The following is a 144,179-nucleotide window of genomic DNA, read 5'->3' on the forward strand; positions in this document are numbered from 1 at the left end:
TCTTTTCCCAGAGACAAGGCTTTTTAGGCTGATTCCTCTCTCTTCAGTGCAGTATTAGAAAGCAGACAGGGCAACCTCAGTATCGTGATGTGTTCCATAGTGGACTTCAACCACGACAGCCTCCCACAACCGACTTCAGATCTCATGAGACGGTCCATTTCAGTAACCATCTCCTTTAGTAACAATAGATGATGAAAATAGTGCTCCGTGGTTACATTTAGATAATCGATCCTGAGGTAGTGCACAGATTTCCATGGGTGCTTGATGCCAGAAGCAATCAGGCTTCCTTGCAGTCTACCAATTCTTTCTCTCCTTCTGCAACTATGCACTAAATGCAAACAAATACTGGCTCTGTTTTGTCTGGTTTAAGTAGCATTGGGATGAACCCAGAACCCACCATACCCTACAGTGCAGAAGCAGGCCATTCAGCCCATAGAACCTGCATAAACAACAATCCAACCCAGGCCCTACCCCGTAACCCCACGCATTTACCCTGCTAGTCCCCCTGACACTAAGGGGCAATTTAGCACGCCCAATCAACCTAACCCACACATTTTTGGATTGTGGGAGGAAACCTGAGCACCTGAAGGAACAACACCAACAGAAAGCACTTGGAGGATGGTGCCGAGTTCTGTACCACTGCAGCTCAGAAAGGACATATTTGCCAGAATGATATCAGGGCTAAAAGGGTTGAATTAGGAGGACAGGTTGCTCGAGGCTTGTAATTCTTCGATCATTGAAGATTAAGGGATGATCTAATTGAGGTGGTTAAGATAATTAATGGCTTTGATAGGGTAGTTTGAGATAAACTATTTCCTCTAGTACCAGATATTGAACAAGAGGGCAGCCCCTTAAATTTGAGCTAACGATGATACCAGAAAGCATTTGTTCACATAACGAGAGGTGGGAATGAGCAACTCTCTCCACCTGACAAGGTTAGGTCAATTAAAATGTCAAAACCAAGATTGATAGACTCCGACAGAAGCAGAAAGAAAACGGTGGATGCTGGAAATCAGAAATAAAAACAGTAAGTGCGAGAAATGCGCAGTACATCAGGCAGCATCTGTTGGAAACAAGATTTAAGGTTTTAGGTCAATGGCCTCTTGTCAGAATTGATAGAGTTGTGTCAGGCAACGTTATTAGGGGATATGAAACCAAGCTGGATATCATACAGATTAGCCATGATCTAACTGAACAGACACAAGGGGCCGAATGGCCTACTCTTGTTCTTAAACGTTCTTTTCATTCTCACTGTTTATGAAACACACCATCCTACAGAGCCCAGTGGTTGTAAGAAACACAAACATTCGCAATACTACTCGCACCACAGTATTCAAAACACTATTTCAACTCCACTTTGAAACAAGAGGAGCTGGTAGAGATCAGCAGAGGGCAGTGCCGATGGAAGCAATTGGGCTACAAATAGGTTTAACAAGCAGCGGAAGCTGCTGCTTCTGACTCAATTTGCCTTGTCCTCTGCTGGATTTAGTTTGAAACACAAATGGCCACTGGACTGACATTTCAGCACTTAACCCCTGACCAACAAGAGAAGTTCATGCCGCCCATCTGAAGCACTCAAACTCTTAGATTGGCAGTACAATGAGTCCTTCCTATTACCCTCCAATGCAGCTATTCCTAAACGCACGACTTTATCTCCTGCACTAGCCTAAACCTAAAGGTTATTTCTGTAACAACAATCACTTTCCATCCTTTGAAAAGGCACACAGAACTAAAGACAGAGGAAAAAACAAAGGTCTGTTTTCTGCATTGTTGCCGAATGCTATTTTATTGAATTAGATGCAAACGATTGGATTTAATACAGATAAGATGGATTTCATCCATTAGAGGTGAACATTGTTGGATTGTACACAGATGAACTCAGTTGGATTGATTAGAATTAGACTTATGCTTTGGGTAAACACAGCAGAGTTGAATTGATTATGGATGAATGATTCTAGCGTATTTATTATAGGTTAACCACATACACTTGTTTATAGATAAATCTCATATTAATTAAAGATGAGCATTGCATTGATTGCCAGCACAGTTTGATATATTGATTATAGCATTGTTGGATTGATTATGGAAGACATTTGTATGGGTTACAAGGTTATTCACTGAGATATTAATTAAGGATGAACGTGTTAGCACCGGTTAGGGTTACAGATGAAATCTGATTGTACATGAACTGAGCTGTATGAATGACAGACTCACATTATTATAAATACTGGTATTGATTATAAGTTAACACTTTTTTGCTGCTATAAATAAATACTATTGTGTTGATTGTAAACGAAAACTGCCGTTTTGATTCTAGATATGAACTTTTGCACTAATTGCAGAAAAATGCAACTGTATTGATCCTAAATGAAGATTGTGGTATCATTTATAAACAGTGTTGGATTGATTATAAATGGACTGTGTGGTATTGATTTAGACTCTTCTGTAATCAATACTGTGACATGATCAGTACAATTGAGTTTCTCTGTACCTGCTGCAGTTGGAGTATAATATGTGACCACCATATTATTGATTATAGACAAAGTGTGTCATATTGATTGGAGATGGCTTCTCTTGATATGTGTTCTTTTGTATTCTTCATAGATGAGCTTTTCTCTATTGTTTAAAAGTGAACATGGTTCTAAGCAATCTCTTTATTCATCATACATCAACACTGATTATAGATGGCCACTATTGCACTGTAATTGAAAATGCTTGCAGTGGTTAAATACTAACTATTGCTTTGTTCATTATGGAATGGTGTTAAATTGATTATAGATGAACGTACTTTCCACTGCAGTGATCGGAATTGTGTAAGTTGTACAAGAACTTTTATTATGGGATAATACTGTCAATTTATTACCATTGAGGTCTGTTATCTAGATTATAAATGAACACAGTAGCATTGATTAAAAGCACACATTGTTACATCAAATATAGGTGATGTGATTAGAATGGAACACTATTACATTTGCTACAGATAAATATTTTTTCTAATGATAAACAAATGCACTTACAGTGCTGCATTTGTCCTCAATAAACCATTATGTTGAATCTACGGTTTCATTATTGAGTGATTAACACTGTTGTTGTTTTTTTTGTCTTTACTGTTTAGTGTTTTGTTGATTTATAAATGAAGGATTTTATATAGACAAATACCTCTGTTAATTATAGGTCAGCTCTGTTGTATTCATCATGCATTGATTGATTGAAGGTGAACTCTACTCTGTGAAACTGGTTTTCTGAATTTTCCCCTACCGCAGAATCAGCTGTTGGTAATTTTGTGAGGAAGTCAGGGTGGTAAAATCTATTCTTTTAGCACTCCAGAACAGAGTCCACGCAGGAGATGTTATCTGCATGATGTATACACTCCAGTAGATTCCAAAAGGCTGGGAAGTGTCTCCAGCTTTAGGTCAGATTGAATCAATTGTAGCCAACATAATCCTACTTTGCAGTCTCGCCATTTAACCACTGCTAGTCTGGTTCAGTGGTGGTGAGGGAAAAGCAAAGAGCAAAAAAAATGGAACAAGGTGACAGCTGTTTATAGAATCATACTTCAGAGTAATATCAAACACAGGGTAAGGAATAAAGGCAAAACACTACGGATGCTGGAATCTGAAACAAAAACAGAAAATGCTGGAAAATCTCAGCAGGTCTGACAGCATCAGTAGAGAAAAAATAGAGCCAACGTTTCGAGTCTGGATGACCCTTCGTCAGGGCTGACAGGGTAGAGCATGGTGGTCAATATAGGAAAATGAGAAAATGCCAGCTGTAGGTTGATTCTCAGCAGACGGCAGTAAACACGGGAAATTCGCTACCCCAAAGTGCGGTGGATGCGAGGACAGTGAGTAAATTTAAGGAGGATTAAGACAGATTTTTGGGTAATGGTTGAAAGGTTATGGGGAGAAGACAGGAAAATGGGGATGAGGGGCATATCAGCCATGATCGAATGGTGGAGCGGACTTGCTCCTAATTTTGCTCCTATATCTTATGAACTTATGAGGTTCGGGTCACTTTAGGGAAAATGATCTCAGATCAAACAGAGACATTTCCAGGCCCCGACTCTGAAAGAGATGGGCACCATCCACTCACCTACCCACTGCTGTAAGATGCGCGCCGGTCACAAGATGAAGAAAGGATGGGGCCTGATCGTGAAGCTCTCCACAGGTTAATACCCTGCTGACAATCTTTATCCAGACTTTCGCATAAAGAATGGCTACTTGGCTGAGGTGAATGATGAGTGCGAACAGAGATTTAGCACCTTAAGAAAAGGGAAAATTGGAAAAGAAATGCTGAATTTGGAAGTTCAGTTTTAAAAAGAAACAGCAGCTTTAATTTCTTTACCTTGAAGAGAGCAAATGACACTCAGAAAATTGCTTGTGTGGGTGTTGACAGAAGTGCATTCTGTGATCACGGAGCTGTGCGTGTAAGTAATTCAGCTCTTGGGCAGAGTGAAGGGGGAGACTAGGCCAGAAGCCTAACCTAAATTATTCTCAACACTTGCAAATAATCTGGTCACTGGAAGCGTACAGAAGTGTTCGAGCCGAGTCTTCACACTGACAGTGGTATGCGGTTAAAGACCTGACGCCTTTCTAATTGCTCACTAAAATAGTCGCTGTCTCATTTTGGTGATAATGCGTACGTTATCACCAAAAATGACAAGAATAATGAATGAGTAATTCTGGTGTAATGCAACAATTAGACCTCGAAGCGGCTGTGTATTATGTTAATTCAGAGCACTCACTCCTGTTATTAAGTGCTTGATAATTATTTAATTACCTTTCTGCCAGGATAATTTACTCCGTTTATTTTACATTAGACGGAGGGCATGAAGGCTCAGGTTTGGGGTCCACTTGAGCAGCCCCCCCTGCTGAGGATTGTGACCAGCTGCCTTGGGGCTGTGTTGAATTGGCATCCTGTCACTACAGCGTGCTCCTACTGACAAGGGATCTGACTAATGGCAGGTTTGTTGTTCTACATTGTATTTTGCTGCCGCTGTTATGTACAGACGGTTCTGTTTTCTAACAGTACAGCAACACGATTAAGGGCAGGGCTGAATACGCTATTTGGAAAAGGACAGTCACACAAAAAAAAAAGGCATGGTGCTGCTCTGCCTCTCCAGTTGCTGTGACTTCAAGCCCAAGGCATACTCACAAAACTGAAACAGCAACTAACTGGTCCATTGATCTGAGGAATGTCGTTCATAAAAGCCCATTTACTTTGTTTTGGGCCAGGAAATAGACAAGAAGTGACATCACTTGGCACTGCTTGCTGAACCATCACTGAATCCCATTAGCTAGGGTGATTCCGTTTTTTTTAATGCATGTATATCAATGTATGATTAAAAATGCGTGCAGTTCTTCACTACCAGTGAGGGCCCATCGACAGCATTGTAATGGCCTACCTAATATGTAAAACAGGATTTAAAACAGGAATTTAGGGAGCTAGGGTGGAAGCTGAGAGCCAGGACAAACCATGTTGTCATCTCTGGTTTGTTACCGGTGCCACATGCTAGCGAGTTGAGGAACAGGGAGAGAGTGCAGATAAACACGTGGCTGCAGGGATGGTGTAGGAGGGAGGGTTTCAGATACATGGATAATTGGAGCACATTCTGGGGAAGGTGGGACCTGTACAAACAGGACAGGTTGCACCTGAACCAGAGGGGCACCAATATCCTGGGAGGGAAATTTGCTACGGCTCTTTGGGGGGGTTTAAAATAATTTGTCAGGGGAATGGGAAAACAAGCTGTAGTCCAGAAGCCAGTGTTGAGTGTAGTGAGGCACTGAGGAGGGTATCAAGGTCGGCAGAAAGGAAGGTGGGTTGAAGTGTATCGACTTCAATGCAAGGAGCATCCGGAATAAGGTAGGTGAACTTGGAGCGTGGGTTGGTACTTGGGACTACGATGTTGTGGCCATTACGGAGACATGGTTAGAACAGGGACAGGAATGGTTGTTGGAAGTCCCGGGGTATAGATGTTTCAGTAGGAGTAGGGAGGGTGGTAAAAGAGGTGGAGGAGTCGCATTGTTAATCAAGGATAGTTTAACGGCTGCAGAAAGGCAGTTCGAGGGGGATTTGCCTACTGAGGTAATATGGGCTGAAGTTAGAAATAGGAAAGGAGCGGTCACATTGTTGGGGATTTTCTATAGGCCCCCAAATAGTAATAGAGATGTGGAGGAAGAAATTGCAAAGCAGATTATGGATAGGTGTGGAGGTCACAGGGTAGTTGCCATGGGTGACTTTAACTTTCCAAATATTGATTGGAACCTTTATAGGTCGAATAGTTCAGATGGGGCACTTTTTGTACAGTGTGTGCAGGAGGGTTTCCTGACACAATATGTGGATAGGCCGACAAGAGGTGGGGCCACATTGGATTTGGTACTGGGTAATGAACCGGGCCAAGTGTTAGATTTGTTTGTGGGAGAGCACTTTGGAGATAGTGACCACAATTCGGTGTCTTTCATTATTGCAATGGAGAGGGATAGGGCCATATGGCCCTATAATTGGGGGAGGGGTAATTATGATGCGATTAGGCAAGAATTCGGGAGCATAAGATGGGAACAGATACTGTCAGGGAAAGGCACAAATGAAAAGTGGAGCTTGTTCAAGGAACAAATACTACGTGTCCTTGATAGGTATGTCCCTGTCAGGCAGGGAGGAAATGGCCGAGTGAGGGAACCATGGTTCACAAAAGAGGTTGAATGTCTTGTCAAGAGGAAAAAGGAAGCGTATGTAAGGATGAGAAAACAAGGGTCAGTTGGGTCCATTGAGAGTTACAAGGTAGCAAGGAATGAGCAAAAAAAAGGGCTTAGGAGAGCTAGGAGGGGACATGAGAAGTCCTTGGCATGTCAGATCAAGGAAAACCCCAAGGCTTTTTACTCTTATGTGAGAAATAAAAGAATGACCAGGGTGAGGTTGGGGCCGGTCAAGGACAGTAGTGGGAACTTGTGCATGGAGTCAGAAGAGATAGGAGAAGCGATGAATGAATAGTTTTCTTCAGTGTTCACCAAGGAGAGGGACCATGTTTTTGAGGATGAGAGTGTGATACAGGCTGATAGGCTGGAAGAGATAGATGTTCTGAGGGAAGATGTATTAGCAGTTTTGAAAAACCGGAGGGTCGATAAGTCCCCTGGGCCAGATGGGATATATCCTAGGATTCTTTGGGAGGCAAGGGATGAGATTGCAGAGCTTTGATCTTGGGTCCTCACTGTCCACGGGGATAGTGCCAGAGGACTGGAGAGTGGCGAATGTTGTTCCTCTGTTCAAGAAAGGAAATAGGAATGACCCTGGTAATTATAGGCCGGTTAGTCTTACTTCGGTGGTCAGTAAGTTAATGGAAAAGGTCCTGAGGGACAGGATTTATGACCATTTAGAAAGATGCAGCTTAATCCGGAATAGTCAACACGAATTTGTGAAGGGTAAGTCTTGCCTCACAAATTTGATTGAATTTTTTGAGGAGGTAACTAAGTGTGTAGATGAAGGTAGAGCAGTTGATGTCGTGTACTTGGATTTTAGTAAGGCGTTTGATAAGGTCCCCCATGGCCGGCTCATGAAGAAAGTAAGGAGGTGTGGGATAGAGGGAAATTTGGCTGATTGGATAAGTAACTGGCTATCTCATAGAAGACAGAGGGTGGTGGTGGATGGAAAGTTTTCAGACTGGAGACCAGTTACCAGTGGTGTACCACAGGGATCAGTGCTGTGTCCTCTGCTATTTGTGATTTTTATCAATGACTTGGAGGAGGGAGCTGAAGGGTGGATCAGTAAATTTGCTGATGACACCAAGATTGGTGGAGTAGTGGATGAGGTGGAGGGCTGTTGTAGGCTGCAAAGAGACATTGATAGGGTGCAGAGCTGGGCCGAAAAATGGCAGATGGAATTTAACCCTGATAAGTGCGAGGTGATTCATTTTGGTAGGACAAATTTGAATGCGGATTACAGGGTCAATGGCAGGGTTCTGAGGAATGTGGAGGAACAGAGAGATCTTGGGGTTCATATCCACAGATCTCTGAAGGTTGCCACTCAAGTGGAGAGAGTCGTGAAGAAGGCCGATAGTGTGTTAGCGTTTATTAACAGGGGTTTGAGTTTAAGAGCCGTGGGGTTATGCTGCAACTGTACAGGACCTTGGTGAGACCACATTTGGAATATTGTGTGCAGTTCTGGTCACCTCACTATAAGAAGGATGTGGAAGCATTGGAGAGAGTGCAGAGGAGATTTACCAGGATGCTGCCTGGTTTGGAGGGTAGGTCTTATGAGGAAAGGTTGAGGGAGCTAGGGCTTTTCTCTTTAGAGCGGAGGAGGATGAGAGGCGGCTTAATAGAGGTTTATAAGATGATGAGGGGGATAGATAGAGTGGACGTTCAGAGACTATTTCCTCGGGTGGATGTAGTTGTTACTAGGGGCCATAACTATAGGGTTCATGGTGGGAGATATAGGAGGGATGTCCGAGGTCGGTTCTTTACTCAGAGAGTGGTTGGGGTGTGGAATGGACTGCCTGCTGTGATAGTGGAGTCGGACACTTTAGGAACTTTCAAGCGGTTATTGGATAGGCACATGGAGCACACCAGAATGATAGGGAGTGGGATAGCTTGATCTTGGTTTCGGACAAACCTCGGCACAACATCGAGGGCCGAAGGGCCTGTTCTGTGCTGTCCTGTTCTATGAATCTAATAGATAGACTTACAGTGTAAAAGAATGACCAAATTGTGAGGTCCTTGTCCATAATTTCTGCAACATTTGTTTCGCGCCCTTGTTACTTTTGATGTGGAGATGCCGGCGTTGCACTGGGGTGGGCACAGGAAGAAGTCTCACAACACCAAGTTAAAGTCCAACTGGTTTATTTGGAATCATGAGCTTATGGAGCGCTGCTCCTTCATCATTGCGTGATCTGCTGTGGAGCTGGTGTACAAGGTGGTTGAGAGTGTGAGAGAGGTGCGCCAGCAGAGTCTTTCAGCGCAGTCTGGATTGTAGGGGGGTCGGCTTGAGTGGGTTCATGATCTATAGTTCTTTTGGGATCTTGTCTTCTTTCTTGCATCTTTGTAGAAACTTGATGTCTGTGTTGATATGCACAATCTTCTTGGAGATCCACTTTGAGCTGGCAGTTTGTGGTGTTGATGGTAGCCATGATGTGGAGATGCTGGCATTGGACTGGGGTTGGCACAGTCAGAAGTCTCACAACACCAGGAGCACTCACCTGATGAAGGAGCAGCACTCCGAAAGCTCGTAATTCCAAATAAACCTGCTGGACTTTAACCTGGTGTTAAAGACTTCTTATTGTTACTTTTGATGATGGAATATTTAAGACAATTATCATGGCTAAATAGTGATATGTCATTTTGTGTCAGGAAGCTTATTTCTTGCTGTTGTGCTTTCGACTAGGTAAAGTCTCCATAGTCCCAGATGACCATAGGCTGCTCTTGCCTTTGACGGGGTGTACTGACTGGTGGTGATTTAACCTGAGGATCACCAAACCTCAGGCGAGGGTCAAGGTTAAGAAGCCCTTCATAATAACCTCAGCCGGTGCGGGAATTGAACCCACGCTGTTAGTGTCACTCTGCCTCATGAAGCAGCCATCTGGCCAATTAAGATAAAGTGGCCCTCTTGGCGCTTGGAGTAAGTAAGATTGGTTTACCTGAAACAGTTTTGGCCAGTTGACCACTTGATCAATACTTCTATTGTTCACCCAGAATGACTTAAAATAAAAAGTCACTGCTGTAGAATGGAGAACAGATAGTGACCATTCACATCTACTTACTATTTGACTGGTTGCTCTACCGTTCCCATTGTTAGGTTTCACGTTCTGTGACAGTAAGTTTAAGAATCCATATGTTTTGAGTTTTGGCTAAATCTACAAACAATAGGAGGTATGAATTCCACAAATGGTTTTGTCTTGGTTCATCATTAAAAGGAGGCACCCCACTCATGGTCATTCAATTAGGAACTTTCTTAATTGATGTACTCTTATGCACATAATCTATGTATTACTGTATCTACCATCTCACAGCCTGTGTAGAAGTTGAAAAAAGTCACCTGACCTTTGACAGCAATCGTGGTGGACTTTCAAAGTCCATTTTTAAAAAGAAACAGCAGTTCCATAAAATTCTGTACTAAATAGAGTCCATGTTTAAAGTTACAAATTTGACATGCCCTGACTGGACATGACAGAAGCAAAATAGAACATTTGCTGAGCCACTTCCCACTTTTCAAAGAATAATAGAATCCCTGCAATGCAGAAGGAGGCCATTCAGCCCATCAAGCCTGCACCGACAACAATCCCACCCAGTCCCTGTCCCCGTAACCCCACTTATTTATCCCATTAATCCCCTTGACACTAAGGGGCAATTTAGAATGGCCAATCAACTTAACCCATGGTGGCACAGTGGTTAGGACTGCTGCCTCACAGCGCCAGGTGCCTGAGTTCAATTCCAGCCTCGGGTCACTGTCTGTGTGGAGTTTGCACGTTCTCCCTATGTCTGCATGGGTTTCCTCCGGGAGCTCTGGTTTCCTCCCATGGTCCAAAGATGTCGGGCTAGGTTGATTGGCCATGCAAAATTGCCCAATAGTGTCAATGGAGACTTGCAGGGTGAATACATGGGATTAAAGGGATAGGGCCTGGGTGCAATTGTTGTCAGTGCAGGCTCGATGGGCCAAATGGCCTCCTATTGCACTGTAGGGGTTCTGTGATTGTGTGTGTGGTCTGTGGGAGGAAACCAGAGCACCTGGAGGAAACCCACATCGACGCGGGGAGAACATGTAAACTCCAGACAGACAGCAGAAAGAAGCAAAGCCGAAATCATGTGGTTCAATCTAAAATGGTACCTATTACATTTTACAAAATGCCTCAGCCAAAATAATTGTTGGGTCTATCGTCATTGTTGACATTGATGTTCTTGGAATGGTTGTTATTGATGATGAAAAGTGTCAAAACATGGGTTACAAGATGTGCCCAGATGGTGCTGTACACTGTGCCAACATTGCTGAGGTGAAGTTACACTCAAGTTTCTACACAAACTTGCTGGTGTAAACCTTAATGTAAAGTCTCCCCTGTTTGCCCTCATTCACTGCATCCTTGATATCAATTGGCTTTAAAATTGAGATTGTGTAGTCAACTAATTAAAACTTCACAATCATTATTTGCTTGAAGTTATTGGAGTCATGTCTAATGTGAGTATATTAAAAATGTTACGGTAACCCGGGGAGGTGTTATTTATTTATTCCAACTTTTTTTTAGATATACTAATTTGTTCACACAACAATTTCCTTTTTTAAAAAATAAGTTTGAGCACTGGATAGAGCATATCTCGCAATGTTTGCACAGTGGCACAGTGGTTAGCACTTGTACTTCACAGCATCAGGGGCCAGGGTTTGATTCCCAGCTTGGGTCACTGCCTATGTGGAGTTTGCACGTTCTCCCCTGAGCCTGTGTAGGTTTCCTCCGGGTGCTCCAGTTTCTTCCCACATTCCAAAGATGTGTGGGTTAGGTGGATTGGCCAGGCTAAAATGCCCCTTAGTGTCAGTGGCACTAACTCGGGTAAATGCATGGGGTTGTGGGGATAGGGCTTGGGTGGGATTGTGGTCAGTGCAGACTTGATGGGCCGAATGGCCTCCTTCTGCACCTTCTGTGATTTTATAATAAAGTTGGAGGCATGAACAGATTCCATGGTGTTACACTGAAACGCTGTAATGCAGACGGGGGACATTTCCCGTCCCGCCCACCACGGGAATCATAGCGGGCGGCGGGGGAGGGGGGGGGGGGGTGTCCACGCAAAGGCTCGTTGAACTTGGATGTGATTTTCCGGTTTTGGAGGGGAGCGTGGTTGACAAAATGAATGGTTAAGTGAGCCATTTCTGTGTAAGTGGTACCAGCCACAAGCTGGGGGGAAAATGCACACTTTGCCCTTCTCCACCTATCTGGCTATTTCCTTATGGTGGAGCAGAGTGAGCCCTGTCTTTCCTGACCCTCGCCCACCACCCCAATTTTCCTTCTCTGCAATCCTCGCGTCCAGATGGGAACCTGACTGAGAAAGAATTCAAAGCCCGCATTCAATAGTTGAGCCTGGGCAGGCAGCTGTGAAGGTAGTCATAGCTGTTTGACATTGTCAGATCTGTTCAATAGCCCATGCGCACAGCACTGTGCAAAAGGCACAGAAAACAGGTAAGGAGCACACTTACAAAACAGCAGCTCCCTAATGCTGTCTGCATCCTCATTCTGACCCTGATTTCACTTGAGGCAAAGTAACAAAGCTGGATGAACCAACCACATATTTTTGTTCTCTCATCTTGTCAAGCTTTCATAGACTACAAAATGTCTTTCTTGCCTGTTAGCAGGTTTGGACTGTAGGTGAAACAAAATTCACAGGCTGTCAACTCCATCTATGTTGCTCTTATTGATTTTTCGATACGTTGATTTGTTTGATTCCTTGAGTCATCCAAATAAACCTTCAGTGTATAATTTCCTTAAGTATAATGATGGAATGCCCTGAACAGCGCACCGTACTTGGCTGTGTTCTAAACAATTTGAATATAAATTCAGCATTATTTTCGAATTCCCATATTTAACACCCCAGTGCCTGAAACCCAAGATGTAATTGATGGCTTTTCTCCATCTCCATCCCCAATTTTAAACATCTATGTAACTACTCAACTAAATTGCTTTGTTCTTTCGCTCTGTTAAGGATTGCACCATATAGAGTGTGCTTCCCCTCACCTTTTGACACCACTCTTCCCCAAATATACTCGTACACATCTCATACTGAGTACATCTGCCACTTATCCACCTACTCCCCTAACTTATCTCTGCCCTCTTGAAATCACCAGCATTCTTCCTCAATTTTCCACGTCTCTCGTCTTGTATCGCCAGAAAAATTTGATATTATTGCTCACAGCTTTTGTCCAAATTAGTTCCATAAATGGAAACTAAAATGATTCCCAGTATAGCTGCACCACTACCTACAGGCTGCCAATCTGAAAAATAGCCTTTAATATAATCTGCTTTTGGTTTTCAGAACAAGGGCACTTTATTAAACACATTCAGAAAATTCATATGTACCATATGCACTTTATTAATTTTTTTATTTATTAATTATTTTTAAAATTCATTTAATTTGGGCAAGTGCAGGAAGCCTTTTACAAATTCGTTCTGACTGCCTGTTTCCCAGTTCAATCCTATCGTTTGGACACTACGGTCCAGAAATTCAGTTGTGCCGTGACAATGTTTAAACAGCCTCCAGTATGGTCAACAGGAAGTGCATGCTCACTCCCAGCTGGTAAAGGATAAAGGCTCAAAAAGTATTGGTGTGTAGTGCCCATGCTGGAAAGATGTACTACATATTTTGCTTATAATAGAGTCTATCCTCTGTCTGAGGTCCTCACTTGAAGATCAATTTGCCCTGAAGCAGGAAAACCTGTGCCACACCAGACGTTTCTTAAAGGGATTCCTATTAGGCTACACAACCAAGGTAAGGTTCTAAAATGTACTTAAACATGGAACCAAGAGGAACATGAGTGTCCCGCCTGACGTCACGTTCAAATAATTCAGGTTGTGTTACTGAAGAGAAATCGACAACATTGAGTGAGAAACGGTTGGAGGGGCTGAGAACCAGAGGACACTTGAAGTGACCGACTAAAGAAGCAACTAAAAACATTTCTATGCAGTGAGTGGTTAGGATCTGGAGTGCGCCGTCTGAGAGTGTGGTAGAGGCAGTTTCTCCAAAGGTGGTGGATAATTATCTGAAGAGAGAACATTTGCAGAGCTAAGGGGTAAGTTGGGGGAAATAGGGCTGGTTGACCTGTTCTTGCACAGAACCAGCATGGATACAATGGCCTCCCTACTGTGCTATAACCAATCTATGATTCTATATTTTCCAAAATGCACTCAGTAAGACTAACACATCTTAGTTGCAGACAGCCATTATTGACCAAGTTTGTTTCCACCTCCTGATTTGATTTGATTTGTTATTGTCACATGTATTAACATAGAGTGAAAAGTATTGTTTCTTGCGCGCTATACAGACAAAACATACCATTCATAGAGAAGGAAATGAGAGGGTGCAGAATGTAATGTTCCAGTCGTAGCTAGGGTGTAGAGAAAGATCAACCTAGTGCAAGGTAAGTCCACTCAAAAGTCTGACAGCAGCGGGGAAGAAGCTGTTCTTGAGTCGGTTGGTACGTTACCTCAGACTTTTGTATCTTTTTCCCGACGGAAGAAGGTGGAAGAGAGAATGCCCAGGGTGCGTGCAGTCCTTAATTATGCTGGATGCTTTGCCGAGGCTGCGGGAAGTGTAGACCGAGTCAGTGGATGGGAGGCTGTTTTGCATGATGGATTGGGCTAGATTCATGACCTTTTGTAGTTCCTTGCGGTCTTGGGCAGAGCAGGAGCCATACCAAGCTGTGATACAACCAGAAAGAATGCTTTCTATGGTGCATCTGTAAAAGTTGGTGAGAGTTGTAGCTGAAGGTAGGCTAGCCAGTAACATTAGGAATGATAGTAAAAGTTTCTTTAAATACATTAAAAACAAACGGGAGGCAAAAGTAGACATTGGGCCGCTCCAAAATGACGCTGGTAATCTAGTGATGGGAGACAAGGAAATAGCTGAGGAACTTAATAAGTACTTTGCGTCAGTCTTCACAGTAGAAGACATGAGTAATATCCCAACAATTCAGGAAAGTCAGGGGGCAGAGTTGAATATGGTTGCCATCACAAAGGAGAAAGTGCTAGAGAAACTAAAAGGTCTGAAAATTGATAAATCTCCGGGCCCAGATGGGCTACATCCTAGAGTTCTAAAGGAGATAGCTGAAGAAATAGTGGAGGCGTTAGTTATGATCTTTCAAAAGTCACTGGAGTCAGGGAAAGTCCCAGAGGATTGGAAAATCGCTGTTGTAACCCCACTGTTCAAGAAGGGAACAAGAAAAAAGATGGAAAATTATAGGCCAATTAGCCTAACCTCAGTTGTTGGCAAAATTCTAGAATCCATCGTTAAGGATGAGATTTCTAAATTCTTGGAAGTGCAGGGTCGGATTAAGACAAGTCAGCATGGATTTAGTAAGGGGAGGTCGTGCCTGACAAACCTGTTAGAGTTCTTTGAAGAGATAACAAATAGGTTAGACCAAGGAGAGCCAATGGATGTTATCTATCTTGACTTCCAAAAGGCCTTTGACAAGGTGCCTCACGGGAGACTGCTGAGTAAAATAAGGGCCCATGGTATTCGAGGCAAGGTACTAACATGGATTGACGATTGGCTGTCAGACAGAAGGCAGAGAGTTGGGATAAAAGGTTCTTTCTCAGAATGGCAACCGGTGACAAGTGGTGTCCCGCAGGGTTCAGTGTTGGGGCCACAGCTGTTCTCTTTATATATTAACGATCTAGATGACGGGACTGGGAGCATTCTGGCCAAGTTTGCCGATGATACAAAGATAGGTGGAGGGGCAGGTAGTATTGAGGAGGTGGGGAGGCTGCAGAAAGATTTAGACAGTTTAGGAGAGTGGTCCAAGAAGTGGCTGATGAAATTCAACGTGGGCAAGTGCGAGGTCGTACACTTTGGAAAAAAGAATAGAGGCATGGACTATTTTCTAAACGGTGACAAAATTCATAATGCTAAAGTGCAAAGGGACTTGGGAGTCCTAGTCCAGGATTCTCTAAAGGTAAACTTGCAGGTTGAGTCCGTAATTAAGAAAGCAAATGTAATGTTGTCATTTATCTCAAGAGGCTTGGAATACAAAAGCAGGGATGTACTTCTGAGGCTTTATAAAGCACTGGTTAGGCCCCATTTGGAGTACTGTGAGCAATTTTGGGCCCCACACCTCAGGAAGGACATACTGGCACTGGAGCGGGTCCAGCGGAGATTCACACGGATGATCCCAGGAATGGTAGGCCTGACATACGATGAACGTCTGAGGATCGTGGGATTATATTCATTGGAGTTTAGGAGGTTGAGGGGAGATCTGATAGAAACTTACAAGATAATGAACGGCTTAGATAGGATGGACGTAGGGAAGTTGTTTCCATTAACAGGGGAGACTAGGACGCGGGGGCACAGCCTTAGAATAAAAGGGAGTCACTTTAGAACAGAGATGAGGAGAAATTTCTTCAGCCAGAGAGTGGTGGGTCTGTGGAATTCATTGCCACAGAGGGCTGTGGAGGCCGAGACGTTGAGCGTCTTCAAGACAGAAATTGATAAATTCTTGATTTCTCGAGGAATTAAGGGCTATGGGGAGAGAGCGGGTAAATGGAGTTGAAATCAACCATGATTGAATGGTGGAGTGGACTCGATGGGCCGAATGGCCTTACTTCCGCTCCTATGTCTTATGGTCTTATGGTCTTACATGTCAAATTTCCCCAGGTTGGAAGGCAGCAGAGAGGACTCCACATTCTGTGGCCTGGGCTTCTGCAGAACTGTGGAGTCTGTGACATACCCAAAATGGCAAATAGACCCAAATTTGGAAGTGCCACTCTCTATCTGGCAGAAACCATTTTTTGCTGGGGTATGTATGGGGAGGTGGGAAGTGGCTCCCACATGTGGAAAACCCAAACTTGGTTGAAATCAGTGTTGGGTTCAAACAGCCCATTTTGGCTGAAGTGAGGGCCATATACTGCAGTGTGAAGTTGATGAACTTTTAGATTAGATGTAAATGCTCTTGAAGGGAGGATGGGGGTCTGTAAAATCGTGGAGCAATTGAAGTATTTGAATTTCCTGCCCTTCAAAAATTAAAGAAAATCTACACGCCTTTGTCTGTGAGAGTAAAAGAAATCTGTTTCAAAAGCATTTTTTTGATGTAACCTTAAGTGCTTTCATTAAGGTTGACTGCTTTTAACAGCATATCACTGTCACAGTGGGGACTGTGGGCCTGATTTTATCATCAAGTTGCGCTCGTTTTCGGGCGGGAAAACTTGGTAAAGTCGGGTAAAGTGAGGCGAGTAGTGTGATCTGCAACCGTCTCCACGCCCGTTCCCCCTTTACCAAGCGCCTAAAATGGCCACAATTGGGACTGCGCCCGAAATGGGCATGATGGCTATTTAAATGCATGCCATCATTTAAATGTATGCTGGACACCCAAACTTACCGGCATTTTCCCCTTTACCACCACGTTCATCCGTCCAGATTCGGCGCGAAACAGACATGGTCTGCAAAGGTCCGGTTCGGGTGCTCCAACTTCTGAGGAGGTAAGTTCAGAGCTTTCTACAGCTCTCTGACTCAGATCGGTGGGGGGGCGGGGGGGGGGTGGGGGGGAGACGCGGAGGGAAGTAGATCAGATCGCTCTCTGGTGGGGGAGAGGAAGGAGGCCAGTCAGATGGCTCTATGGTAGGGGGAGGAGGGAGGCGGGTCAGATGGCTCTCTGGTGGGGGGCGAGGGAGGTGAGTCAGATGGTTCTCTGGTGGGGGGGAGGAGGGCGGGTCAGATTGCTCTCTGGTGGTGGCGAGGGAGTCGGGTCAGATGGTTCTCTGATGTGGGGGAGGGAGGTGGGTCAGATGGCTCTCTGGTGGGAAGGGAAGGGGGGTCCGTTGCCACTCTGCGTGCGATCGGTAGGGGGGCAGGGGCCCGCAATTGATCTGGATTGCGGGGGCATGGGGGAATAAGGGGGACAGTTATGTTGTGAGGGTGGGACAATGTTGTGAGGGTGGGGGCCAGGGAGGAGGCATTATCTGGCCTGGGAGCGATGTGGTAGGGGAGCATTTTTATATTTTTTTTACTGCGCATGCGCAGTTGGAGGCTCCAATCGGAGCTACAGTGTTTCGGGCGCGATAAGCCCCTCCCACAGGCTTCTGCAGCGCAATTCAGAATCACTGCTTTTTTTTCAGCCAGTGTGCGTATGGGGTATCCGGAGAACAGGTCTAAAAGTCGGATCTGAAACACTCCCAGATTCAGCACTTAGAATCAACATGGTAAAATCAGGCCCTGTGAGTTCACAGTTTGAATTTCACTGAACATCAATGTACAGCAGAATATCGTGGTCATGATTTTCAGCATTGCTTGTGAGTATCAGCATGCACTCACAAAGCTATCCCTATTTCATTTGGTAATGCATCACCCTGCCACTATTGGGATCCTTGACTCCACCTGTCAGTATCCTGTATTACTACGTAGGCCCTGAATTTACAACAGAGTCATTCTTGATATTTAACCAGCGTCTCTGAAACTGTGTTGTCTGCTGTTGTTTAGGTGGAATCATAACCCACATACTTTAAATGAATCAATGCTAGAATCCCACAGTGTAATTTGAACAGCTATGTTTATACGACTATTAATCCAGTTTTCCTTTCATTGTCATGATCAGTAACTCATTCCATCCAACACAGATTATTGTGGAATCCTTCTCCACTTGTGTTAATCCAGCTCCCTCATGCTGTTGGGATCAGTAGCTCTGCCCAGCCACCACCATTTGCTGTCAACCCTGGTGTGAATACAATGCCTTACCCTCTGTATCTAACCCAATTTAGTCTCATGAGGGCAGCAAAAAAATATGTCCCATTGCCAAAATGCGTACTTCACCTTAAACAGTTACAACGTCCACTCCGAAAAGGAAACATTTTGGGAGGCGATGACCCAGTGGTATTATCACTAGACTATTAGTCCAGAAACTCAGCTAATGTTCAGGAGGCCGGGGTTCAAATCCTGCCGTGGCAAATGGTGGAATTTGAATTCAATAAAAAATATCTGGAATTAAAAATCCACTGATGGCCATGAAACCATTGTCGATTGTTGGAAAAACCCATCTGGTTCACGAATGTCCTTCAGGGAAGGAAATCTGCTGTCCTTACCTGGTCTGGCCTACATGTGACTCCAGAGCCACAGCAATGTGGTTGACCCTCAACTGCCCTCCAAGGGCAACTAGGGATGGGCAATAATTGCTGGTCAGCCAGCGATGCCCATGTCTCACGAATTAATTTTTTTAAAATCCCACTCTGAGTGCCAGAAATTAAAGCCTCGATACCTGGGCGGACTTTGACTTGTATTACAATGATGGTGCAATGCTGACTATGGATATCTTTATTTAATAAATATTTAATAATCCCACCATGCATCTTGTTGCTCCAAAAAGATTAATTTCCTCAAGCATATATCCTTAGCCAAACCTCTAAAGGTCAGAAGCAACTCTGAGGAAAATCAGAATAGCAAACTCAGAGTTTGGAGAGATGACATACTTAGGCACAACATTAAAAGAAATCTCCTGCAAAATTCCATAACTCAGGGTGCCTTGCTGTTTCTTGAGTATTTGTCTGAATGATCAGTTATTAAAGAAATAATTTTAAAGAAAGCAATTAAATACAAAATACTGTGTGATAATTGCAGTCAACATAAAATTTCAGTCGATTTGTTTGGGACAAAAAGCAAATAAATAATTTAACAGGCAGAAATAAAAGACGCTGTAATTGATATTTATTTAAAAGAAGGCTGGAATCCGCCTTGTTATATTACCATTTTGACCCTTTCTTAAAACCCTGAAAAAGGACCATTTATTGTTCCCACTAATTGTTCCGATATGTCTGTGCTTGGTCGATTGTTCAGAGCGATTGAGGAAGAGGCGTTCGTGCCTTGCCAAGTGAATGAAACGAGCCTAATTAGAAAAAAAACTAAAAGGTATCATATTAAATAACTGGAACGTTGCTATTAATATTTATATAAGAGGGTCAGCACCGAGCTGGTATTAAACTCTACTTCAGTTAATATTCTGCCTAATGCTGTCTGGGAGTATTCTTTACTAACTGGGTAAAATCGGGAGAATAAAGGCTGGCAACCACTATTTCTCGAATCAAGTGGTTGAACAGTCAGTAATGAGGCAGACAAGTAGACCTTCCCCATCCTTAGCGGATACGGGAGGGCAGGGATTGCATGGATTCTTTCATTCCATTATGCATGTTGTCTAAAGGCCTGTCCTGTAGGAAGCTGTAATGTGGGCGGATTCTCATTATTTCTCCAGGTTCTGCATTGCCGAGGCTAGGGCTGAAGCTGTAATGTAAGTTTCTGTTGCCTAATTGACGAATTCTCATTTCCAATTCAGTTTGCACCCCCCCCCCCCCCCCCCCTTCCTCCCTTAACATCCTCTGATAAAATTCAAACATCTTTTTTTTCTCTTCGGTATAATTTTTTCATTTCCAACGACTCTGCTCACATCTGAGCAGCCCTGCGGAAGACTGATGGGGAACAACAGTGCATGAAAATCAAATGGGAAATAGGGGAGTGATCATCAGCAATACGGGATTCTCACTGCCTAAAACTTCTGCACCCAACACCTTCAAGGGCAAATGTCAAAAGATAAAGAAATATCAAGGTTCATTTTACCATCTGGAGACTTGCTGGCGGTGTAATTGTTGCAAAAATTCACAATTTACAACGCATGATTTTTAGGAGATTTAATGAGGCCATGTTAGTAGCAGGCACAGAAAAAAATCATTTAAATACAATATTTATTAAGATAAGGTCTCTCGTGGTTGCTGTGCTGCCCAGTCTGTATCTCTTTCCCCATCATCCACGCACACTGCCTGGCTCGCTTTAGCAACAGCAAAAGGCCTGACTGGTAGCATTCAAGTTGGGGGGGGGGGGAGAGGGGGGAAGAATCTACTGATGACCATGAAACCATTGTTGATTGAAGGGAAAACCCATCTGGTTCACTAATGTCCTTTAGGGAAAGAAATCCGCCGTCCTTCCCTGGCCTGGCTTACATGTGACTCCAGAGCCACAGCTTTGCGGTTGATTCTCAACTGCCCTTGGAAATGGCCGAACGAGCCATTCAGTTTCAAGGGCAACAAGGAATGGGCAATAAATGCTGGCCAGCCAGCGACGCCCAGGTCCATGAATGAATACAAAAAAAGAAGCACGGCTGTTAATTCTGCTGGACCTCCAAAGATGCCCTTGCAAGTCCACTCCCACCAGGAGATCAGTCTATGTGCTTGCAGGGGGTGACACACATTATTATACACATTATTACATTCCCCCCTTGGAGAATAATTAATGGAGGCAGCACGGTGGCACAATGGGCAGCACCGCTGCCTCACAGCACCAGAGACGCTGTTTCAATTCCAACCACACTCATGTCTGTGTGAGGTTTGCACATTTTCCCTGTGTCTCCGAGGGCTCCAGTTTCCTCCCACAGGCCAAAGATGTGCAGGTCAGGTTATTGGCCATGCTAAATTGCGACTTAGTGTCAGGAGGACTAGCTAGGGTAAATACGTGGGGCTATAGAGATAGGGGCTGGGAAGTCAGTGCAGATTTGATGGGCCAAATGGCCTCCTTCTGCACTGTAGGGATTCCATGGATGACAGAATTTCCTCTGCAATGGTGCCCCATGTGGGCATCATATCAATTGCATGCCCATATCAACCCCAGCTCAGTGAATGTTCACGTGATGTCCAGCCACAGGGATTTCATTATTTCCATCAAGAATGGTCATTGAGGAAGCAGCCCTCATGTATTCATGACACGTATGACGCCTAAATTCTTTGAAGGAGAAGAAACTGAGAAAGGAAACAACTGTTAATTGGGCACAGAGTTAATTTTGGCGCTAGTGCTGATCCTACAAAGAAATATTGTAACTGCTGAGAATTACTTCAGCCTGAAATTTACTGTTCCTCAACTGCCACTTTGATCTGACGGAAAAACCTGTCATTCAGTTTTGGCCCATTGAGCGGACAAAGGGATGGGGTGCCAGCCTCACTCCCCAGGGCGACAGAAATTCCCAGCTTTGGTTTCTGACCCAGAAGAAATATTCGCCAAAGTGTAGAGCATGTTTACCTTTGCCCTGATCCCAGCGAACATCTTCCAAGGGGGATGGGTTTGACAGCATTGACTCAGTCAGCAATCTCCAGACTTACAGCTCATACCTGCGCTGTCACTGAAGAGTAACCTTAACCACCCCACAGACAGAGCCAAGCTCCATTTGTTAACTGACTGGAGCAATGGGAGCGGCTGAATGGTTGCACTAGTGGTATTAACCTGCCTGCCCACATTACAGACTCTGAAGTACCTGCTGTGTTCTTCCAGAATTTTCTGCTTCTCTCTCTAGTTCCAATTTCTGACATTTTCAGCATTTCTCTTTTCAATTTCAGCAAGCAGTGTCTGCTGTCAACATCATAACTACCCTTTCAGTGCTGAATTGCAACCCTTTAAGAGCTACTTCCTCAACAGAATTGGTACTTCTTGGTCAAGCGTACTCTCCAGGGTATACATCTCACATGCCAGTAGCCTTTTGAAAACAGCAAGGAGAATGCCGGTCACGGGGTTCACCAGGACTGACCCTCTGCTCTTCATTTGTGTTTGTGTCTTTATATGCCCTGTTTGTGAACAGAATTCCCACTCACCTGAAGAAGGGGCTTGGAGCTCCGAAAGCTTGTGTGGCTTTTGCTACCAAATAAACCTGTTGGACTTTAACCTGGTGTTGTTAAACTTCTTACTTCATTTGAACCACAGTAAGAAGTCTCACAACACCAGGTTAAAGTCCAACAGGTTTATTTTGTAGCACAAGCTTTCGGAGTGCTGCTCCTTCATCAGGTGAGTCACCTGATGAAGGGGCAGTGCTCCGAAAGCTTGTGCTACCAAATAAACCTGTTGGACTTTAACCTGGTGTTGTGAGACTTCTTACTGTGCCTACCCCAGTTCAACGCCAGCATCTCCACATCATTTGAACCACAGGCCAGTTTAACTGATCTTTGCCATTCATATCAAGCTGGTCCAATTAAACCTGCTATTTGAAACAATTATCAAGAAACAACAGAATCCTTGAGGGACATAGGAATAGGAGTAGGCCATTCAGCCCATTGAGCCTCTTCCGCCGTTTAATGAGATCATACCTGATCTGTGGCCTAACACCATATATTTACCTATGGCCCATATCCCTTAACCACAATGCTTAACAAATCTTTCTCAGATTTAAAGGTAGCAACTGATCTAGCCATTCATGGAAGAGAGTTCCAAGCCTCTACCACTCTTTGTGTGTCGAAGTGCTTCCTAAACAGCTCTCCTGATTGGTCTGGTCCTAATTTTTAGACTATGGTCCCTCATCGTAGAATCTTTAACCAGTGGAAATAGTTTGGCCAGGATTCTCCCGGCAGCGCAGCGGGCCAGGAGACATCAGCGGGGGTCCTTTTGCGAGGTTCACAACCAGCGTCTGGCTGGTTGCGAGTCTCCTAGGCTTTTTTTTTTAGCACAATCAGTTCTGTGCCGATGTTTGGCGTGGAGCTGATTATCATATGGAAATTACAGTTTTCATATGATTAGTGGGCCCAGGACGGTATTCTCTGAGTCTGCCGGCTTCTCCTCCCCACCGGGAGTGGTTCCCACCAACGGGGTTCACAACTGCTTACGGGGACAGGCATCCTCACCCCACTGGTGAGGATTATCTTGTGTATCTGTTCACTGCAGTGCCTGCCCTGTAAAGATTAAGCTGCTTTTATTTTAGCACCTTAGTTCATATTCCTGGATATTCCTGGCACTAAAACTTTAAGCTCTCTTATCCCAGCGGCTCTGCGGCTGGTATGTAGGAGCAAAATGTAGCTGCGTAAATACAGAAAGTTAGCTCATGAATGACACCAAATTAAAATGGTGTCAATTCATAAAGATCCCCCAGGGGGGTCCAGGGCAAGTGGGGTGTGCCCCTTGGGCAGTGCCAGCCTGACACACTGGCACTGCCCAAGGGGCACACTGACACTGCCCACTGGGAACCTTAGCATTGCGTACTGGGCACTGGGCAATGCCAAGAAGGCAGGGACAGAGGGGAATGTGGCATACTGGGGGTATGGAGCCTATTGGGGAGATGATCGGTGGTGGTGGAGGGGGGACCCCTGTCACTCTGCAAGGGGGATCGGTGGGAAAGAGAGGGACGAGTGCAATTGTGGCTGGTCATTGGAGTGGAGAGGTCGGGTGTGGTCATCGAGGTGGAGTGTGTTCAGAGCTGTCCATCGGGGCGGGCTGTATAGATTGGGGCTGGGCCGGGGTGGGGGTGGGGGGGGCGGGGGAGAGATCTGGAAGGCCAACGATCAGGAAGGTTCTGGGGAGGCCAGCAATCAGAGGCTAGCGATCGGGAGGCCGGCGATGGGGGGGCGGGGCCAGTACACATGCGCCGATCTCCGCGCTGACAGATCGGCACATGTGCAGTGGCCTGCTCAGCGCCATGTTGCCGGGAATAGGCCCCACCCCAAGATATTCAGAGTGAAGCATGCTAAGGCGCTCTGTGATGCACAGAGTGATGGAGATTCATTCTGAAAATCACGCAAAAAAAAAGGAATTTACTCCCAGTTTCCTGCATGTTGAAGACTTAGAATTTTTTTGGGGAGAATCCCCACTGTCATTTTTCATCCTAGGGAAATTGTCAGATCAACAGAGTGGAAGTGTAATGCTAGATGAGGGATTGGAAGAGGCGGTGGAGAGGTAGAACTGGGTGTCATTGGCACCCGTGTAGAACTCGACTCCAAAGGCCAGACTTTCATGTCCTTTTGGAGTGGGGATTCACCAAAACTTTATTCTTTTTTTAACACAACTAATTTAAATTTGCACAATGGTTAGCACAGCGCCAGGGACCTAGGTTCAATTCCTGGCTGTCTGTGTGGAGTTAGCACATTCTCCCCGTATCTGCGTGGGTTTCCTCTGGGTGCTCCAGCTTCCTCCCACAATCTGAAAGATGTGCTGGTTAGGCGCATCGGCCATGCTAAATTCTCCTTCAGTGTACCCGAACAGGCGCCGGAGTGTGGCGACTAGGGGATTTTCACAGTAACTTCATTGCAGTGTTAATATAAGTCTACTTGCGACTAATAAATAAACTTTACTTTACACTTACTTTAAATTCCCTGCTCAAAAATTAATCCATGCAATCTTCCCATAGGCGGGAAGAGCTTTGGGCTAGGATCAGATTTAAATTCTGCATGTACGTCCTCTGAAGTTGTGGTCACCGTTGACAAGTTCGAGGGGAAACCTGTATTGAACGTCTCATGGTACTTTCATCAGGTCAGTTGGGTTTTAGAAGGCTTCTGGAAACCCACATTGTTTGAGAGTTTGTGAACTAGAGGAAGCCTATTGAGGCATTGGCAACATTATGACAGTTAGTGACAAATGTTTTGACAACTGCAAATGTCATTATATTATAAGGAAGACATAATTTACCAGCAGTGATTAATCAGAGGACAAGCCCTGCAAAGGTAAATTGACCATTACATTGTTTAAGTGTTGAGAAGCTTCCCCCAGTTGGAAAAAAGTGTTGTGATGCATTTAAAACTGTGAAAAAATATTCTTGGGAAATCTCCTATCATGATATAGACAGTGGTTTGAATATCCAGAGTTCTTTAACTTAGAACAAAATCGCTGAATCATTAAAAAGAACTGAATCATTAAAAAAAATCAAGCTATCTGTTGCACTCTTTTGACTGACAGGGTATTTGCATTTGAAATACAAGAAAACCTAATACTTCAATTTCACTGAGGTCCATTGTCTGGAGTTTCAAGGATTTGTTTTGGCAGCTGAGCACTTTATGAATCCTTGGCTGAGTTTCAAAAGCTAATGAACACATTTCAGCCCAGCAGGGGGTTGTGTACAAAGTGCATTGACAGTTTTAAGAGGTTATTAAAAGATTATCTGTCTTTGATGTGGTTAATGAATAAATTGTTTTTGAACTGGCTGACCACTTTATGGGATTCATCTTCTTTTCAATGGGAATGAAATTTTTTTTCTGTGCAATTTAAATGTTAGTGTGTTCAATTGACATTTCAATCAGATTGATAGAAGTTTAATATATTAAGTCAATTTCAAATAATTCCCATTGCTACTACATGGCTCCCAATGACTGTACCTAGTGGATCCTGGTGAGTGGCTATGACAGATACATGGGTGGGCTGTGGGGAGCATGGAGAAGGAATAAGGGATATGGAGGGGACATGGGACGGGGGCATGGGATATATGAGGGGGAATGGAGTGGGCATGGGAAATACGGAACTGGAAAGGTTGCTAGAAGGCTGATGTTGAGAGCTGGACAAATATCCTAGCAAATGAGGCTGGCCTTCCAACCAGCATGCTCCGGCACTCACACTGATGCTGCAACAGGAAACCTGAACTCTGCCTGTCCATGTTTCCAGGAGACAAATATATGGCAGGTAGGGGCAAACCCACCAGGTTTGGAGTGTTGGGATAAGGCCTGACTTATGTCTCTTAAACCCAATATGAAAATGCGGCCCATGTCTATGGATGATATTGTCAATGGACAAGATGTAGATGAGAGAGAGGAGGAGGCCAACAGCAGATCTCTAGAGGACTCTGGAGGTAATGATTTGGGCTGGGGTAAGAAATTCTACTTGGATGATTCAATGGGAGAAAGTCAAAGTAAGCATGGAGTTGAAAAAATGGCACTAACAAATTCCTCGGGCACTCTGTTAAAACTAAAGATTGTGCAGTCTGGGACTTGGACTGGGGAGATTACACAATGCTCTTCCACTGTTTGTTGATTGTTCCTCTTAGTGCTGAACAGTGTATTGCTCGCATTCTTTATTCTTCATGGCTGAATAAGATTGTTGACAATTGGTGTTGGAACTTGTGGGATCGGCTATTAACCAGGAGAACTGGACTGAAACAATTTATTCTGTTTCCAGAGGAAACGTAGAGGACTACAGGAGAGGAGGCTTTCATTAAGTCGGTTGGGGTTGAATCCAGGTTTAAATGGTGAAAAGGAGGTCATTGAATTCACCCCCGCACCATCCCACAAAAGAAATCCCATTTTAACTTTTTTCCCAAGAATTCAATACTCCTTCACAATCAAGATTTAATTCAATAACATTTGAAGTGAGTTATTGTCCTCAATTGTTGCTCAGGGTAAGGGGTCACAGTGTGCAGGAGGGCAGAACAAATGCCACATTTACGTGTTGAAGTCTAGAGAGATTTCAATTCCGTCTGACGTATTCCTGACTTTTATCTCACCGGCAACACTGGAAACCAGGATTGTTTGTTATTCCCTCTGGCCTCCAGCTTTGCTGTGGTGAGTGTTGTATGTTTGATATCTTAGGGTGGCACAGTGGCACTGTTGTTAGCACGGTTGCCTCACAGCACCAGGGACCTGGATTCGATTCCAGCCTTGGGTGACTGTCTGTATGGAGTTTGCACATTCTCCCACTGTCTGCCTGGTTTTCCTCCAGGTGCTCCAGTTTCCTCCCACAATCCAAAGATGTGCAGGTTAGGTGGATTGAACAAGGTAAATTGACCCTTAGTGTAGGTTAGGTGAATTAGTCAGGCAAATCTGCAGAGTCACAGTTAGGGCAGAAGGGTGGGCCTGGGCAAGTTGTCCTAGGAGAGTTGGTGCAGCCTCAATGGGCCAAATGGCTTCCTATTGCACTTTAAGGATTCTTTGATTCTATGATTGTGGAGCTATGCAGAGATGACACACCAGTTTATATGTGTGCAACTCAACATCGTTCACAGTGCTTTAAAATGTCTGCTCAATGCTACGGCTTCAGCTTCCAGGATCCTCTACAGTTTGATTATTTTCCTCTGTGTGAGTGCGAGTGTGAATGTGTGTTGGAGCCACAGACATTCTACGTCCCAATCACACTTCTATTCCGCTCACTTGAAGATTGTCTGCTCCTCCAGTGTTATTGCAGATACTGCAGCATCCCATTTACAGAGTCTGGACAATTCTGAGACAACCTTGCGGAAGTGACCGGAGGAAATTCAGTGTTTTCAAGAAGATATTTGAACCGAGGAAGGGAGCTAGCAAGGAGGGCACTACAGGAGCATTGGTAACCTAGTGATGGAGGGGCATAGGGGTGTGTGAGATGCAGAGGCCAACAGAGAGGTGGCACGCGGGAAAGGGGAAGATCTTGGAGGATGCCTCTGATCAAATAAAGGGAACCAGGGAGGAGGCATCCCCGCCTGTACCACCAGAGGCCCAACCAGGCTTACCTGCCAGGCTACCTGTCTGTCACAGAGCTCTCCTAACGGCCAACAAATTGTGACCTGGACCACAGCTAGCTAAATCATGGCAAGATCAGAGTGGGTGGCAGGGGCTGGAAAAGCCCCCCCCCCCTGCCTGTAAACGCAAGTGCAGGATACCATAAGATTCTACCCGGGATCTTGGTTCAGTGTGTCATCTGAAAGACATAAGAACATAAGAAATAGGAGCAGGAGTAGGCCATCTGGCCCTTCGAGCCTGCCCCGCCATTCAACAAGATCATGGCTGATCTGAAGCGAATCAGTTCCACTTACCTGCCTGCTCCCCATATCCCCTAATTCCCTTATCGATCAGAAAACTATCTACCCGTGATTTAAACATATTCAACGAGGAAGCCTCCACCACTTCAATGGGCAGTGAATTCCAGAGATTCACTACCCTCTGAGAGAAGAAGTTCCCCCTCAACTCTGTTCTGAACCGGCCCCCCCTTATTTTGAGGCTGTGCCCTCTAGTTCTGGTTTCCCTTCTAAGTGGAAAGAATTTCTCCACCTCTACCCTATCCAGCCCCTTCATTATCTTATATGTCTCTATAAGATCACCCCTCATCCTTCTAAACTCCAACAAGTACAGACCCAATCTGTTTAATCTCTCCTCATAAGCTACACCCCTCATCTCCGGTATCAACCTGGTGAACCTTCTCTGCACTCCCTCCAAGGCCAATATATCCTTTCGCAAATAAGGGGACCAAAACTGCACACAGTACTCCAGTTGCGGCCTCACCAGTGCCTTGTACAGTTGCAGCAAGACCTCCCTGCTTTTATATTCTATCCCCCTCGCGATAAAGGCCAACATTCCATTCGCCTTCTTGATCACCTGCTGCACCTGCAGACTGAGTTTTTGCGATTCGTGCACAAGGACCCCCAGGTCCCTCTGCACAGTCGCACAATGTAATTTTTCTCCATTTAAATAATATTCCAATTTACTATTATTTCTTCCAAAGTGGATAACCTCACATTTGCTAATGTTATATTCCATCTGCCAGATCCTCGCCCACTCGCTCAGCCTATCCAAATCTCTCTGCAGACTTTCCGCGTCCTCCACGCAATTCGCTTTCCCACTCACCTTCGTGTCATCAGCAAACTTGAATACCCTACATTCAGTCTCCTCCTCCAGATCATCTATGTAAATGGTAAACAATTGAGGCCCCAGCACCGATCCCTGCGGCACGCCACTGGTCACCAACTGCCAACCAGAAAAGCACCCATTTATCCCAACTCTCTGCTTCCTGTTAGATAGCCAATCCCCAATCCACGCCAACACCTTACCCCTAACTCTGTGTACCCCAATCTTCTGCAGCAACCTTTTGTGAGGCACCTTATCGAACGCCTTCTGGAAATCTAAAAACACCACATCCACCGGTTCCCCTCTGTCAACCACACTAGTGACATCTTCATAAAAGTCCAGTAGATTCGTCAAACACGACTTTCCCTTCATGAATCCATGCTGCGTCTGCTTGATCGAACCATTCTTATTCAGGTGCTCTGTTATTTCCTCTTTAATAATGGACTCTAGCATCTTCCCAACTACGGACGTTAAGCTAACCGGCCTGTAGTTACCCGCCTTTTGTCTACTTCCTTTTTTAAACAGCGGCGTAACAGTAGCTGTTTTCCAGTCAGCCGGCACTACCCCAGAGTCCAGCGAATTTTGATAAATTACTACTAACGCATCTGCTATTACCTCAGCCATTTCTTTCAGTACCCTGGGATGCATTCCATCCGGGCCCGGGGACTTGTCTACCTTCAGTCCTATTAGTCTACCAAGCACCACCTCCTTAGTAACAGTAATTGTATTAAGGACCTCCCCTCCCACCAACTCTCGATCTCTAATATTCGGCAAACTATTTGTGTCTTCCACCGTGAAGACCGACACAAAGAACTTATTTAAAGTCTCAGCCATTTCCTCGTTTTCCACTATTAAATCCCCCCTCTCATCTTCCAAGGGTCCAACATGCACTCTAGCCACTCTATTCCTTTTTATATACTTGTAAAAACTTTTACTATCATTTTTTATATTTTGAGCTAGTTTAGTTTCATAATCTATCTTTCCTTTCTTAATCGCTTTCTTAGTCGTTCTTTGTTTTTCTTTAAAGCTTTCCCAATCCACTAATTCTCCACTATTTTTGGCCACTCTGTACGCATCTGATTTTATTTTAATACTCTCCTTTATTTCCTTCGTTATCCACATCCGGTTATCCTTTTTCTTACAGTCCTTCTTTATCACCGGAATATATTTTTGCTGAGTACTTAAAAAAACTCCTTAAAAATCCTCCACTGTTCCTCAGCTGTCCTACCTACCAGTCTGCTTGCTCAGCCTACATTAGCCAATTCCACCCTCATCCTATCGTACTCCCCTCTGTTCAAGCAGAGGACACTGGTTTGGGACCCTACTTTCTCACCCTCCATCTGTATCAGAAATTCCACCATATTATGATCACTCATCCCAAGAGGATCCTTCACAAGAAGATCCTTAATCCTACCTGTCTCATTGCACAGAACCAGATCCAAGATAGCTCGCTCTCTCGTAGGTTCTGTAACATACTGTTCAATGAAACAATCCCGACAGCATTCCAAGAACTCTTCCTCAAGCCCTCCACGTCCAATTTGAGTCGACCAATCAATATGTAGGTTAAAATCCCCCATGATAATTGCCGTTCCACTTTTGCACGCATCCATTATTTGCTTGTTTATAGCCCTCCCCACCTCTAAGTTATTATTTGGGGGCCTATAGACCACGCCTCCCAGTGTCTTTCTCCCCCTACTATTCCTTATCTCCACCCACAACGATTCCACGTTTTGCTCCTTAGAGCCTATGTCATCTCTCACTACCGTCCTGATATTATCCTTTATTAACAAAGCTACCCCACCTCCTTTTTTTACCTGTCTATCCTTCCTAAATGCCTGATAACCCTGTATATTCAGTTCCCAGTCCCGGTCACCCTGCAACCACGTTTCTGTGATGGACACTAGATCATATTCATTTGTATGGATTTGTGCCATCAACTCATTTACTTTGTTTCGAATGCTTCGTGCATTCAGGCAAAGTGTCTTTATGCCAGCCTTTATCTGGACCCGGTTTGTTGAAGCGCTACTAACATCTCCCAAGCCCTCTCCTCCTTTAGCTAGTTGTTTATTCACTATACTCCTGGCATTAGAGTAGACACCTCTCAATTCTATGGTCTGACCTCTCCCCTTCTCTGTTCCCAGTCCACCTGCCCTCTTGCACTGCCTATAACCCTTCTCTGTTCGCGAGCTACCTTCCTCACTCTCAGTCACGTCGCTTTGATCCCCTCCCGCCAACCTATCTAGTTTAAACTCTCCCCAGTAGCCTTAGCCAACCTTCCTGCCAGGATATTGGTCCCCCTGGGATTCAAGTGCCACCCGTTTTTAGTATACAGGTCACACCTGCCCCTAAAGAGGTCCCAATGGTCCAGGAACCTGAATCCCTGCCCCCTGTACCATTCCTTCAGCCACACATTCATCCTCCACCTCACTCCATTCCTTTCCTCACCTTCCCGTGGCACAGGCAGCAATCCTGAGATTACTACCTTTGCTTTCCTCCTTCTCAGCTGTCTCCCTAATTCCCTATACTCTTTTTTCATGTTCCCTTCCCCCTTCTTACCCACATCAGCGGTACCAATATGTACCGCTACCTCCGGCTCCTCTCCCTCCCACCTCAGGATTTCTGGGACTCGCCCAGCGACATCCTGGATCCCAGCCCCAGGGAGGCAGACCACCATGCGAGACTCCCGCCTGCCTCCGCAAAATCGCCTGTCCGTCCCCCTGACTGTCGAGTCCCCGATTAATACCGCCTTCCTCCTCCTTTCCTTAGCCCTCTGAGTTACAGGGCCGGACTCCACCCCGGAGACACGGCCACTGCTGCTTCCCCCAGATGGGCTGTCCCCCCCAACAGTACTCAGACAGGAGTACTTGTTATGTAGGGGCACTTCCACCGGGGTGCTCACTCAGTTCTCAGCTCCCTCTCACTCCGCTGCCCGCTCCCAACGCTACCCGTTAGATAGTGGGGACTGGCAGAGCGAAGATCAAAGGAGTGCAGAGGGTTAAAAATCCAGATTTGGATTAATTAGAACAGCCAACTCACAATGATGTCATAGAATCCCAACAGTGCAGAAGGAGGCCATTCGGCCCATCAGATCTGCACCGACAACGATCCCACCCAGGCCCTATCCCTGAAACACCATATATTTACCCTGCTAATCCGCCAGACATTTATGGACAATTTATCATGGTCAATCCATCTAACTTGCACATCTTTGGACTGTGGGAGGAAACCGGAGCACTCGGAGGAAACCCACGCAGGCATGGGGAGAAAGTGAAAACTCCACAAGGACAGTGTGACCCAAGTCGGGAATCGAACCCAGGTCCCTGGCGCTGTGAGGCAGCAGTGTTAACCAATGTGCCACCATGCCACCCATTGCAGTATGTCCTCTAATGCTGCAATGTTTTTCTCGCCACACTCAAAATGATAAAGGATTTACAAGTTAAGTGAGTAAATTATTTGCCATCAGTTTTGTTCTTGACATTGTAAATTCTTTGAGTTCAAAGTGATCATGTGGGTCATCATTCTCAAACACTCCCGATCTTCTTCCTGTTCCCTGCTCCACCTCTGCTTTTCCACTGGAAAGGTAGAACCTCCGACAGTTCAGCACTCTCTCAGTAATGTAATGAAGTATGAAAGGGGCGGTACAGTGGCGCAGTGGTTAGCCGGGGACCTGGGTTCGATTCCCGGCTTCGGTCACTGTTTGTGTGGAGTCAGCACATTTTCCCCATGTCTGCGGGGGTTTCCTCCGGGTGCTCCGGTTTCCTCTCACAGTCCTCCCAAAGATGTGCAGGCTAGATGGATTGGCCATGATAAATTGCCCCTTAGTGTCAAGGGGACTGGCTAGGGTAAATACATGGGGTTATGGGGAATGGACCTAGATGGGATTGTGGCCGGTGCAGACCCAATGGGCTGAATGGCCTCCTTCTGCACTGTAGGATTTTATTCTAAGTATTGGCCTCGATCAAGTTCTCAGGTCTCTGCAGTGAGGTGATCTTCTAATTCACATGTCAAAGTGGTATCTTTGATTCAAGAGAGGTAAGAGAAACAATATAAAATGGGGATCTGGGATAAATAGCATATAAAATAAGGGATCCCGGTGTTGGAGGAGTTGCCGATTGTTGTGAGTGTGCGCGTGTGCATGTGTAAGTTAATCCAGGCTGAAGCTGGTGACACTTGTCTTCCTCCTGCTAAAACTGGAAAAGCTTGGCCGATCTCTCCGTTGTTTCCACAGGTGTTCTCTGTTTACAGCCACTCCATTTATTTTTTTTTCATGTTGTCCCCCTGTTTTTCAGAGAGTAACAGGTGGCCCTGATAAAGCAGGACAATGGGGCACAACAGGAAACTATTAGTAGCTACAAGGGGGTTTTGACAAGCAAATTGTTGGCCAAGCGCTGAATGACAAGAAGGATTACTGCTGGGAGACACTTTATCTCTGGGATTCAGTGCCACCCACTGGCATCAGGCCAGTCAACTAAAAAAGGACTAAAAAAAGAACTGGCACATCATTTCTGGGAATGTAGAGAGAGAGATATGTCAGTGTGTGTGTGTGAGTGTGTGAATTATTTGCCTTTCTGCTTCAGGAGTGATGTTTGTTATGGATGGATTGAGGCAAAATGCTGGGATGTTCCAGATGAATGTATTTCCTTCCCCCAAACTATCTGAGGGTCCTGGGTGCTGAAAATGGATCACCCATTTGACAGACTTGGGCGTGAACCTAGCTCAGACAAGTGGTGAAAATCTCCTCTCTGTGCTGGTAATCGCGAGTCCAGGGTGCAGAGAGCTTTGGTAATGTTACGTATTTCACTCGGTGGCACAGTGGTTAGCACTGTTGCCTCACAGCGCCAGGGATCCAGGTTCGATTCCCAGCTTGGGTCACTGTGCGGAGTTTGTACGTTCTCCCCATGTCTGTGTGGGTTTCCCCCGGGTGCTCCGGTTTTCTCCCACAGTCCGAAAGACGTGCTGGTTAGGTGCATTGGCCATGCTAAATTCTCCCTCAGCATACCCAAATGGGTGCCTGAGTGTGGCGACTAGGGGATTTTCATAGTCACTTCATTGCAGTGTTAATATAAGCCTACATGTGACACTAATAAATAAACTTTAAAAGAAAGCTGTAGCTAATGCAATATGGTAATGTTATACTGAGGTTAATGAGCAATGTGTTACACACACACACACACATGGGCCAATTTTCCAATTTCCTGCTGCCAATGAAGAGTCTCACTCATTGACCAAACACACTGCAGCACATGGGCGGCACAGTGGTTAGCACTGCTGCCTCACAGAGTCAGGAACCTGGGTTCAACTCCTGGCTTGGGTCACTGTCTGTGTGAAGTTTGCACTTTCTCCCTGTGTCTACTTGGGTCTCCTCTGGGTGCTCCGGTTTCCTCCCACACTCTGAAAGATATGCTGGTTAGGTGCATTGGCCATGCTAAATTCTCCCTCAGTGTACCTGAACAGGCACCGGAGTGTGGTGATGAGGGGATTTTCACAGTAACTTCACTGCAGTGTGAATGTAAACTTACTTGTGACACTAATAAATAAACTTGAAACTTAAAACACTGATCACGACACAGTGGTCACTCATTACAGTGACAACCCACCTTCAATTGCCAAGAATGTAAAGCTAGTGGGTAAGCCAATGCTATCACTCAAAATTGACCCAAGGGCATTATGTCCCAGTAATAATGTTTCACTATATAATTAAATCTAGCCACTATTCTATACGCTGCACATGAGAAAGCAAGGTCAATTATAATCTTCAAAAGGGAGATGGCGGTATAGCGGCAATGTCATTGAACTCATCCAGAGGCTCATGCTCGAGAGACGTGGGTTCAAATCCTACCACGCCAGCTGATGGAATTTAAATTTAATTAATAAATCTGGAAAATGTAGTGGACTGAAACTTGCGTGCACATTTTGTCCGCATGAGACTATCGTACACATTTGCACCTACAGAGGAAGTGGGCAACAAGAGAAATAAAATGGAGCCTTTGTTTGTAGTTATACATTCTGGGTGATTCGGGCTGTTTGAACGTCACATCGACAATAAGGATGATGGAAAATACGAAACATTCCTTTCAGGTACCAATCTTTTTGGACTTTTGGTTTTGTCTACTTTCTGCAAAGAACACAACACTTTGAGTTGGGGACTCAGAAAAACACTCAAGCAGTGTTAACTGCACATAAGCCCGGATCTAACAGGAACATGCGTAGAGTGCACGCACGCACACACACACACACACACACACATCCAAAATAACCATCCTGATCAAAAGAAAATTAATCTCTATCATTGCAGCAAAGTTTCAACACTATTGCTAATGGGTACGACATTATGCCCAATATACCAGCTTTTGATGTGCGTTTGGTGTCATCATCTATATTCCCATGGCAGAAGTGATGGCAATGTTTGGAAGGCGCAATGGCAGGTTTTGCAATCACAGGCACAATGTGTGTTCTTGTTCTTTCTGCCTGCAAAGAACTAGACCCTCTATATTAATATATGTAACATCAAGTACACACAACATCGAGCCCAACTGACATCACATGTTGAAGACTGTTTTGAGTTTTGCAAGCACAGGTTGGGTGGGTACAGTCTGTACCTTGCTTGTCATGAACAGTGGAAGGCACATACTGTTTGATATGATCTGTCAGTCTTTGGGACCTACGGCCTACATACCTAGCATCACACTGGCACTGAAATGTATATACCACATTACTCATTTCTGTGATAGGCAGACCACGTTTTGGCTTCACGGCAGCATCCTGTTAGTGGAGACTGTCACTTGTATTGCTACTGCATAATAACAACGTGAAACAGCCAGCTTCATGTCTCCAAGTTTTGAGATACCTTGCCCTTCTCGGACAATCTGAGGTAGACTGGGCATTTTTCAAGGCCAAAAGTGATGGCCTCAGGCCCATTCTTACGTTTCCACATAATACAGCGCAAAGTGATCTGATCAGGTAGTCATTATTCCACAGGATGTCTTTGATTCATCCTATTTTAACATCAGTTTATGGTTATTTATTAGTATCACAAGTAGGCTTACATTAACACAGCATTGGAGTTACTGTGAGAATCCCCTAGTCGCCACACTTCGGTGCCTCAGGTACACTGAGGGACAATATAGCATGGCCAATGCACCTAACCAGCATGCCTTTTGGACTGTGGGAGGAAACTGGAGCACCAGGAGAAAACCCATGCAGACACTAGGAGAATGTGCCTCATTTCACACACGCAATGTCCACCCCTTCTGCACTCGCACAATAAGTAGGGGATAAGGAAAAAGGAAGAGGGTCCAGGGAACCACCACAATAAAATACAAGTAGGAGTTTTAGATGTGTCCAGAGTCCAGACTCCGACATCAAGTGGAATGTTCCATCCAAGGAGAGGTTAACTGATTGTAGGTGATCCATAATTCCAGAGTGAGATTTCCATGATGGGGGAAGGAACGAAGGATAAAATCTTACTTAAAAATGGCAGAGCGTTGTTTCCGATGAGAAAACCAAGTGTTTCCCTCCAGAGAAACCGATTAGTTTTCTCTCCAGATCTTATGACACTTTGCCAAAAATAAATCAAGGGGGCATGTTTACAGGGCGACACACGGTGGACGAAGCCTCAACGCTCTGGCAAAACCCTGCTGCTCAGAGATTGGGGTGCCACCTTTAAAATGGTGGCTCGATCAGAACCTGCGTAAACCTCCTGCCCCCCCCACCACCCCACCACCCCCCCCCCCCAGTCAACCATGGGGGTTTCAGGGGCTCCCATCCTCACCCCCAATGGGAGTTGGCACTTTTCTAACCCCCCAATTATTGGCCCCCATCAGCCCCTTTTAGCTCCAAAAGGTGGTTTTGTGGTGCAGTGAGTAGCCTCCCTGCCTCTGAGCCAGCGGCTCTGGGTTTGAGACCCGCCCCAGGACATGATGGCCAAGGAAGGTGCATTCAAAATACAGCCAAATAGGTTGAGTGTGTCAACCTGTGAATCCTTACAAAAACACCAATGGCTGATGGTAAAAGAGGGTGAGACTCCTGGTCAGCCACGCTTAATGTGAAGTGGTGCCTCTCAAGCTATAAGCCTCTGGCGACAGACTAGTGACCTGTTCCAGGAATTACTAGCTATGGAAACAGACAAAAGTCTGCCTTAGTGCACCCGCTACTGTGGGAACAGAACTGGAATTGGAAGCTCCCACAAACAGCAATGAGACAATGACCAGTATACCTGTATATGTGATGTTGATTGGGTGAAAACTCCCTTGTGTTTCTTTGAAATCGAGCCATAGGATCTTTTGCATCCACCTCAGAGTGCAGATGGAAACTTGGTTCAGCTGAAAGACAGCACCTCCGACAGTGCAGCACTCCCTCCATACTGCACTGGATAGTCAGCCTTGATATTTGTGTTCACGTCACGTGGAACTTCACTCAAGAACCTTTTGATTCAGAGGCAAGAGAGCTAGCTACCAACAGAACCATGGTTAACACTCAGATCAATTTAGAAGTAGCTAAAGGAAATAAAAATTGTGGAGAAAAATATCCGTGGAGAAGGTGGAAAATGGGTTGTGGTAAAATGGTGAAGAAACTGTGATACTGGCTCGCACCACATCATTGCCAATGTTGGAAAACAGAGAGCCAATGTTCAGATTTTGCTGTCGTGGGATGGGACGCAATGGCCTGGTGGTATTATCGCTAGACTATTCATCCAGAAACTCAGCTAATGTTCTGGGGACCCAGATTTAAATCCCGCCACGGCAGATGGTGGAATTTGATTTCAATAAAATATCTGGAATTAAGAATCTACCAATGCCCATGAAACCATTGTCGATTGAAAAACACGTCCGGTTCACTAATGTCCTTTAGAGAAGGGAATCTTATGTCCTTACTTGTTCTGGCCAAGTGTGACTTCAGAGCCACAGCAATGTGGTTGACTCTCAACTGCCCTCGGGCAACTAGGGATGGGCAATAAATGCCAACCAGCCAGCGATGCCCATGCCCCACGAATGAATTTTTTAAACCAGTATTTGCCGTTAGTTAGATTTATCCTTTCATGTATAGGATTTAAAATTTTGGCGTGGAAGGTTTTTGGAAGCGTGAGCTGATAACATCACAGCAAGACAGACAGGGGGCTGTTTTTTCCCCCTCTACAGAAGTCAAACAGAAGTCAGGATGGTTTCGGGGTCACCTAATCAGCTACCCACTGCTTGGGGTGGGTGGCTCTGCTCGTACCCAAACCTGCCGCTGCAGCAAATGACTGGGGTCGGGAACTGGCATGTAGGCCAGCGTCTGTGTTTTCTGGCTCAATCTGTCTCCATTCCCGCCCCGGCAAAGCCCAGAGGTTCTGCCTGAACAACGTGGAACCTGAGTGAACAGGAAGCGCAACTGTGCAACTTCCTAACCAATCAGATTGAAGGGTTGGGAAATAGCTCAAAGACTGAGCTGAAAGTATCAAATTGATTGAATAAATCCAAAGTCAAGTCAGATACAGAAATGTCACAGAGAGGGAAAAAAGGATTGCATTGAGACAGAGATTTAAAAAATGGTGGAAAAGGAAAGGCATAAACTTAATTTAGCATGCTTAAAATCTCCAAAAACAATTAATACCTTGAAAAACTAGTCTCTATATTGTAACGGTTACTTTTCATTGGGAGTAACACTTATAGTAGCATTGAATCCTACAGTACGGAAGGAGGCCATTTGGCCCATCGAGCCTGCGCCAACAACAATCTCATCCAGGCTCTATCCCTGTAACCTCATGTATTTACACTGCTAATCCCCCTGATGGTAAGGTCAATTTAGCGAGGCCAATCAACCTAACCCACATATCTTTGGACTGTGGGGGGAAACCGGAGCACCCGGAGGAAACCCACGCAGACACGAGGAGAACGTGCAGACTCCGCACAGACAGTGACCCAAGTTGGGAATCGAACCTGGGTCCCTGGCGCTGTGAGGCAGCCGTGCTAACCACTGTGCCACCACGCTGCCCATAAATCAATCAGTTAAACAGATACTTACAACTGAAATGACAGGGCTTAAACTTTTTGTGGCAAGTTTAGTTCACATCTACAAATACAGAAAACGCACGTCATTCAATTAATTCAATGATGCGGAAGACACCAAGATGTCATGTTTGCAAAGCTAATAGTGGAATAGCGTAGCCCAGAGAGCAATATATGGATATTCGCCTTTACCTATTCTTAGCCCCCTCGCCTCAGTTTGCTGGACCTTTTATGCATAAATAACAAGCAGTGCCAATATTTATTTTGACAGCAAATTCTGGCCTATTTAGTAACAGGGAAGTATGATGGTAATTTTAACTCATTAAAAGTAATATAATTGGGCTTCGCGTTCCGTATTAAAGAAATAACTTACATTTATATTACACCTTTCATCACATCAGGATTTCCCAAAGTGCTTCATAGTCAATTAATTACCTTTGAACTGTAGACACTGTTGCAGGAACAGTGGCACTAATCGTGATAAAGTCATCACAAAGGAAGTAAGTGTAACAACAGGGAAAACCCACAGTCCAAGAATGTATTGCATAGATACAATGGAAAATTATGCACAGTAACCTGTGAATAAGCACTCACTGAGAGGGGTGTTATACTCTGTAACGTACACTGAGCAAAGGCCAATTTGCTCTGTGTATTCACAATTGATTTAAGAAATTTAATTTGGAAAAGAGGTTTATGATTTTGCTACTGTTTCAATTGGGTAAGGAAGAGTGAACTGGTTCCCCTTTATTCAGCCCCCTTGGTTGGCCACAACAATTCCCTCCCTCCTCCCCGGTAAATGCTGGGGTGAATTTTGTCTTTAATAAGGAACCTATAAAACCAGATTTTCTTGAGTCAAAGCATGAATAGGTTCATTAGTTACTAAACCCAAGAATAAATAACAAAGGTGCAACACAAACAGATATTGGAAAAATATGGAGTTGCTGGCAGCTCAACCATGATCACATTGAATGATGGTGGAATAGACTCAAGTGGGCAAATGGCTAAAACCTATTCTGCTCCAAAGAATTCACGACTAGCCAAGTATTTTTTGTTATATTAGCTTTTTCCACTCCTTTTCACTTAAGATGCTGACTCTGGCAGAAGGTTGATTCCATGGTGCTCATGGGACTTTGGCCCTCGACCACAGAATATATGTAAGCATAGATATTGACAATTGACAGGCTATTTGACCTGGGATGTATTGCAGTTGTAATTCAACTCAACATTGATCCAGGTAGACTTTCCAGCAGTGGTTGTCATGTGAAGAAAGGACAGTCAGGATATGGAACCTGTTGTGCGTGTTAAAATGAAATAATGGCACCAATTGCTCATAAGAGCTTGTGCAACCATGTTGTGGGTTAAGTTATTAAATTAAGGCATTTGTGAACAGAAATGCATGGACAGGAAGTTTGAGAACATTGGAGCAGCGGAGCTGTGTGTCTGTGTGCTGCTCCAAGCCAAAGTGAAACTAAGGCTGGATCACATGACACACTTCCCTTAAAGTAATGTCATGCTGCTATCCCTTAAAGGCGTATTACAACTGAACCCATGCCCACTCAATCCAGCAACAAAAGGCATAACAATTTCATGGCGAATTGCCCCAAACATACAACAGATCATGAAAAGCATCCTTTTCCACATTATCACCCCATAGGCTTTGTCTATATATGTTTATAAAGTTTATTTATTAGTGTCACAAGTAGGCTTACATTAACATTGCAATGAAGTGACTGTGAAAATCCCCTACCCTCCACACTCTGGCACCTGTTCGGGTACACTGAGGGAGAATTTAGCATGGCCATGGCCAATGCACCTAACCAGCACGTCTTTCGGAACTGTGGGAGGAAACAAGAGCACGTGGAGGAAACTCACACAGGCACGGGGAGAATGTGCAGACTCCACACAGACAGTGAACCCCCCCCCCAGCTGGGAATTGAACCCGGGTCCCCGGCTCTGTGAGGCAGCAGTGCTAACCACTGTGCCACCATGTGCTCCCTGTGTTGCATTTCAGAGGAGATTAAACTTGCAGCACATCAGCTGCATTCTCACCATGAAATGTTACATTTTGAGAACCCCAGTTATCATCACGCTATAAAGCAACCATTTCCCAGCAATCCTTCATGGTTAACTAGTGCTGATGGGAATTTGTTTAAAACTAAATAATTTCAAGGCTTTGTTACTGGAATAATTGACGTGCCTTAACAATAATTCTGAAGGAGAACAGCGCTTGGCTCTTCTGTTTAGTTCACTCCCATGGGTTTTAAATCAGGTGGGAGGGAGAGGGTGGTTTGTTGCTCTTTTTGCTGTGAAATGGGATTTAGACAGGTGACAAGCTCTCTTTCTCTCTGCATGCTCTCTCCTTTGCATGTTTCTCCATTCCATCACAGCATTCTCTCTCCAAATGTCAGATGAAATCCGTTTCAGCTCACACCTCGGTTAATGAGTCACAAACACTCACTCTACCAAACCAACATTATTACCATTTATAATCCTGATTGGTAATTTGCATACGAAAATTAGTCCTGTGACATGCGTGAATTTTTCTTTTCCTCGGCTAATTACGAGCTGGAATGCCACACTATTTACATAGCTAATTACTGTTCCTTCTGTTCTCTTTTTTTTCTCTCTCCTCCTGTCTTCCAGTTTACCATTCCAGTTTTTGACCAGCTAAACAGCGCAGGCCAAAGACTTCTGCATTTACAACCGTTTTCCCAATTCTGAAGTAAAGTCAAGATTAAAATAGGAAGCTGCTTATCTGTAATTAGCTGCAATATCTGTGCAAAACAGGAATGTATGTGCATTGTGATCCCAATTTATGCATCATATCACAATACAGTCGAAGAGGGCTATCTCAGGTACTAAGCTATAATAGAATGGGTTAGCCTAAGCTCGGCCTGGTCAGAAGTGAGTCTGTAATTAGGACTAGTCATCTGAGTATTGGCTCAAACAGGAACATGTCCATCCTAAGGGCTGCTTCAACCAGTTCTGACTGAATCAGGAAGAACACTCATTCCTGATCTCATGCCAATGCTAGTGGTATCATAGAGCCATAAGAACACCTCCAGTGCATCCCTACAGGCCATTGAGACTGCACTGACAACAATCCCACACAAGCCCTACCCCCTGACACTAAAGGGCAATTTACCACGGCCAATCAACCTAACCCGCACATATTTGGCGTGTGGGAGAAAACCGGAGCACCCAAAGGAAACCCGCACAGGGAGAACGTGAAATCTCCACACAGACAGTTACCCAAAGCCGGAATTGAACCCTGGCGCTGTGAGCCAGCAGTGCTAACTACTGTGCATACTGTTCCATTTAAAATTTTGCTTGGATACCTGGTTTCATTGGAACACTATTTGGTGGTGTCCTCATACCTTTGCTACATTGGAGTTATCCCCAGTTTCTAGGCCAATATTCACCCCCAAAACAACATCACAAAAACAGATTACCTGATATCTCATTGCTGTTTGTGGGAACTTGCTGTGAGCAAATTGGCTGCCATGTTTCTTACATTATAACAATGACTATACTCCAAAGACAACAAGTACACCATTGGCTCCAAAGTGCTCTAAGACATCCAGTGTTGTATAAATGCAAATTTTTCCCTCTAACTGTAATCTCTTCATTTTCCCTTATCAGATCTCAGTGTGTACTTTATTCTGATGTAGCTAAAAGCTTCCTAAACCCTGTAACCTTAGTAAGAATTGCTAGTGGATTTCTGCCTCCTCCTGAACATGCTTTAGCTGTGGGGCAGAGTATTATACATAAAGGTAGGAAACTCGGCAGATGCATTTCCTTTCAGTGACAATTTGCACTTAGGCTCCTCAAGTATTACTAAAGTTTTAAAAAGTTAAAGTTTATTTATTAGTGTCACAAGTAGGCATACATTAAAACTGCAATGAAGTTACTGTGAAAATCCCCTATTCGCTATAATCCAGTGCCCGTTTAGGTCCACTGAGGGAAAATTTAGCATGGCCAATGCACCTAACCAGCACGTCTTTCAGACTGTGGGAGGAGACCGGAGCACCCAGAGGAAACCCACACAGACACGGGGAGAACAAAGAACAAAGAACAGTACAGCACAGGAACAGGCCCTTCGGCCCACCAAGCCTGCACCAATCACGTTCTCCTATCTAAACCAATCGCCTGTATCCCTCTATTCCCCACCTGTTCACATGCCTATCCAGATAAGTCTTAAATGTCGCTAATGTGTCTGCCTCAACCATCTCACTTGGCAGTGTATTCCAGGCCCCCACTACTCTCTGTGTAAAAAAACATCCCCTGCACATCTCTACTGAACCCTCCCCCCTTACCTTGAACTTGTGCCCCCTTGTAAATGTCATTTCTGTCCTGGGAAAAAGCTTCCAACTGTTCACCTTATCTATGCCCCTCATAATTTTATAAACTTCTATCAGGTCGCCCCTCAGCCTCCGTCTTTCCAGGGAGAACAATCCCTCCTCATAGCTAATACCCTCCATACCAGGCAACATCCTGGTAAGCCTTTTCTGTACACCCTCCAAAGCCTCCATGTCCTTCTGGTAGTGTGGTGACCAGAATTGGACACAGTATTCTAAATGTGGCTTCATCAACGTTTTATATAACTGTAATATAATTTGCCAACTTTTATACTCGACACGCCATCCGATGAAGGCAAGCGTGCCATATGCTTTCTACACCACCTTTTCCACCTGTGCTGCCACTTTTAAGGATCTGTGGACCTGTACTCCCAGATCTCTCTGTGTGTCTTTGCTCCTGATGGTTCTGTCATTTATTTTATAGCTCCCACCTGAATTGGATCTACCAAGATGTATCACCTCGCATTTGTCTGGATTAAATTCCATCTGCCATTTCTCCACCCAATTTTCCAGTCTATCGATATCCTGCTGCATTCTCTGATAATCTTCATTACTATCCGCAACTCCAGCAATCTTAGTATCACCTCCAAACTTGGTAATCAGACCAGCTATGTTTTCTTCCAAGTCACTTACATATATTACAAACAACTGAGGTCCCAGCACTAATCCCTGTGGAACACCACGAGATATACAGACCTCCATTCAGAAAAACACCCTTCCACTGCTACCCTCTGTATTCTATGTCCAAGTCAGTTCTGAATCCACCTAGCTAGTTTACCCTTGATGCCGTGTGATTTAACCTTTTGTACCAGCCTGCCATGAGGGACCTTGTCAAATGTTCTATTAAAGTCCATGTAGGCAACATCCACAGCCCTTCCCTTGTCAATCATTTCTGTCACCTCCTCAAAAAACTCAATCAAATTATTGAGACATGAGTTCCCTCATACAAAACCATGCTGTCTGTCACTAATAAGACCATTCAATTCCAAGTGTGTATAGATCCTATCCCTAAGAATCTTCTCCAACAATGTCACTATCACTGACATCAAGCTCACTGGCCTATAATTACCTGGGTTATCCTCGCTATCCTTCTTAAATAACAGGACAGCATTGGCTATCTTCCAATCTTGTGACCAATAAGGAAACAAAGATTTCTATTCGAGACCCAGCAATTTTCTCTCTTGTCTTTTTGATTTGATTTAATTTATTATTGTCACATGTATTAACATACAGTGAAAAGTATTGTTTCTTGTGTGCTTATACAGACAAAACATACCATTCATAGAGAAGGAAACGAGAGAGTGCAGAATGTAGTATTACAGTCATAGCAAGGGTATAGAGAAAGATCAACTTAATGCAAGGTAAGTCCATTCAAAAGTCTGACAGCAGCAGGGAAGAAGCTGTTCTTGAGTAATCTTCTCAGTAATCTGGGATAGATGCCATCTGGCTCTGGGGATTTGTCTACCTTAATGCTTTTTAATACACCTAACACTTCCTCCCTCGTAATGATGACTTGCTCTAGAGGGCTTATATACCCCTCCGAGACACCATCAATCAACGTGTCCCTCTCCTTTGTGAATACCGATGCAAAGTACTCATTAAGGATCTCACCCATTTCCTTTGGTTCTACGCATAATTTCCCTCCTTTGTCCTTGAGTGGACCAACTCTTTCTCTAGCTACCCTCTTGTTCCTAATATATGTATAAAATGGTTTGGGATTCTCCTTAATCCTGCCTGCCAAGGACATTTTGTGACCCCTTTTTGCCCTCCTAATTCCCTGTTTGAGTTCTTTTCTACTTTCCTTTTATTCCTCAAGAGCTTCATCTGTTTTTAGTTGCCTAGATCTGATGTATGCATCCTTTTTTCTTTTTGACTAGACTCTCAATTTCCCTGGTCATCCACAGTTCCCGAATCCTGCCTTTCCTGTCCTTCCTTTTCATAGGCACATGCCTGACCTGCACTCCGATCAACTGCTCCTTAAAAAACTCCCACATGCCAGATGTGGATTTACCCTCAACCAGCCTCTCCCAAACAACAGCCTCCAAATCCTGCCTAATCCAGTTGTAGTTAGCCTTCCCCCAATTTAGCAACTTAACCCTAGGACAACACTTGTCCTTTTATATGAGTATCCTGTTGGTCACTGTTCGGCACATGTTCCCCCACTGCAATGTACAGACTCCACACAGACAATGACCCAAGCTGGGAATCAAACCCGGGTCCCTGGCGCTGTGAGGCAGCAGTGCTAACCACTGTGCTGCCTATGGACAGTGTGAAAATGTGCACTCTTGTGTGAATATAGCCTATAGTTGTGCCTTCCTGATTTGAAAGTTGCTGTAAGTTCACTCATCATAGAATCCCTACAGTGCAGAAAGAGGCATTCAACCCATCAAACCTGCACCGACTCTCCAAAAGAGCATTCCATCCAGGCCCTCCCTCCACCCTATCCCCATAACCCCTCACGTTTCCTACAACCAATCCACCTAACCTGAACTCGAAATAGAGATGGTCACATTCCATTGTTAATAATTCAACCTCCAGTCAAAGTTCAAAGTTCAAACTATTTGCCTCATTTCCACTAATGAGAATGATTGTGATTCTTTGGGGCTCTAATTGACGAGGAAACAATCTCAGAACCGAACTTCTTTTCATTGGTGAAAAGAAAGAACTTGCATTTGTGTAATATTTTTCACAACTTCAGATGTCGCAAATGTTCAATTTTAAATAGCCAAGTGATGAAAGATAGAACTGGAGTCTAATCTTTACACACTTAACGTGTTGTTTACAGAGACTCGCTGTAAACATGCACCTCCTAACCCAATAACCCAGCATTTCCATCTGCTCCTAAATACTCTTTTGGTTGAAACAAATTAACCAGAGGAAAAACTAATTAACAGATCAAATTAAAGTGATAGCCATTAAAAGGGGCACTGTAACAAAAGAACAAGTAAATGTATCAAACAAACTAAAATATACATTGTGGGGCTGAAAATGCACTTCCGCCTCCGCAATGCCCATTGAGCGTGGAAAACCTCAAGTATACCAGTGGACAATGTGTGCTCACTCGCCAGGGACACCTAGGCATGAAGTGCAGCAGACAGTTGGGTAGGAGGACCCCCTCAACTTATTCATAACCAATTTAGCAGGTCTATTCCTACATATAGGACAAAGAATACAGCACCCCCACTCCCCCGACACCTCCCTCCCTCAGTTAGTGCACACCCACCTGAACACAATCAAACACATAACTGATATACAATTAGCACCAAAGTACTTTACTCTGATTTAGTCATGTCAGTCGAGGGATAGATGTTGGCTACGACACTGGGAAGAATATAGGTTTGATGTGTCAGCTGAAAGATGGCACATCTGACAGTACAATGCTCCCTCAGTACTGCAATTGAGTGTCAGCATAAAATATGGGCTGAAGTCCCTGGAATGAGACTGGGACACAAAGGTACAACTGCTACCACAGAGCCACAGCTGACACCTAAATGTCAAATGGGTGGGTGGGTGGGTGGGAAGAGGGGGGTGTGGGATGGTGTGGGGCTGGCTTCACACCTTTTTAAAACAGAGCGATAATTTATTTTATGCAGCGAGTTGTGAACTGGAATGCATCACCTATTTTCATAGGAGGTGACATTGCTGGTGGAGCCACCATTCATTGCCCTTCCCTAATTGTCCTTGAGAAGGTGATGGCGAGCTACCTTCTCGAGCTGATCAACAAGATCATCAAACTTTGGTCTCAGCTGGGAGAAATGTAAGAGCTAAGCACTCAGCTCTGAGCTAGGGGAGCACTGCCTTTGTTGCGTACAATGGGCTTCTCCCTACTCGCTCTAAGCTGCCTGAAAGTCCCTTTCTTGTTTCTCTTTCTGGCAAGCTCAGTTTTTTCCCTTTCCTCCTTATGGAATTTTCTTTCCACCTTCTCCTGTCTCTCTCTTTCCTCTCTCCAATCCTGAATCCCCCTATCTTCATTTTTCTCTTGTCTCTCTCTTCCTCTCTCTGTGAATTCTAGGTCTATTCTCCACGTGCTGTAGTTATACCCTGTTAGGGAGAGTGTTCCAGGATTGTGACCCAGTCTGAAAAATAAACAAATTCAACTGAAACTTCAAATTGCATAACTACTTGAATGGAAAACATATACAGGCCTACAGAGAAAGAGCAGGGGAGTGGGGCTAATTGAATAGTTCTAACAAAGAGCTAGCACAGGTACAATGGGCAGAATGGTCACCTCTGGTGTATCATTCCATGTTTCTATGATTCTATGCAATTCCTATTTAACTTGGATAGTCGACACAATTACATGGATATGAACATAAAATACGCAAGTGTGAAACAAAATTTGAAGATTAGAGGACACATCACATGGAGCGGCAGAAAATATTCTAAATATTGATTGAAATTGTTAACAAAAAGAAGTGTCACTGATTTAATCCCACTTCTGATCACTGTCTCAGGTTGACTCAGTGTAAAGATGCTCATTCACCATCTTCGGGAAAACACAACTCCATTAGTTACAGGTTTAAACGATTTAGAGGCTTGTAGCCCATTGGCTGCAATCAGCTCCCGAGATGACTCTGAGTCCAGAAGCCCACACTTACGAGGATGATCTCCCCCACCCTACTCTCTGATTGGTTCCCCAGGTCATGTGACCCTTACTCTACAAATTGGTGCTTAAAGGGGCAATCGTCACAATCAAACTGCGCATAACCTCGGCATCCTGCCCAACCCCATATTGTCTTTGTTACAGACACCCCTTACTTCCACCCCCTGCCTCAACCAAGTTATTGTTGAAGCCCTCATCCATACCCCACTATTCCAATACTCACTTGACTGGTCTCCCATCTTGCACCTGCGAGAAACAATGGACCCATTTCCTCTGCTATTTATATCCTATGCTGTTCATCCATCATCCTGTCCTTGATAACCTTCACTGGCTCCCAGTCTCTCAATACCCCCAAGTTATAATAATCATTGTAGTGTTTTGATTTCTCTATATTCCTGTGGCTGTTACCTCCTCCAATCTGTTTTGCACTCAGAACTCTATGTCCCTCCAATTCTAGTCTCTTGTGCATTGCTGACCATCACTTCAGCTGTCTGGACCCTCACATTGGAATTTCTTCCCTAAATCTTTCAACGTCTCCATCCCCCTTTCCTTCTTTAAAATTTGATTTTTTGATTTGATTCGATTTATTATTGTCACACGTATTAGTATACAGTGAAACATATTGTTTCTGGTGTGCTATACAGTCAAGACATACCATTCATGGAGAAGGAAAGGAGAGGGTGCAGAATATAGTGTTATAGTCATAGCTAGGGTGTAGAGAAAGATCAACTGAATATAAGGTCGGGCCATTAGTTAGAGTAGAGTTTTAAAAGCATAGAATTAAAGGGTATACTGGGCACAGCTTGCAAGAAGTCACCACACACCGGCACCAACTTGGATTCTTTTAAAACCCTCCTAGTTGACCAAGATTTGATTGTTACTACTTAGGAGTCTTCCTATATTTTGGAATGTGTTTCTATAATGAAGATGTTATATTAAATGCAAGTAGTGGTCAACAATAATTAACACAGGATTTTAAATAGGAAAGGTATTCAACAGCTTTGTTTAATGCTCCTTTGGGGGAATGGAATGAAGACAAATAAAATCTTTACCCTGGAGATTAAATTATTGGTCCAGAGAGCACCACAAGGTAAATTGCACATGACCTATGGTTGGAGAAGGATTAGTAGGTCAAAAGGCCTTTTTTTGCTCCACACTTTTGTATGTTCAGCATTTTGATGAAAGATTCACATAAATTAAGGCTTTCATCTCGAGTTCCGATCTATCATGTGGTGCACCCAACCGCATCAGTAATTGCCCATCCTAGGCTGATATATGAAGTTGAAATGTTGCGTTATATTAAAGATATACAGTAATGACTGAAGATATGGGAGGGCTCCAGTCAGCTGAGCGAGCCCAGATCAGCAGACCTGACCTCTTCGAGATCATGCATCCAGATGCCCCCTGCCTTTGATTATCTCCAACTGATGTGTCACCTGATTCTACTCAAATCCTAATTACACTGTGACAGCGTCTCTTAAGAACTGTCGGATAAAACTCACCGGGTTCTCACACAGCACGGCTTGCATGTCCTTTCCTTATTCGGTGCATAAACCACCTGAAGCCATCCATCACAATTGCAGCTCGTAATTCTCTGCCTGGTAACTGTTATTCTTGCCAATTTTGCAAAATCATATCGGAATAGGAAGCCTTTCTCAAAGGAGTGAGCGTACTTGGGAAATTAAGAACATAAGAACATAGAACATAAGAAATAGGAGCAGGAGTAGGCCATCTAGCCCCTCGAGCCTGCCCCGCCATTTAATAAGATCATGGCTGATCTGACGTGGATCAGTACCACTTACCCGCCTGATCCCCATAACCCTTAATTCCCTTACCGATCAGGAATCCATCCATCCGCGCTTTAAACATATTCAGCGAGGTAGCCTCCACCACCTCAGTGGGCAGAGAATTCCAGAGATTCACCACCCTCTGGGAGAAGAAGTTCCTCCTCAACTCTGTCTTAAACCGACCCCCCTTTATTTTGAGGCTGTGTCCTCTAGTTTTAACTTCCTTACTAAGTGGAAAGAATCTCTCCGCCTCCACCCTATCCAGCCCCCGCATTATCTTATAAGTCTCCATAAGATCCCCCCTCATCCTTCTAAACTCCAACGAGTACAAACCCAATCTCCTCAGCCTCTCCTCATAATCCAAACCCCTCATCTCCGGTATCAACCTGGTGAACCTTCTCTGCACTCCCTCCAATGCCAATATATCCTTCCTCATATAAGGGGACCAATACTGCACACAGTATTCCAGCTGCGGCCTCACCAATGCCCTGTACAGGTGCATCAAGACATCCCTGCTTTTATATTCTATCCCCCTCGCAATATAGGCCAACATCCCATTTGCCTTCTTGATCACCTGTTGTACCTGCAGACTGGGCTTTTGCGTCTCATGCACAAGGACCCCCAGGTCCCTTTGCACGGTAGCATGTTTTAATTTGTTTCCATTGAGATAGTAATCCCATTTGTTATTATTTCCTCCAAAGTGTATAACCTCGCATTTCTCAACGTTATACTCCATTTGCCATATCCTCGCCCACTCACTCAGCCTGTCCAAATCTCCCTGCAGATCTTCTCCGTCCTCCACACGATTCACTTTTCCACTTATCTTTGTGTCGTCTGCAAACTTCGTTACCCTACACTCCGTCCCCTCCTCCAGATCATCTATATAAATGGTAAACAGTTGCGGCCCGAGTACCGATCCCTGCGGCAGGTTCCTCGTGATTCTTTCCCTAATATGCTTAATGGGTGAAAAAACTGGAATTTGCTTGTAATTTCCTGATATGCATTCTTTAGTACTTAAGTCCTTAGCAGTTAACATGGGAGTATTTCATTGGCTGGAAAGTGCTATCCCCAGGCTGTGAGTGGTGCTCTATAAATGAATGTCTTCTTTTCCCTTTTTCTAGCGAATGGGAATTCACCCGAGGTGATTGGGCCCTGTTTGAGAGTAAATTTCCACTCCATCTGATGAAGGAGCAGCGCTCCGAAAACTAATGGCATTTGCTACCAAATAAACCTGTTGGACTTTAACCTGGTGTTGTTAAAACTCTTACTGTGTTTACCCCAGTCCAACGCCGGCATCTCCACATCATTATTTTTTACGGACAGGAGGGGGGTTAATTTTAACAGTCCTGATTTATCCCCTCACTATCCATTCATCAACAGAAAGGTGTTTTTGATTTCCCCCTTTATAACTGGTGGTGTATTTTCCCCACCTTTAAATTTAGAGTTCTCCAATCCTCTAGGAATAACTCACATACAGCAAACTAGATGAGATCAAATAAAGAGTTGGTTTATTTCACATACGCTCAAAATGTGGGAAAGGGGTTTTACAATGTCTGCCTCTTTTAGACTTATACAATAAGAGAGAGAGAAGGGAAAGAAAGGGACAGGGCCCAATCACAATAACAAGTTATTGTTTAACATGATTCCAGAATCAAAAGTGTAATGGAATGTTTCTTCAGAGAGTACGTTGGTTGACTCAAGGAGAGGCAGTGGCGTAGTGGTAATGTCACTGGACTAGTAATCCAAAATTCCAGGGTAATGCTCTCGGGAGCCAGGTTCGAATCCCATCAGGGCAGATGGTGAAATTTGAATTCAATAAAAATCTGGAATTGAAGTCTAATGGTGACTGTGAAACCATTGTCGAATGTCATAAAAACCCATTTGGCTCACTAATGTGTTTTAGGGAAGGAAATCTGCCACCCTTATCTGATCTGGCCAATATGTGACTCCAGATCCACCGTAATATGGTTGACTCTTAAATGATCTCAGGGATGGGCAATAAATACTGTCCCAGCCCAGTGACACCCATATCCCATGAAAGAGGATGGCACAGTGGTTAGTACTGCTGCCTTACAGCGCAAGGAACCCAGGTTCAATTCCGGCCTCAGGTCATTGTCTGTGTTGCACTGTCGGAGTTTGCACTTTCTCTCCGTGTCTGCATGGGTTTCATCTGGGTTCTCTGGTTTCCTCCCACAGTCCAAGTATGTGCAGGTTAAGTTGATTGGTCATGCTAAATTGACCCTAGTGTCAGGGGGAGTAGCTGGGTAAATGTGTGCGGTTATGGGAATAGGTCCTGGGTAGGATTGTGATCAGTACAGACTTGATGGGCCAAATGGTCTCCTTCTGTACTGTAGGGATTCTATGATTCTATGAATATAAAAAAGCTGTACAGGGTGATCCATCTTTCCAGGAGTGAGGACTTTCATGAGGGGAGAAGGCCCATTGAGTTGAATTGGTCTTGAAGGTACCAGTTGTTTTCACAGTGTAGATGAGGGCCAAGCAATTGTACCTGGACAGAGCTCTTTCTGCTGGTACTTGTTCAATGATAAGATGGTAGATAGCAACATGGAATTACTGTTCTCTTCATAGGTCCAAAAGTGACTGATGATACAATACAATAGCTTACTAATTAAAGGAATTCAGACAGTTCTAGTCTTGGTTATGTGACAGTGTGGTTTTTGGACTCTCCAGTGAGTCCTCTGGTTGAAACCTATTGTGTTTGGGAGCTGGTAATGTTCGGGCCATTAACAGCACCTTGGATATTAGGAGTTACAAACAGCTGTTTTTGTCCTTGGTGACACAATAGGAAGGATTTTATGGGCTCGCTCATCCCAAAACCATTAAATCCTGTCCAAGTTCAACGGACCTTCCCTTCTCTGCCCTTCGCCCACTCTGATTCCTGTGGTGAACGGGATGGTAAAATTCCAGCAAATGTGTCTGGTGGCCAGAGTTCCTCTTCAGAAATGCAAAGAAGCTTTGTGCACCTTCAAGAAGGGGCAGAGCACTTGGTTTAAAGATAACAAGACTCAACTGGTTTGTCTGAAGGTTAGAAGTTCCTCTGGCATGAAGCTTGGCTAGTCATGATAAAACCTTGACCATTTAAAAAAATAAAACTGATAATTTAACAGAGAAGGCCATTTGACAAAGATGTGTATTCATATTTTCCTTCCTGTCTCAACCAGACCACATTGAACCACTTGATTAGATTCCAATCTCTGATTTCTGGTGCTGTTCCGTGTATGCTGGAGGAGGAGGGGATGGTGGTATTAAGGTGTTATTCGGTCAAAGAGGGATGTGTGAATGGAATTCACTCGCACCTTATCTGAACTGTTTTGAAGGTTACTAGAACAAACAAGGCCCACTGGAGATCAATTAGCAGGGAATTTGAGCGAAAGTCTCTCATCAGCCAGTGCAGCTGCCTAGCCTAGTCTCACAGTTTTAAAAAAAGCCTGTTAATTGTGAATATGGTCAGGAATAAGTAGGTCTGTATGTGGCAATCTAGTGTTGCAGAAGCACACTACATTTCAATCGCTATGTGGAGATGTTGTTGCTGTTGCAAAAAGATGGAGTTCACAGAGACTGGTGTCTCTCGTTCTGGATTTTGAATCCTGTGGTTTTACATCTGTTATACCGAGGTATTTTCGTTCATTAATTTGAGCACTGTGAATAGACATTTACCCAGGCAGAGTAGACAACAGGAAAGAAAGAAAGCTTGCATTTATGTAGCAAAATGTCAACAAGAGCTTTACAGACAAAGAAGTACTTTGGAAATATACTCACTATTGCATTATAGGAAACACAGCAGACAATCTGTGCACAGATTGAAGACTCTGGGTCTGTACTCATTGGAGTTTAGAAGGATGAGGGGGAGATCTTATTAAAACTTACAGGATATTGCGAGACCTGAATAGAGTGGAGAGGAGTTTTCCACTAGTAGGAACAACTAGAACCAGTTGACTAAAGGGACGATCCTTTTAAACAGAGATGAGGAGGAATTTCTTCAGCCAGAGAGTGGTGAATCTGTGGAACTCTTTGCCGCAGAAGGCTGTGGAGGCCAGGTCATTGAGTGTCTTGAAGACAGAGATAAATAGGTTCTTGATTAATAAGGGGATCAGGGTTATGGGGAAAAGGCAGGCGAATGGGGATAAAAAAAATATCAGTATGATTGAATGGCGGAGCAGACTCAATGGGCCGAGTGGCCTAATTCTGTTCCTATGTTTTATGGTCTTATTACAGCAAGCTCCCACAAGCAGCAAGGTAATAACAACCAGATGATCTGTTTGTTCAGCAATGTTGGTTGAGGGAAAAGTGGTGGGCAGAACACAGGGGAGAACTACCTTGCTCTTCTTCTATGACATCTTGTATTTCCACTTGAGAGAGGACAAAGGGCCTCAGTTTAATGTCTCAATTTAAACATGGCACCCCGAACTGCACAGCACTCCCTTCGTACTGAGGCACCAGCCTAGATTACACACCGGCAGAATTCGCTGGTCCCGCTGCAGTAAACGGAGATTTGGCACCAAATTCTTCATCCTTGCTTGCAGCAGTGGCGAGACATGAACGGTCAAAAAAAGTCCGGCTCTAATCTAGGCTGAAGTGGGTCTAGGTGGAGCTCAGATCCTACAGGGGCTTGACAGGATAGGTGCGGAGGTCTTGGTTCTCCTCATGTTGAAATCTAGAAACAGGAGGTGCAGTTCCTGAGTAAGGAAGCTTCCATTTAAGATGGGGATTCTCTCAGAGGGTCATTGCTGTTTGCAATTATCAGCAACAGTATCACTCAATATATTCAAGACTGAGTTAAACGGATTTTTAATGGACGAGGGAGTCAAATGTTGTGGGGCTGGGCAAGCAGACAAATGGAATTAAGGCCACAATCAGATCAGTTAAAAACTTATTGAATAGCAGGGCAGGCTTGAGGGGCTGAATGGCCTACTCTTGCTCACATGTCAGATGTTCTTATATTTGAAACCTCAAGCAACAGTCTCACCAGCACAAGTGCCAACATAGTCAACACTGCATTCATAGAATCCTACAGTGCAGAAGGAGGCCATTTGGCCCATCAAGTCTGCACCAGCCACAATCCCACCCAGGCCCTATCCCCATAGCCCCATGCATTTACCTTAGCTAGTCTCCCTGACATTAAGGGGCAATTTAGCATGGTCAATCCACCTAACCCGCACATCTTTGGATTGTGGGAGGAAACCTGAACACTCGGAGGAAAGCCATGCAGGACACAGGAGAATGTACAAGCTTCACACAGACAGTGGCCTGAGCTGTGAATCGAATCCAGGTCCCTTGCGCTGTGAGGCAGCAGTGCTAACCACTGTGCCACTGTGCCGCCCTCATGGGTGCAGGAGCACGTCACAACCTGAGAGACATTCAGGGAGATTTCCCTTGTTTTGTCACCTCAGGAAAGGCGAAAGACCAGAGCTGACAGCTGTAGAAGATTTCCTACTTATGGCTGCCCAATGATTCTGCCATAATCCTTTGCAGATTTGTCCACTGGACAGCTTCATAGACAGCTCCATTGGACAGCTCCACTCACATTGTCTGTATCTTTAAGACCTGGTTGGCTGTCGAGATTCGCATTCTAATCAGTATTCTGTAACTTGATTTTGTATCTCTGTGCCCTGTTTGAGAGCAGATATCTACTCCATCTGACAAAGGAGCAGCGCTCCGAAAGCGGTATTTGCTACCAAATAAACCTGTTGGACTTTAACCTGGTGTTGTTAAAACTCTTACTGTGTTTACCCCAGTCCAACGCCGGCATCTCCACATCAGCTTCATAGAACCAGACGAAGCATCTATCTGCAGCAACAGTAGGCATTTTTACCTGCAACAAAAACAGAAAACGCTGGATAAACTCAGCAGGGCTGACAGCATCCATGGAGAGAGAATAGAGTAAATGTTTCGAGTCAGGGCGATCTTTCTTCAGGGCTGAAGACAAAGATTTATACTATGAGGTGGGGGAGGGGGGGGTGGCATGGGGGGAGGCTGTAATTGATAGGAATGACATGGACAAAGAGAATGTAAATGATGATGATAAAGGCTGAGAATGGTGCTAATAGCATCCAATAAGGGATCGGAATGTGTGAATGGCAGAACAAAGGTGCAGATTGTCAAAGGACAACTTGAGGAACGTGGTAGACGGGGGAGGGCGGTTTGGAAGACCAGATGAAGAGCGAGATTTCAGAAGTGGAAAAATAAGAATACAAAGCAATAAAAATGGATGAATCAGGATGACTTCAGCATCTGCAGTATTTTACCTTTATATTTACCTGCACTGTGTCTGCATTGCCACCGATATCTGTGATCTACCTCCATCTAATATCCAGCCCAATTGTGTACACACAGGCAGTGCAGGGCATGTTTGCCAGCTCGTTGGGCGATACCATCTGGAGCATGGCCACTTGGGTGGCACAGTGCCACAAAGCGCCAGGGACCCGGGTTCGATTCTGGCCTCGGGTCACTGTCTGTGTGGAGTTTGCACGCTCTCCCCGTGTCTGCGTGGGTATTCTCCTGAGTGCTCCGGTTTCCTCCCACAATCCAAAGACGTACAGGCTAGGTTGATTGGCCATGCTAAATTGACCCGAGTGTGAGGAGGATTAGCAGGGTAAATATGTGGGGTTATGGGGATAGATCCTGGGTAGGATTGTGGTCGGTATAGATTCGATGGGCCGCATGGCCTCCTTCTGCACTATAGGGATTCTGTGATTCTTGTTGTCACGGCCAGTGGCCCGGAATCAAAAATGACATTGGAGGAAGCAGAAAATTTGGCTGTGCTACATATAGCCGGATCTCATTTCCTTCAGGGGGCTTTTGTTTCAGCCCAATCTGCAGTAGTCTTACTGAAACAGAGCCATAGTTTAATGTAAATCTTGCAATACATAGAATGAATTCAAGTGTGATGTGCCAGCTGTTTAGGGCAGGACTGCATTGATCCCTTTCCAAAAGTAAAGTCCCAAGAGACGGCGGAGCTCGAAAGGGTCCAGTGGAAAAAAATCCAATCTTACAGTTTGCTTAATTGGGCGCTGGCTTGTTGTTAATTTTTTGTTGGCATTCTTATGAAAAAAAATCTGAATTTGTTTCTTGTATTAATTTGGAGTGTTTTTATTCTTTCTCCTTACTGGAGTTGACGCTAGAATTTTAAGTAGTAGCTAAGGTTGTTGAGGATTGCTTTTTAATTTTGTGAATCATCAATTAACATTTGAAGCCTTTCCAGTAGTCAAACTGCCAGAACTGAAGAAACAAGGGTCACGAAGAAGGTAACGATGTTTACAATGTAAACTTTCACATGAACATAATGAGTGACAAGACATCTAAGTAAGAGCCCCTTGGCAATCAGCTAATTAAGTTAAAATGCATGACAGTGTTGATTTTGAAGCACCACCAAGATACTATTTTATGGTTGAAGTGTTGCAAGATGAAAGAAAACATTCCGAGAGATAACAGGGGGACCGGGGTGGGGGATTGTCCCCCCGTGTGTAATATTGTAGCAACCATTTCTGCAGCCCCTAAGTTGGCACATTGACCAGAAGCTGATCATGGGAGCTGCCCCGCACCACCCATGGGCTTTCTGGTCATCGTTGAGTCAGTTGACGATCGGTACCATCTGGAACATGGCCACTTGAATCTGCAACAGACAGCTTTCAGATAAAATCTAGAGTCAGGTGGGGCTGTCCTTCTGCCGCCCCCAGCCCCCCCTCCCTCTCACCCCACCCTATGTGCTGCATCTAACCTTTTGTTAAGTCTCTCAAGAGGGATGCAGGCGTAAGAGGGGTGATAATTCCAGGCACTCAAGTCATAGCCTCCCTGGACATGGTCAATATCACCGTCTTCTGCTCAGATCCACTGTTGGTGCATACAATGGTGACAATCTCCAACCAGTTCGAATTAGCCATGGGAGCCAAAGTAAATCACAACAAGTATGAGACCAACCAATCTTTGCCCAATCCACCGCCAGGTCAAACTACCTGAAGATTCTGGAGATATGGTTCGGAGGAACTCAAGTGCACCTCCGAAACCGGAAGGACCATACTGCCATGATGAAACAGAAACTGGGTATGTGAGTTTGATGCTCCCTTTCCATTGTCCGTAAGATCCTGGTCATAAGATGCTCTGTGTTGCTCTATGTAGCGCAGGTCTGGCCCATACCCAGCTCCTGCACTGTGGTGATCGCCTGAGCTATCTGCTTTACCCACAGGGACACCATGTACAATTCTTAGAGTCAAAGGGGAAGGGAACATATCCAGCATTGCCCTGACCTGCCTTTGTGTGTGGCTGCATCAAGCTCTGCATCGACCCCTCAACATGTAAACATCAAGGGCAGGATTTTACGGCCTTGCTCATCCCGAAATCGTAAAATCCCGTTCGAGGTCAATGGACATGTCCATGCTCCAGCCCTCACCTGCTACGATTCCCGGGGTGGGCGGGCCGGTAAAATTCCAGCCCAAGTGTCACTAGGTGTTGAGGTTCTATTTGTCCCGAGTATTGCAAAGAATAGATCTGGCCAAGTTACTGCAGAACATTCTGTCTGGTTAAACTAGCTAACAGGCTGTTTATCATGAAAAAATCTAAGCAGAATAGTGCCTTTGACCACAAGTCCATCAGCGAGTGCTCCTCGAGGCCCTGTGGGAAAAGGAGATGGTGGATGTTGTTGGATGTTCCACTGAGCAGACTGTCAAAGTAATTTGGCAAAATGCCTCATTGCCAGAACCTCAAACAAGCATCAAGATGCAGCTAGGCTAGTGGTGCGAAGGGATGTCCCATTCAGATCCATCCTGCACCCCTCCCCCCTGGTGTCCACACACTGCCTTCAAAGTGGCTGCAGTGGGGAAGAGACCATTGTCCACCTCCTGCAAAATGTCGATGTGAAGCAGGTCTGGGAAGAGATGGAGAGATTTTTGTCGACGTTTATCCTGAGTGGTTCAGTGACACAGGAGTCTGTGCTCTGTGGGCTGTCCCAGGGACGCACACCAAAATAAACATTAACTGCTGCCAGAGGACCATTAACACAGTGAAAGCAGCTCCATGGTCTGTCTGAAGCTTGCTCATCTTCTGCTGCGAAGAGCTGTCAGTGAAGGAGTTTTACAGACTGGCACATTCCAAGGTCAAGGACTATTCATAGAATCCTACAGTGCAGAGGAGACCATTCGGCCCATCGAGTCTGCACCGACCACAATCCCACCCAGGCCCTATCACCATAACCTCATGCATTTACACCAGCTAGCCTCCCTGACACTAAGGGGCAATTTAGCATGGCCAATTTAGCATGGCCAATCCACCTAATCCGCACATCTTTGGGCTGTGGGAGGGAACCAAAGCACCCGGAGGAAGTCTACGCAGACACGGGGAGAGTGTACAAACTCCACACAATGACCCAAGCCAGGAATCGAACCCGGGTCCCTGGTGCAGTGAGACAGCAGTGCTAACCACTGTGCCACGGTGCCACCCAACTACTTGCTCAGTGATGCACTGAAGACTGGGGCAGCGGTCCCAAAGGCGCAATGGGGGAAAGGCCATTGTTGAGGCCATTCCACCACAGTACTCATGAAGGGGCCAGAGCCCATGCAGAACTCCTCAGGATGTATGCACTGGAGAATGTTTGACATGGTGGACATGAGCTTACCGGCCGTTCGTGCCATGCTGCAGCAAGCTCGGAGAATTTGGTGCCTAGCCAAATATCCGTTCACTGCAAGGAGGTGGGAAAATCTTGCTGGCGTGAATGGTGGTAACACTCTGGCCGAAATGGCAAGTGTAGCTGATCATTGTTGACCAGTGTATTGCACTTTATATATTGTCAAACTTGAACTATTGCTTACAAATTTTATTAATAAAGTATACTTTTGGGGGAAAAAGAAACCTGCAGCGTATGGGATACATCACCAGAGGCAATGCAAGTCAACCTGCTGCCTCACCCTTTTGGCTTTGACTCCTCTGCAAGGGATTATCTGCTGTACCAACTGAAGTATCAAATGTGGAATTGATGCATGGGTTACCCTGCCAGCATTTTCTTTCCTTTCCCACTGAACAGTAAAAGCAGCATGATATATATGCCCACTGTTGCCACGTTACTATATTTACCACATTAGAGAGGTCAGGGTGACAGCTTGGTGAATAGGTTGATTGGCCATGCTAAATTTTCCCTTAGTGTCAGGGGCACTAGCAGAGTAAATATGTGAGGTTACGAGGATAGGGTGGGGATGTTGTCAGTGCAGGCTCGATGGGCCAAATGGCCTCCTTCTGTACTGTACGGATTCTATGATTCTACGATTCTAATCCTGCACTCCACCCAACATGTCAATAAGTGCCTGTGGATCCTATAAACTTGTTGTGTTACAATAATTTTATAACAGCCACTGAAAATATAATTGTGACAAAGGTGCCAGTTGTAACTTGCACACTGAATGTGTGCCAGTTGGGGGATAGGTGAGGCACCTGGTGCAAGGTGAGTAGTGAAGAAGCCCACAGCCCAACTGGTGTGATGCCGCACTGTTGGATGAGATGTTAAACTGAGATCTGCCCTGTCAGGTGGATGGGAAAGAGTCCACCACATCATTTTTGAAGAGTAGTACAGGATTTTCTCCAAATGTCCTGGCCAATATTTATCCCTCATCTAACATCACCATAGCTAATCTATCACATTGCTGTTTGTGGGAGCTTGCTGTGCGCAAATTGGCTGCCACATTTCCTACATTACAGCAATGGTTACATTTCAAATGTTGCAAAATGCACTCTATCCATTTAAATCCTTCCTTTTTTGCTTTCTTAATCTCTCTGTCAGTTCCTAAATTTGTTCCAAGTGTTTCAGGTACTGAACGGAGGACTGACTCTGACCAATACCTCCTGTCAAGAATTGATACATTGCTGCCCTCTATGGATGGCACCCCAGAGTGTCAAACAGCTCAACTCCTCTTGCACCAATTCACACAGCACCAGCTCTGTTTGAAGCTATTGTTTGGTTGCTGCATTGTTCCATCCCTTGCCCCGACTCCATCTTCTGCTGTCGTAATTATATCCCTGCTGATGGTTTTTCCAGCTCTTATTCACCTCCATGCATATTTCAAAAAGGGCGAAATATACTTTAAACATATTTAGTGCCCTTACACTGGCTGTAATTTTGTAAGAAGTCTCACAACACTAGGTTAAAGTCCAACAGGTTTATTCGGTAGCACAAGCCACTAGCTTTCGGAGCTCTGCCCCTATGAAGGGGCAGCACTCTGAAAGCTAGTGGCTTGTGCTACCAAATAAACCTGTTGGACTTTAACCTGGTGTTGTGAGACTTCTTACTGTGTTTACCCCAGTCCAATGCCGGCATCTCCACATCATGTAATTTTGTACTCACTGCTCTATATTTTGCCATGCGCATTTTGAGTGGTTGCACACATTTTAGCTGCCTTCCTTTTAAGACTTCTGATTCATGTAGTCTCTTGCCCCCAGCCACACCTTAGAGAGCTCCCAGTGCCAGGCTGAATATGATCTGGGAGCTTCTTATAAAAAATGATTGGAACCAACCCCAGAAATTCCCATGGTTGGCCCAAGGGAAGTTGCTGAGCATTTGAAGGGTATTCATGTAATGGTTATATTAGTTGGCCTGGACTAATAATCTGTGAGAACGTAAATTCAAAGCTCACCCAGGTAAGGTGCTGTCAAAAGAGCCTTGGTGAGTTGCTGCAGTGCATCTTGTAGATGGTACACATGGCTGCCACTGTGTGTTGGTAATGGAGGGAGTGAATGTTCAAGGTGCTGAATGGGGTGCCAGTCAAGTTGACTGCTTTAAGCTGGATGTTGTCGAACTTCTTGAGTGTTGTTGGAGCTGCATTCATTTAGGCAAATGGAGAGTCTTCCATCTAAGTCGTTTTAGATGGTGGACAGGCTTTGGAAAGTCATGAGGTGAGATACTTGCTGCAGAATTCTCAATCTTTGATCTGCTCTTGTAGCCACGGTATTTATATGGTTGGTCCAGTTTAGCTTCTGCTTGATGGTAACCCCCGGATGTTGATAGTGGGTCATGCCATTGAATATCAAGAAGAGGTGGTTAGATTCTCTCTTGATGGAGATGGTCATTGCTTGACCCTTGTGTAGTCCAAATGTTATTTGCCACTTGTTAACCAAGCCTGGATTTTGTCCCTGTCTTGCTGCATATGGGTATAGACTGCTTCAGTACTTGCACTTCTGAAAAAAAGGCCATTGACAAAGCAGCTGAAGATAGTTGGGCCTGCAATATCACTCTAAGGTTCTCCTGCAGCGATGTTCTGGGACTGAGTTAGTTGACCTCCAACAACCACAACCATCTTCCTTTCTGCTAGGTATGACTCCAGTCATTAGGGAGCTTTCCCCCTTGATCCCATTGACTTCAATTCTGCTTGTGTTCCTTGATGCCACACTCAGTCAAATGCTGCCTTGGCACTCTCTTTTCACACTGAGAGAGCAACTGTTTTGCCCATGTTTGGGTGAAGGCTGTAATGAGGTCTGGAGCTGAGTGGACAGGTGCAGCCCAGAGTTGAGCCAGTCAATCCAGGAACAAGTTCACAGGCAGCCGCGGGGACTGCTAAATGTGGTGGTGGGTGGGGGGTGGGGGGTGGGGGGGGGGGGGGGGGTGGGGGGGTGGCTCGGACTTTCACCCCAGTTACAAAATAACAGAAAGGTCTTCCAGCCCTCACCCTATCTCACACACTCATGGCCTCCACATTCCCCATGCTACCTCCTGCCCCACCTATGCTACCTCATGCCCCACTCAGCCCCAATCACCCCTCATGCCCCCATGTCAATTAATGTTCCCACCCACCTCCTATGTACTCTCAGACAAAGTATATCCCCATATAACCATTATAGATCCTCATGTCCCTCAAGCCAAGCTCACTTCCAGGCCCATTCACTGACTTTAAAAAAAAATCATTTACGGAATGTGGGCATCGCTGGCTAGGCCAGCATTTATTGTCCACCCACTATACACTGAAGAAATAATACACTCTGGATGACAGTGGTATGTATAAAAATACTTTTAAAACAATCATTCATCAATAACATAACATTTGCTTTGAAAAAAAATCTCCTCTTTACTACAGCTCAATAAAAAATCAATCATCTTGATTCTTTAAAATGTCAGTAGCAGAAACTGCAAGCACTCGAAATCTCATTATCTTAGGTAAACAAACATTGTGAAAATGACAGCATAGACCAAAGAGCCGATTAGTTCAAGCAGCTCTATCCTCGATCAGTGTCTTATTGTTGTGTGTGTGTGTGTGTGTGATCGAGCTGTGCACAAAATGCCTGCCATTTTCTTTTTGGCGTAACAGCGGCCATTGCACTGAAGCAACTAATTGTAAGCAAGTATTTCTCAGAGGCACAATATAAGGTGCAACGTCGAAAGATGAACAACCTCATACTATCTCCACCCAAATTACTTAACTCCTTCCTCAGGATGGAGTTTCTCTGAGAACATCCTTTGGGATAAGTTGCACTGATTCTGTTCAGGAAGGAAGGAGTTTAACTGAGTTAACTGTACGTCAGTTGAGTGCTTAGTTATACTCGGGTGGTGGACATGGTGCTTAATACTTTTTAAAGGACGTGAGGCAATCTGCTTCTACCAGCTTCCCAGGCAGTGCATTCCAGACCAACACCACCCTCTGGGTAAAAACATTCCCCCCCCCCCCCCCCCCCCCCCAAGCCTCCTGTCCCTCACCTTGAATGTATGTCCCCTCATGACCGACACTTCAACTAAAGGAAAGAGCTGCTTCTTATCCACTCTGATCATGCCCCTCATAATCTTGTACACCTCGATCAGGTTGCCCCTTAGGCTTTACCCCAGTGGGCGCTCCTGCATCTAATTTAGTTTTATTCATCTGCTGATTCATATTGTAATAAACATTGGGACAAATATTCACCTGCCACACTCTGTATTATAAGTTTATGCGGAAAATGCTCACTAGTTTTAAAACATCTGTGCGTATAAAATATTGACTGAGATGCTGTTGTCTAAACATTACTTTCAAATACATTTGTGCTTCATATGGGTCTGTCGCTACCTTGAACAAGGTAGAAAAGACAGCAGGGAAATAAGAAATGAATCAGCGATTATTTTTTATCTCTTGTGTACACTCTGAACTTTGTACAGGCAATGGTGATGCTGTAGTTCTTGTCTGGCTGACTACTGCAACTTTGTGATAATTTTCCCTTCAGCATGCACAGAGCAGATACGCTTAGTTTATCCAAAGAGGATTATCGGATTGGTTTCTGTGAGAAAAGTTGACTGAACTGCTTTCTGCTTGACCTGCAGTGACATCTGGGACTGAGACCAGCCCTTGATTTACTGTGTCTGTCTGGATATGATTTTCAAAGCAAGTGAGCCTCTACAAGACATTCAGTGATGGATCCTTGCAGTCTCTGAGGGAAAGGAGCCCAACACTCAAACCAAATAAAACACTGACTTTTGTCTTTTGTCTGACATGTGTTAAAGCACGTTTTCCTCACTTGAAAACCGCTAATGGTATTTTTTCCTCTGTAACTTGGAGCATATTCAAGATAAAGGGTTGTTCAAATGGGCTTTTCCTGTTGAACATCCAGTTAAATGGAACTGAAAGGGAAATATTGTTAGAATTAAGGGTGGCACAGTGGTTAGCACTGCTGCCTCACAGCGCCAGAAACCCCGGTTCGATTCCGGCCTCGGGTGACTGTCAGTGGAATTTGCATGTTCTCCCTGCGTTTGTGTGGGTTTCCTCCAGGTGCTTCTGTTTCCTCCCACAGCCCAAAGATGTGTGGGTTAGGTGAATTGGCCATGTTCAATTGCCCCAGGCAGATTAGCAGGGTAAATACATGGGGTTATGGGGCTAGGGCCTGGGATTGTTTTTGGTGTAGACTCGATAGGCTGAATGGCCTCCTTCTGCACTGTAGGGATTCTATGAGAATATACCCTAGCATATACAGTTGCTGACAGATAATGTGAGTGTGTGGCAAAAATGGATAATGGTCAAGGTGATATTAAACCTGCCTGGTTGTTTTGCTCATTGCTTTAGATGTCATTTACCCCCATCACCTGCAAATTAAAAAAAAAACTCTAACACACAACCTAAACACATTTCACAATATATATTTGGGCATCATGCCTTCATTGTTACAAAATGCAATGCCATGCCAAACTCAATTATGATGTGGAGATGCCGGCGTTGGACTGGGGTGAACACAGTAAGAAGTCTCACAACACCAGGTTAAAATCCAACAGGTTTATTTGGTAGCAAATACCATAAGCTTTCGGAGCACTGCTCCTTCGTCAGATGGAGTGGAAGTTTCCACTCCATCTGACGAAGGAGCAGTGCTCCGAAAGCTTATGGTATTTGCTACCAAATAAACCTGTTGGACTTTAACCTGGTGTTGTGAAACTCAATTATGCCATGCATCGCTTCAAACATAGGTCGCAGCCGTACTGCTGTGACGATGCTGTGGCACTTTTTTTTTAAAAAGTGCATTTAAAAGAATGAAATTTGTGGTGGCTTCTGAAAACCACCAGACAGTTTTGTGTATTATAAATCGATGTCTTATTACCAGAGAGAACTCTCTTTCTGATACTCAGTGTTTGTCAGCCCAGGAGAAAAATGATATCCCACCAATAACTTCATTGTAAAGAAAAATGCAAACTTGTTTCTCAAGCACAAAAGGTGACTGAAGCCACAAGTAGAAGAAGAACCCAACTACTGAATGGGATTGCCCCAATATCTGATTTGGACCATGACTCAACACTTCATGCATAGTCAACTGATACGGCAACCATATTTGCACCCCACTAACAGATATTTACAGTAGTTCAAATTGACTTTTCAGAGAAACATCATCAAGGATGCATCTGTCCGTGATAGTATTAGTCGGGGTGACCACCAATCAGTCTTTGTGGAGATGAAGTCCGGCCTTCCCATTAAGGATCCCTTCCATCATGTTGTGTGACACTACCACCATGCTAAATGTATGAGATTTTGAACAGTTCTAGCAACCTAAAACTGAAATCTATGAGGTACTGTGGGCCGACCAGAACTGTATTCAACCACCTGATGGCCCAGCATACCTCACACTGTGCCATTACTACCGAGTTGGGAGATCACCAGTGCTTGAGGACATGTCAAGACCAGCACCAGGCACACTCAAAAATTAGGTGTCAATCTGGTGAAGCTACAACACAGGACTAGTTCCATGCCAAACAGTGGAAGCAGCATGATATAGACAGAGTTAAGCAATCCCCAAAACAATGGATATGGTCTAAACTCTGCAGTCTTGCCACATTTGTTCATGGATGGTGGTGGAGAGTTAAACAACCAACATGAAGAAAAGGAGGCTCCATAAATATCCCCTTTCTCAATGATCTGGAAGCCCAGCACATCAGAAAGAAAAGAAGGTTAAAGCATTTGCAACCATCTTCAGCCAGAACTGATCCATCCCAACCTCTTCCTAAATCCCCATTATCACAGATGTCAGTTTGCTGCCAATTCGATTCACTCCACGTGATTTTAAGAAGCGAGTGGAGGAACTGGATACTGTATAGGCCATGGGCCCTGGCAACATTCCAGCAATAGTACTGAAGACTTGTGCTCCAGAACTAACCGCACTCCTAGCTGTGCTTTTCCAGCTGCAAAACTGACATCTACCCGGCAATGTGGAAAGTATGTCAAATCCACAGAAAGCAGGACAAATCCAACCTGGCCCAATTTACTCTCAATAACAAACAAAGTGATTGAAATGATTATTGACAGCACTCTCAAGCGGAACTTACTCAGCATTAACTTACTCACTGACGCTCAGTTTGGATTCTGCCCAGGGCCAGGCAAATCATGACCTCATTTGAGCCTTGGTCCAAACATGGAAAAAAGAGATGAACTCCAGAGGTGAGGTGAGAGTCACTGCCCTTGACATCAAGGTCACATTTAACTGATTGTGGCATCAAGGAGTCAGAACAAAACTGAAGCAAATGGGAATCAGGAAAGAAATCTCCACTGCTTGGGGACATACCTAGCACAAAGGAAGATAGTTGTGGTTGATGGAGGTGAATCATTTCAGTTCTGGGACATCGCCACAGGAGTTAATCAGGATAGTGTCCTAGGCCCAAACATCTTCAGCTGCTTCATTATTGGCCTTCCTGCCATCATAAGGTCAGAAGTGGGGATGTTCTCTGGATATTGCACAATGTTCAGCACCATTCATGACTCCTCAAATACTGAAGCAGTCTTTGACCATATGCAGTAAGACCTGGAGAATATAGAAGCTTGGGCTGATAAGTGGCAAGTAACATTTGTGCCACACAAGTGCCAGTAAATGACCATCTCCAAAAAGGAACAATCTGCCCACCTCCCCTTGACATTCAAAGGTATTACCATCGCTGAGCCCCATCTTATCAACATCCTGGGTGCTGCCATTGACCAGCAACTGAACTGGACAGGCTATATAAACATCGTAGATATAAGAGCAGGCCAAAGGCTGGGAATTTTGCAGAGTGTAACTCACCTCCTGACCCCTCAAAGCCTGTCCACCATCTACAAGGTGCAAGTCAGAGGTGTGATGGAATACTCTCCACTTGCCTGTGTTGGCAATGACGTAATAGATTGGTCCAATGCAGATCAGGTATTGAATCTTCACAGTAAGAATGATGATACACTCCATTGCTTTTTGAAGAGATCATACATTTTGTATTGAAGATAAACCATTGAGGCATGTGAATGGAGTATATATACAGTTCAGACTGAGATGCAGGGTCAAGGTTTCTCTGTTCGAGGGAACCCTACATAATAACTTAAACCAGTATCCAGCATGGCTTAACAATATTCCCTTGCAAGTATTTGTAAGTCACTCCAGGGTATCCATTATTCGATATATAAATCGTTCGAAGTTGTCAATTAGATTCCAGCCTGTAACTCACCCCCTGGTGTCCATTTTTGCATAATAAAGCACCCAGGATTCTTGATTGGAACGCTAACCATCAATTTACTGCCTAATATTCATTATTCCTTGCACAAACTATTTGAAACCTTCAACTAGTCCCATAAAATGTACAGATAATGTACATATATACTGCGTGTGCATATATATTTTAGATCCCGTCTAAATCCCTTGATTCAATCTACTTTTAATTCAGTGTTGATGACTATGTATTATTCTATTGAATTGTTCCATTGTTATGAAGACCTGGATTAGATCTGGAATCAATATTTTTCATCGATAAAGAGGCTATACAGGCGCAGGTTGTTGTTTTTTCGGATGTGACTGTTCCTTAGCAGCCAGGGAAGCTTTCTGCAGGGGCTGGTTACAGTATTATGAGAGGAGTGTGCATGATGTGTGAGGCTGTCATATCAGGACTGATGGTGTGAGTACTGTGAAGTTTAATTACCACAACGCGACTGTTGGATAATTAGCGTGCTGGTAATGGAGCACACCCACATCCACATTAGCGTTAGATGAAAGCTTTTAGGTTTGCTAGCTGTAAACGAGTGACCCCTGACCTCTCCTCACTGATCGTCAGATGGCTTAAAAGTGATCAGCTAATTAGCTGTTGCTTCTTTGTGTGAAAGTGTTTTTGAGTGTGTGTGCACAGAAGGACAAGTAATACTCATCCAATCAACAACAGACTCATGGGAGACTTTTGTGTGTGTAAAAATAAGCAAGAAAAATTTTGTTATTGAGCTTGGGGATTATTAATGCTAGTTTAGCTAAAAAAAAAATGTTACTTTGCAAAGGAGCAAATTTGGTGATCACCATTGCGTACAACTGAAGACTCACTTTTACTGCGCATTTCATACACTTGGAAGCATGGGTTTTAACTTCCAAATGGAATTTTTTTCTTTATTTATTCTTTCATGGGGTCACGAGGTCAGCATTTGCTGCCCATCTCTTGTTTGCCCTTGAACCCATGACCACTTCCACCTAGAAGGACAAGGGCAGCAGATACATGGAAACACCACCACCTGCAAGTTCCCCTCCAAGTCAGTCACCATCCTGACTTGGAAATATGTCGCCATTCCTTCGCAATCACTGGGTCAAAATCCTAGAATTCTCTCCCTAACGGCATTGTGGGTCAACCCACAGCACATGGATTGCAGCGGTTCAAGAAGGCAGCTCACCGCCACTTTCTCAAGGGCAACTAGAGATGGACAATAAATGCTGGCCAGCCAGCAATGCCCATGTCCCACGAGTGAATAAAAAAAACTGAATGGCTTACTCAAACACAGTAAGAGTTTTAACAACACCAGGTTATAGTCCAACAGGTTTATTTGGTAGCAAATACCATAAGCTTTCGGAGCGCTGCCCCTTCATCAGATGGAGTGGAAATGTGCTCTCAAATAGTGCACAGAGACACAAAATCAAGTTACATGACTTACTCGACCACACCAGAGGGCAGTCAAGAGTCAATCTCATTGCTGTAGATTTGGAGTCACATATAGGCCAGACCAGGCAGATTTCCACCCCTAAGGACATTAGGGAATAACTTTGAATGACAATCAACCATTCCAGATCTATTTTTTTTCATTAATTGGATTTTTAAAATTTCGCCACCCACCCATGATGGGATTTGAACCCGTGTCACCAGAACCTGGGTCTCTGGATTCACTGGTCCATTGACATTGCTACTATGCCACCATCTCTCCCTCACCTGAATGGAGTCACCAAACTTTCGGTCTGGGAATTTCTGGGAGATCCTGGCCGTGATTCTCCCATTGCGGCCCATCACTTTTCTGGTGGGTCAGGTCAGGGGATGTGCATGTCGGCCATTTCGCGGGTTCCCCGACAGCTTTTTCGACCCGCGCACATCTCCCAGCCAGAGAAAAATGGCACCTGTGTGTCCCGAGCTAGAATATTGACCAGTAATAATGCTCACTCACTCTCTCCCTCCCTGGGATCCTATTTTCCTTCAATATTTTTGTTTCACTATTTGCCCATTCCGGTAGAAAAACTGAGTGGTAAAGTGAGAAACATCACCCCAACCCAGGGTTCAGTTTTGTGTGTGGCTCCCTCATTATGTTGGTACAGAACTTGTTATTTTTCTTTTCTTCTCTTTCCTGTTCCACTATTTTTCCTTTCTTTTCCAGTACTCCTGAATTCTCAGATCACAATCTTCCCTCTTCAATATTTAGCTCATCCATTTTATCCATCATCAATTTGTGTTCTCACTATTCTCTAGATCAAAATGAGCCTATAGGAATAAAGGGACATCGGAAATAGAAGCAGGGGTAGGCCAATTGGCCCATGAAGCCAGTTCCACCATTCAACCAGATCATGCCTGATCATCTACCCGACACCATTTTTCCCACTATGCTCATATCCCTTGATGTCATTGTATTGAGAAATCAATTGATTTCATCTTGAACATACTCAGTGACTGAGTTTCTGCAGCCCTCTGTGCCAGAGAATTCCGAAGGTTCACCACCCTCTGAGTGAAGAAATTCCTTCTCGTCTCAGTCTTAAATGGTCTGCCCCTTATTATAAGAATGTGTCCCCTGGTTCTAGATTCACCAACCAAGGGAAGCATCCTATCTACATCTATCCTGTTACACCCTGTAAGAATTTTGTAAGTTTCAACGAGATCACCTCCCTTTCTTTGAAACTTCAGAGAATACCGGGCCAATTTTCTCAATCTCATAGAACCCCTATAATGCTGAAGGAGGGCATTTGGCCCATCGAGTCTGCACTGACTCTCCAAAAGAACATCTTACCCAGGCCCACCACTTGCCCTATTCCTGTAACCTCACACATTTAGCATGGCTAATCTCCCTAACTGTACTGCGGGAGGAAACCGGAGCACTCGGAGGAAACCCACACAGACGTGGGAAGAACGTGCAAACTCCACATGGACAGTCATTCAAGGCTGGAATCAAACCCGGGTCCCAGTGCTAACCACTGTGCTACCGTGCCACTCCTCTCCACAAAAGAAAATCCTGCCATTCCAGGGATTAATCTGGTGAATCTCTGTTACACTCCCACAATGGCAAATACATCCTTACTCAGATTAGGAGGCCAAAACTTTACACAATATTCCAGCCACGGTCCTCACCCCAGCTCAAAACAATTACAGCAAGACATCTTTACTCCTGTACTCAAATCCCCTTGCAATAAAGGCCAACATACTATTTACCTTTCTCATTGCTTGTTGCGCCTGTATGAACAAGAACATGATGTGGAGATGCCGGCGTTGGACTGGAGTAAACACAGTAAGAAGTCTCACAACACCAGGTTAAAGTCCAACAGATTTATTTGGTAGCAAATACCATAAGCTTTCAGAGCACTGCTCCTTCGTCAGATGGAGTGGAAATGTGCTCTCAAACAGTGCACAGACACAGAAATCAAGTTACAGAATACTAATTAGAATGCAAATCTCTACAGCCAGCCAGGTCTTAAAGGTACAGACAATGTGGGTGGAGGGAGCATTCAACACAGGTTAAAGAGATGTGTATTGTCTCCAGACAGAACAGCTAGTGAGATTCTGCAAGACCAGGGGCAAGCTGTGGGGATTACTGATAATGTGACATAAATCCAACATCCCGGTTTAGGCCGTCCTCATGTGTGCGGAACTTGGCTATCAGTTTCTGCTCAGCGACTCTGCGCTGTCGTGTGTCGTGAAGGCCGCCTTGGAGAACGCTTACCTGAAGATCCAAGGCTGAATGCCCATGACTGCTGAAGTGCTCCCCCACAGGAAGAGAACAGTCTTGCCTGGTGATTGTCGCATTCAGCCTTGGATCTTCAGGTAAGCGTTCTCCAAGGCGGCCTTCACGACACACGACAGCGCAGAGTCGCTGAGCAGAAACTGATAGCCAAGTTCCGCACACATGAGGACGGCCTAAACCCGGATGTTGGATTTATGTCACATTATCAGTAACCCCCACAGCTTGCCCCTGGTCTTGCAGAATCTCACTAGCTGTTCTGTCTGGAGACAATACACATCTCTTTAACCTGTGTTGAATGCTCCCTCCACCCACATTGTCTGTACCTTTAAGACCTGGCTGGCTGTAGAGATTTGCATTCTAATTAGTATTCTGTAACTTGATTTCTGTGTCTGTGCACTGTTTGAGAGCACATTTCCACTCCATCTGACGAAGGAGCAGTGCTCCGAAAGCTTATGGTATTTGCTACCAAATAAATCTGTTGGACTTTAACCTGGTGTTGTGAGACTTCTTACTGAACAAGAACACCCAGGTCTCTTTGGACATCAGCACTTCACAACCTCTCACCATTTGAAAAATGCTCTGTCTTTCTATTTTTTCTACCAAAGCGGATAACTTCACACTGATTCATGTTATATTCCGTCTGCCATGTTTTTGCCCATTCACTTATCCTGACCAAATCCCCTTGAAGCCTCCTTGCATCCTCCCCAGAAATCGCATTCCCACCTGTTTTTGTGTCATCAGCAAACTTAGAAATATTATATTTGGTCCCGCCATCCAAATCATCTAAATGGATTGTGACTCTCTGCAGCCCCAGCAATGATCCTTGCAGACCCCACTTGACTTCTCACTCAAAGTGCATCTTACCAACCTCCTATGTGCACACCAGTCACTTCCTCTGAAACAACTAGTTTTCTTCCTTTACTGAATGAACACTTCAACGCATTTCAGCTGCTCAATCCCTGCTCCAACTTAACCTCTTCCCATTCACAGCTCCCAGCGTCTCTACAGCTGTATTCTTCCTTCTCCTTCATACATCGATACCACAGAGAAGGGGCCATTCAGCCCATCTTTGAAAGAGCTATCCATGGACTCCCAATACCCTGCCCCTTCCCTCTCTTTGATGTTTCATTCATCTGCATAACTCAATCCAACTTTCTCCTCATACACTGTGCAACTATCACATATCCAACTCCACATATTAATGGCAGAGGAACTGGCCACTAAACAGGTATAAACCTCTCACAATATTTCTTATTGTATGGTAGAATTAAAAAATATTTTCTAGAAAGTATGTTTAATACTTTTGTGGTTGGCCCTTTGTTTGTGTCCAAGTTGATTTCATCAATACATGACTTCATCATTTTCTGTGAGTCTTTTATTAACTATATCTATAATACATTTAAATATCCTCTGCAGAGCAAGTTCTTCCCGTAGGCGTCATATTTATATCCTGTAGCAAATTCCCCATCACATTCAGCATGAGCTCCAAAATTACATAAACTTATATGGAGCATACAGCACAGAAAGAAGTTATTCAACCCAACTAGTCTATGCCAGTGTTTATGGTCCATACAAGCCTCCTTACACCCACTCCAGCTCACCCTATCCACATACCTTCTATTTCTTTTTCCCCTCATATGCTTAACGGGGCTGATCATGGCGCTGTTATCATTGGGCCATTCTTTCTTGGATGCTGTGTATGTTGTTGTTGAAACAAGCTTTGTTTGGATGATAACATGAGGTTAGTTCATTAACATTATAATCATTGCACTCCTGGACAACAGCATGTCACGGCTGGGACTCTGGAAGGACTGGGGTCAGGACTGCAGAAGCAGCAGCTGTTGCTTGTTCTAAAAGCTGTTTTGCCAAATGAACTGGGGCGCGGGGAGGGGGGGGGGGGGAGCGGAATGGTAGTAATACTTTATAGAGAGTGGTACAGGGGAAACACTAGTGGGATCCCAGTCTGAACATGCCTGAAACACATTAGGGTGTGTAAAAATACTGTACATGGTGCCAATAGTTCTCTTTTGTTTGAGGTAAGTGAAGTTTGATGCTAAAACATCTTTTAATCCAGCATGTCCGGTTTTGACTCTGAGTTCAACAGAGGCAATGTTTTATTTGGCTAGGTTAGTGGGTACATTCTGGTCTTATTTTTCTACTTTGATTCTTTCATGCTGGTGATTAAAATTATAGCCTGCTTTAACATTCAAGCATTTTTGCGATTTGTTTGAACAGATTTATCTGCATGGTCTTCATCAAAGATGTTGTTTGTCACTGATTTCATTTGAACATCGGAGGCTGAGGGACGACCTGTTAGAACTTTACAAAATGATGAGAAACATGGATAGAACGGAGTCCTTTTGCAAGGGTGGAAATGTCAATTACTGGGGACATAGGTCTAAGGTAAAAGGGGGAAAGTTTAAAAGGAGATGTGAGAGGCAAGTTTTTTTTTACACAGAGGGTGGTAAGTGCCTGGAACGCGCTGCCAGAGGAGGTGGTAGAAGCAGATACAATAACAACGTTTGAGAGGCACCTCGACAGATACATGAATCATAGAATCCCGACAGTGCAGAAAGAAGCCATTCAGCCCATCGTGTCTGCACCAATAACAATCCCTCCCAGGTCCGATTCCTGCAACCTCACGCATTTACCCTAACACGAAGGGGCAATTTAACATGGCGAATTAACCTCACCTGCACATCTTTGGATTGTGGGGGGAAACCGGAGCACCCAGAGGAAACCCACACAGACACAGGGAGAATGTGCAAACCCCACACAGACAGTGACCCGAGGGCAGAATTGAACCCGGGTCCCTAGTGCTGTGAAGCAGCAGTGCTAACCACTGTACCACCGTGCTGCCCAGGCAGGGAATAGGGGGATATGAATCACTTAGAGGCAAAAGGTTTTCTTTAGTTTAGAAAGGCGTTATGTGTTGGCACAGGCTTGTTGGGCCAAGGGGTCTGTCCCTGTGCTGCACTGTTCTTTGTTCTCTTGGTTCATGTTGCCTAACCTCTATGGCAATGCCATTTAACAGGGCAAAATTGAGTCCAATTATAATCTTATAATTTTTAAAAATTGAATTCACAGGATATGGGTGTCAGTAGCTAGGCCAGCATTGATTGCCCATTACTAATAGCCCTTGAGAAGGTGAGAGTGAGCCACATACTTGGAGCCGCTGAAGTCCATGTGGTGTATGTATACCCACAGTGCTGTTAGGAAGGGAGTTCATTCCTTTTAGACTTTGTGGCAGCTTGATACAACAGAGTAGTGTGCTAAAATAAAAGCAAAATACTGCAAATGTTGGAAATCTGAAATAAAAACAGAAAGTGCTGGGAAAACCTCAGGTCTGGCAGCATCTGTGGAGAGAGAAAAAGAGTTAATGTTTCAAATCCAATAATACTCTGAAATAATATGTAGATTGCATGTGAAGATGGACACACAAGCAAGGGATAGTGGACTGCTGGTATGCAATGCTTAAAAAAAGGAGAAAATAATATTGGATTTAGCTTAACTGTATAAATAATTAGAAAACACAAATCCATTCTCTTTTGAGATCCATGAAAGCCCTCTAGATACAGTAAATTGGACTTCCAGCACTGACTACTGCTCAAGCATACTCAATCATAATGGTACACAGCGGTGTAACATTCAAAACCTCAATTTCTTTCATTCCTGAAAGGGCTGAATAGAGATCAACATGTTTTCTATCGAACATTGGCATTTTACTTACCACTGAAATGTCCTCATTAGACTCTCAGCAGGGTTTAAAGTAGAACGAGTCAGCCTTCTTCCACACATGTTCAACTTGTTAACAACATTATTTCAATCCATTTTATGCGCAAGATGTCTCATCCCTTGCCACAACTTGGTATAATTCAGTGCAATAGTCCACTGCTTTCTATTAAGGTGAACTTTTCATTTGTCCAAAATGTCTGGTGGTCACGCTGCAGCCATGTCTCCGTAATGACAATTAAATCATATCTGTTTGCTTCTATGTGTGCCATCAGTTCCTCACCCTTGTTGTGAAATCTATGTGCATTCAGATAGAGGGCGGAATTCTCCCGTCCTGCCCACCTATCAGTTGGGACTGGACGACGCAAAGCTCCGTTGACCTCGGGTGGGATTTTCCTGCCTTGGGACGAGCGCAGCTGGAAAAACCCACTCATTGTATCTTTAATTCTCTCTTTTTAACTATTTTCATGTCACCTACCTAGCCTTATCTGCTGACACACTCTGGTGCTACCTCGCTCTCTTGCCCTCTTTTCTCTTTAATTTATCCCATCTTCCCTCCCATGATCATAGCATGAGGATAAGGGGGTAAACCTTTTTCGGACTGAGGTGAGGAGAAAGTTCTTCACCCAGAGAGTGGTGAATCTGTGGAATTCACTGCCACAGAAAGTAGTTGAGGCCAAAATATTGTGTGACCAAGAAGAAATTAGATATAACTCTTGGGGCTAAAGGGATCAAGGGATATGGTGGCAGGGGGAGGGGGGGGGTGCGAAAAGGAGATTAGGATATTGATAGTGATAATCAGCCATGATCAAAATGAATGGCAGAGCAGGCTCGAAGGGCCAAATGGCCTACTTCTGCTTCTAGTTTCTATGCTTCTACAATCCCTTGCCCACTGTATAGTTTAAAAAACATTTTTCAACCCCATCAGCCCCTCCACCCCCCCCCCCCCCCCCAGCCTCCCAACCATATCTCCCAACTCTCCCTTTCCCCTGCTACCTGTTGTTCTCATCAAGACAACGCATACCATTCATAGTGAAAGAAAGGAGAGGATGCAGAACGTAGTGTTACAGTCATAACTAGAGTGTAGAGAAAGATCAACTTAATATAAGATGTAAGATATTCAAAAGTCTGTTGGCAGCAGGGGAGAAGCTGTTCTTGAGTCAGTTGGTAGGTGACCTCACGCTTTTGTATCTTTTTCCCGACGGAAGAAGGTGGAAGAGAGTATGTCCGGGGTGTATGGGGTCCTTAATTAGGCTGGCTGCTTTTCCAAGGCAGCGGGAAGTGGAGACAGAGTCAATTGTCCTTCTGTTTCAAAACCATCATTAACACTCTCTCCTCAAGAAACAAAGCTCACCTTGTCCCTGTGTTCTCTCTTGCTCCCAAACCATCTCCATGTCCCGTAAACGCATCGTCATTTCCCAGCCCCTTGTCTATCTTGCCTATGGACCAAAGAAAAACAAGTATTTTTTTATAAACTGAAGGCAGGAATAAACTAATTTTCAAAATATTATAACATCCTGTGGCAGATATGTGAAATGATTGAACAACATGGAAAGCTGATTCTGTCATTAAGAATCTGCATTCTAATTAAAAGGCTTTCTGTGATACAGTATAATTACAGCTGAGCTGTGCTGCATGCACTCCCGGCTGTGACCTCCCCCTGGCCTTTTTACATGAAACTGGATGCAATGAACCAATTGAAGTTCTGGAGAGCTTTTTACTTGCTTCGTGGCACACCACCAGATAATTATGGATGAAGCAGCTTAGTTGAGAATGATCCTAACACCCATCAACTCCAGCATCCAACTGTTTCCGAAAATAGCTTTTTTGCTTCCACAATATTCCATGTGTTGGTGAAGGATATCCTGATAGTCCCAAAATTGCCATTTATTAGTTTGACTGCATGTGCCCTTCTTCGAACTTCCCCAGTTAGAAATCATATGAACCTATATGCCTTTTTCCCAAATGTTGAGTGATGTCACATACCTCTTCTAAGTTTGTCATTTAGGTGATTGCTTGAAAAGAACAAGGTTATCTCGTTTTGCCTCATATCTCAGACCCCGACCACAGGGATCAGTCTTGTGATGTCTGCTTTTGGTGCTGTAATGTCTTTCTGATATAAAGGCAAAATACTGCGGATGCTGGAATCTGGAACAAAAACAGAAAATGCTGGAAAATCTCAGCAGGTCTGACAGCATCTGTGGAGAGAGAATAGAGCCAACGTCTCGAGACTGGATGACCCCCTCATCAGAGCTCCTTGTCTTCAGCTCTGACAAATGTCTTTCTTATCCCTTGTTGATCAGAATGTGATGCTGCATGAGCCTTAATCATTATTTTCTCTGACTTATATTCCACTGGGTCAATGATATAGTTCAATATCCTGCTAGTATTGTTGTTTGCTGTTCTGCCGTGGTTAGACATGTTTAGTGCCAAGTCTGCTGAGATTCTTACATTTCTTTTAGACTCATCCTTGGCCAGTTCAACATCATTCATGTTCTTTTTTTCTCATGTTTGGCACTTTAATTTGACTGGATTAAATGTTGTCCAACAATATCCTGCCCAATTATATCCACATACAACTCATACTGTAGTTTCTGATCTGCTTTATTTTCCACTGTGCTTCCTAGAATCATCCAGGATTTTATAGTCCCTTCCACCTGCCGGGGTATTATGGTCTCAACAAAAGTTTAAATGGCCCGTCTTATCCACCGGGGGTGCGGGGAATGGGGACGGGGGTGGGTGTAAGGGGAGCTGACAGTGGGTGGGGAAATGCTATGGCATGGCTGTAAAATCTTGTAAGAGTTTTAACAACACCAGGTTAAAGTCCAACAGGTTTATTTGGGAGCAAATGCCATTAGCTTTCGGAGCGCTGCTTCTTCGTCAGATGGAGTGGATATCTGCAGATATCCACTCCATCTGATGAAGGAGCAGCGCTCTGAAAGCTAATGGCATTTGCTCCCAAATAAACCTGTTGGACTTTAACCTGGTGTTGTTAAAACTCTTACTGTGTTTACCCCAGTCCAACGTTGGCATCTCCACATCATGTAAAATCTTGCCCATAGAATAACTCACTGAAGGAGGACATTTGGCCCATCGTGCCTGTGGCAGCTCTTTAAGAGAGTTACCCAGTAAGTCCCTCTTGACTACTTTTTCCATGTAGCTCATAACTGTTTCCACTTCATGTATTAATTACACCGCTTACATTACCCTTTTGGGCAATGCATTCCAGATCATAACAACTTCTAGTTTGGAACCTCCTAATTGATTGGATGCTACAACACAGGGTTTTGTGATCAATCCCAATTAAGACGGGCCTTCCTAATCCATAAGTATCTGGTGATACAAAGCATCTTAAAAAGCTCTCCAGAACTTCAATTGGTTCATTGCATCCAGTTTTGTTTAATGGGTCAGTTTTCCACTGGATTCCTGAATCCAGGTTGCTTCACAGAAATAGAAATTAGCAACATTAGAGGCCTTGACAATAAGCCCTGAGCCATATGTTAAGCTTCTTGCTGCTGGTAAGTGGTACTCAGTAACCATGACATTGAATTTTGCCCAAACCCAGAAAGAAGCAGTGACCAGAGTACCTCAAACGGCAGCTGTACCTCAGAGACTGACTCAAAAGAAAGGAATAATAAACTTGTTCTGACCTTTTTCTTTTCTAATAATTTATCTTTTTACACTGTGGTGATTGTACTTGAAGAGCGCTGAACACTTTGCTCTCTGTGCACATGAAATAACTCCTCAGAGGCCGGTGTCCCTTCACCCAAATTCCTTTTATTTACAAACTTATCCCTACTCCTAAGAGTGCTTCAGGTACAAAGTCAGAATCCAGAGTGCCAATAGGCTGACACTTCTCAGGTGAAACTCCCTGACTGGGCAGGAAATCATTACTTCAATCAGGGAGCTCATACTCCAAGAGGCCAAATTGCAGCACAGATCAGAGAAAGCAAGTTGGAATTTTACATGCCTGTAATGGTTGAGCTATTCATTGACAAAAGTCACTCAGCCATCTGGGGAGCCGTGTCTACTTATATGTTGGTATATTTATTCATTTAAATGTATATTTTTACAAATCTGTATCATCTTATGAATGCATTGCTATCCATATATACTTAATGCATTTAAGAGAAGATGCATAAACACGTAGGAGAAAATGGAATAAAGTTGTGTTGTTAGAGTGTAATGATAAGGGATTGGAGGAGGCCCGTGTGAAGCATAACCACCAACATGGAACAATTGGTCTGAATGGTCTGTTTATGTGTTGTACATTCTACGTATTCCAGGTTTACCCTATGCTACTTTCTTGTAAACTTTACCCCATCCAAAGACATGAAAACAAATCTATATTTTTAATGGATATTACTGAGGCCTCTTTGAGTCTGACTCATGGAATCCCACATTCTTTCAGCTACCTCTAGCCACAGAGGGAGCAGCAGCCCCAACGTTAGCTCGCAGAACAGGGCGAGTGTAAATAAAAGAGCCCAGCACACTCTTGTGACAGAATTAATTGGCGAGGAGCAAAGCTTTCTGCCATTAATCTCTATCAGCTCTCTTCAGCCAAAGGCAAGTGGCTCAACTGGGAGGCAGTAATCCCAGCCCCTTTCATATCAACCCTTTAAGATCTGCCCCATGGCCTCATTTCATTATATATCAGCATCAATCACTAAACATCTTTGAAATTCCCCTGGAAATAAAGAATTGTCCTTTTTCAACATTCATTCTTTTCAAATTAATCTGATTTGTCTCTGGTAAAAGTGATTGCTGTCAAGCACAATGAAAGACTCGAAGAAATTTTTACACCACAGTGGATGTGGAAGAGGCAAGGAAAAGTGAATAATTAACTCTGGGTTCAGTACCTTTTCAAAAGGAATCAGGTTAAGATGGGGAATAAAGGGTTAATGACACATTATTTGATTTGTTTGATTCAGATGGCAAAAGGAAGAGAATTTGATGGAGGAATGAGAAGGAGGGTCACAATTGAGGAAAATGGCTTTTTCCAATTGGTAACAAACAATTTTGCCAGATCTCTACCCATTTTCAAGTTTGTCCAATTTTTCAATGCATATTTCAATGGATGCAGGACGCTTCCACCAATTTGACCTCATTCATGTTAATGGTACCAACTTCATCGTCATCATCGACTACCAGGTACCCTGTTATTCAACAATTGCTCAGTATGTCAAGCATAACTATTTTCAGTTTATTTGGTATGCCTAGAGAGATCATTATGGATAGTAATCCACAATTTATTGGTAAGCCATTTCAGGATACATGTAAGAGGTGGAATATTAATCACACTACTTATCCTCATTACTACTTCTCGTTGATCTAATGGCCTAGCTGAACGAACGATTTGCTCGGTGAATCCAGGATTCTCAAAAGTAGGCAGACCAAGCTAAATCTACATATTGAAATGTTACATCCAAAAGCAATACCTTCCGAGTGCAACTATTCCATCACCGGCAGAGCTTATGTTTGGCAGGACAGTACATACCAATTTACCTAAACTTACTGTTGTAGGGTGTTGGATATCATTTGTTAGGTCTTAATGAAATCTTCATATCTTATCTAGGTTAACTGTATGTATTTATTAACTAAAACTATGTGCATATCTGTAGTAAAGGGTACAAACTGGGAGCTGTCTCCATGCTTGCACAGCTCTGCCCAACACTAAACTGACCCCTAGGTTCCTCCGGGTGCTCTGGTTTCCTCCCACAGTTCAAAGATGTGCGGGTTAGGTAGATTGGTCATACTAAATTGACCCTTAGTGTTAGGGGGACGAGCTAGGGTAAATGCATGGGGTTATAGGGATAGGGCCTGGGTGGGATTGTGGTCAGTGCAGATTTGATGGGCCGAATGGCCTCCTTCTGCACTGTAGGAATTCTATGAAATACTAATTCAATAAAAAAGCATGCACAATAAAAATGCAGGTACAGCATTACAGTTGAGAGAACAAGTTTGCATCCAGCATCCCGCAGAAGGTATATGGCAACCAGCCGAGGTGACAAGGTCCTATGAAGTCATTGCACACAAAGTTGCAACCGTGTGGCATAACTGAAGACAAATCAGATCGATTCCAGCTCTTCAGCCATGTACTGTCCTACTGCATCTGCAATGAGGAACAACCTTGAAGAATCACGATCTCACAGGTCAGCATGAGCAATTAAAGAAACGTCCAGATAAGGTTTCCATTATAAGTTCTGAGTGTACCAGCAGATTGCCTTCCTCTTTAGATACTCTTAGATCCATCAGTTATATGCACTTATGTAGTAACTAACATGAACATGTATTTTAAATAGTTATACTTCTTCTTCAGAAGGAAATTATCTTTAAAAAGGAATGGGATTGTTGTAATGTGCCGTTGAAACAATATCAGCATGATATCTCTAGATGAGCAATGTGGCCTCTAATCTTGTATTGCTACAGCATAGGAGGCTGGTCCTGTTCTTTCCACAATTTTTCCAGCCACCCATGTCGATTCTGCTGAAAAATGTCCGGCCAGAACTAAATCAGCACGCTGTCCTCACCATTACCTCCATTCTATGCTGTTGGTAAGGTTTAAAGTAGCTCTGACTTATCATATCACCAGCCTTGCATCACTATCATCTTAACTTGTGATGGCACTGGGTCTCTTGCGATTCACGTTTTTATGTGTTTAGCTGAGGCACTATTTCTTGTGGTGCCAGTGGTGAAGGTACTGTCTGTGGCCAAGGCAGATGGCTGAGTGCATCTGCATTTGATATGTGTCCCTGGGTGAGGCTGGAATGAATAGCTGTACACTGCTAGCAATGGAGTCCATCGCTGTACCCCTGCAGAGGCAATTGGTGGCACTGGTTTATCCTCACAAAATAAACCCAACAACGGTTCCTGATCTGATACCATGGTGATATGTCTTCCATGTGGTGACATGTCTTCCAATATATATATATTGATGAAACTTCTTCACTGCATAAAGTACTGCCAAACTTTCTCTGTCAATCTGCAAATATTTTTTTCATTTTGCATTTGATAATGTTCTAGACACAAAGGCAATTGGCCTCTCTACTCCATCAGGCATCCTGTGGGACAAAACTGCTCCCACTCCATATGGGGATGCATCACAGGTAACTACCAATGGTTTGCTTGGATCAAAGTATACAAGCAGTGCCAATGACTGCAGGGCCTGCTTTACTTTGGTAAAGGCTTCTTTTTGTTCCTCTCCCCATCTTCCAACACTGATGCTTCTTCAAAAGCAGGTGAAGTGGGGCTAGAATTGTAGACACATTTTGTAAGAATCTATCATAAAAATTCACCATTCCTAGGAATGATTTTAACTTCGATACATTTTTTGGCTGTGGCATTTCCTTAATGGCTTTAGCTATATCCTCCAAAGGATATAAACCTTGTGTGTTTACCCTAAAACCCAAATAAGTAACTTCATCCACCTGGAAAGTGCATTTCTCTCATTTGAAATGAACACCCGCTTCCTTAACTCTTCTCAAAACTTGCTCCAAGTTTGATCTGTGTTCCTCAGATGAGGCTCCTGTAATTGGAACATCACTGAGATAAGTTAGAGATACGTTAGAAATGCCCTGTAATAAACTTTCTATCGTACGTTGGAAAATGGCACGGGCTGATGACATGCCAAAGGGTAAACATGTATACTGATATAAACCTTTGATAGTAACCAATCTCTGTGAATCTTCATCCAACTCCAGTTGCTAGTAGGCCCGACTGAGATCTAACTTGGTATACTTTTGGCCCCTTGGCTGATTTGGCATGAAAATCCTCAATTTCAGGAATTGGGCATCTGTCTGAGCTTCTCGATTTACAGTTAGTTTATAATCCCCACAAATTCTTATTGTACGATCCGTCTTGAGGATCGGGACAATGTGTGCAGCCCATTCAGAGAATTGTACAGGCTTTTAAGTAGCTAACTCTTCCAATCTTCCAAGCTTGACGTCAACCTTATAATGAAGTGCATAGGGCGTTGCATTGGGATTCAGGTAAATTTTGACTTTAGTTCTCCTTATTCATCCTAGCTCTTTTTGCAAAGCCTTGGAATAAATACACAGCAACTCCTGAAAATCTCCGTCCTGTAAGTTTAATGGTTCCAACCAATTTAATATTATCTGTTTTAGCCAATCATGGCCAATTAGGCAAGACCTATGACCTTCAGTTACCAGGACAGGTAGTTGCACTGTTTGGTTCTTGTAGGACGTCGTAACTGTTACCCACCCTATGGCCTTCAATGTCTCTCCCATATACGCAGACAATATGCTTCTTGACTCACTCAATCTCAATGGTTGGAGGCCATTTTGAAAGTAACAAAATGCCTGTTCCCCTATGACTGTGGCCATGGCTCCTGTGTCACTTCCATTTTAAGGGATCTGCCATTTACCATCAAGGGTTCCTCCATAGGGGGCACCTTATTGAGTTGCACCTGATTTAGGGTCTACAACCTGGGTCCCTTGTTGGCTCCTCATCCAGTTTTTTAAAGGAGTTAAACGAATTGTGTTTTTTTTTGCACGTTCTGTCCTGACTGCTTCACTCTGCACCATGCTTGTAAATGATCCTTCCTATTACATCTGTAACATACAGAATTTCTGCATCGGTAAGCTTCTTGGGAGTGTTCTTCCCCACATCGGAAACAAGCTTCTGCTGTCATTGCTGTACCCCCTTCACAAGCTTTACTGCACCCGCACTTCAAATGTTCTTCACAACAGAATTTTCCCAAATGGTTCATTTCATTGGGCACGCCTTGTAACTCACATACGCCTTGCTCAGCGCATTCAGTCACCTGGACCATCTCCACAGCTTTTACTAAAGAACTTTGGCCTCAGCCAGAACCTTCTGCATGATTAGGCTGTTTATCTCTCTGTGTCTGTTTATCCCTCCCTCTGCGACTGGATCCTGAACTTACTAACCCACGGACCACAATCAGTAAGGAAGGTAACAACGCCTCCTCCAGGAGGCCAAAATCCCCTCCAACTCGATTTTCAAGTTTGCTGATGACACCACCATAGTGAGTCAGATCTCAAGCAATGATGAGACAGAGTATGGGAATGAAATAGAGAATCTGGTGAACTGGAGCAGCGACAATAATCTCTCCCTCAATGTCAACAAAACGAAAGAGATCGTCATTGACTTCAGGAAGCGTAGTGGAGAACATGCCCCTGTCTACATCAATGGGAATGAAGTAGAAATGGTCGGGACCTTCAAGTTTTTAGGTGTCCAGATCACCAACAACCTGTCCTGGTCCCCCATGCCGACACTATAGTTAAGAAAGCCCACCAACGCCTCTACTTTCTCAGCAGGGGTGTTAAGGAAATTCGGCATGTCTGCTACAACTCTCACCAACTTTTACAGATGCACCCATAAAATGCATTCTTTCTGGGTGTATCACTGCTCAGTATGGCTCCTGCTCTGCCCAAGACCGCAAGAAACTACAAAAGGTCGTGAATGTAGCCCAATCCATCACACAAACCAGCCTCCCATCCATTGACTCTGTCTACACTTCCCACTGCCTCAGCAAAGCAGCCAGCATAACTAAGGACCCCATGTACCCCGGACATTCTCTCTTCCACCTTCTTCCATTGGGAAAAAGATACAAAAGTCTGAGATCATGTACCAACTGACTCAAGAACAGCTTCTTCCTTGCTGCGATCAGACTTTTGAATGGGCCTACCTCGCATTAAGTTGATCTTTCTCTACATCCGAGCTATGACTGTAACACTACATTCTGCACTCTCTCATTTCCTTCTCTATGAACGATATGCTTTGTCTGTATAATGCACAAGAAACAATATTTTTCACTGTATCCAATCCATGTGACAATAATAAATCAAATCAAATCAAAATGCCACAGACGAATTGGTCTCTTAACATTTCTCCTGAAGTTGGACCAAATTTGTAGTTCTCTGCTAATCCTCTCAATCTGGCCATGAAGCCTGAGACTATCTCCCCGGGCTCCCAGACTGCTGAATGAAATTTATACCTCAACATAATGAGGAAAAATAAAAATAAACCGGGTGCTCCGGTTTCCTCCCACAGTCCAAAGATGTGCTGGTTAGGTGCATTGGCCATGCTAAATTCTCCCTCAGTGTACCCGAATAGGCACAGGGCTATGACGACTGGGGGATTTTCACAGTAACTTCATTGCAGTGTTAATGTAAGCCTCATTGGGACTAATAAATAAACTTGAAACTTAATAAATAAACTTTTAAAAACTGCAAGCAATTGGGAGGGTAACCCAGTCCTTTGAAGATTCATGTGACCTGGGTAACAAAGTAGCATAGGCCTTACATTGGTGTTGTCATGACCAGGTGAGGAGGGGTCAAAGGGCTCCCCTCGCCTTTTCCCTTGCTCATGTAAGCTTAACAGGGTTTTCCATTTTAGATCAGGATATCCTTGCCGATTTTAGTGTGTGCTGAATTGTTTATTGCCATGACCATGTCCAGAGGGGTGAATAATTTCCTCTTTCTCATTCCTGAGGTTGGCAAATAGTTGTGATTTTCAATTCACTATGTACTCGACTGGAGGTAAAGCTGTGTGAAGAAATGAACCAGCCAGATCTCTTGAGTTAACAGCTCAGGAGTTGATTTATTGTTAAAACTCGTTCAGGTAATAGTATTACCCTTGCTAAAATATCCAAAATCCTGTGACATATGTGCACACTCGCATGCAAAACAGAAGAAGTTACAGGGTGGAGGAGATGGAATTGGGAAGAGTTTAGGTCTATAAAGAGAAAAGAAACATACAATCCAACATTCCTTTGGTGGTCTTGAAATTCCAGTAGTATTAAGGCCAATATAAGCTATTTGATTTTCTGCAGACAGTCTCTTTTGAACTGCAATCTGTCTGTTTCCAAAGTAGATGCTATGAGGCTTGAGGTTACTTTCAATTGAAATGTTCTATCTTTGTGATATATTCCAAAATTCCCTTCGACTAGCACACTACAATTTAACCCTATTCTTGTGTGGGATTTCTTTAATCTTCCCCCACTAGCAAAGATTGCCAGCAGCCAGTGTCTCGGAGAATGCTGATCTCCTTTCCTGGCTCTTTCTAACAGGTAGAGGTAATCTTCACCTTGAACACAAACCTCTTGGTAGTGACCCTGACCATTTGCCAAGTTTGCACATAGGCTGACCACTTTTATGGCTGTGAATACTGGTTTGGTAATAGGGCTCACTGTGAGTCTCTCCATATACCAGCAACTTTCTTTCAAATGGCTTTGTTACCCATATTGGAAAGACACAGGGTGCTTTTCCACCACTCGCCGTACCATGTTTCTCCTTTTTAAAAGTTGAGGACTGTTCTGCCCTTTATCTTACATTCCCATTTTCTTTCCAGGTTCTGTTAGCTTCACCTCCCTTCTATCTGACCTTTGTCTATTATGATTTGATTTGATTTATTATTGTCATATATATTAGTATACAGTGAAAAGTATTGTTTCTTGCACGCTATACAGACAAAGCATACCGCTCATAGCGAAGGAAAGGAGAGAGCGCAGAATGTAGTGTTCCAGTCATAGCTAAGGTGTAGAGAAAGATCAACTTAATGCAAGGTAGGTCCATTCAAAAGTCTGACGGCAGCAGGGAAGAAGCTGTTCTTGAGTCGGTTGGTACGTGACCTCAGACTTTTATATCTTTTTCCCGACGGAAGAAGGTGGAAGCGAGAATGTCCGGGGTGCGTGGGGTCCTTAATTATGGTAGCTGCATTGCCAAGGCAGCGGGAAGTGTAGACAGAGTCATTGGATGGGAGGCTGGTTACCAGATCTTGGTTTGCCTTGATTCAGGGGTTAAGTCATAGTCATTTGCCATGAGGTCTGCCTGTCTGGCCCTTTCCCCTTCCTGTTCCTCTACATGAGTTTTGATAGAGAGAGGGAGTGAATTTTCAAACTCTTTGAAGAGCATTATTTCTGAAAAGTTTTTTACATATGGCTTTGATTTTCATGCCCGTATACATTGGTCAAAAATGTAACTAAATGAATCTTAAGCCATTCAAATTCAGTGTACATCTGGTTACCCATTTTCTCAGGGTACAGACTTCCTGATGGTCGGCTTCCAGCACCACTTCATATGCAATTAAAATAGCATTTTTCACCACCTCATAATTGGCTGAACCCTCATCAGGCAAGAAGGAGTAAACTTTGTGAGCTTTGCCTATTAATTTGCTTTGCAACAGCAGGGTCCAACTCTCTGCTAGCCACTTTACCTGCGGAGCCACACTTTCAACAGAAGTGAAGAAGACTTCTACCACTCCTGATCAAAATTAGGGATTAAATGAGCAGACTGGAATAATTTGACACTCGACCCTGAGCTAGAGGTGGTTTCAGTGGGTAAAGTGGACATTTCCCTATGTACTTTGAGTAGCCTCAACCCCAATTCTTGCATCTCTCTTTGGAACACTCTGCCTTGCTCCCTATCATCTTTCTGTTTTTTCTTCCTTGTCTCTGCTTTTCTTCCTTCCCCCTCTCTCTTTTCCTATTTTGGAATTCTAACTCTAGTCATTTCTGTCTGAGCTTTAATTCTACTAATGTTCGTTTGTCTGATTCAATTTCCTCAGGTTCAAAATCCAAATACCTTGCCACATGCTATAGAATTTCTGTTCCTCTGGCTTTTGGGTGGAATTCTGACTCTTAACTGTTTAGCTACATGCTAACTCTGAGGGATAGAACCCTTAAGTTACCTCACTCTGTTCCAGGAAGATGTAGGCTTCGAAAATGGACATTTTTGTCAGTATGGGATTAGTATGCAAACCACAACAGAACTGTAGCGCATTGTTTTCATTGAAATAAAACATCTAGAAGTTAATTTAATTCCCACTTCCAATTCCATTTGTTGTCTGAGAGTTCAAATCATGGATGTAAGCCCCCAATTATCTGTTGCGACCAAGTCTGGAGTTGTGAATAAATTACTCTTTCCCACTCCTGAGGTTGACAATAACAGAGTTTGAATCTTTAAGAAGTTGTGATTTTTCAATTCTGCACGTACTTGAGTTATATAAAGAAATAAGCTGCTAGATCTCTTGAGTTAATAAGTTAGGAATTAGTTTTATTGTTAAAGTTCATTCAGGTAAATGTATACCACTTACTAAAAAGGTAAAAACACGTCCCAAATCTTGCAATGTCCATGCACACTTGCATGCAAAACTAGCAAGTTACATGGTGGAGGAGCTATAATTGATATGAGTTAAATGATTGTGAGAAAGAAAATGTATATTCTGATGTTTCTTTGCTGGTTTTGAAATTCCAGTGGAGTTGCAGCCAATGTAGAATCATAGAATTCCTACAGTGCAGAAGGAGGCCATTTGGCCCATCGAGTCTGCACCGACAACAACCCCACCCAGGCCCTATTCCCCACATTTACCCTGCTAGTCCCCTTAATCTACACATCTTGGAACACTATTTAGCATGGCCAATCAACCTAACCCGCACATCTTTGGACTGTGAGAGAAAACCAGAGCACCCGGAGGAAACCCACGCAGACACGCGGAGAATGTGACAGTGACCTGAGGCCGGAATTGAACCTGGGTCCCTGGCGCTGTGAGGCAGCAGTGCTAACCACTGTGCCACCGTGCTGCTGTCAGCTGATTGTTTTTCTGAAGACAGTCCCACTTTAATTCTTTCCAATTGAAATTTTATCTCTCTGATGTATTCCAAAATGTACCAGAGTTGGAGTCCCAAACCTTAAAGTGTCAAAGTGGGAGAGAGGTTATATTCTGCAGTCTTCTTCGTATTACTGGTGCATTCTTCAGACTCCTCTTCTGCTGTAACAAGCAGACAAGGTTATAAACATAGCTTTTCACAAGCAGGGTTCTAATCATGTTATAGCTATTGGTACACAATGAACAGTGATCCACATTAAAAAAGGAGCTTTGATCTCCATTGTCAAAGCTATCAAAATGTCATCATAACAGAGAGGGGAGTCCTTAGAATGCTTTTTGCATAATGAATTTTGTTAGTTCTTCTTCGTTCCTGGCAGTTTCTGGAGTCAGGAAGTCTGGTGGCCTATTGTTCTTATGTTTTGCAGATAGTTCAGACAATCACAGGTGTGGAGTCCATCAGACATATCCCCATGTAATTCACTTCCAGAAGCTTCTGGAAACTTGGTCAATTTATAGGTCAGGTGACTTCTGCAGCCATTTTTAACAGTATCTTTGTCTTTGTAACAATCTCTTTCTCTTTTGAAACACAATCCTAATCATTATACCAGCCAATGAAATTAATGATTAATAATTCACATTGCACTTGACACATGATGGTCATGACTTTATAAAGAACTGGTCAGGCAGATTTCTTTGAGCTTAACAAAGTACAGGTTTGGTTTTATTACACTCACACTGATCAGGGTAAAATAATTAAATATATTTCTCCTTCTTTAATGGGATGTGGGCATTACTGGCAAGGCCAGCATTTGTCACCCATCCAGTGTGAGTATCTGGATCAAGCTGCCAGAGGTAGTAGTAGAGGCGGGTATAATTTTGTCTTTTAAAAAGCGTTTAGACAGTTATATGGGTAAGATGGGTATAGAGGGATATGGGCCAAATGCGGGCAATTGGGACTAGCTTCGGGGTTTAAAAAAAAAGGCGGCATGAACAAGTTGGGCTGAAGGGCCTGCTTCCATGCTGTAAACCTCTATGACTCTATCCCTTTTTGCCCTTGAACTGAATGGTTCAATGGGCCATTTCAGAGGGCTGTTAAATATGAATCACATTGCTCTATATCCAGAATTACACATTGGCCGGGTAAGGTTGGCCAATTTCCTTCTCTAAAGGACCAGAAGGAATTTTATGACAATTGAGGATATTCTCATGGTCCCTATTATTGATGATGTGGAGATGCCGGCATTGGACTGGGGTAAACACAGTAAGAAGTTTAACAACACCAGGTTAAAGTCCAACAGGTTTATTTGGTAGCAAAAGCCACACAAGCTTTCGGAGCTCCAAGCCCATTCTTCAGGTGAGTGGGAATTCTGTTCACAAACAGGGCATATAAAGACACAAACTCAATTTACATGAATAATGGTTGGAATGCGAATACTTACAACTAATCAAGTCTTTAAGAAACAAAACAACGTGAGTGGAGAGAGCATCAAGACAGGCTAAAAAGATGTGTATTGTCTCCAGACAATACACATCTGGAGACATCTGGAGACAATACACATCTTTTTAGCCTGTCTTGATGCTCTCTCCACTCACGTTGTTTTGTTTCTTAAATACTTGATTAGTTGTAAGTATTCGCATTCCAACCATTATTCATGTAAATTGAGTTTGTGTCTTTATATGCCCTGTTTGTGAACAGAATTCCCACTCACCTGAAGAAGGGGCTTGGAGCTCCGAAAGCTTGTGTAGCTTTTGCTACCAAATAAACCTGTTGGACTTTAACCTGGTGTTGTTAAACTTCTTACCCCATTATTGAGACAAGCTTTATATCCCAGATTGTTACTAATTGAATTCAAATTCCACCAGCTGCCTTGGTGGGATTTTAACCATGTCCCCAAAGCATTAGTCTGGTTGTGCGGTTTAATAGTCCAGTGACTTTGCCATTGCACCACAATTTCCCTAAACCTATGCACCAACATTCACATGTGTGCACACACTTGGAGGGCCCACACGCACACAAATAGAGATTACAGAATGAGGAAGGATAGTTTGACCAAATTAGGCTTTTTAAGTAAAAGGCATATATGGTTTGTGACTTGGTGACTCTGCACGTCAGGCACTCCTTCAGTGTTCCTGATGTTTGATTTAAAGTTACGGCCAGTCAATTTATTTGTTCTTCTGGAGGTAGTGGTGTTGAGTAGAATTTATGTTTTAAAAGGTCTCTGTTGGTAGCAGTTATGCCTCTGGTTGGTCTCGATCAGCAAACAGAGCTCTAAGCTCACCAGGAAGATTGGAAAAAGAGAAAGGCTCTACATAAGGCTTCTGCTAGCTTGTCCTCAGTTCATCAGCATCTTAGCATCAGCTCTCTGTGATGCGCTATCAATAAGGCGAAAGACTACCTGTGTGCCAATACAAGTGTAGGCTTTTATTCACAACAGAATCAGGAGCAGATCCCAACAAATAACCAACCTGGACTGAACAAGGGGGAGGAGACAGCCACCTTTATACTAGGTGCCGAGGGGAGGAACCAAACTGGAAGGGGATGTGTCCAGGTATGACAAGCACACACAACGGTGGTCCATATAGGACAAAGGCACAACTGAGGTCCACCACACTCTGCATAATATGTCTTTTAACACACAAAAGGGTGGTCATGTGACTTGCTCATTCCGCTCTCGGAGAGAGCAAATAAAACTGCTGTTTGCGTATTCCAGAAGGTTGTTTGATGACCTCCAGTTTGCAAAGTTACCTTAGCCATTGACTCCTGGCCCCATTTAATATCCTGTCTCCAACAGTTGAATATCAGGTGTTTTTCTTAATGGCTTGTTAATGGCACAGGGGGTGGGGTCTTTTGTGACTGTTAAGAGGCATCTCGTGTCTTGACAAATACATGAATAACGTTTTATTTAATTTTTAAATTTAATTCTTTTTAAATTTTATTTTATTAGTGTCACAATTAGGCTTACATTAACATTGCAATCAAGTTACTGTGAAAATCCTGTGTGAAGTCACTGTGAATAGGATGTCAATGGAGGGATATGGTCCCCAGAAAGGTAGGGGGTTTTAGTTCAGACGGGCAGCATGGTTGCTGCAGGCTTGGAGGGCAGAAGGGCCTGTTCCTGTGCTGTAATTTCTTTTGTTCTTTGTCCTTTTACTTTTCTCTGGGATATGTTGCCTCTGGTGCAGTCTTTCCAGACCTGATGTCTCCATCCCATTGAAGTGGAAAATGGAATGTATAGTGCTGTAAATTAGGGAAGCCATTTTGTGGCTGTGGATTCCAGTCCTCCTTTTAAGCCTGTGCTTTTAAAAAGCCTGGTCTTAAAAATTCAAGTCCAAGTTTCCAGCCAGTGGATTAAATGTCACCATTTCAAATAAGCTCATCTTTGTGACAGGGTCAGAAATGCTTGTCGCCTAAGTTAAAATTAAAGCTCTCTCTGAAGCTGGCTGCTCTCCTCCTCCTTTTGAAGGATTTTTCCTCATCTGGCTTTTAAATGTCTTCGTCCATATGTAGGGCGGCACATTGGCACAGTGGTTAGCACTGCTGCCTCACAGTGCCAGGGACCCGGGTTCAATTCTGGCCTCGGGTCACTGTCTGTCTCCACTGTGTGGAGTTTGCACATTCTGTCCGTGTCTTGCATGGGTTTCCTCCAGGCGCTCCGGTTTCCTCCCAAGGTCCAAAGATGTTGCGGGTTAGGTTGACTGGCAATGCTAAATTGACCCTAGTGTCAGAGGATTAGCAAAGTAATAATGTGGGGTTATGGGAATAGGACCTGGGTGGGCTTGTGGTCGGTGCAGACTTGTTGGGCCGAATGGCCTCCTTCTGCACTGTAGGGTTTCTATGATATGATGAGAATGAGGTTTTGTTATTAAAGCCATTTTGGTAACATATTTATACCCATTAAATAGCCTGGACTGCTTACAGCCTTATACCTTGTAATGTTTGGCGGACTCATTGCTCCATGTGCCTTTTGGGACTCAAGCCCCTTGTGCTGTGGGTGCAGTGCAGAGCTGGGCTTCCAGTGCTGTAGGCCAATCATTTTTAACACATGGAGATATGAATGAATCAGCAGCTCAACATATGGACAATTGCAGCCAAACACTTTTCATCCTATTAATCTGTGGCACAGTGTTCTGCAACATTTCCCAGGGTGGCTTCTGAGTAAGGCTTGTGATTGGATTATGGTCCTCAGCAAATATTAATATGTAACCCTGTCATACATTTCCAGCCTCATTTCAGATGAAACTCCTTTTAACTGGAGTTATTGTACATTTATGCATTCCTTCAATTTCACATTGAATGTTCTGATTTAATGCTTTAGTTTCTGTCTGACTCTCCCTCACCCTTCCGTATTGTAAAGCTGACAGTTCTTTCCAATGCAACCCTACTATTCTTTATTCTATTGTGAAGCTCAGAGATGAACTTGAGACTGAGAAAGAAGGATAGAATCCCTAAGTACAGAAGGAGGCCATTCGACCCATCAAGTCTGTACTGACCACAGTCCCACTCAGGCCCTATTCCCGTATCCCCACACATTTACCCAGCTAATCCTCCTGACACTTGGATCAATTTAGCATGGCCAGTCAACCTAACATGCACATCTTTGGACCGTGGGAGGAAACCGGAGGAAATCCACGCAGACATGGGGAAAAAGTGCAAACTCCACACAGACAGTGACCCGAGGCCGGAATTGAACCTGGGTCCCTGGCACTGTGAGGCAGCAGTGCTAACCACTGTGCCACTGTGCCACCCGAGGCCACCCAGGTATTGGCACTCAGGTGTGTCAATTTCCCTCTGCTCTTCACATAGAAACATAGATACTAGAAGCAGGAGTAGGCCATTCGGCCCTTCGAGCCTGCTGCACCATTCATTATGATCATGGCTGTTTCAATATCCTAAACCACCACACACCTCCCCCCATATCTTTTGATCCCTTGAGCCCCAAGAGCTATATCTAATTTCTTCTTGAAATCAGACAATGTTTTGGCCTCAACTACTTTTCCATGGTAGTGAATTCCATACATTCACCACCCTCTGGGTGAAGAAATTTCTCCTCGCCTCAGTTCTAAAAGGTTTATTCCTTATCCTAGTTCTGGACTCCCCCACCATCAGGAACATTCTTTCTGAATCTACCCTGTCTAAGCCTGTTAGAAGTTTACAAATTCCTATGAGATCCCCTCTCACTCTTCTGAATTTAATGAATATAATCATAACCGACTTAGTCTCTCCTCGTATGACAGACTCGGGAATCAGCCTGTTAAACCTTAGTTGCACTCTCTCTATAACAAGGACATCCTTCCTCAGTAACAGACACTAAAACTGCACACAATACTCCAGGTGTGGCCTCACCATTGCCCTATACAATTGCAGCAAAACATCCCTATCCCGATACTCAAATCCTCACTTTATGAAGGCCAACATACAATTTGCCTTCTTTACTGCCTGCTGTACCTGCACGCTTACTTTCAGTAATTTACCAGTGGGATTAACTGCCAGTGAGCAATTTTCCATTGTTATTTCCTTTCAATATTTCCCTGAGTTTAGTGTGTCTGAAACGTGTTACTTTATCCATAACACAGATTCCACGCTCACAGAAATGTGACTCTGGTCAAAACATTTCGTTATAGAAAGCACACAGGGTGGCAGAAAACCACCAGCAGCCCCACCCTCCCCCCCTCCCCCAGCCTGTTCAGTGAATAATAATATGCTCATTTCAAGTTACTTGTTTTCTGCCCAACAGTCCCATGTTAACAATCATCTATATTACTGGGCAGAATTTTCCCGGCCTTGCTGTGGCAGGGTCTGGAAAATGTGGCGAGCCGTTCAGGAGTCTATTCCCTCCAGTGGGAGTGGAAAATCTCATTAACAGGAGGGGGCCCACTGTTTAACTTGTGTGTGTGTGTGCATCAACTTTGCTCCGTCTCCCAGTATCCCTGAAATTCCCCTCCTATATAAATACAACTCTTCATACAGTAGCACACTCTCCACGGCCATTATCCAATTTGACCTTTGACCAATTAGCCTCATATAAATAGGAGTTAAATGGGAATACCTGGCAGAAGGTGCATACAGCTAGTCTCCACAGCTTGACTTCAGATGTTGTAAATGAAATTCTTGCCTTCAGATTTTGCATGTGAAATGTTTTTCTCCAGGTGTTGTACACGGACTGCTCATCTCCAGATGTTGTACATGGAATGTGCATTTCCAGATGTTTTACTCAGAATGCTTGCTCCAGATGTTGACTATGAATTTTTCCCACTTCCAGTTGGTTTCCTGTACATTATAGAAGCGATGCTAGAGGAGCACTACTCTCATGAAGACCATGACATCTACGTACTGTACACCCCTCTTCCATTACTTTCTTCTATTCCAAGGTGAACCACTCGATGGAAAGCAGCTCCGCACTTTTTACATTTAACTGGAGACCCTCACGGGGGAGATTCCTTCAGCAAAATTGTCCGTTACAAAATTCAAACCCATTTATAAAGAACAGTGCTATTGCAAGATGTGAGAGAAATCTTCCCTTTGTGTACGTTTGTGACATTGTGGATCATTTATATGAAAGAATACCATTGACAGCAGGAGATCCGCACATCTGGATACCATTGAGAAACCTCCTCCAGATGCATTGTGTCTATTCTAGTAAATGGTAGTCAAGCCAATGCCATGCGAATATAAACAGAGAAATAGGGAATTAACAAAAGATTTCTCTTTTTTCCTCCCATTTTCTTGCCTCTCCTACCAAAGATGCTGATTAGGATTTCATCGGTACTGACCTTCCTCAAAGCGCCTCTCCTAGGTTGCCTTTCTTCATGTGAGAGTTGCAATGATTATCGGCATTCTTTCTGACCGAGAACTTGGCGCTTCGTGTGGAGAGAGAACAGAGCCAACAGAAGCTGTCAGACCTGCTGAGGTTTCCCAGCATTTTCTGTTTTTGCTTTAGATTCCAGCACCCGGAGTATTGTGCTTTTACCTTGGAGCTTCATCTTGTCGTCACTTGTCATGCACACGTATTCCCAACAGGCTCATTGCATGGCAATCAGGTGCAAACTCTACCCTAATACTTCCCTACCTCCAGCATAAAGGCACTGAGACCAGTTTTGAGAATCGCAGCACTCCAGTGAGATGAACCAAGTCGCTGTCGATGGAGGGCTGAACTTGGGATCCTTCTGGGCCACACCTTTGGCAAATGAGCCACTGCAGGAGTCCAGCCATGAAGTGGTTAAAGTGAAAGTTGGAGCCGAGGTTATGTATCGTTGCTGAGCACATGGAATATCTGTTTACTTATTGGAGACAGTATTCTCGCTGACCGCAGAGCGTGGGCTGCATTTAGACTTGCACCCTCGGCTTGTCTGCTCGCAATCCACAGTTACTATAAAAACAGCTCAAGGTTGTAGCTTGCAGTGAAATCACCCTCTTGCAATGTCTGCCCCATGCGACTCAGGAAATGAATAAGGCAGAGGCTGAAGGAGCCCTCTGTGGAGGCTGCCAGCTCTTCGCTCTTAACACCCAACTCCTCAGCTGCAGGCCTACTCAAGCGTGGCTTGTTCTTCACGCCTCATTTGCTGAGTATAGCTTTATATTGTCTAATAGAGACAAGCAGGTTTGCCAGTATGTGACCAGGGACATGGAAAGCACAGTAACGTTAAAAGAAAAAACAGTCTGTCTCCCAGAGAAACATGGCAGAAAGCGAAAGTTATCTTGTGTACTGTGTGTCGTAACTTGACTTTAATATCCTTAATATGTTTTGCTAAGAGATTATATTTAGCAAATCCCCCTTCCTCATGGCTTACAGATGGTGATTTGATGAGCTTCAGTCCCTCGATGCTGTACATTACTTCTACTTGTCACTCCATTCTGAGCTTTAACCAGTTAGAACTAAATGAAACACCGACCTTCAATTTGATTATAGGCCACATGTGTAGTTACCAGTTACATCGTGTTTACTGGGGAGTTGGGCCACTTTCACAATTCGTAGTGGCCATTTTGGTACTCTGTGGGATAGGGCCAATTGACTGTTTCCAACCATGCACATCACTGGAGCTTGGGCATCGTTCTGCACAGGAGCCTGGCGGAGATGGGCAAAGCCTGATGGCATTCCGTGAAGAGCTCTTACCAGACTTCAGGAGTCACTCAGAGACTGATCTCAAACCGTACCGGGTGCGGAAAGGGAAAGGAAATCTTGCATAGCACGCTTGCAGATTGTCATGTATGTTTCCCAGCTGGGTTAAACAGGGATAAATGAAGCAAATTCAATCTGAAATTTGAACATAGATTTCTGCTCACTTCATGCATTAAGATTTAAATTTCATTTATTAGTATCACAAGTAGGCTTTCATTAACATAGAAACCTGGAAGATAGGAGCAGGAGGAGGCCATTTGGCCCTTCGAGCCTGCTCCGCCATTCATTACGATCATGGCTGATCATCCAACTCAGTAGTCTCATCGTATAGAAACATAGATTAACGCTGCAATGAAGTAACTGTGAAAATCCCCCAGTTGCTACACTCGGGTGCCTGTCTGGGTACACTGAGGGAGAATTTAGCATGGCCAATGCATCTGACCAGCAGATCTTTCAAACTGTGGGAGGAAACCGGAGCACCCGGAGGAAACCCACGCAGACACGGGGAGAACGTGCAAACTCTGCACAGACAGTGACCCAAGCCGGGAATCGAACTCAGCTCCCCTGGCGTTGTGAGGCAGCAGTGCTAACCACTGTGCCACTGCGCTACCCCCAAATTCACACTTCCAGGAAGGGAAGGGGAAATGAAACCAGGAGACACCCACCTGAAACATGGAGGGGTTCTTTCATTACATTAAAGTGGAGTTGAGAAGCTGCATGAGGAGATGCTGATGAGAAATGTCAGTCTGGGATAACTGGGGAGTATAAGTCTATTTGAAGGAATGAGTTGGAACACATATTCAGCAGTTTTCATAAGATCAATAAGATCACAACAAATGAGGGCTGGAGTAGGCCATTTAGCCCTTCAGCCTATTCTACCATCAAATAAAATCATGGCTGATCTGACTGTGGCCTTAACTCCAGTTGTTGCTTGTCCACCATAACCCACGACTCCTTTGTCAATCAAAAATTTGTCTAACTCCTCTTTAAATATATTCAATGACCAACCTCAACTGTGCTGCAATATGCCTTGGAGGGATATATATAGGGGGTGGCACGGTAGCACAGTGGTTAGCACTGCTGCTTCACAGCTCCAGGGACCTGGGTTCGATTCCCGGCTTGGGTCACTGTCTGTGTGGAGTTTGCACATTCTCCTCATGTCTGCATGGGTTTCCTCCGGGTGCTCCGGTTTCCTCCCACAGTCCAAAGATGTGCGGGTTAGGTTGATTGGCCGTGCTAAAATTGCCCCTTAGTGTCCTGAGATGCGTAGGTTAGAGGGATTAGTGGGTAAATGTGTAGGGATAAGGGGGTAGGGCCTGGGTGGGATTGTGGTCGGTGCAGACTCGATGGGCCGGATGGCCTCTTTCTGCACTGTAGGGTTTCTATGATTCTATGATCATGACATCACTGAAATGGAAATATATCCTATGATCCCGTCTAAGTTGAAAATCCCTTGTGAAGAAACTCGCAAGAGGTTGTCGTCAAATCTGTTCCCCGAAACACAGCTTCTTAAAGAGAAGAACAGGGAGAAAAAGAGACTGCTTCTTAGCTTGCTGCTAAAACTGCTTCAAAAACCACCCTCCAAAATGAAACTGAAAGTCCTATTACACCTGACTGCCACTGCTTAGCTCCACCCTCCCAAAGACAGCGCTGAAGCAGTAAACTGCATGATTTAAAAAAAAAACTTTCTTAAAGGTACACTCACATGACAATTATAATATGATTGTCAATCAAAATGACAAATATGATGATCAGCAGATGTAAGATAATTGGTAGCAAAATTAACAATATAGTGACAGCCTTAGATCGTGCTACATGGCTTGAGAAGACACTGAACATTTTAGCCAGACTGTAGTAAAGTCGCAGTGTTGGAGAGTGTTGAAGAAATGCTATGGAGACACAGTGCCGAGCTGATAAGCAGGCGAATCCCTCGGGGTAAGATTGCAGCACACATCTCTTCAGTTCCGTTAGGACAGAGTGTCATGAAGTCCAACATCCTGGTTATCTCAGCGGGGAAAGACAAGAGACCAAGGTGTAGCCTGGATCAATAGCAAGCATGGGAGAGTCAAAGAAAAACTAAAGCAAAGAAACCATCTTACAAATCAGGCCAGAGAAGGTTGTGATTAATAAAGGTGGCTTCGAGAGCTGCTGTACAATAAAGTGAATAAAAAGCAAAGTCACCAATACTCCATGGTGCGTTCCTGCCACAAGTTGCCTTTGTGGGCAAAGCTTCAGAAAAGTGCATGAAAGTGGCTACAGCGACACTCATCCCAGGTAGCACAGAAGGAGGAAAGTCAAAGGAATATTGTCAGCGCGTCCACAACAAGTTTAAAATGGGATGCAACTGACCTAGTTTCTGAATTCAAAATGATTAAGCAGCACACAGAGTTATTGTTTCTTGATTCACGTGTGTCTGAACCAGAAAGGTCAGCCATAAAGTTTGCCTGGCAATTGGGAATGAAGGGCTACACAAGCTGAACATGATAGGATTAACAGAAGTTATGGACCTACATTGAAGACTGGTTAAGAATCAGGTTTAACCTCTGTATTCATCGACTCGCATTCATGTCACCTTGACAACAATCTCAAGAATCCATAGATCACTTGGTCAATAGATGCAGAGAAAAGGGGACGTTGTGTAATTTTTCAAAGTAAGAGTTTTAACAACAGCAGGTTGAAGTCCACCAGGTTTATTTGGTAGCAAATGCCATTCGCTTTCGGAGCGCTGCTCCTTCGTCAGATGGAGTGGAAATTCCACTGAGATTTCCACTCCATCTGACGAAGGAGCAGCGCTCCGAAAGCTAATGGCATTTGCTACCAAATAAATCTGTTGGACTTTAACCTGCTGTTGTTAAAACTCTTACTGTATTTACCCCAGTCCAACGCCGGCATCTCCACATCATAATTTTTCAAGTGCAGAGCTAGCAAACAGAATTGTTGACTTGGTAATCGCATACGCTCCCATGGAAGCATTCCAAAAAGATCTGGATAAAAGCAAATTACTGTGGATGCTGGAATCTGAAACCAAAAGAGAAAATGCTGGAAAATCTCAGCAGGTCTGGCAGCATCTGTAAGGAGAGAAAAGAACTGACGTTTCGAGTCCAGATGACCCTTTGTCAAAGCTTACATTTCTTAGAGTTTAGAAGGCAAATGGTATGTTGGCCTTCATAGCATGAGAATTTAAGTATAAGGATAGAGATGTTTTACTGCAATTATACAGGGCGTTGCTGAGGCTACACCTGGAGTACTGTGTACAGTTTTGGTGTCCTTATCTGAGGAAGGATATCCTTGCTATAGAGGGAGTGCAGCGAAGGTTTACCAGGCTGATTCCTGGGATGGCAGGTCTATATTATGAGCAGAGACTAAGTTGGTTAGGATTGGTTTCACTGGAATTTAGAAGAGTGAGAGGGGATCTCATAGAAACTTATAAAATTCTAACAGGATTGGACAGAGTAGATACAGAAAAAATATTCCTGATGGTGAGAGAGTCCAGAACTGGGGGTCATAGTTTCAGGATAAGGAGTAAACCTATTAGGACTGAGGTGAGGAGACATTTCTTCACCCAGAGAGTGGTGAATCTGTGGAATTCACTACCACAGTAAGTAGTTGAGGCCAAAACATTGTGTGATTTCAAGAAGAAATTAGATATAGCTAAAGAGATATGAGGGGAAGGTGGGATCAGGATATTAAATTTGATGATGAGCCATGATCAAAGTGAATGGTGGAGCAGGCTCAAAGATCCAATGGCCTACTCCTGCTTCTATTTTCTTTATTTTTATGTTTACCCCATTAGGACAATACTGTTCTCAATGGCCTTGCAGCAAACCTGGACAATATCCAGGCTTGGGCTGATAAGTGGCAAGTAACATTCGCACCACAAAAGTGCTGGGCAATGACCATTTTTAATAAGAGAGTATCTAACCATTGCTGCTTGAAATTCAATGGCATTACCATCACTGAATTCACCATCAACATCCTGGGGTGGTTACCATCGACCAGAAACTGAACTGAGCCAGACACATAAATACTGTAGCCACAAGAGCAGGTCAGAGAATTCTATGAAGTGCAACTCACCTCCTGACTCTCCAAAATCCAAGTGAGGAGTGTGATGGAATATTCTCCACCTGCCTGGATGAGTGAAGCTACAACAACGTTCGAGAAGATCAACACCATCCAGGGAAAAGTCTGTACAGCATGAGTAACCTTGTTCCTGTAAGAGGGAATTTGCTATAACAATACCATTACTGTAGCTACTTTACCCTTCTCATCCTTGTGAAAGTCCCATGCTGGAGGTCTTGGCTCCTCACCTAGGTTTTGTAAGAAGAGACAATAACGAGCAAAGTAGGACAAAGATAGATTAACTGTAAGTCTGTTTAGTTCGGTTGCTGGATCTGAAGTTGATACTCTAACCTATAACCATACCTTTCCTCCCAAGTTGCCTCTTCAGTACGTTGATCAGAAAATGACAAGGGGCGGGATTTTCTGGCCTCGCTCACCCCAAGACCGGAAATTCCTGCCCAAGGTCAACAGATCTTTGCATGGTCCACCCCACCCGCTACAAATCCCGTGGCAGGCGGGACGGGAACATTCTGCCCAGGGAGTTCATTATAACTTGAGTTTGCACTCCAAAATGGTACGACTCTCGGACTGGCCGCAAAGTGATTGCTGTTGTTGTTCAGACCGTTCCAACCAACTTACTTCCCATTAGAAATGCAAATCTTCCTGAGGACAAGCCAAGCCATCTTTTCACTTTAAAAGAGATCCACTCTAGATGCATAACAATTTCATTAAGATTTGGCATTGGATCATTATTTAAAATCAAATAATCGTTATGCCCCTAATATGCATGTATATTGGTAGTACCGAGGACCTTCCTAACAGATGGAAATTCTAATGTTGCAAGGATTAATTATTGTAATTGTGTGCATGGCAGCTTTATTCCACCTCTCATTACCCCCTCTGCCTCTTCACAATTAAGTCTGATTTATGATTCACATTATTTTTATGTGGAATGACTGTGTTTTACCATCTGAAAAAAATCTAATAAAGGGGAAGACTATTGAAATTCAATCATAGCACACAGTCATTTCTTGCAGCCTATTTCATTCTTGTAAGGGGAATTTGAGTGTGGTAAATTTAGTCTTTTCGGATGTTACCTATTGAGGATTATTTAATTTCTGCTGATGATGCGTTCAAATACAGCTTCAAAACAAGGGAGAATGAGAACAAGCTAGATCAGCACAGAAATGACTAGTTCAGATGGTGTAGTCCCAAGAGTATCGAAGGCCAAAAGTGACATTTTATTTCGTTTTGCAAACTCAGGTACGAGAGGGGACAGATTCACGGATCCCTTGCACCTCGGTGGCAAATTGATTTTAAAGCAAAGATGCTTCAGTGGACTTTTCTAACCTGAGCTTTCTTTGACCACCCTCCCAGCTGGGAGTGCAAGATCAATTGTCGTGAGGTCGGTCGTCATCAGTAACGCAAAAAAGAGGCTAATACTTCTGGAGCAGCCCGCTCTGCATTGCGCCCAACTTCTCGGAAGAGAAAAACTGGGCGCCGTATAAAATGCACGCTCAGTTCACAATCAGCTGTTTTGAGTCTCTGCTGTTTCTTTTTTGGACTTTCCTCTACATGTACCCCACAGTTGATTCTGACTGTTTCTCACAGGGTCAGCATACCAGAAAATATTAACACCAACCCTACCCCCACCTCACCACTGCCATTCAGAACCAGAACTCCTTAGGTGCGAGGATGACTTTCCCTATGGATATAGCACTGTGCACCATTATCATAGAGACCCAGGTAAGATGGATCAATGAAGAATCTGGCACCATTTAACATGGATACAGCCCACCTTCACCCCATAGAATATACAAGGTTCTGTAAGAAACTTACTGGGAGACATGTATAAGAGGCATAACAGACATGCTGTGACTTGCTGCAGAAATATTTCAAGCTATTGAACAGTATTCCTGTTAGTTCAATGAACAACAGCCACAGGTAGAACACATCCTGCAACCACACTGAATGCAACTCTCTCAGCACCAGTTATTGATTAAGCGAAGGAAAGGAAGGAGGACTTTTGCATTTATACAGGACACCCCAAAGTGCTTGACAGCTGATGAAGTATTTTGAAGTGTCAAATCCCAACTAAAATCCCAACTAACAGTCAATGATTTACACAGGCGTTGTTTTTGGTCCCACAAGCATCAGTGTAATTATTGCAAATTGACAATGGCAAGGTAATCTGTTCTTGAGTGTTAGAAATAAATTTTGGCCAGATGAGTGAGAACTCCCCTTCTCTTCTGTGCACAGTGGTGTGGGGTCTCTTGGCCTGAAATTACCCACACCATTCAATGTTATCACCCACACCCCCGCCCCACCTCCTTGACAGCCTCTACCCATGTAAGTGCTGCCATTTTGTATTGCATTCCACTGCTCATTTTGGCGATTGCATTACATTATCACCTAGACAATGTCGATATTGTCATCCAATTCATGTGCCAAACTGAAGGTAAGCACAGCCCACTGCTGCTGAAGTCACAAAGGGTGCTATATAAATGCAAATCTTTGCCTATTTAGCAATTGACTGCTGGCAGGACTAGCTAATAGTAGTTGTGGATAATGCTTAGATGTCATCCAGCGAACTACCGGGAAGGGACAGGGTTAAGTTGCTTTTCGGGAGCACAGCACAGATTTGGGATTTTCCCTGACAGCTGTTTGGTTTGTTATCACATTCCCAGAGTTTGCTGTGGCCTGGGATTGATTGACAAGCCCTGAGTCAGCCACGCATCTGCTCTGCAAGTCTCAACCAGTTTGAACTGGTTTAGGCTGGCAGTGTTCTTAAATAAGGAACCAGTATGGGAGTGTTTGATTTTAAAATGGAATTTTCAGGGGCTGAATTCAACAATGCAGTTTTTGTCAGAAAAGGCTTTGCCTCTGTGATGTTTTATTCACTTAAATTGTAAAAGCATATAGGTTTCAGGTTTGTAATAATTGCACTGATGCTTGTGGGACTGAAAACAATGTCTGTATAAATCATTGACTGTTGGTTGAGATTTTCAGTGTTGCTGATTTCCAGAGGTTTTGTTCTGCTGGAGCAGACTGGAGCAATGCTCTGGCATCTCCTATTCACGGTTGGATGATAAACTCTCCTTTGCTGATTGGCCATCCGTTATCTGCGGGAGGGATCTTGAGAAGAGTCTGGTCTAACAACACACTGCTTGGATCAGCCTCTGTGTTCATTGGGCAGTAAGGATGCTTCAGTAGTAAGCAATAAAAGAACTAACTCCACAAAATAAATCAAAGAAAGGTTTTGATAAAGAAACTTCATTACACCACCACTGGAACCACACCCGAGGCCACAAATGTTCCCCACAACCCCCATCTGCTCTCTAATTACACTGGGTCAGCTGATCAGCTGACCACCACACCATTTTGCCGTTGGCTACATTATCTACCTGGTCAGCTGACCCTCACAGCATGTTGCCATTGGTTACATAAGAACATTCTGCTCCCAGGTTTCCCTATACAGGGTTCCCCAAACCTTTCCAGCCACGGAATCCTTTTGACCTCTCTAGAGTACTGAGAAACATTCTTATTGTGATGAAGAATTCGCGCAATAGGTACAAACTTACAAAAACTTAATTCCTAGAAGTCTTTTCAATTTTTTATATGTATACATTTATTATAATTACAAAGTTCTCTTATTGTAAAATGTACTTAAAACTTATCTGTTCAAAATCTTTAATGGGAGGAGTGCATCTGGAAATTTGGAGTCTCATATCAGGCACACACACACTCAGACATGCACACGCACACACACATATACACACACAGACACACACACACACATGCACATAAACCATCAGGCTGGCAGAGTGGGGCTTGAAAAAGGCTGCAATTCCGCGATTGGGACACTCTTTAAAATGGGCACTCCAATTTCCCATAAAAACAACAGGAAGACCCCATGCACATGGAGACTCACCCTCCCCCCCTTCCCCCCGCATCCCCCATACATGGGTGACCCCACCCATGGAACCCCCTCATTATGGGGACTCCCCCATAGAGGTCCCCAGAAGGCCCCCCCAGCACTGCCTGGTGGCAGTACCAGTAGGCAGTGCCAGGATGCCACAGGGCAATGCCAGGAGGCAGTGCTGGGGAAGTACCAGGGCAGTGCCAGGGCAATGTCATAGTGCCAGGGAAGTACCAGGGCAGTTCCACAGTAACAGGGGCAGTGCGAGAGGGCAGTGCCAGGGAAGTACCAGGATAGTGCCAGGGGGTCAGGGTAGTGTCAAAGCAACAGGACCTATTCTGGGGCAGTATTGGGGAAGTGCAAGGGCAGTGCCAGGGTGCCAGCGGTAGTGCCGGGAGCGGTGCCAGGATGCCTGGGGCAGTGTCAGGGTATTGCCCAAGCATGTCTGCCCCCTGCAGGTTTCCTCCGCTTGGTTCCTGTTCGTAAAAGTGTGTTATTAAACTTACCGAGGTGACATCATATCCACAAAGGGGAAGATCCCAAAGTAAAGGCAACATATGGCAGGGAAGCCCTTTAATAACATTATAATTTATTTAATTGAGGATCCCAACTTTTCTGAGCAGGAACATTGTTAGTCACCAGAGTGGGTGGGGAATATCTGAAAATGAGATCTCATGGGATCAAAATCCCAGCCAGTGAAAATTCACGAGTAAATGCTCCAGAGAAAAGGCTTGGAAGCTGAAGGCAGAGGTTTTACTCTGTTCAATCACCCTTACAAGTCAATCTTCAGAGCATAGAGCTTGCAAGGCTGAGCTAAATACTTCAAATTATCAGGCTGCAGCTAATCCTGAGAACTCTTCTTCTAATTCAGTGTCAGAGGTGCTGTTGAAGGGGGCGTCGATCACTAAAACCCAATTCCCCAGGCGGACCCCAGCATGTGGTCTACAAAATCATAAGATCAGAAAAAGAATCAATTATTTAAATCGCTCAGGTGCATCAGGATTGCTGAGCTTGGAAAATGGCAAACATAACTTTAAATTCGAACACCCTGCTACTTCGCACAGCAAACCGTGAAGCCAGCACACAACTCATCCAGGCACCCAAGATTCACACCATCACCATTTTGCAGAGGCTGCCAAAATCCACAGGGGCAGGAAGTCCTTTTTGTCTCGGAGTCAACAGTGATGTCGTATTGAAAGTCTGTAAGCTCTGGAAGCTGCACATAAAATTTAAAATGTTTTAACACAGATCACAGTTCAACACTCCCAACTCAATTTAGACCAACTCAAGACCCAGACCAGTCACTGGAAGAAAAGATTTTTAAAGATACAGCATTGATTCTGGTTTAAGTAATACATTGCAACAAAAGCAGGTCAACATGCTGCTTTATTCAATAGGTCCAATTGCAGATTACCTGACCATAAGATAGGCTATTAATGAGTTAGCCACCAAAATCGAAGACATTTTAAAATATTTTGATCTTTATTTTAACTTGTGATGCAATAAAATGCTGGAGATCGCTAAATTGAATAAGAGAGTCCAACTACCATTGGAACCCATCGATTGATTCATTAGTGATCTCTATGGGATTGCAGAAGTTTGCGAATATGGAGATTTGAACTCATCAGTGACAGAATAGAGGTGGGTATATAGTTCTTGCTAAAGGTCGTGAATGTAGCTCAATCCATCACGCAAACCAGCCTTCCATCCATTGACTCTGTCTACACTTCCTGCTGCCTTGGCAAAGCAGCCAGCATAATTAAGGATTCCATGCATCCCGGACATTCTCTCTTCCACCTCCTTCCTTTGGGAAAAAAGATACAAAAGTCTGAGGTCACGTACCAACCGACTCAAGATCAGCTTCTTCCTTGCAGCTGTCAGACTTTTGAATGGACTTACCTTGCATTAAGTTGATCTTTCTCTACACCCTGGCTATGACTGAAACACTACATTCTGCACTCTCTCATTTCCTTCTCTATGAACGGTCTATTTTGTCTGTATAGGGCGCAAGAAACAATATTTTTCACTGTATGTTAATATATGTGACAATAATAAATCAAATCAAATCAGATCAAAATCTCTGTCCCCCTAAAAGCTAAAGAAAATCTCATCCTGAACAAGGAAATTCAGATAGTTAGACCATCTGAACTTGTTGAGCAGCTCAGGACAATCTTAGGAGGAGAGAATAAAACAAGGGGGAGAAGCCACCCACAGCCCAGCTTATCAGGCTACAAAGACATGAAGATAATTCAAGTCAGGGAAAGCAATTCCTGGATCAACCAGCCAAGTGAACTTGCTCGCACTGCAGTGTGAAGCACCCTCACAGGAGAGCTCAGTATCCTACAGGTACAGTCCAATGCTTCTATTGTAACAGGATGGGACATTACGGTAAACAATGCAAGTCAAACTCCCAGAAATGCACATGAGCCGATGCACATTATCTATAATGAGCACTTCTCTCTCCTGAGCAGGGCGCCCTGTATAGCCTTGGATCTCTTCCGGAGAGCAGAGCGTGTCATGACAACCATTGACGTCAGCCAATCAGAACTACATGGTCCCAAGTACTCAAACACTAAAGAATATTCAGACTCAGACTTTGGCTCTGAACTCTCTTCTCTCTTTCTGGAGCAGGTTTCTCCATTCTCCTTGTAGGCCCCAGAGAACCCACAATGGTCAGACCAGCCTACCGTCCACGAGGTAACCACAGCGGCTCCACCGTAAGTGGTAGAAAAGAGTGATCAACGGTCTGAGAAGCCTCTACCTCCAACAACAATGGTGCAGCTGGTCAACATAGTAACCATCGTGCGCGCACTGGAGCTTCCAGCCACCATGCCAAGACCATAAGGGATGCTGGAAACCAATAGCAATCTCCCACCATTGGCAAGAAAAGAGGCGAGCGTACCACTAAACCTTCTTCATGTCATAGGAGTGCTATTTCTCAGCCACAGAGGGCATTGAGGTGGCCTACATACAGAAAGAAGTAAAGAAAGAAGCAACATAGCGGTGAGCGCACTGATTGTCCGTACTGCAGGAAATGGTTTAGTGTCACAGCAATCATCAATCAATGCAAGCAACAGCTGAACTAGCAAAGTGCAGTTCAACATGAAGGATTGAAAGAAATGAATGAAATCATACTCAAATGCCACTTCAACCTCCAAGCCAACAGAAAGAACCACATATAATAGAGCCTACCACTCCTCCAACAGAGATATATGGCCTCTTGATTGCCTGAACTTGTGAATTTAAGGACTTGAAGGGGAGAGCCTGTTTTCTCTGGAGCGGCAGAGGCTGAGAGGAGATAGAACTCCGTAAAATTATGAGAGGCAGAGATAGGTTGACAGTCAGAATCTTTTCCCCAGAGTTGAAATGTCTAATACTAGAAGGTGCGAGGGGGAAAGTTCAAAGGAGATTTGAGGGGTAAGTTTTTTACACAGAGAGTGGTAGGTGTCTGGAACACGCTACCGGGGATGGGGTGTGGGGGGCGGGGGGTGGGGGGGGGCGGTGTTGATACGATAGGGGTGTTTAAGGGGCTATTGGATAAGCATATGGATTTGCAAGGAATAGAGGGATATGGACCAAGGGCAGGCAGAAGGGATTAGTTTAATTTGGTGTCATGTTCAACACAACATCGTGCGCCGAAGGGCCTGTTCCTGTGCTGTACTGTTCTATGAGAGATGCATTGTGAGAATGTTGTAACAAGTCATGGTAATACTGTGGTAAGGCAAATATGTAGTAACAGCAATGTAAATGTATGAGACTGATAACAATGTAAGACATGAAGTGAACTAGTGTAACTCTATATGCATTGGATAAAGACTTGGGGGAAATGTAGTATAAGGGTCTGGCACATACCGGGTTAACATGGGACTGAGTACTGGGCACCGCACTGGTACTGCCCATACAATGTTGTTAGAAGGCACCAAGGTTCAGACTGGTGTTGAACAGAGATCCTATGTGCCTGTGACAAAGGTCATCTAACCCTCGTTCCTGACCACCCAGCAGCCATTGAGACAATTGAGCACACCATCCTCCTACAATATCTTTCCATTGTTGTTTAGCTCACTGACACTGCACTCAGCTAGTTTTGTTCCTCTTTACCCTGTCATAGCCAGACAAGCAGCTGCAATGCCTTTTCTTTCTCAGTGGACATTGTCACCTCTGCTGCTCCCCAAAGATCTATTCTTAGAAATCCCCATCTCCATCTAACCTACGCATCTTGGGACACAAAAAGGCAATTTGTCATGGTCAATCCACCTAACTTGCCCATCTTTGGCGTGTGGGAGGAAACCGGAGCACCGAAAGGAAACCCACGCAGACACGGGGACAAAGTGCAAATTCCACACAGATAGTCACCCGAGGCTGGAATTGAACCCCTGTCCCTGAAGCTGTGAGGCAGCAGTGCTAACCACTGTGCCACCCAATACACACATTTCAACATACTCCTCATCTCTATGGCCAGAATATTCCAGTTGTTCATGCCGGTGGGATCTTGCGGTCCCACTGATGGCACATCACCGCCACTTTTTCCCGGCACCAAGGAGTGCATTCAATGGGAAACCCCATTGACAATGGTGGGGCCAGAAGATCCCACCTCCGGCCAATGGTGAGCTGCCTCTGCCACCACGAAACACATGGTGGGTTACTCAGAAAATCCTATCCTATGTTTCCCCTTGTTAATATCACCCTTAATTACAGCACCAGTTTCCACACTGATGGCACCCAGCTTGACCTCAGCATTACCTTTCTAGATCTTTCTACTGTCAGGCAGCTGGACTAGCAACCTGTACTAGGTGAGCAGAAATTACCCTCCAATATTAAATACTGGAAAAGCAATGCCATTGCCTTCAGTCTCTACCACAAACTCCATTCTCTATCCAGTGACTCTATCCCTCTCCCTGGGCACTGTTTGAGGTTGAACCCTATTTGACCCCAGGATGAGCTTTCCGAACACACATCCACACCATCAGTAAGACTGCCTATTTTCACCGTTGCTACATCATCCAGCTCCACCCCTGCTTCAGCTCATTTGCTGCTGGAACCCTCATCCAGCCTTCTATCATCTCAACTTGACTGTTTCATAGGATCATAGAATCCCTACAGTGCAGAAGAGACCATTTGGCCCATTGAATCTGTACGGACTCTCTGATAAAATATATTACCCAGGCTCTCTCCCTGTAACCCCATTATCATGGCTAATCCATCTAATCTACACATTTTGGGTCATTAAGAGGTAATTTGTCACGGTCAATCCACCTAACTTGCCCATCTTTGGAGTGTGGGAGGAAACCGGAGCATCCGAAGGAAACCCACGCAGACATGGGGAGAAAGTGCAAACTCCACACAGATAGTCACCCGAGGCTGGAATTGAACCCTGATGCTGTGAGGCTGCAGCGCTAACCACTGTACCACCCAACACGCACATTTCAACACACTCCTGGCTGGCCTCCTGTGCAACTGTGTGGTCACCAAAAACATTTGCTGCCGACATACTTAACGCTCACCAAGTTCTGTTCACCCACCATCCCTGTGCTCACTGAGCTACATTGGTTGTAGGTTAAGCAAATCTTCAATTTTAAAATTCTCACCCTTGTTTTTAAATCTCTCCATGACCTCACCCTCCCTATTTCTGTAAATCTACTCCAGTTCTACAACCCTATGAGATATCTGAATTTCTCTAACTCTGATCTCTTGACCATCCCTGATTTTAATCACTCTGTGGTGACTGCGCCGTCTGCTGCTCTCAGCTCTCAAATTTCCCTCTAAATCTCTCCAATTCTTTCTCCACCTTGAAGATGCTCCTTAAAGCCTGGGTCTGAACAAGATTTGATCATCTGACATATATTCCTACATGGCTCTGTGTCAAATTGTGCTTGATAATGCACCTACGAAGCACCTTGGAAAGTTTTACGGTTGTTGCTGGGGCTTCTGTACAATCTTGAACTCCGCTAAAAGCTCAGCCTTACAGATCCGATATTATCCCTGTTGAGTTGCAGGATTTCAGTACAGGCATTGTAATGCACTTCAGTCCTCTTGGGCCATGGAGTGCAAGATTGGCTGATGATTGATGCCAGGAATGGGATTAACTGTTAAACCTGGGCACACACAGCACATGAACACGATGCAAGTTTCCATTCATGGGAGGCAGGCCTGCTGCAGCCCTAACTACAAACAGGACAAAAATGTCAGGGTAATTGTTTAAATAGTAATGGTATTGCCCTGTCTGTGACATGTGTTGTCATTTGCTAATCTAGCACGGCCCCGTCGCAATACTCTCATCTTGGCAGCTCTCGAGGGAACCTGCAAATCAAAATATGAAAACACTTCAGGAGCAGGAAGCAACGTTTCACATGTCTGTTCAGGTTCCGTGACCTTCAAACCAAACTTTCCGAAGTAACTATGCAAGAAAAGTCTTGCCATCTTACAGAGGGAGTTTAATAGCCCAACAAGGGGACAAGGTTAGTTAACCTGGCTGTGAAGCGTGACAGTGGACAAGACTCTATATGAGCCTAATCATTTTAAGGACAGGAAAAGACCTTTAATCCAAACAAACCTGTTCCTTTTTTAAGCCCCCAACCACCTGACCTCTCACATTATCCTTCAATCCTGCTTGGACCAATAAATCAGTTTAACTGTCTCTCTAAGTGATTTTTTTTTCTACCTCTAATTATCTGTTGCACAAGAAAAAAGGCCTGACTTCATATCTTACTCAATTTCTAACTTTACGTCCAGCTGATTGTCTTGGTTCTGTTGGGAGGTTTTCTGGCAGTGTTTGGGTGTGGGAGGTGTCCCCCTAGATTGCATCTATGTGACCCCCCAGTTTTTGCCCAGGGGTTTGGCACAATGAAGACCAACTTCGCCTCTAATGGCCGTTCAAGCTAAATTGTAGTTCCACTTGCAGATACATGAGGCAGAATATTCCCTAAAACGTGCAGTGTTGCAGCGGGCGGGAAAAGCAGCATTGAAACTATCAGTTGTTGAAAACAAAATTGCAAGGAGTGGGTCCCACACTGTCATGCTGGCTCTGATTGAGCCTGCCCCATCAGCAATTTAGTTAAAAAAACAAGTAAATAGGCCTCTTTCTTTACATCCAGCCAGTTTTCCATTGTCATATAACACCACCCCAAACGTGACCACAGGGGTCATGCCAGCCAAGTTATTGATGGGACGCCATTTAAAAACATGATTGGATCTGATATTCCCAAATTTGGCGGGGAGGGTGGAGGCGAGGCAAGCCTCTCAGAAGGAAAATCACGATTCGGAAGGAAAAACCAGAGTGTTTAAAGTGGAAGATGCAGTCATGGTTAGAAATTTCACGATGTGGAGATGCCGGCGTTGGACTGGGGTAAGCACAGTAAGAAGTCTCACAACACCAGGTTAAAGTCCAACAGGTTTATTTGGCAGCACTAGCTTTCGGAGGCCCAAGCTTGGGGCTCCGAAACCTAGTGCTGCCAAATAAACCTGTTGGATTTTAACCTGGTGTTGTGAGACTTCTTACTAGAAATTTCACAGCAGACCCGGCATGGGTGTCTGGTAAAATTGTGGAGAGAACAGGACCAGTCTCCTATATCATGGAGATACAAGGTTGTCAGCTCAGGAAACACGTGGACTACCTGTGGAGGAGAGCAGTAATGGACACAAGGGATCCACAGGCGACCCCTGCAGATAGCTTGAGGATACTAGATCTGGTTACTGGGATTTCGGTGGAGAATGTGAGGCCAGAGTAACTGATGGTTGTGGAGACTGAGTGACCACTCACCTGATGAAGGAGCAGCACTCCGAAAGCTCATGATACCAAATAAACCTGTTGGACTTTAACCTGGTGTTGTGAGAGTTCTTACTGCACATTAACACTGCAATGAAGTTACTGTGAAAATCTCCTAGTCGCCATACTCTAGTGCCTGTTCAGGTACACTGAGAGAGAATTTTTTGCATGTCCAATGCACCTAACCAGCACATGTTTCGGTCTGTGGGAGGAAACCGGAGCACCCAGAGGAAACCCACACAGACATGGGAAGAACATACAGATTCCGCACAGACAGTAACCCAAGCGGGAATCGAACCCAAGTCCCTGATGCTAACCATGGTGCTACCATTCTGCCCATGAATGACCATGCAGAAACCTCCTGATCTCTGATACCCTGTGCCCGGCCTTGCCCACAGAGGGAGCCGCATAACATGAGAAAAATTAACTTTTGAGAATGTGTGAGTGAGCAAGAACAATCATTGCTCGGCTTACCTCAAATGTGTAGAATTTATGCAGATCACGCTCTTGAAGAATTGTCACATCCCGCTGTCAGTTTGATGTTCCTCTTCATTCCAATGGGATGAACTGCAGCTGGGTTGAAAGAAATAAAAACACAATGAAGCAAATGAGTAAAAAAACCAAATTGCTTGAAACTTCAGCTTGTTTAATGAGAACAAATCGTTTTTTTTAAAAAAAAATAATCAAGATCCCAGCACTCTAACTAAATTAGATAAAATTAATTGAAACCTTTATGTCTAACTCCTGTTAAATTAGGAATGAGGAAATTGGTTCTTCCCTCCTCTAATGACGCAACTCTGTTCAGCTAAAGAAGAAAGACTCGCATTTATAAAGTGGATTGTTACATCTCTCAGAGATATCTCAAGTTATTCCACATGAAATGAAACACTTTGAAGCTCAGAGATTGTTGATATGCAGGAAACATAGTAGCTATTGTAGCTCAAGCAACTGACAAAGAACAAGCAGCAAGGATGTAGGAAGACTCTAAGCTGCCATAATATGTAAAACAATTACTATTTTCAGAATGATTTGTGTACCGATTGCATTTGTTAAACACCAGACCAACAGCAATGAAAAGTTCCAGTACACCAAGTAATCGAAAGATCCTCAGTTTTCTTTTCCATACTATTTCTGCTGTCATCTTGATTTTTCGCCAAGCTCAATATCGGGGTGTTTAAATAGGATTTATAACATTAAAGTATAAAAATAAAGTAATTCTTCACACGAATGCTTGGTGTATTAATTAAGTCAGTCATTCAATCTTTAAAATGGCACCGTGGTTAGGGCGGCACAGTGGCACCGTGGTTAGCATTGCCGCCTCCCAGCGCCCAGGAACCCGAGTTCGATTCCCGGCTTGGGTCACTGTCTGTGCGGTGTTTGCGGACAATACGGTGTTCTCCCCATGTCTGCGTGGGTTTCCTCCGGGTGCTCCGGTTTCCTCCCACAGTTCGAAAAACATGCTGGTTAGGTGCATTGGCCATGCTAAATTCTCCCTTAGCGTACCTGAATGGGCACTGGAGTGTGGCGACTAAGGGATTTTTACAGTAACTTGATTGCAGTGTTAATGTATGCCTACTTGTGATACCAATAAACTTCAAAGTGCTCCAGCATGCAGTGGCATTGCCTGAATAAAAAGACTCCATCCAGTTGCAGAATCCCAATATCACACTGGTGGACTTATGTCCTGGAGTAACATTAATTCCGCAACATGTGTTCACTCTAGTTCGGAATTAAGAATGCAAATTAAAGTCGCCTCATGTATCTAACCCGAGACAGAGAGGCAAGGCTTGCCAACAGGAAGTCTTTTCAAGACTGTGAACTGAGTCTTGCTGTTAACCGTGAAAACATTCCTTGTTTGCTTTGAAAACAAACCCCAATTTTCTAAATGGGCACATTTTTCCCCACATACAGTCTTCTGATTGAAATCCAGATCCAGGACAAACAAATAGGCTCTCAGAACAGCCGCCGTCGTTGCTCACTGTCTTTCACAGCTTTAGTAAGAAGTCTCACAACACCAGGTTCTTACTGTGCTTATCCCAGCCGGCATCTCCACATCTTTTGCAGCTTTAGGCAGGCAAACTGGTATGGAGGGGAGATCCTATGAGGAGAGGCTGAGGGATTTGGGATTGTTTTCGCTGGAAAGGCGGCGGCTAAGAGGGGACCTTATTGAAACATATAAGATGATTAGAGGTTTAGATAGGGTGGATAGTGATAGCCTTTTTCCTCTGATGGAGAAATCCAGCATGAGGGGGCATGGCTTTAAATTGAGGGGGGGTAGTTATAGAACCGATGTCAGGGGTAGGTTCTTTACCCAGAGGGTGGTGAGGGATTGGAATGCCCTGCCAGCATCAGTAGTAAATGCGCCTAGTTTGGGGGCGTTTAAGAGATCCGTAGATAGGTTCATGGACGAAAAGAAATTGGTTTAGGTTGGAGGGTCACAGTTTTTTTTTTTAACTGGTCGGTGCAACATCGTGGGCCGAAGGGCCTGTTCTGCGCTGTAATGTTCTATGTTCTATGTTCTAACTCAGTTTCCTTGAGATCCAATCCTTTTGATTTAAAAGTGAATTCCGTTTTCCCAATCTTCAAATGCTCCTTCAACTCAAAACAAAACTACTTTTAACCAGGTTTTGGACTCCCCTGGTGGACTCATTGGCCCTGAGCTTTCTGGTCTGAGGTTGTGAATTATGCAACCAAGCTGAATATTTTTTTTTATTCATTCATGGGACATCGCTGGTTGGCCAGCATTTATTACCCATTCCTAGTTGCCCAAGGGCAGTTGAGAGTCAACCACGTTGCTGTGGCTGGAGTCAAACATAGGCCAGACCAGGTAAGGACGGCAGATTCCCTTCCCTAAAGGGCATTAGTGAACCAGATGGGTTTTCCCAACAATCGACAATGGTTTCATGGTCATCAGTAGATTCTTAATCCAGATATTTTTCATTGAATTCAAATTCCACCATCTGCCATGACGGGATTCGAACCCAGGTTCCCAGAACATTAGCTGAGTTTCGGGATTAATAATCCAGCGATAATAACACTAGGCCATCGTCTCCCCAAGGCGGAGGGGGGTGGTATTGAAATAACATTTATAACATCAGAACATCATAAAAAGAAAATAATTCTGAATAAGCACACTAAATGTTTTGCATGATTCATCCCTATATCAATTATTTAAGTGAACTAACTCTAACATTTCTGATGAGCCAGCCTCCTCCGATTTCAATTTGAATTTGTTTCCACTCCTCTGTACTTGCATCAGGAACCCAAGGATTTCTAGGCCAGTGAATCTCCACTAGTTACCCATTTGTTTTTCTCCCCTGCCCCCTCCCCATAACAATACAATAGCAGATAGGTGGAAGATACGTGCGGAGAATTTGGTTGATTTGTGGTCAGCTAATACCTTTAACAAGTACCTGCATTGACATCTGTTAAGTATATTGATTGTGTCTCACTTCAAGGGTTTTCAACATTAAAAAAGGTTTTGATTTGAAGCTACAATGTAGTTATATAATAGCCTCCCAAAGGTCCATTACCTTTCATGCTTGACAGAGAACAAAACTGGAGTGAAGGGAACAATAAGGTGACCGGGCGTCTTAATGAACTCTTCAGCAAGGTAATTGTGACTACACTAAACATTTTGGGATCATAATTATATACATCCAGTTAGCATTCACACATGGCAATTTGAAAAGGATTCTATTCATGCATAGACGTCATGAAGTTGTTTGGCTGGGACCACGAACAATTAAATCACTAGCTGCTTTGGTTGGCACCTCATCTGGGCAATCCCTGGATAAGGGGAGAGCTGAGGGACACAGCAATCAAGCTATTGCTTTCAGAGGATTGGAGAAATGCTTGCAATGCTTGGCACATATATCTCGTTGATAGATATTGTTATGCTTCTCCCCATACCACCCCAATCACCCGTAGGATCTGCTATCTTATCACATGGCTTCAGATAATGGGCAGTGAATGCCTGAATGTAGAGGACAGTGGGGAGATGATAACCTAGTGGTATTATCACTGGACTATTAATACAGAAATTCTGCTAATGTTCTGGGGACCTGGGTTCAAATCTTGCCACAGGCAGGTGGTGGAATTTGAATTCAACGAAAAATACCTGGAATTATGAATCTACTAATGACTATTAAACCATTGTCGATTGTCGGAAAAACCCATCTCATTCACGAATGTCCTTTAGTGAAGGATATCTGCCGTCTTTACCTGGTCTGGCCTATATGTGACTCTGGAGCCACAGCAATGTGATTGACTCTCAACTGCCCTCGGGCAACTAGGGATGGGCAATAAATGCTGATGTGGAGATACTGGCGTTGGACTGGGGTAAGAAGTCTCACAACACCAGGTTAAAGTCCAACAGGTTTATTTGGTAGCAAAAGCAGCTTTCGGATCGCTGCTCTTTACCTGACAAAGGAGCAGCGCTCCGAAAGGTAGTGGCTTTTGCTACCAAATAAACCTGTTGGACTTTAACCTGGTGTGAGACTTCTTACAATAAATGCTGGCCAGCCAGCGACGCCCATGCCCCACAAATGAATAAAAAAATATGGGATCTGTACTGGGAGAGATTAGTGATGCTAACCTGGGAGATTATCTGAGTAAGAAGTTTAACAACACCAGGTTAAAGTCCAACAGGTTTATTTGGTAGCAAATGCCACTAGCTTTCGGAGTGCTGCCCCTTCGTCAGGTGGAGTGGAGATCTGCTCACAAACAGGGCATACAGAGACACAAACTCAATTTACAGAATAATGATTGGAATGCAGTCTTTACAGATAATCAAGTCTTAAAGGTACAAACGATGTGGGTGGAGAGAGTACTGTGTTTACCCCAGTTCAACACCGGCATCTCCACATCAAGATTATCTGTGTACAGACGTGTAACAGAACGTAAGAGGAGCAGGGAAAGGAATTTAAGGTTAGGAATTATTGCTGGTGAAATACTCATGTGTGACTTTCCTCTGCTAGTGATTTTAGCACAGGTATTGACCTATTTAAAATTTAAAAAATCTTCTACAAATCTGTTGCGTTTACCCACAAATATCGCTGATGGTAATGGCTAATTTTTAGACGTCCCTAAGAATAGGGGTCAACAGGTAATGGAGGATGGCAAGTCCATGATAGAATAATCATACATTGTCAATGGATAGATTGGGTTTGATCAGCCAATTGATGTTTTCCTGCTCTAGACACATGCATCTCAGTAAAACAAATCGCAAATTACTGAGAGCATACTAAGACATCAGTCATTTTTCACCAAGCTGTATGCAATGAAGGGGTTAATGTTTCAGAGCCACCCCCAAGCTATTATTCCCTTCAGGCTAATCACCCAAGGTGAGTTCAATGTTCTTTGCATGAAATTGTTCCCTCCTTTCCCAAGCTAAACAGAAGCGCTAATATTGCAAAGCGTCCTAATTAGTTCTCAGATTAATTTTTAATAAATGCAGTTCTAATTGGCAGCATACCTAGACTGAAATGTGTTTTGTAGGAAAATTTATCGCATTTAGTTTAGGTCAAGATCAAATATCGTCTGTGTCTAAAGTGACAATTAACTCTTTAATTTGCAATGTTTGGTATCCGGTGAATTTCATGTCGACAGAAGATTTAAATGAGTCTAAAATCCCAGAGGGCAGTGTGAAAACACATTCCTTCTAACCCAAATGAGATGGTTCTCTCTATTTCTGTCATTCTCTTTCCCTGTCTTTTGCGTTATCTATCTGTATATGTCTGTGTATTTCCGACTGCTGATACCTCTACCCCATCTACTGTATCTCTATTTGTATTATTCTGCTTGCATCTTCCTTTGTTCCACCCTCCCCCCCCCCCCCCCCCCGCCCACCCGCCATGTCAGGGTGTGTTTGTGCGTTAATCCTTGTGTCACTATCTGAGTGTGCATAGATATGCATCTGTTACTGTGTGTCCCTGTCCCTCTATATTTGTCTCTGGCTTTGCACCTTTGCTCCCCCTTTGTCACGACTGCTAAATTAATTTTTCATGTTTAAAACAGAAATTACTCTTGGAAGTCGATAGCTGTTCAGCAACATCAACTTGTAGTGACAGTGAAGTGAGGCTGCCATAATGCTGAAAATAATTAAGCTCGGGAGAGTTACCCAGTGAGATCTTTATTTAAAGCTGATTGTTTCAAACTATGTAAATTTCATGTGTGAAAAGCATACTTTGAAATGCCAAAAAATATTGATTGTAGAGATTGTGATAGATGTATATGTCTCTCAGTGTCAAGCCCCTCAAACAGCATTGGAATACCTCTTGATCCTCTGTGGATACATGGCTTACACTGATACAGTGGCATGATTTCCTTGATGGGCCAAAGGGGTGTCACTCCTATCCCCAATTAGATGCCTGATACTTCTCAAAGGGCCCTGATTCTTTCAAGTGGCCTTATGTGATGTGCTTCTATCCCAGCAGGCCAATGACATGCTGTTTCCTCCCCAGTCAACAAGTCTTTCAAGTCTTTCGATGGAATTAAAACAAAGCTCGATCTGTATTATGTTGAAAAGCTTAAAGGGCAAAATCAGTCAGAGTTAAGGTGCGACTGGAATGGAATGGGGGCTAATCCAGCCTGGCCTAGTTGATTGCTATCTTTCAATCTCAAATGACAAGGAGACCAATGACAGTATCGAGACTCAATCTGTTATTTTCTGCTGTGGTTTCAGTAGAACAGCAGAGGTGGCATCTGAGCTGAGCAAAACCTGTTGGGTTTGACAGCCAGTGTGAGAAGAAATGAAGCATGGCAAGAATGTTACATCTTTTCCTGTGGACCGTGAAGTGTATGAATGCTTCTCCAGCCACCGCTAGAAAACCTTGGACTGTGTGCTTGGGGTCCATTCCATAAAGTCCCTGCAGTGCAGAAGGAGGCCATTCGGCCTGTCAAGTCTGCACTGACTTGCCGAAACAGTGATGCGTTCCAGTCCCTACCCTCTACCCTATTCCCGTAATGCCGTGCATTTCCCATGGCTAATCCACCTAACCTACACATCTTTGGACACTAAGGGAGGAATTAACATTAAAATGCACATCTTTGGACTATGGGAGGAAACCCTTAGATCCTAGCTAAAAGAAACAAACTCCATTCAATCAGTTTTTCCCTACCAATTGACAAATCAGAGACTAGCCAAGAGGATGGATTTATTTTTAATGTGCTGTCAGGTATTTCATTCATTTGCAAAAGGCGTGTAATTAAAAAGCATGAGCGGTGTAGTTAATCATGTGTCACTGTAGCCTCTTAAAAGGGACAGAGCCATCAACCTGTATTTAAACTCTGTGGGCTGAATGGATCTGAAAATCCATCAGGTGCCAGTAAACAAGTGGAGTCCAGTGGAATGCTGTAAATGGCGGAGGAGACTTGGAGCAGGAAATGGGTGCAGTAAGGAATCTTATAGGTCAGAGTTCCATGCCAAAAGGAAAATTAACATAGAACATAGAAACATAGAACAGTACAGCACAGAACAGGCCCTTCGGCCCATGATGTTGTGCCGAGCTTTATCTGAAACCAAGATCAAGCTGTCCCACTCCCTATCATCCTGGTGTGCTCCATGTGCCTATCCAATAACCGCTTAAATGTTCCTAAAGTGTCTGACCCCACTATCACTGCAGGAAGCCCATTCCACACCCCAACCACTCTCTGCGTAAAGAAGCTACCTCTGATATCCTTCCTATATCTCCCACGACGAACCCTATAGTTATGCCCCCTTGTAATAGCTCCATCCACCCGAGGAAATAGCCTTTGAATGTTCACTCTATCTATCCCCTTCATCATTTTATAAACCTAAAATTAAGAAAGCAAACCATTTACAGCTTAAAAGAATCTTGAGATTAAGATTATCTCAGGATGCTAAAGTGCTGACACTGGCACGTGCCAAGCATAAGTACTGTGCCACTAAGGATGGTAGACTAGAGAGAACCATATGCCCTGTCGAACCCTGCTGTATTGTAAATATTGTTTGCTTTCAGCCAGCCATGCAGCTGGAGAAATGACTTATTATCAAACTCAAAGACATTGCTGCAATACCCGGAAACAATTGTGGGCCGGGGAAATATTATCTTACGGCAGGAAAGGAAGCAAGGTGCAATTTTCTCACCTCATCTCCTGACAGTTTTGCCTCCTACCTGAACTACAGCTCCATAGCTGCCAGGCGCTCATTGGTGCCTCACACAAATGCCCAATCTCCATGTCAGCCGAGACACTCAGAGTTGGTGGGCTATTTGACTTTCGAGTGCATCACGGCTGAGCCTGATCCAACCCACGTCCATGAAACCTGAAACCACGTACTCCCCGACAAGAGTGAATCAATGGGAGGACACCCAGCTGGCTTTCTTCTCCATAAACCTGTGCTCCTACCAGCTACGATTAGCCCACTGAGAACAGAAACTGCAACCACCTGGCCTGTAAGGACAAACCAGAAACGGTCTATCTGATTACAGTGGGTCTGGAGCTGGTTGTAAGTCATTGGTAAAGTGTACAGTTTTATTCTGAAACAATGCATAGGATGGAAGAAAACATGAGTTTCTGTGCTAAAGATGGAGGTTGGAGGTAGGGTGTTGGTGGCGGAGGGGGGGAGGAATTTGATTGGTGGTGTCCCTGGGGAGACAACAGTGCTCTTTCCTGTCATGGACTGCAATCGCAGTACTGTATAACCCTTTGTGGTTGGAAATTGTCCATATGCACCAAGATAAACCAGATAACAAGATGACAATTTATCCAATTATTCAGAGAATGCTGAGGAGTCTATGACTATAAATCTATGCGTGAATATTGAGTATAATAGGTAATTATTCCTGGGGTTTTCCTTTCTTAATTCTGCATGGGAAATATAATCATCAAAAGAATCATATCGAATCCCTGCAGTGCAGAAGGAGGTCATTCGGCCCATCGGCTTTGCACCGACCACAATGCCATCCAAGCTCTATTCCCGCAACCCCACATATTTACCCTGCCAATCCCCATGACACTATAGTCAATTTAGCATGGCCAATCAACCTAACCTGCACATCTTTGGACTGTGGGAGGAAACCGGAGCACTCAGAGGAAACCCACATAGACAAGGGGAGAATGTGCAAACTCCACACAGTGAGCCAAGCTGGGAATCTAACCCGGGTCTCTGGCGCTGTAAGGCAGCAGTGCTAACTGTGCCACCGTGTGGATGTGGAGATGTATCGCTGGTCAAATATCCCCAGTATTGAACTATCTGCCGTGGTGGGTGAGAGAATTTGAAAGGTGACTATGGCTCACTTGACGCTGTAATACCGATACAATCAGTTAGCTGCAGTCAGATTGGTGCAACTGGTTGGATCCAGTCCATTTAATACAGTCAAATTCTTAGATTTGTCATACATGGTTCGGTCAAGCTGGGTAGTTAAAGTCCAATTAATAGATGGTGCCCAAGGACAGTTCTATAGTTCTCAGTTCCATTTGATTTAAAAGAAGGAAATGAATGAAATGTCCCCATCGTTGGGGACAGCACTAACACTGGAGAAGTGGGTGGCATTCTTGGCATTATCACTGCCAGCAGCAGATAGAAACCTTTCTCTAGATCTGGTCTAACTTACATTGACTTGTCTCTGCCTCTTGGGAAATAAGGAAGGTCAGGTGACAGAAGTGTTAGTGAGGGATCACTTTGGGAACAGTGACCATAATTTCATTAGTTTTAAGATAGCTATGGAGAATGATAGGTGTGGCCCAAAAGTTAAAATTCTAAATTGGGGCAAGGCCAATTTTGATGGTATTAGACAGAAACTTTCAAAAGTTGATTGGGGGAGTCTGTTGGCAGGCAATGCGATGTCTGGTAAGTGAGAGGCTTTTGAAAGTGTGTTAACCAGGGTTCAGGGTAAGCATTTTCCTTTTAGAGTGAAGGGCAAGGCTGGTAGAAGTAGGGAACCCTGGATGACTTGGGGTATTGAGGCCATGGTCAATAAGAAGAAGGAAGCACATGACATGCATAGGTAGCTGGGATCAAGTGGATCCCTTGAAGAGTATAGGGGGTGTAGGAGTAGAGTTAAGAGAGAAATCAGGAGGGCGAAAGATAAGGCAAAAGAGAATCCAAAGAGCTTCCAAGAATATATAAAGGGCAAAAGAGTAACTAGGGAGAAAGTAGGGCCTCTTAAGGATCAACAAGGTCATCAATGTGCAGATCCACAAGAGGTGAGTGAGATCCTAAATGAATATTTCTCGTCAGTATTTATTGTTGAGAAAGGCATGGACGTTAAGGAACTTGGAGAAATAAAGAGTGATGTCTTGAGGAGTGTACAGAGAAGAAGGTGCTGGAAGTCTTAAATCGCATCAAGGTAGATAAATCCCCGCGACCTGATGAAATGCATCCCAGGACATTGTGGGGACTAGGGAGAAATTGTGTGTTCCCTAGCAGAGATATTTGAATCATAGACAGCAACAGGTGAGGTGCCTGAAAATTGGAGGATGGCAAATCTTGTGCCTTTGTTTAAGAAGGGCTGCAGGGAAAAGCCTGGGAACAAATGGTGAGCCTAACATCTGTAGTAGGTAAGTTGTCAGAAGGTATTCTGAGAGACAGGATCTACAGGCATTTAGAGAGGCAAAGACTGACTAGGGAGAGTCAACATGGCTTTTTGAGTGAAAAATCATGTTTCATGAATTTGATTGAGTTTTTTGAAGGGGTAACCAAGAAGGTGGATGAGGCAGTGCAATCAACATTGTCCACATGGACTTTAGCAAGGCCTTTAACAAGGTATGGTAGGTTATTGCATAAGTTTAAATCCCATGGGATCCAGGATGAGTTAGCCAATTGGATACAAAATTGACTTAACGACAGAAGACAGAGGGTGGTTGTAGAGAGTTGTTTTTCAAACTGGAGGTGAGTGACCAGCGGTGTGCCTCAGGAATTGGTGCTGGATCCACTGTTATTTGTCATTTATATTAATGATTTGGATAAGAATATAGGAGGCATGGTTAGTAAGTTTGCAGATGACACCAAGATTGTTGGCATAGTGGACAGTGAAGGAGGTTATCTAAGATTGCAACGGGATCTTGGTCAATTGGGCTAGTGGGCTAAGGAATGACAGGTGGAGTTTAATTTAGATAAATGTGAGGTGATGCATTTTGGTAGATCGAACCAGGGCAGGACTTACTCAGTTAATGGTAGGGTGTTGGGGAGAGTTATAGAACAAAGAGATCTTAGGGTACAGGTTCATAGCTCTTTGAAAGTGGAGTCACCGGTAGACAGGATGGTGAAGAAGGCATTCGTCATGCTTGCTTTCATTTGTCAAAACATTGAATACAGGAATCAGGACATCTTGTTGAAGTTGTACAAGACATTGGTAAGGCCACACTTGGAATACTGTGCACAGTTCTGGTCACCCTATTATAGAAAGGATATTATTAAACTAGAAAGAGTGCAGAAAAGATTTACTAGGATGCTACCAGGACTTGATAGTTTGAGTTATAAGGAGGGGCTGGATTGACTGGGATTTTTTTCCCTGGAGTTTAGGTGATCTTATCAAGGTCTATAAAATAATGCGGGTCATAGATTGGTTAGATAGTCAACATCTTTTCCCAAAGATAGGATAGTCTAAAACTAGAGGGCATAGATCTAAGGTGAGAGGGAAGAGATACAAAAGTGTCCAGAGGGGCAATTTTTCACACAGAGGATGGTGAGTGTCTGGAACGAGCTGCCAGAGGTAGTCGTAGAGGCATGTACAATTTTGTCTTTTAAAAAGCAATTGGACAGTTACATGGGTAAGATGGATATAGAGGGATGTGAGCCAAACGTGGGCAATTGGGACTAGCTTAGTGGTAAAAACTGGGCGGCATGGGCAAGTTGGGCCAAAGGGCCTGTTTCCATGCTGTAAACCTCTTTGATTCTATGAGTCAATGCCTGAGCTGGGGGGTCAGGTCAGGGTAACAGGATTGTAAGGAAGCAGTGTACCTGTAGCTGCTACATATAAAGCTTGATGCCAGTCACTAATGTCTTGGAATGTTTGATTGTTAACATAGGAACACAAATGTGTCATTCAGCCTCTCTACTTTTCAATAATATGTTCAGGGCTTGGCTCAAGGTTGGGAAAGTGGTGGTAATGAAAATGACTGTTGGTTTGGAATTTCAGTTTCTGTTTAAAAAGAGATGGAGTTAACTGAGAGTAGCATCTTTCAGTTAAAAAGAGAAAATCCACATGGAGGTGGTTGTGACAGTGGCAGCAATGGCATAGTAAGATTGTCACTTGGCTAGTAATCCAGAGACCCAATGTAATCTTTTGGCAACCCATGTTCAAATCCCACCAGGGCAAATGGTGAAATTTGAATTCAATAAAAAAAACTGGAATTAGAAGTCAAACAAAGCCTGTGGAAATCATTGCTGATTGTTGTTCAAATCTAATCTGCATTAGGGAAGGCTGTCACTACGTGTGACACAGTAAGAAGTTTAACAACACCAGGTTAAAAGTCGAACAGGTTTATTTGGTAGCAAAAGCCACACCAGGTGTGGCTTTTGCTACCAAATAAACCTGTTGGACTTTAACCTGGTGTCGTTAAACTTCTTACTGTGTTTACCCCAGTCCAACGCCGGCATCGCCACATCATGACTACCATGTGACTCCAGATCCACAGCAATGTGGTTAACTCCTAAATGGCCTAACAAGCTACTGAGTTCAAGGGCAATGAGGAATGGGCATTCGCCCACATCCCAGGAGCTTGTGTTGAGTTTTAGAACACTGGATTCGCAAGTGCAGCAAGTGTCTGCCTTTAAGTCAAGAATGTTTCATTAGGGACATCCATCCTCTTGCAGAACCAACTATGTTAGCCCTCCCCAAGATTAGACTTGCTCCAGGATCCCATACACTACACCCCATACACAAGCCCCATTCCAGTGTCTAGTACATTGAGGCCATCTGCAAATCTCACCCTGCTGGGCCTGCTCCATCTTTTTCAGTGTGCCATTAGACCAGGCATGCAACATGATTTCAACAATACTTCCAAAAATTTACATGCATTATATCTATGTTAGAGGCTTCTTGGCTCCATGGGAATGTCAAGTCTGGTCAGTAAAATTTGCTTCCTGATATGATGTTATATATTGAAGGCCGAGGAATGGAATCTAGACTACAGCCTCCAGTGATATACGGATCATTGCTTCAGCTGAATATTCCTTCATTTTCATTTGTTTATCTGCTGTTTAGTGCAGAATTCAAAGAGTGAAGTGCATTTGGCTGTTCAGTGACAGATACGCGCTCAGGAAAAGGGAGAGCGCAGAATGATACGTGTTTTATTCAGCCCCCTCTGATCCTGACATTTAATTCCATGTAATGCCTTCCTATTTATGTGCAATTCAGTGATAATTGATTGAAGCCAACCTCATTTTCCAGCGCCTGACCTCCAGAACATGCTGTCAGGATGCGTAGGGCATCCTTAAGGACGTTATGATGTGACTGAATGAATCAGCTGACCCTAAGGTGTTGATGTCCCAAGTGCTTTATCATCAACCGACACAGCAAGTCAGAGTCAAAAGGAGCTGCTGCTTTGATCTGCTTCCTTTTCTTCCTCTCGATCACAGTAGTAATACAACGTGTGCGATGCCACATTTTGAACAAGGCAGAAAAATGTTCACTGATGGACTGAATCACATCACCATGACAGGGAGTGTCCAGCTTATTGGAACCAAGTACCACTGGAGCATTATTTCCTTTTGAAAAAGAAGCTACCTATTTTCTTTTGCAAATCAAGAAAATCTGTCTCCCCATTGATATTCTTTTATTGATCAATCTCTTTATATTTCTCAATTCCTATTCTTCTCTCTTCACCTTCAATCTAATTTACCTCTTTCTCAATATTTATACATTGCTTCGTTCTGACTCTATTATCCATTTATCTAATATTCAATCTTATTAATATTTCTCTATTGTCTGTATCCAGCACTAGATGTCTATTTTTTTACCTATCACTAATCTGCCACAATATCTCCATTGTTTATCTATATTTTATAACTCTATTCTACTTGACAATTAATACCACTGATGCATATTACTCTATCTCAATATTAGTATGTCGTTAATTCACTCTATTGCAATATTGTGCTTGTAATTTTATTCAAATCACTGTTAGTCTATTTTCTTATCATTCTATTATTTTTCAATTGTTATTGCTATTTTTTATTCCCCACTCTGTTTTGCCTTCTGATTTTTGTTTAATATTTAATATTTTTATTGTTCTTTCCGACACTATCTCTCCACTCTGCTACCTTCGTTGTTCTATCTTAATTAACCCATTGCTTTGTGACTGTCTATTTTTATATCTGTTCATTTGTATCGTTCTGTCACTATGATTCCAAATATCTTTCTTTCTTTACTGCTGTCATGCTATGAAAGTCTCTGTTTGCTCCACCTCTTATACTCAATTTCTCTATTATTTCATTCCTGTATCATTTTATTTCTACGATTCTTTGTTGTTCCACTTTGCCATTTAGTCTGTCTTCTTGAACCTCTTTACTTAATTGCTTCAGTCTTTCTATTCCTCTCCATTGTTCCTCTTTCTTTGTCACTGGGTCATAATCCTGGAATTCTGTACCTAACAGCACCTACACCATATAGAATGCAGAAGGTAACTCACCACCATCTTCTCAATTGGGCATGAGAAGTGAATGCTGGATTTGACAGGATTGCCCATATCCCAAGAATGGATTTTTAAAAAAAAGGTCTCCATTATTTTCACTGTGTTGGCCTTTCCGACAGGGTGACTGTCCTGAAATCCAGCTTTGCATCCCGCATCCTGAATCTGAGCTTCCTGGGACACCACTTGTCCCACATTTCTCTTGTGTCTAAATATTTTGTGTCTGTGTGCATTGTTATGTATATGTGGATCCTAGCCTGCACAGCCACAAGGTAGCAGAAGGTGCACTGACCAGCACTTCCCTCTGAGAATTGTTCAGATTTGGTAATTGGGTGTCTTGCATTGGGAGCTGGAGGGTGACCTGCAGGTGTCCCGGGAGTTGGAGTCCAAGACGGTGGCCACCGTTTCAGGCCCGATTCAGGGCGGGCGGTAGTTCTGAAGTGGCGGAGGCAGCCTCAGGTCTTATTTAGGCTCGAAACCAAACTTGGAACCCCCGCCTCTGCAGTGCTGGCAGCAGCCCCCATCACCCCATACTCAACATTCCCCCATCCCCCAACATGGTTCCCCATGGCAACGTGTTTCTTTTCTCTGAGTTGGTCACCCTGCTTTTCGATCTTAATTATTCATGAAGGCTTTGCCTTCTCAACCGTAGCCCTCGCCTGAGGTGATCTTCAGGTTAAATCACCACCAATCAGCTCTTCCCCTCAAAGGTAGAGAGCAAGCTATGGTCATCTGGGGCTATGGCGACTTTACCTTTAATTAATTATTCTAGCTCTATTATTCAATTCGTTTTTTGATCTTTATTATTTTCACTATTCTTTAATCAAAAAGATCTGTCAATGCTCTTCTGTCTCCTGTCCATCTGTTTTTTATGTCTTTACTTTCCCAGCTGACTATGGTTCCATGCTGCCCCCACTGTTGCCATTTCTTGGTTCATTGACCGATTTCTAGTCTGTTGTTCATTTCATTTTTCACCTCCTCCCCCTCCACCCTTGAAGACATTGTGATGTGACACAGATCCATGGCCATATCTTCTCATATACAGTTAAGTGTTTATTATTTCCTGTAGGAGCCTAAACAAACTTATTGAACCATACCAGGTATAATTACCAAGCCTGTCCCTTATCCCTTCTGTCATCGGCACATGAGCATCTTACCAGCAATGGGCGCTCATTGTAACAGGAACCAGACACCTTGACTGGTAATCCTGCCTCTGACTTGACAGTGCTGAAGACAATTGTAGCATCCCAATTGCCAATTTATTTTCAATGCGCCATGGATTCAAACACTAATATTATAGTCATAAAGCTACTCAAACAACAGAGCTTTCTTACGAAATAGAGGGTAACATTTTTTAATTGTCCACGCCATGAAGGGTGGCATGGTGGCACATTGATTAGCTTTGCTGCCTCACAGTGCCAGAGACCTGGGTTCAATTCCGGCCTCTGTGTGGAGTTTGCACATTGCACATGTGTCTGCATGGGTTTCTTCCCACAGTCCAAAGATTAGGTTGATTGGCCATGCTAAATTGCCCCTTAGTGTCAGAGTGATGAGCAGGGCAAATACATGGGGGTGACAGGAATACGGGCCTGGGTGGAATTGTTATCGGCAGGCTTGATGGGCCAAATGGTCTCCTTCAGCACTGTAGGGATTCTATGATTCTATGTATGTGTGCTTGCATGCTGTTGGATATTGGCTGAAAGTTTCTATCCACTGATAGCAGTTAGCTGCCTATTTGTGTGCAAGTCTTCACCAGTGGTGTGAACACTGGAAACGTGTTACTACTGAAAACCCTCAATGACTGAGAGAAATATCAATTCAAAAATTCCATCAAAATCTGTGCTCATTGATATCCAATTTTCCGCTCGACACTTGCTCTTCTTAACTCATCATTTTTAAATTCTGACTTGGGTTTTTAACCACCCCCTCTTTTTTTATTTTAATCTTAAAATCTTACCTTTCTTTGTCATGCTGTTGAAATGTTTACATCTGTTTTTTTCGGAGGTGCAGCAACTTTTTTTTTAACGACTGATATGTTTGTATCTGATTGAATTCTCTCAGAACCAAACAACCCCGAGGGGGGAAACAAAATGACACCTGAGTACTGCTCCAACCCGCGGTGAAAATAGAAGGAGCAATGGGTGTGGAGTTTGATTGGAGGGACAAAGAATGAAGATGCAGTTATTCCCCCTCTCAAGAGTATAGTTGTAAGGCCCAAATTCGATGTACAGCCCTTAAAAAAACCATCAAGAGTGTTTTTCCACCCATAGCTCAGAAGCAGTGTGGGATTTTCGATGCTCTGAAATTAGTGCTTCTTTACATTGCACGCCCAAAAACTCATCCCCAGTGGGGGAATAACAGCTTTTTATGATGTGGCGTTGCTAGTGATTGTCCCACGTTGATATTGTGTGGGGCAATGATGGTGTAGTCGTAATGTCATTGGACTAGTAATCCAGAGGCCCTGGCTAATGCTCTGGGTGCTTGGGTTCAAATCCTATTATTGAAGCAGTTGCAATTTAAATTCAGCGGGTGTGATTTTACTGCCCGTTCACGCCACACTCCCGTTGCAGCAAAGATGGAGAATTTGGTGACAAGCCAAATCTCTGTTCATTGCAGTGGGATGGGAAAATCTCGCTGGCATGAATGGTCGGAAAATTCCAGCCAATGGATTAAATCTGGAATATCAAGATAAGCTCGGTCATGGTGAAATGACAACTATCACTGACTGTTCATTCGTATTCTTTGGGGAAGGAAATCTGTCATCCTCACCTCGCCCGGATGAAATTCGACTCCAGACCCTATAGCAATGTGTTTGATGCTTAACTGCATCAGTGACCAAGCAAACCATTCCATTTGAGGGCAATTAGAGATGGGCAACAAATGCTGGCCTTGCCAGGGACACCCACATCCCATGAAAAAATCAGGAATAGTGCACAATATTTACATTGGTCGCTGATGTTAATTTGTGTTGCTTACCCTAGATTTATGCTTATCCTTGATGGCACAAGGCAAAAGTCCCACTTGAAGTGACACGCCAAGATGTTGGAGGCTGTTAACACTGTCTTGTTTATGGGTGATGAACTGTTAGCACCTGTGTGATAAAAAACATCATGATAAAAAATACAGCAAAAATCGGATCGATCACTGTTTTTCAACAAGATCTTTAAGAGTTAATTGTTTTCACATGCAGAAGATGGTTCTAAATGTTGATTCAGAAATCTCCAGCACCCCAGCTTGAGGTGACATTTCAATTGCTTTTGTTTAAGTGGCTCCAATCAGGCCATGTTGAATGTATATCATTGCACCCTGGGGGCAGGAGAGTGAGAGAAACTATTTACATTATAATTATCACTTAATTAGCCCAATTAGATCCTGGAAACCACAACTACCACAAACCCCCTAAAGTGTGCTCAGTGAGATGGCCCAGTTACAGGTCAGTGAATCAGTTGTTGCTGCCCTGTTGGGTGTTATTCAAGGCTAAGCTTGTCAGGCCAGCTGTAAGAAGGAGAATCTTTGACCCATTGCAGAGCTGATACTGTGACTGAGGAATTATCCATGCCAACCGTCACCTTTGACCTGTTCACATAATAGGAGTCTCTTCCTGTTGTTGCTGGACTGATTGGGAATCCTATCTGAAATTACCTGTTCTAGACAGTCAACTATAACCACTGTGATCAGCACAACAGCAACAGATTTTTGGCTTTGTACTTTGACATCTTGGGAATGTGAGGGAAGCAAACAACTTTTCAGGTCCCCCAACGCCTCTATTTTCTCAGGAGGCTAAGGAAATTTGGCATGTCCACTATGACTCCCACCAACTTTTACAGATGCACCATAGAAAGCATCCTTTCTGGTTGTATCACAGCTTGGTATGGATCCTGGTCTGATCAAGACTGCAAGAAACGACAAAGGGTTGTGAATGAAGCCTAGTCCATCACACAAACCAGCCTCCTGTTCATTGATTCTGTTTACATTTCCCACTGTCTCAGAAAAGCAGGCAGCATAATCCAGGACCCCACACACCCTGGACATACTCTCTTCCACCTTCTTCCATCAGGAAAAAGATACAAAAGTCTGAGGTCACGTACCAACCAACTGACGAACAGCTTCTTACCTGCTGCCAGACTTTTGAATGGACCTACCTTATATTAAGTTGATCTTTCTCTATACCCTAGTTCTGACTTTAACACTACATTCTGCACTCTCTCCTTTCCTTCTCTATGTACGGTATGCTTTGGCTGTATAGCGTGCAAGAAACAACACTTTTCACTGTATACCAATACATGTCACAATAAATCAAATCAATTGTGTGCAATTGATGCTCATTTAGAACCCTCAGTCAGAGAGTCTTCAAATGCACATAGTATACAATAGTGATTAACATTCCCATTTTCTCTCTTATCTCTCTATAGATTATTGTTTTGCTGCGGTATCCTCACCATGCCCTTTGACTCCTTGATCAAGTAGAGTTCCATGGCTACCAACCACCTTTCAGTACCTTGCCCATTTAGCTTTTCTTCATGTACTGAACCTGGATGGGAGCTATCAACAGGCTATTTTGGGGAGGCCTCACAGCCAAGCTCAATCCTGACCTCACTGAAGGGCCATCTGGACTCAAAACGTTGACTCTATTCTCTCTCTGCTGTCAGACCTGCTGACGTGGAGGCTTTGGAGAGGGTACAGGAAAGGTTTACCAGGATGTTGCCTGGTATGGAGAGTATTAGCTATGAGGAGAGATTGAATAAACTAGGATTGTTTTCCCTGGAAAGATGGAGGCTGGCGGGGTGACCTGATTGAAGTTTATAAAATTATGAGGGGTATAGATAGGGTGAACAGTTGGAAGCTTTTTCCCAGGGCAGATATTACAATCGCAAGGGGGCATAGGTTCAAGGTAAGGGGGGGAAAGGTTCAGTGGAGATGTGCGGGGGTAGATTTTTACACAGAGGATGGTGGGGGCCTGGAATGCACTGCCAAGTGATATGGTTGAGGCAGATACGTTAGTGACATTTAAGATTTATCTGGACAGACACATGAACGGATGGGGAATAGGGGATACAGGTGGTTGGTCTAGATAGGACAATGTGATCGGCGCAGGCTTGGAGGGCCGAAGGGCCTGTTTCTGTGCTGTACTATTCTTTGTTCTTGTTCTGTGTTCTTTGAGATTTTCCAGCATTTTCTATTTTTATTTCAGATTCCAGCATCCGCAGCATTTTGCCTTTATCAATCCTGACCTCACCTGGCATGCACCGCGTGCACTTGGCAGCAAATGTTACGAGGTAGAGATCGGGATCAGGAATCCGGGTCAATTTTCTTTTCCTCCTCTGTGCTCCAGGGACACTGGGGCCAACTGTAGTGCTCTCACTGATACCTGAGCTGGAATCAGCTAACTAAGCTTAGGGTCAAACATAGCAGCATCTGTTTGAACATCCCTATGCCCTCTAAAACTGCAGATCCTTTGAAGGATTTGTGCTGTGAGATACTACAAGCTTAAAAGCCCTGAGTCTTTCACTTTGCTTCGTGTGGAAGCAGTCGACCAGGGTATAATAGAGACGACAGTGGACAAAGTGAGGCCGTCGGGATTTTAATAAAAGAATAAACTTTGTACAGTCTTTGGCAAAGGCCCATCGTTAGAGCATGTTTACATCAAGCCACACTGGAAAACCTGTCAGCAACAATCCTTCTGAGGAAAATCAGCACAGACTCATTCTGTCCACTACCATCTTCAGCATGTCACGACGGCCTGTTTTTCACGTCATGTTACAAAGTGGACTCCAAACAAAAATGGGTTTGAAAATAAAAGTGCTTAAAGGGCAATAATTGGCAACATAGCCACTGCATCGCTGCCTGTGTCTAACACAATGCTGAAACAGCGTTATCGTAGTGCTCTCTTTATAGATGGGATCTCAGAATCAAGTAACTTTTTAAAGTGACAGGCCTGCCATCAGGACTCAATTTAGAAAGGGGCCAGTGGTAAAAAGTACCTTCTCTCTAGATCTGCCTTTCATCTATTTAATACTTAATTTATCTCTTCTGCGCTTTCTGGTAGGAAAGTCTTCTGTCTGCCACTCTCCAGGGCTAGAAGCTCCTAGCTTTCCTCTTGTCCAGGATAAGGAGATGTCTCTCTCTCTCTCTCTATTCTTTGCTCAGGGTGACGGAGTCTCCTCTCTCCTGTCATTCAGGGTGATGGAGTATCCTTGTTCCCGTCATCCAAAATCTGCAGTTTCCTCTCTCTCTATTATCCATTGTGAGGGGACTCCAAGCTGAGGCTGTGCTCTTCCAGAGTGAGATTGGTTCGAGGCTGTATTTGATGCACAAAGGCCACAAATACAAGAGTGTGTGCTGATGTGAAATGAGGTTTTTTTCCCCCCACCTGTATTAGTCATCAGTTTCAAAAATTGCTTCTTCCCAGCCCAAGGCCACATCCTCGTCTATAATCTCTTGTATCACAGTATCTTCCATGGCCTCTTGGGACACGCTGTGGCTCTCAGCACAAGCTTACAGTCATCCTCCCCTATGGCTTAGGGGACCTCGGGAGATTATTCTCTGTTAGAAACAGTCGTAAAGGTTCGGAAGGGTTGGGGATGATATTACACAGCACATTGATTTCACCTCTCGTGATTGTATTATGATACAGCTTCAAACTGGGCTTTGTGATACCTTACCCATCCACAGCTGACACTTATCTACAAGGGTCAACCAGCTGTCGCCTTGCATTCAGAGCTGATCAGTCGATGTGCTATTTTCATTTTTTTTCACTCCCCCTCTCAGTTTCTTAAGGAATCCTCTCTGCTATTAACTCTGCAATGACCACTGCAGTGCTTGTCACAGTTCTGAAGGTCCAGCCAGCTCATGTTGGTGAAACACTTTGCTGCATTCTTTGCGAACGTACAGTTTTGCCTCTGTTTTGGGCAATGTTCTTGAAGTGAGTCGTGCCACCAGTGGCATAGGGCACAGCACATGAGTAATGAGCTCCCCTGAAATGTCGTTCAGAAATAAAATTTTCAGCGCAGTCATATTCCCAGGGTGCCTTTTTCAGTTGTGAGTGGGTGTCACTCACCCACATCCTGCTAATCGTTCAGGAATTCTTCAAGGAAGAGGCAACCCAAGTGAGAATAGAATCATAGAATCCCTACAGTGCGGAAGGAGGCCATTCGGCCCATCGAGTGCACCGACCACAATCCTACCCAGACCATATTCCCGTAACCCCATATATTAAACCTACTAATCCCCCTGACACTCTGGTCAATTTAGCACGGCCAATCAACCTAATCCGCACACCTTTGGAAAGAGAATTGAGAAATATAATAGAACCTATTAATGAAGGTAGGTACAGAGTATTGTAGCATTGTGATTGTTACTGGACTAATAATCCTAAAGTGTGGACTCATGTCATGCAGATACTCTATGATTCTATGATTCAGAGAAGTTCAAAACCCACATTAGCAGCTGAAGAAATTTAAATTCCGTTGATTAAATAAATCTGGATTTAAAAATCTGGTGTCAGTAATGGTAACCATTTGCCATTAAAAAAAACATCTAGTTTACTGATGCCCTTTAGGGCAGGAAATTCTTATCTGGTCTATATGTGACTCCAGATTGACAACAATCTGGTCGACTCATAACCGCCTTCTGAAATGGCCTAGCAAGTCCTTTGTTGACTTGTTTGGTGCGTGTTAACCGCTCACTGTGCTACGTGCTGTTAGTCAAGCCTGTGGGCATGGTTAAAGAAGCAGAGAGAAAGCAAGCAATAAGTAGATAAAAGCCTTGAAATAAAGCTCATGTTCACATAGAGCCTGATGAGAGCCATCTCTATATCTCTGAGGCATAAAACACAATGGCCCAGAACTTCAAGATAAAGGCAAAATACAGCGGAGGATGGAATCTGAAACAGAGGAAATCCTGGATTCAAAATGTTGCCTCTATCCTCTCTCCACAGATGCCGTCAGGCCTGCTGAGCTTTTCCAGCAATTTCTGTTTGGGCCCAGAGCGTCAGTTCCCCATGGGTGGTAGGGGCGTGAAGGGAAGAGGTACCTGGTATGCACCCCAGAAGATGCATTGGGCTCCACGACCGCCTCTGCCCCCTCGCCCCCCTCGTTCCCAGGGAAGGACCCAAAGCACTTGCCTGGAAAGTTCAAACTCCCAATGGATCAATCACTCCGCACCTGGAACTACCCGCAACTCAGAGACTGTGAAATGGTTTCGACCTTCTTAGCATAATAGTTGCCCAGGAGAGGTTAAACAAATTAAAACTCCTGGGTAATTATAGTGCTGACCCCTCCTGACTATGTTCCCCACTCTGCTGACTACCCTGACAATCCAATTACCCTCCCACCCCGACTAGCCCCCATACCCCCAGCCCCGACCACCCTCCCGCAAGTACCCACCTGACTCCCCCTGCCCCGCTCACCTCATCCTGAACACCCACTCCTCCCCCTCCCCTGACCACTCGACACTCCCCCACACCCCCCTCCTCCCACCCCCCTGCCATAGTGCCATAAAAAGGAAGCATAGTTTCACTTCCCCCTGCCTTGCACAAAAAGGAGCCCATAGCCACTACGCTGCGCCTTTCTCACCGGGCCCGGGATGGAAGTCTAAAGAACAAAGAACAAAGAACAATACAGCACAGGAACAGGCCCTTCGGCCCTCCAAGCCCGTGCCGCTCCCTGGTCCAAACTAGACCATTCTTTTGTATCCCTCCATTCCCACTCCGTTCATGTGGCTATCTAGATAAGTCTTAAACGTTCCCAGTGTGTCTGCCTCCACCACCTTGCCTGGCAGTGCATTCCAGGCCCCCACCACCCTCTGTGTAAAATATGTCCTTCTGATATCTGTGTTAAACCTCCCCCCCTTCACCTTGAACCTATGACCCCTCGTGAACGTCACCACCGACCTGGGGAAAAGCTTCCCACCGTTCACCCTATCTATGCCTTTCATAATTTTATACACCTCTATTAAGTCTCCCCTCATCCTCCGTCTTTCCAGGGAGAACAACCCCAGTTTACCCAATCTCTCCTCATAACTAAGCCCCTCCATACCAGGCAACATCCTGGTAAACCTCCTCTGTACTCTCTCCAAAGCCTCCACGTCCTTCTGGTAGTGTGGCGACCAGAACTGGACGCAGTATTCCAGTATTCCAGGCAAGTAGTCTACAGGTTAATCAAACAGGAATGGGGTGGCAGTCCAACTGTAATTTCCAGGCCATGGAAGTTCTTGCATCTAAACTGAGACAAGCTTCAGCAGATGGACTGCAGCAGATCAAGAAGGCGGCAGCTCACGATCACCTTCTCATGGGCAGTTAGGAATGGGAAATAAATGCTGCACTTGGCATCTTGTTTTTTTAACAAAGCCAGAAATGGATTTCACTCACCTGCTCAATGATTACTCAGGACATTCAATAAATCTGGATGAGTCTGTTGCATTGCAGACCATAGAGTCATAGAAATATCAGCTGAAAAAGTTGCCACTCAATCCATTGTGTCTGCTATTTGATTTGATTTATCATTGCCACATGTATTAGTATACAGTGAAAAGTATTGTTTCTTGCGCGCTATACAGACAAAACATACCGTTCATAGAGAAGGAAAGGAGAGAGTGCAGAATGCAGTGTTACAGTCATAACTAGGGTGTAGAGAATGACCAACGTAGTGCGAGGTCGGTCCATTTAACAGTCTGATGGCAGCAAGGAAGAAGCTGTTCTTGAGTCGGTTGGTACGTGATTTCAGACTTTTGTATCTTTTTCCCGACGGAAAAGGTGGAAGAGAGAATGTCCGGGGTGCGTGAGGTCTTTAATTATGCTGGCTGCTTTTCCAAGGCAGCGGGAAGTGTAGACGGAGTCAACAGATGGGAGGCTGGTTTGCGTGATAGACTGGGCTTTCGTTCACAACCCTTTGCAATGTCAGCCGAGGCTCACTCAGTCTTACTCTAACCTCCAAGTCAGAAGATTGTGAGTTCGGATTTCCTAAAATGAGCACAAAATCTAGGGTGACGTTCTGGGATGTACTGAGGGAGCACTGCACTGTCAGAAGCACCATCTTTTGGATCAAACATTAAACTGAGATCCCGTTTGCATGCTCGGGTGATGTAAAAGATCGCATGCTGCCGTTTCACAGAAGAGTCGGGGAATTACCCCTAGTGCCCAAACCATGATTTATCCCTCAATGGATATCACACAAACAGAATACTTTGTTGTTATTACATAACTGTCTCAGGGTGTTTTCTTTTTATTTCTATTTCTATAATGTTACTATTCGCCCAATCTTTTTCCCTAAATGAACTATTCATTTTTATCATCATTATCACATCTGACTTCTCTTTTACAATCTCCTAGTTTTCTTCCTTCTAATGGTGCCAACCTCTTTAATTTGGCAAATTCCAATGCCCATGTTGAAGTTATTTAGGTCAGAGGAGAAGGAGAGAAATTCCAATCTCTGAGGCACCTCAGGAATCTGAGAATCTGTCATTTGCTGTCTGCTTTCTATTCTTCACATCTCCCTGCACACATCCTGCCAAAATGCTTTTAATACCATGGGTCTTAATCTTTGCAAGTAATCTTTAAGATCGCACTTCATCAAAGTCCAAATCCTTTATATTGTCCTTTTTGAAGATCCAAATATACCACATCCACTGCATTCTCTATACCTCTGAGCTCTGTAATATCCTTGAAAGGTGCAAATAAATTAGTCAAGAATAGGCTGTCCTTTGCAGTTGCATGTTCAAAAGCATGTTAGGGTGGCACGGTGGCACAGCGGTTAGCACTGCCGCCTCACAGTGCCTGGGACCCAGGTTCAATTTCGACCTTGGGTGATTGTGTGGAGTTTGCGTGTTCTCCCCGTGTCTGTGTGGGTTTCCTCTGGGTGCTCCGGTTTCCTCCCAGGTTAGGTTGTTTGGACATGCTAATTTGCCTCTCAGTGTCAGGAGGATTGGCAGCGTAAATACGTGGGGCTACAGGGATGGGGGCTGGGTGGGATTGTTATCGATGAAAGTTTGATGGGCCAAATGGCATCTTTCTGTACTGTAGGGATTCTATGATTCTAAATCCTTGATTACCGCATACCTTCAAAGTGTTATGTCATCCCGTACCCGTGTTGTCGACTCCCAGTGTGAGACTATCGGTTCTATAATTCCCTGATTTTATCCCTTTCCCTATTTTAAACAGGGTTGTAAGACTTTCCACCCTCCTCTTGTCTGTCCACTGGGCTGATTGGAACCTGTTGAGGTTTCCTGCATTGCCCTTTCTTATTTACGCAGGGCAAAGTGACACTGGTAAAGCTGATTGCCACGGGGGAGGGAGGGACATTGATTGCTACTCCAGTCCATTGGCTCAAAGAACAAAGAACAGTACAGCACAGGAACAGGCCCTTCGGCCCACCAAGCCTGCACCAACACATTCTCTAAACTAGGGACCTTTTGCCTCTACGTGATCTGTATTCCCTGCCTATTCATCTATCTGTTAAGATGCCTCAAACATTGCTATTGTATCTACTTCTACCACCTCCTGTGGCAGTGCATTCCAGGTTCATTCCAGCAAAACAAAAAGTCAGCTTTATTACCAACTCCCCTCTGTAATCTATAGTGTAGAGCTGTACAAGTCAACAATTAATTTTTGAAGTCTCATTGACTCTCTTAAACCAGTTTCCTATTTCATAATCATATCAATTAATATCTCTTTTCAGGACCAACCTTGGTGGACAGAATTACCTTTGTTTTTACCTTGGTATTTTCCTTAATCTTGCAAGATGAAGATCTGAATTCTCCTCTCGTTGAGAGGTTGGTGGATAGGAGGTTTGGACTTCTGTCTGTCCACTGAGTCCATTGAAACCTGATCAAGTTTCCTGAACTGTCCTTACTTACAAAGGGCAGCATATGGTAAAGCTATGGTTTTAGTAATTCATTGCCACTGGGTGCGGAGGGAACTTCGTTGCTGCAGCATTTAAAACGAGTAAAGGGAATGTTCTTCTGAAAGGAAGCAGTGCTCAAGGAGTGAGGAAGAGGCAGTCAGTGGCAGAAATGTCTTCCAGATTATTGTTGGATGTTCCTCTCTCTGCAGAGACGTCTCCTGAGACTGATGAGCAAGAAGCCCCATAAAAAACTCCTTACTTCTCATTCCCCCTCTTACTACCTGTTTGTCAGGAAAAGTGATCTATTCACAGAGAACCACTGGAAACAATAATTCACCACATTTATTGCAATGCACCATAGGAGCTCTCAGTTGCTGTCAGAATGGGTTTTGCCAGTCTTCAGGTGTTTAACTGAAGTCTTGTGTATTCTAATATAAACGCTGACTCCAGTTCATCTAAAAACACTTGGAAGAGGTGAGAAATCAAATGAAATCCCAAGCCTGTGGTGGTGAGAGGAGAGAAATATCTCCAATCTCTCCGACCCATCCATGCAGTCAAAACTAACCCTCACCTCATCAGAATGAAACATGATAACTGTGGCCGCCAAGGCCACAGGGTTAAGATGGCATGGGAAATTGTACATCACTGATGCTTTCCTATACCACCCCCATTTTAATTAGCTCAAAATCAAGCATGGTAAGACACACTCCAAAAGTGCATCTTGAAGATGTCTTGGGTTTGCACAACATTTTAGCCATGGCTGTCTGAGGCTGCACAGTTTCAAGCATGGTTTCACAAACCATTTTGGCCTTGCACCTCAAATTCCCACTCTGTGTTAAAGTTGGAACTTTACTTCCTCAAGTATTTGCATAAGCCATTAGAACTCCGTAGAGAGCTCCCAGAGGAAGATGCCACCAAAAATCATTGTGTATTACTAACACACTAGTTGTTACCCATAAAACATTTACGGTGAAATTAGTGTCTTTATTGCAACAGTCCTCCTTTAAATACTCTTCCCACATTGTTCAGTCATTCCAATGCCATTCTTCTCATGCCATATCCACCTCATTCCTTCCACCCTTTCTTCCTATGCCATCCCCGATTCCATCTCTCCCATGCCATTCTGCCCCAAAGCTGTTCAATTGAGACATTTTACCGGCACACCCATCCCGATTCCCAGGGCAGGTGAGGCTCAGAGAATGACATTCTCCATTGGCTTCGGGCTGGATCCTACGAACTGTAGGCGGACGTGCCTGTAAAATTCCGCCCATAGGGTGAGAATTTCTGGCCACGCTCGCCCCAAGGCCGGAAAATCCCACCCAAAGTCGATGGACCTTTGCATGGTCCGTGTCCCACCCCCACTATGATTCCTGTAGCGGACGGGATGTGGAAATTCTGCCCATACAGTCTATTGACTGTACAACATAGAAAAGACCCTTTGGCCCATCGAGTGCACTGACAATATTACCATTAAATCACACATAAGAAGAACATAAGAAATAGGAGCAGGAGTAGGCCATCTAGCCCCTCGAGCCTGCCCCGCCATTCAATAAGATCATGGCTGATCTGACGTGGATCAGTACCACTTACCCGCCTGATCCCCATAACCCTTAATTCCCTTACCGATCAGGAATCCATCCATCCGCGCTTTAAACATATTCAGCGAGGTAGCCTCCACCACCTCAGTGGGCAGAGAATTCCAGAGATTCACCACCCTCTGGGAGAAGAAGTTCCTCCTCAACTCTGTCTTAAACCGACCCCCCTTTATTTTGAGGCTGTGTCCTCTAGTTTTAACTTCCTTACTAAGTGGAAAGAATCTCTCCGCCTCCACCCTATCCAGCCCCCGCATTATCTTATAAGTCTCCATAAGATCCCCCCTCATCCTTCTAAACTCCAACGAGTACAAACCCAATCTCCTCAGCCTCTCCTCATAATCCAAACCCCTCATCTCAGGTATCAACCTGGTGAACCTTCTCTGCACTCCCTCCAATGCCAATATATCCTTCCTCATATAAGGGGACCAATACTGCACACAGTATTCCAGCTGCGGCCTCACCAATGCCCTGTACAGGTGCATCAAGACATCCCTGCTTTTATATTCTATCCCCTTCGCAATATAGGCCAACATCCCATTTGCCTTCTTGATCACCTGTTGTACCTGCAGACTGGGCTTTTGCGTCTCATGCACAAGGACCCCCAGGTCCCTTTGCACGGTAGCATGTTTTAATTTGTTTCCATTGAGATAGTAATCCCATTTGTTATTATTTCCTCCAAAGTGTATAACCTCGCATTTCTCAACGTTATACTCCATTTGCCATATCCTCGCCCACTCACTCAGCCTGTCCAAATCTCTCTGCAGATCTTCTCCGTCCTCCACACGATTCACTTTTCCATTTTCCAGCACTCGTCCCATATACTTGAATATTATGATATTTCCAGTGCCCATCCAAGTGATATCTCCTTGTCAGGCCTGGTGTCATATTTTGTTAAATTCCACTCTTGAGAAGCACCTTTGGGCGTCCTATTGCATTAAAAGGTGATATAGAAATGCAAGCTGTTGTTGAAAGTGCAATGTTAGATGTTGGGTGAGATTGGAATCAGGCCTTCTGTGATGTTCTTCATGGTTAGATTGCTTGCTGAAACTCGCTATCGCTGCTAGAGACAAGAGGTATAATCACATATGGGAAGTATGAGAGATCTCCTAATGTCTGTAAAACCAGCAGAAGTGTCAGCACCTTCTGGAGACACAGTGAGAAAATCATGCAAAAATGCATCAAGGGATGATCTAGTTTAGTGTGGAATGCTTGCAATTCAGTTCAGGGCTACGAGAACGTGCTCAGTGGAATGCAGCTGGTCAGGCTAGTGTAGATTGTAATGTCAGACTGATATCTTAGAGTTTTTGTTCAATTACCTCAGGGAGTCATGGAGAAGCTTCATAGAGATTTCTCTCCTTGGACATTTTCCATGTGATTACTCACCTCCCTCAGGAGATTAAATAAATTGGTGAAAGTCTACAGCAGTGCAGATTGTACTTGGGGTTATTGGAAGAAATAGGATTGATGGCACAATTCCATACTTTCTTGTGTTGCTACAGGCCCTGTACATAGCAGAGGAATAAAACAGTTTGTGTCTCCAGTCTCCATTTACCATTACCACAGCACTGAAGCCAATATCTGAGAGCAGGATAACAACCCCTGCCGGTGATAAAGGAGCTTGTGCTGAGTTCCATCGAAGCAGCAGTTATGCATAATCCTTGTCTCCCGAGCACTGGGGCAGCACAGTGGCACAGTGGTGAGCACTGCTGCTTTACAGCGCCAGGGACCCAGGTTCGATTCCTGGCTTGGGTCACTGTCTGTGCGGAGGTTGCATGTTCTCCCCGTGTCTGCGTGGGTTTTCTCCAGGTGCTCCTCCCACAATCCGAAAGACGTGCTGGTTAGGTGCATTGGCCATGCTAAATTCTCCCTCAGTGTACCCGAACAGGCGCCAGAGTGTGGTGACTGGGGCATTTTCACAGTAACTTCACTGCAGTGTTAATGTAAGCCTACTTGTGACACAAACACTTGAATGTCTCACAGCGTCATTTTCTGACAATCTTTTCCGAGCAGTCGGTTGGCATTTACTACCCATCCACAATTGCCCAGAATAAGTTGTGATGCTACTGAGCAGCTTGCCTGGTGATGCGCGACAATCGAGCACGAGACACAAGGCTTCAGTAATTGAAGGCTTTTATTGACAAACAATGGAACTATTTAAACACGAGTACACCATTCCAGACTGGAGGGGTCCCGCCTGAGCAGAGGGTCTTATACCTCTCCCAGGAGGCGGGGCCCGACTGGGATGTGCCATAACAGCATCCACCACAGGTATATTAATCCCACAGTGTAAACACCCTAGCCCAACAACAACATTATAACAACCCCACAGTGTCAACACCCTAACCCAACAGCAACATTAGAATAACCCCACAGTGGTAACCAACGATGGTTCACCACATTCACCCCTCCTTTGAAAACAAAGGCCGGCGGGGTGCGAAAACAGATTACATATATACAAAAAAAAATCTACAAGTCCAGACGGTCTGGAGGACCGCACCGTCGTTGTGACCTCCTCAATACCGGTTGTGACACCGGAGCAGGTGCTTGCGGTGGCGTTCTCTCCAAAACAGCGTCCGGCTGTCCCCTCGAGGACTCATGGGCCGGTTGACCCTGGTGAAGCGGTGGTGCAGGGGATCCCGGTACCTTCTGCGGTGGCGCCGATCTCCGAGTCTCAGGCAAGCTGTACATGGGAGTATAACTGTTATGCACTGGTCCCGGTGCTGACCGCGCCACGTCCGGGGAAGAAATAAGCGATAGGGGATTCGTGACAGGGGGTATGGGAGCGACAGGAGTTGCTACGTCCCCTGCGGGCGCCAGGTCTCGGATCGAGACTGTGTCCTCTCGCCCGTCAGGATATGCCACATAGGCATACTGAGGGTTGGCGTGGAGGAGGTGGACCGGTTCGACCAAGGGGTCGGACTTGCGGGCCCTTACATGTCGCCGCAGAAGGACGGGTCCTGGGTACGTCAACCAGGCTGGTAAAGATATCCCCGAGGACGACTTCCAAGGGAATGAGAACATCCTCTCGTGGGGAGTAGCATTGGTTGCCGTACACAGGAGGGAGCGAATGGAGTGAAGCGCATTTGGAAGGACCTCCTGCCAATGGGAGACTGGAAGGCCTTTGGACTGCAGCGCCAATAGGACAGCCTTCCAGACTGTAGCATTCTCTCTCTCCACCTGTCCGTTGCCCCTAGGGTTGTAACTCGTGGTTCTACTAGAGGCAATCCCGTATGAGAGCAGGAATTGCCGCAAGTCGTTACTCATGAACGACGAGCCCCTGTTGCTATGTATATAGCAGGGGTACCCGAACAGGGTAAAAAGGTCACGGAATGCCTTGATCACCGTGGCAGTCGACGTGTCCGCACAGGGGACAACAAACGGGAACCGGGAGTACTCATCTATGATGTTAAGAAAGTACACGTTCCGGTCTGTTGAGGGAAGGGGGCCCTTAAAATCCACACTCAGCCTCTCGAAGGGGCGAGTGGCCTTGACCAATTGTGCCCGGTCAGGTCGGTAAAAGTGCGGTTTGCATTCCGCGCAAATCCGACAGCTTCTTGTTACTGACCTGACATCCTCCACCGAGTAGGGCAGGTTGCGGGCTTTGATGAAGTGGTAGAGCCGAGTGACCCCAGGAT

Source organism: Mustelus asterias, chromosome 13 (assembly GCF_964213995.1).
Source record: "Mustelus asterias chromosome 13, sMusAst1.hap1.1, whole genome shotgun sequence".
NCBI lineage: Eukaryota > Metazoa > Chordata > Chondrichthyes > Carcharhiniformes > Triakidae > Mustelus > Mustelus asterias.